Consider the following 144,179-nt stretch of genomic DNA (forward strand, 5'->3'; position numbering starts at 1 on the left):
TCAGGCATTTGTGACATCCTAGTCATACACAATCAACTAAACAATACATACAGACATCATATCTTGTAATATTGTTCTATTGTATTTATCACACCTTCATTTATAATGTCTTCATCTAAAACCCCAGTCATGCCCTTGTAACACCCTAGTCAGGCATTTGTGACATCCTAGTCATACACAATCAACTAAACAAGACATACAGACATCATATCTTTGTAATAATTGTTCTATTGTATCTATCACACCTTCATTTATAATGTCTTCATCTAACACCCCAGTCTTGCCCTTGTAACACCCTAGTCTGGCAGTTGTGACATCCTAGTCATACACAATCAACTATATAATACATACAGACATCATATCTTTGTAATAATTGTTCTATTGTATCTATCACACCTTCATTTATTATGTCTTCATCTCACTGTTGTAACACCCCAGAAATGCCCTTGTAACACCCAAATCAGGCATTTGTGACATCCTAGTTCTACACACTCAACTATATAATACATACAGACATCATATCTTGTAATATTGTTCTATTGTATCTATCACACCTACATATACAAGGTTTATATCTAACACCCCAGTCATGCCCTCATAATACCCTAGTCAGGCATTTGGGACATCCTAGTCATACACAATCAACTATACAATACATACAGACATTATATCATTGTAATAATTGTTTTATTGTATCTATCACACCTTCATTTATAATGTCTTTATCTAACACCCCAGTCATGCCCTTGTAACACCCTAATCAGGCATTTGTGACATCCTAGTCCTACACAATCAACTATATAATACATACAAAAACATCATATCTTTGTAATAATTGTTCTATTGTATCTATAACACCTTCATTTATAATGTCTGCATCTAAAACCCCAGTCATGCCCTTGTAACATCCTAGTCTAGCATTTGTGACATCCTAGTCATACACAATCAACTTTATAATACATACAGACATCATATCTTTGTAATAATTGTTCTATTGTATCTATCACACCTTCATCTATAAGGTCTACATCTAACACCCATGTCATGCCCTTGTAACACCCTAGTCAGGCATTTATGACATTCTAGTCATACACAATCAACTATATAATACATACAGACATCATATCTTTGTAATAATTGTTCTATTGTATCTATCACACCTACATTGATAATGTCTTCATCTAACACCCCAGGCATGCCCTTCTAACACCCCAGTCTGGCATTTGTGACATCCTAGTCATACACATTCAACTTTATAATACATACAGACATCATATCTTTGTAATAATTGTTCTATTGTATCTATCACACCTTCATTGATAATGTCTTCCTCTAACACCCGAGTCATGCCCTTGTAACACCCTAGTCAGGCATTTGTGACATCCTAGTCATACACAATCAACTAAATAAGACATACAGACATCATATCTTTGTAATAATTGTTCTATTGTATCTATCACACCTTCATTTATAATGTCTTCATCTAACATCCCAGTCTTGCCCTTGTTAGATGGTGTATCTAATGAAAAATGCTTGGTATAATTGATTTTTATTGCGTAGAAAGATAGTACTATGATGTAAGATGGTGTATCTAATGAAACATTCTTGGTATAATTGGTTTTTATTGTGTAGAAAGATAGTACTATGATGTTAGATGGTCTATCTAATGAAACATGCTTGGTATAATTGGTTTTTATTGTGTAGTAAGATATTACTATGATGTTAGATTGTTTATCTAATGAAACATGCTTGGTATAATTGGTTTTTATTGTGTAGTAAGATAGTACTGTGCTGTTAGATTGTCTATCTATTGAAACATGCTTGGTATAATTGGTTTTATGGTGTAGTAAGATAGTACTATGATGTTAGATGGTCTATCTATTGAAACATGCTTGGTATAATTGGTTTTTATTGTGTAGTAAGATAGTACTATGATGTTAGATGATTTTAGATGGTCTATATTATGAAACTTGCTTGGTATAATTGGTTTTTATTGTGTAGTAAGATAGTACTATGATGTTTGATGGTCTGTCTAATGAAACATGCTTGGTATAATTGGTTTTTATGGTATAGTAAGATAGTACTATGATGTTAGATGGTCTATCTAATGAAACATGCTTGGTATAATTGGTTTTTATTGTGTAGTAAGATAGTACTATGATGTTAGATAGTCTATCTAATGAAACATGCTTGGTATAATTGGTTTTTATGGTATAGTAAGATAGTACTATGATGTTAGATGGCCTGTCTATTGAAACATGCTTGGTATAATTGGTTTTTATTGTGTAGTAAGATAGTACTTTGATGTTAGATGGTCTATCTATTGAAACATGCTTGGTATAATTGGTTTTTATTGTGTAGAAAGATAGTACTATGATGTTAGATGGTGTATCTAATGAAAAATGCTTGGTATAATTGGTTTTTATTGCGTAGAAAGATAGTACTATGATGTTAGATGGTGTATCTAATGAAACATGCTTGGTATAATTGGTTTTTATTGTATAGAAAGATAGTACTATGATGTTAGATGGTCTATTTAATGAAACATGCTTGGTATAATTGGTTTTTATTGTGTAGTAAGATAGTACTATGATGTTAGATTGTTTATCTAATGAAACATGCTTGGTATAATTGGTTTTTATTGTGTAGTAAGATAGTACTGTGCTGTTAGGTTGTCTATCTATTGAAACATGCTTGGTATAATTGGTTTTTATGGTGTAGTTAGATAGTACTATGATGTTAGATGGTCTATCTATTGAAACATGCTTGGTATAATTGGTTTTTATTGTGTAGTAAGATAGTACTATGATGTTACATTGTCTATCTAATGAAACATGCTTGGTATAATTGGTTTTTATTGTGTAGTAAGATAGTACTATGATGTTAGATTGTTTATCTAATGAAACATACTTGGTATAATTGGTTTTTATCGTGTAGTAAGATAGTACTGTGCTGTTAGATTGTCTATCTATTGAATCATGCTTGGTATAATTGGTTTTATGGTGTAGTAAGATAGTACTATGATGTTAGATGGTCTATCTATTGAAACATGCTTGGTATAATTGGTTTTTATTGTGTAGTAAGATAGTACTATGATGTTAGATGGTCTATTTATTGAAACATGCTTGGTATAATTGGTTTTTATTGTGTAGTAAGATAGTACTTTAATGTTAGATGGTCTATCTATTGACACATGCTTGGTATAATTGGTTTTTATTGTGTAGAAAGATAGTACTATGATGTTATATGGTCTATTTAATGAAACATGCTTGGTATAATTGGTTTTTATTGTGTAGAAAGATAGTACTATGATGTAAGATGGTCTATCCAATGAAACATGCTTGGTATAATTGGTTTTTATTGTGTAGTAAGATAGTACTATGATGTTAGATGGTCTATCTAATGAAACATGCTTGGTATAATTGGTTTTTATTGTGTAGAAAGATAGTACTATGATGTTAGATGGTCTATCTAATAAAACATGCTTGGTATAATTGGTTTTTATTGCGTAGAAAGATAGTACTATGATGTTAGATGGGGTATCTAATGAAAAATGCTTGGTATAATTGGTTTTTATTGCGTAGAAAGATAGTACTATGATGTTAGATGGTGTATCTAATGAAACATGCTTGGTATAATTGGTTTTTATTGTGTAGAAAGATAGTAATATGATGTTAGATGGTCTATCTAATGAAACATGCTTGGTATAATTGGTTTTTATTGTGTAGTAAGATAGTACTGTGCTGTTAGATTGTCTATCTATTGCAACATCCTTGGTATAATTGGTTTTTATGGTGTAGTAAGATAGTACTATGATGTTAGATGGTCTATCTATTGAAACATGCTTGGTATAATTGGTTTTTATTGTGTAGTAAGATAGTACTATGATGTTAGATGAGGTTAGATGGTCTATCTTATGAAACATGCTTGGTATAATTGGCTTTTATTGTGTAGTAAGATAGTGATAGATTTACTCTGCCACCATTTCTATTGGTCAAGGTATCATTATTGTTACAGGATAAATCATCGGACTGTGATAGATTGATTCTGACATTATGTCTATAGGTCACAGTATCATTATTGTTACAGGATAAATCATCTGACTGTGATAGATTGACTCTGACACCATGTCTATAGGTCACAGTATCATTATTATTACGGGATAAATCATCTGACTGTGATAGATTGACTCTGACACCAAGTCTATAGACCACAGTACCATTTTTGTTACAGGATAAATCATCGGACTGTGATAGATTTACTATGACACTATGTCTATAGGTCACAGTATCCTTATTGTTACAGGATAAATCATCTGACTGTGATGGATTGTCTCTGACATCATGTCTATATGTGACAGTATCATTATTGTTACAGGATAAATCATATGATTGTGATAGATTGACTCTGATGCCATGTCTATAGGTCACAGTATCATTATTGTTACAGGATATATCATCTGACTGTGATAGATTGACTCTGACACTATGTCTATTGGCCACAGTACCACTAGTGGTACAGGATAAATCATCTGACTGTGATATATTTACTCTGACGCCATTTCTTTTGGTCAAGGTATCATTATTGTTACAGGAAAAATCATCTGACTGTGATAGATTGACTCTGACACCATGTCTATAGGTCACAGTATCATTATTGTTACGGGATAAATCATCTGACTGTGATAGATTGACTCTTACACCATGTCTATAGGTCACAGTATCATTATTATTACGGGATAAATCATCTGACTGTGATAGATTGACTCTGACACCATTTCTATTGGTCACAGTATCATCATTGTTATAGGATAAATCATCTGACTGTGATAGATTAACTCTGACATCATGTCCATTGACTCTGACACTATGTCTATAGGCCACAGTATCCTTATTGTTACAGGAAAAATCATCGGACTGTGATAGATTGATTCTGACACTATGTCTTTAGCTCAAAGTATCATTATTGGTACAGGATAAATCATCTGACTGTGATAGATTTTGACACTGACACCACGTCTATTGGCCACAGTACCATTTTTGTTACAGGATAAATCATCTGACTGTGATAGATTGACTCTGACACTATGTCTATAGGTCACATTATCATTATTGTTACGGGATAAATAATCTCACTGTGATAGATTGACTCTGACACTATGTCTATAGGCCACAGTATCCTAATTGTTACAGGAAAAATCATCTGACTGTGATAGATTGACTCTGACACCACGTCTATAGGCCACAGTACCATTTTTGTTACAGGATAAATCATCTGACTGTGATAGATTGACTCTGACACTATGTCTATAGTTCACAGTATCCTTATTGTTACAGAATAAATCATTTAACTGTTATAGATTGACTCTGACACTATGTCTATAGGCCACAGTATCCTTATTGTTACAGGAAAAATCATCTGACTGTGATAGATTGATTCTGACACTATGTCTTTAGTTCAAAGTATCATTATTGTTACAGGATAAATCATCTGACTGTGATAGATTGACACTGACACCACGTCTATAGGCCACAGTACCATTTTTGTTACAGGATAAATCATCTGACTGTGATAGATTGACTCTGACACTATGTCTATAGGTCACAGTATCCTTATTGTTACAGGATAAATCATCTGACTGTTATAGATTGACTCTGACACTATGTCTTTAGGCCACAGTATCCTTATTATTACAGGAAAAATCATCTGACTGTGATAGATTGATTCTGACAATATGTCTTTAGGTCAAAGTATCATTATTGTTACAGGATAAATCATCTGACTGTGATAGATTGACTCTGACAGTATGTCTATAGGTCACAGTATCATTATTGTTACAGGATAAATCATCTGAAAGTGATAGATTGACTCTGACAGTATGTATATTGAACAAAGTACCATTATTGGTACAGGATAAATCATCTGATTGTGATAGATTTACTCTGACACCATTTCAATTGGTCATAGTATCATTATTGTTACAGGATAAATCATCTGACTGTGATAGATTGTCTCTGACATCATGTCTATAGGTGACAGTATCATTATTGTTACAGGATAAATCATCTGACTGTGATAGATTAACTCTGACATCATGTCTATAGGTCACAGTATCATTATTGTTACAGAAGATATCATCTGACTGTAATAGATTGACTCTGACACTATGTCTATTGGCCACAGTACCACTGGTGGTACAGGATAAATCATCTGACTGTAATAGGTTTACTCTGACGCCATTTCTTTTGATCAAGGCATCATTATTGTTACAGGATAAATCATCGGACTGTGATAGATTGACTCTGACACCATGTCTTTAGGGCACAGTATCATTATTGTTACGGGATAAATCATCTGACTGTGAAAAATTGACTCTGACACCATGTCTATAGGTCACAGTATCATTATTATTACGGGATAAATCATCTGACTGTGATAGATTGACTCTGACACCACGTCTATAGGCCACAGTACCATTTTTGTTACAGGATAAATCATCTGACTGTGATATATTGACTCTGACACTATGTCTATAGGTCACAGTATCATTATTGTTACAGGAAAATCATCTGACTGTGATAGATTGACTCTCACACCATGTCTATAGGTCACAGTATCATTATTATTACGGGATAAATCATCTGACTGTGATAGATTGACTCTGACACCAAGTCTATAGGCCACAGTACCATTTTTGTTACAGGATCAATCATCTGACTGTGATAGATTGACTCTGACACCATTTCTATTGGTCAAGGTATCATTATTGTTACAGGATAAACCATCGGACTGTGATAGATTGATTCTGACACTATGTCTATAGGTCACAGTATCATTATTGTTACAGGATAAATCATCTGACTGTGATAGATTGACTCTGACACCATGTCTATAGGTCACAGTATCATTATTATTACGGGATAAATCATCTGACTGTGATAAATTGACTCTGACACCAAGTCTATAGGCCACAGTACCATTTTTGTTACAGGATAAATCATCTGACTGTGATAAATTTACTCTGACACTATGTCTATAGGTCACAGTATCCTTATTGTTACAGGATAAATCATCTGACTGTGATATATTGACTCTGACAGTATGTCTATAGGTCACAGTATCATTATTGTTACAGGATAAATCATCTGACTGTGATAGATTGACTCTCACACTATGTATATTGGCCAAAGTACCATTATTGGTACAAGATAAATCATCTGACTGTAATAGATTTACTCTGACACCATTTCTATTGGTCAAGGTATCATTATTGTTACAGGATAAATCATCGGACTGTGATAGATTGATTCTGACACTATGTCTATATGTCACAGTATCATTATTGTTACAGGATAAATCATATGACTGTGATAGATTGTCTCTGACATCATGTCTATAGGTGACAGTATCATTATTGTTACATGATAAATCATATGACTGTGATAAATTGACTCTGACGCCATGTCTATAGGTCACAGTATCATTATTATTACGGGATAAATCATCTGACTGTGATAAATTGACTCTGACACTATGTCTATAGGCCACAGTACCATTATTGCTACAGAATAAATCACCCGACTGTGATAGATTGACTATGACACCATGTCTATAGGCCACAGTACCATTTTTTATAAAGGATAAATCATCTGACTGTGATAGATAGACTCTGACAATATGTCTATAGGTCAAAGTATCATTATTGTTACAGGATAAATCATCTGACTGTGATAGACTGATTCTTACACTATGTCTATAACTCACAGTATCATTATTGTTACAGGATAAATCATCGGACTGTGATAGATTGATTCTGACACTATGTCTATATGTCACAGTATCATTATTGTTACAGGATAAATCATATGACTGTGATAGATTGTCTCTGACATCATGTCTATAGGTGACAGTATCATTATTGTTACATGATAAATCATATGACTGTGATAAATTGACTCTGACGCCATGTCTATAGGTCACAGTATCATTATTATTACGGGATAAATCATCTGACTGTGATAAATTGACTCTGACACTATGTCTATAGGCCACAGTACCATTATTGCTACAGAATAAATCACCCGACTGTGATAGATTGACTATGACACCATGTCTATAGGCCACAGTACCATTTTTTATAAAGGATAAATCATCTGACTGTGATATATAGACTCTGACAATATGTCTATAGGTCAAAGTATCATTATTGTTACAGGATAAATCATCTGACTGTGATAGACTGATTCTTACACTATGTCTATAACTCACAGTATCATCATTGTTACAGGATAATCATCTGACTGTGATAGATTGATTCTGACACTATGTCTATAGGTCACAGTATCATCATTGTTACAGGATAAATCATCTGACTCTGATAAATTGACTCTGACACCATGTCTATAGGTCATAGTATCATTATTGTTACAGGATCAATCATCTGACTGTGATAGATTGACTCTGACACCATTTCTATTGGTCAAGGTATCATTATTGTTACAGGATAAATCATCGGACTGTGATAGATTGATTCTGACACTATGTCTATAGGTCACAGTATCATTATTGTTACAGGATAAATCATCTGACTGTGATAGATTGACTCTGACAACATGTCTATAGGTCACAGTATCATTATTATTACGGGATAAATCATCAGACTGTGATAAATTGACTCTGACACAAAGTCTATAGGCCACAGTACCATTTTTGTTACAGGATAAATCAACTGACTGTGATAAATTTACTCTGACACTATGTCTATAGGTCACAGTATCCTTATTGTTACAGGATAAATCATCTGACTGTGATATATTGACTCTGACAGTATGTCTATAGGTCACAGTATCATTATTGTTACAGGATAAATCATCTGACTGTGATAGATTGACTCTCACACTATGTATATTGGCCAAAGTACCATTATTGGTACAAGATAAATCATCTGACTGTGATAGATTTACTCTGACACCATTTCTATTGGTCAAGGTATCATTATTGTTACATATATATCATATCCATTTTACAATATCTTAACATTTAGATACAAAATGAAACATATTGTGCGCCATGTGGGAGCTTACATGTGTCACTCTATGCGCCATTTCTGAACAAAAAGCGCAATTTTCAGGTCTCGTAGCCCAGCTGGCTACTGATCTTTATAAGTTAATCTCTACCTCTGAGATCATCATCTTCCCAATCACTGGATGTATAACCCACATCAATGGTTTAATAGCTTTAGATTTTCAGTAAGAAATAAATTTAAAGATACCTTTGTGCCCTGTAACATAATTTTCAACTTCAAAAATTAATCAAAGCGCGAAAGCGCTGTAAAGGCAGTTAATTACAGGTTGTGTGTATTTCTAGTCCAGTTATATCATTATCTTCCATAGAACAGAGGTGGTTTGTAGTATTTAAGATTTAGAGTTCTCTTGTACCTAGTTCACCTATATCTATAGTCTACTGTTTACAGTATAGTCTACAGTATATTTTCTGAACCTCGCCATGAAATGCATTTTTAAGACATAAGAACTTTTCCTTTTTAATGTAAATAAAACTATTTTTAATTATTGATTATATACACATATTCAATTACTCCTATCCTATGAAAAATAATTCACAAAGATTGACTAGTCTCCGTTCTGTGTGTATTGCTAGAACATCAAGTAACATAATGGTTAATGTACATAGTAACATGTCAACTCTTTTGAAGACAGAACTTTTTTAAAATTCTCCCTCCAAGCAAAATTATTTTTCAGTATAAACATGATAAAGTTATCTACCTGTATTAATGACCTAGAGACTCTCAGAGCTGTGTCGCTCACCTTGGACGGTCTATGTGCATATTAAACAACGGACACATATAAAATGACAAAATTGTGTTTTTAATGATGGGGATGTGTTTGTAGATCTTTCTTTACTGAACATTCTTGGTGCTACAATTATCTCTATCTATAATAAACATGGCCCAGTATTTACAGTTGAAAATATTTTTTAAAAATTAACAAAAAATACAAAAATTTATGAAAATTGTTAAAAATTGACTATAAAGGGCAATAACTCTTTAAGGGGTCAACTTAAAATTTTGGTCATATTGACTTATTTGTAGATCTTACTTTGCAGAACATTATTGCTGTTTACAGTTTATCTCTATCTATAATAATATTTAAGATAATAACCAAACTCTGCAAAATTTCCTTCAAATTACTAATTTGGGGGCAGCAATCCATCAACGGGTTGTCAGATTTGTCTGAAAATTCCTGGGCAGATAGATCTTTACTGAAGAGACAATTTCACCCTATGTCAGATTTGCTCTAAATGCTTTGGTTTCAGAGTTATAAGCCAAAATCTACATTTTACCTGTATGTTCTATTTTTGGCCATAGTGGCCATCTCGGTTGGTTGACCGGGTCTAACCACACATTTTTTAAATTACATACCGCAATGATGATTTTGGCTAAGTTTGGTTAAATTTGGCACAGTAGTTTCAGAGAAGATTTTTTGTAAAAGTTTATGGACGACGAAAACAAGTGATGAGTCAGGTCAGGTGAGCTAAAAAGGAGTTTTTAATCAAGGTAACAATGACATCTGGTGGCCATAAAAGCTGTCTCATTAGCATTTTAACCACTTCCCATATTTGCTTTTAAGACAATAGAAGAAAATTATTCAATGCAAAAACAAAACTTACTTGTAAATATGAAATTCTCTTTACAGTATGAGTTTTTCTCATTGTTGGAGATTGTACAGTAGTACAGTCCTGTAACTGCTTATACCCATTTCTTATCCCCTTTAGTTTGATAAACTCACAGAATATCATATATTTACATTGTGCCACATCTCCTTATTTTTATATGCATTACAATAACATGAACAATTGTAATTCAAATCTATATATCAAAAGAAAATGAATTTCACTACTTTCATTCATGCATCCTTTGGAAAAATATAAGTTCTAAAATGACACAATATATGTTTATTTATATAAAAATAATATTTAGTTTTCGACTCTTAACAGGTATAAACAAGAATGTGTCCCCAGTACACGAATGCCCCACTCGCACTATCATTTTCCATGTTCAGTGGACCGTGACATTGGAGTAAAAATTCTAATTTGGCATTAAAATTAAAAAGATCATTTCATAGGGAACATGTGTACCAAGTTTGAAGTCGATTGGACTTCAACTTCATCAAAAACTACCTTGACCAAAAACTTTAACCTGAAGAGGGACAGACGGACGGACGAACGGACGAACGGACGAACAGACGAACGGACGCACAGACCAGAAAACATAATGCCCCCCTACTATCGTAGGTGGGGCATAAAATTGCACAGCTGTGTCATGATTTGTGAAATCTGTGCTGAAAACATAGGCATTTATGGTGTTTGAGTAATTCCATCTGTGAAGCTCAACATTAGCTCGTCAGTTGGTGGTGGACAGTTATAAATCTTTCCTGCAGGATGAATGTACATCTGTTCAGGAAAACCAATTTCACAAATCAAAACTTTCCTCTAGATTTCTCCTACAATATTCATCCAGTTTAGTTCTTTTGGTTTAACGGGACACCGTCCTGATTTTTAATTTTGTAAACCATTCAGTCTCTTGCTTACAAATGGTGCATGAAAATAGGATGGGAATGCATGGCAGTAGACAAGTCTCTATAAAGTGGGTATGTGCCCTGAAAAAAGTTTTATAACATTAGCTTTTTTGAAACTTGTGAAAGACTTGTGCAACACACATACCTAAATAACTATAACATAGGTGGAGAGCATCATTCATGTCAATGTTTTGTTCCTGTTTACATTGTCATTGATATTTTTCAAGAAAGCCCGAGGCATAGCTCATGAATTCTTGTCATTACAACCGAAATTTACATAATTACTGCTAAAATAATTATCAGTATAATATATCTCTTATAGAAAAATCATACAATTGTAGTATTAACCAAAAAATGTCAAACAGATGATATTGAATCGTAATCCCAAAAGTTATGACGTCTTGAATTCACCCCCCTTTTTATTCTAAAACGATAATTGCGGTTGCAAACAGACTTTGGTTTACTTGCATGGCGATTATATAAATAACAGTATATATTTCTTAAAGAAAATAAAGTTTTACCATGAATAGTTTCCTGAACGTAGTCGTTTTCAGTAAAATGTGCCTTGCAAACAACAGCTGATTGATATGGGTTCTACGATTGCATCGCACATGACAATCTACGTTTGAGCCATGGCGTTGATCCAACTTTTCCTTCTTATTAAGTCATTTAGAAATGCAAGTCCTCCTCTTAAATGACACTCAGGTACACACCAACAAGGACTAGGCATCGTTAATTGTGTGATTGTTTTGCAGTGCAAAAACGGAAGTTAAGGACGGAACTGACTGGTCTCACTAATAAGAGACAAAAAGAATTTTAGAGACAAACAGCGACAAGAAGTTTAATTTAGTGACGAAGCGACAATAACTAACAAGGGACAAGCGAATCGTAATTCTCTCACGAGGCTATTCTCATTTGATGTGATAGGGTGAAGCTACACCTATCAAATATGTCCCTATGAAAAAGAAGAATTTCACTGTTAGAAAGGAAATGATATTGCATGGTTTTGATTCAATAAATTCTTTAAAAGGAAATTGAATTTTTTTTGTTTTGATGGCCAATTTTTAGCGTGTGCATAAAAAATATTTCTTTTTATATCTAATAAAAACTAATCCCTTTCTTCTTAATAAAAACATATTTTTACCTATCAATGTACAGTAATATAAAAAATGTTTTATAACCGCCCCTATAATAAAAAATAATGCATGTTTTTTTTAATATCTATGGGGAATAAGTTGTTGCAATGACATTTTTTTTATTTATGTATAGTAGTTTGTCAAGAGCATACTACATTGGGACCAACTGGAAGACAATATCGTATGTGCAGATGCAGTTGAGAGCTTCAAGTCGCTATATAGTCTTCTTGACGCTTCTTCTCGCTAAATTAATTATATTGTCGCTTCTTATCGCTATTTTAATTTTATTGTCGCTTCTTATCACTTTTTGACGCTTCTTGTCTTTAATTAGTGGAACCCTATTCAGGAACGATAATTTCATATTTTTCATAACTGAGACCGAAATAACTATAACGTCATACGGCTTCACGTACAGAAATACTTTAAATTGTATATTATGCAATATAATTCACGGTCAGTCGACTTTTAATTATAATATCATGTTATATCAACGAGTGAAATGATTTTAAAATATCTTTAGATCGCAAATAGTACTCGAAATTGAGCGGACCTCTTTCCACACGGAATTCGAATAATGATAGTTTGTAATCAGATTGACTGCTTATAATGCAAAAGACACATTAATAAACAGATTTTTAAAACGAACAATACACACTGATCGTTTCTTTATTTCCCAATGTAAATGAAAGGAACAAAACCAATACATACCACAAAAAGTAGAGGAGAAATTTAAACATTTCCGGATCTATTTCTTGCAAAATGACCCCCAGCAAAGATTTGCGTAAGGAAAGATGAACCTCATGACTTGAAAGTCAGGCCTTAAAGCACTGCCTTTAAAAAACTAATGCTAAACAGCCTATACAAGTCCTTGTTCTATTAGGGACCGTTCAATATTTATCAGATGGATGGGCCGGTGCAAAATGGGGCGGGGCAAGCACTTTTTTTGTGGAAATATTTGGATGGGCGAGAACTTTTTTTAAAATATTTAGTGGATGGGCCAGAACATATTTTATAGGAAATTTTTTTATCCATTTTATCGGTATGTAAGAAATTTCTTTTGCGGGCACTCAAAAACTGGCAGCTTGGTTCATTTCTGTCAACTTTAAGGATTTAATTAAGGATTAAAAAAGCTAAAATTTTCTGTTCGGACTATCTTATAAATTATTGTGACCTTATGGAATACCAAGTTGTTTAATAGTTTGGTGTATTGCTGTTAAATTTATGGATTTAATTAATAGGTAAGAAAAAAAGCTCAAATTTTCATTTTAGGCTAAATTCAGATAGTCAACTTTAATTTTATTTATAACTTTTTCAAATCAACTTGGATTTTCATAAAACTCAAGAGCTATCTCAATTATATATTGATCTTACACAAAGTCAGTTTGTTTGGTACTTTGGTGTATTGCTGTCATTTTTATGGATTTTATAAATAGGTAAAAAAATCTAGAATTTTAAGTTTAGGCTGAATCTAGATAGTCATCTTTAATGTCTTTTATAACTTTTTTAAATCAACCTGGATTTCCATAAAACTATACAGCCTTTTCATTTATATATTGAACTTACAGAATGCCACGTTGATTGGTAGTTTGGTGTATGTCTGTCATTCGTACGGATTTAATAACAAGGTTTAAGAAAAAGCTCAAATTTTCAGTTTATGCTAAATCCAGATAGTCATCTTTAATTTTTTTTATAACTTTTTCAAATCAACATGGATTTCCATAAAACTTTACAGCTATTTCATTTATATATTGATCTAAAAGAATGCTAAGTTGTTTGGTAGATTGGTGTGTTGCTGTCATTCTTATGGATTTAATAAAAAGGTTTGAGAAAAAGCTAAATTTTCTGTTTTAGGTTATTTCAAGATAGTCATCTTTAAATTTGTTCATAACTTTTTCAAATCAACTTGCATTTTCATAAAACTCTACTGCTAAATCATTTTTATATTGATCTTACTGAATGCCAGGCTGTTTAGTACTTTGTTTTTTTGCTGTCATTTTTATGGATTTAGTTAATAGCTTAAAAAAAAGCTGCAATTTTAAGTTTGGACCAAATTTGGATGGTGACTGGTCACCTTTAAAATTTTTTTTAACTTTTTCAAATCAACTTAGATTTTCATATAACTGTACAGCTTTCTCATTTATATATCAATCTTACAGAATGCTAGGTTTTTTGATAGTTTGGTGTTTAGTTGTCAGATTTAGGGAATTAATTAATAGGCGAAAAAGGCTGCATCAAATTCAAAAACATGCCTGCCTATATTTGCTTAAAAGGACCATAATTTCTTTTTCCAAAAGTAGAACAGATAAAGGAATATTCATATTTGAACTAAATGTATGTATATATATGGAATTAACTAGCACATTTTAAATTTTGTATTAACACCAAAAGTTTATTCTTTGATTTCAAGACATAAAATTTTAAAAACTTTAAAATAGAAAAAGAACCTAAATCAATTTTGATTATCTTATAGTTTTAGAGGGGCAAGGACTTTTTTATAGATTTTTTTAGATGGGCAAGGACTTTTTTCAGAATTTAAAAGGATGGGCGTTAGCTTTTTTAATGAAACAATATTAAGAATGCACCGGCCCATCCATCTGGTAAATATTGAACGGTCCCTTAAAGTGTATCAATCCCAATCCCAATCAATTCTATACTCATATGTTATTGAGGTCAAAGGGCCCCGTTGAAACCTGAGGTAGATGTGTTGAAATTCATTGTAGGTAACTAACAATATTTCAACGGGAACAGACCTCACCTTTCTTGGCTTCAGTGCATAGAGTATACATTAAACTATTTAACAAACATCGGTGTTTTTTTATGTATGATATTACAACATGTATAATTAAGATTTGGTGATCAGGAAGCTTGATAAATAGCAAGTACTCTTGACCTGAAATAAGACGAATGTGTTGTTTAAAATAAATAATGACAGTTAACTTCTGATTTAAAAATACGCTGTTTGTGTAAAAGAATTTCAAGGCCGACAACCCAATGTGAAAAACTGTATTTGATGTACATGTCGTGTTTGATTGGTCATTCATTCGTCTTAGTGCAATTCGGACAAAATGAGCCCCGAATGTAATTTTGAATAAAGACTTTTGCCTAATTGATGAACCAATCATTGTATTAAATGTGTTAAAGTTCTTTAATTTCCAAAGTAGAAAGTTATTCAAAGACGAATCTGACCTCTCTCAGTATTAAATAACTAATGTTTACAATAAAAGTGACATCACCTCCTCATTCTGCAATTCATAAACAAAAATCCCTACAGTTTGCCTAGACCCAAAGACCCAGGTGGGTAAAGTTATGAAACATTTTAAATTGAGGCCCAAAGTTGGGGTAGGGTGACCCTAGCAACTAGAGTGAAATTTAGAAAGACCCAAATTCAAAGAAAATGGGGGGGGGGGGTAAAAGTATTAAAAAGTTGCCACCACCTCTTCTTATACACGAAATACAATAAACAGCGTTGGTATGGCAATACTATAATATTAGTATAGTTAATTTCATAAAGTTTGATACAAATATGTTTTCTCTAATCTACAATGACATAATATCTGTACAAAACTTTATGTTAACATATGGTTATTTTTCTACAAGTGGGTCCGTTATACCCAACCCTGCTTTCCTGCAATTATTTAGTCTCCAAAGTTTTTTTTTATCATTTCTTCTTCTTCTTCTTCTTCTTCCCACTACGAGTCGAACTCTGTAGTAAAGTGTAATTGACTCGGGCGCATCTCAAACAGACAGGAGGCCACTCTTCTGGCCAAAAATAAAAGTCCAGGAAATAAACTGGACGGTGTTTACAATAAAATATGATATTAATTACATCTATGTACACTGGTTATCCTGCTGTCTATTTCAGATGTGGCTGGGTCCAGGGGATGGTATTCACTCTGGCCCTGAAGTCCTCTAGAGATCCAGACTCCACTACAGATTCGGGGAGTTTATTCCATTCTCTAGTTGTTCTTGGGAAGAATGAGTGGTAGTATACATCCCTCTTCACTCTAGTTTTTCTAAATTTATGGTTGCCCCTGGTCCTACTGTCCCCTGTTGTGTAGTATTTGGCTGGATGAATGGCAATCATCTCGTGTTGAGTCTTGTAACACAGCACCAGACACTGTTTCCATCGTCTGTGTTGCAGTGATTCCCACTGAAGTTGGTCCAGTAGCTTAGTTACACATCCATGAGAGATTTTTTTTACTTAACGAGTAGCTAGTCTATCTGCTATCAATATCTATGTAGCAGCTAGGCTAGCTACACGTTCAATAGTCATAATTAAATCTATGTAACTTAAGGCTGACTGTTTTGTGGCATTTCTTGTTTGTGAGATTAACAAAGTCTCAACGTGTTTTATTTTTAACAAACTGTCCTAGGTGGTCGTCAGTAGCGTACACAACAAAACAGAAATGCATTAAATTCTGTCCTGTGAAGTTGAATAGACTATGCACGGGAAATAGTGCAGCCACGCATATTAGAAGCATTTTATGCACACAAGCGCCTTGAAATGTCATGCCGTGCATATACTCACATTGCACAAGGTATGTTCAATTTGCACCTTATGTATGTCATATTGTCCTTGGTCTTATGAAAATATTACTAGAGATAAGACCGTGGTGTCTTGTATATGTAATATATGGTCCATGGTCTTATGAAAATATTACTAGAGCTAAGACCATGGCGTCTTGTGTATGTCATATGGGGTCCCTGGTCTTATGAAATTATTACTAGAGATAAGACCGTGGTGTCTTGTGTATGTTATATAGGGTCCCTGGTCTTTGAAAATATTACTAGAGATAAGACCATGGTGTCTTGTGTATGACATATAAGGTCCCTGGTCTTTGAAAATATTACTAAAGATAAGATCGTGGTGTCTTGTGCATGTCATATAGGGTCCCTGGTCTTATGAAAATATTACTAGAGATAAGACCATGGTGTCTTGTATATGTAATATATGGTCCATGGTCTTATGAAAATATTACTAGAGCTAAGACCATGGCGTCTTGTGTATGTCATATGGGGTCCCTGGTCTTATGAAATTATTACTAGAGATAAGACCGTGGTGTCTTGTGTATGTTATATAGGGTCCCTGGTCTTTGAAAATATTACTAGAGATAAGACCATGGTGTCTTGTGTATGACATATAAGGTCCCTGGTCTTTGAAAATATTACTAAAGATAAGATCGTGGTGTCTTGTGCATGTCATATAGGGTCCCTGGTCTTATGAAAATATTACTAGAGATAAGACCATGGTGTCTTGTGTATGTCATATAAGGTCCCTGGTCTTTGAAAATATTACTAGAGATAAGACCATGGGGTCTTGTGTATGTCATATGGGGTCCATGGTCTTTGAAAATATTACTAGAGATACGACCTTGGTGTCTTGTGTATGTCATATGGGGTCCCTGGTCTTATGAAATTATTACTAGAGATAAGACCATGGGGTCTTGTGTATGTTATATGGGGTCCCTGGTCTTTGAAAATATTACTAGAGATACGACATTGGTGTCTTGTGTATGTCATATGGGGTCCCTGGTCTTATGAAAATATTACTAGAGATAAGACCATGGGGTCTTGTGTATGTCATATTGGGTCCCTGGTCTTATAAAAATATTACTAGAGATAAGACCATGGTGTCTTGTGTATGTCATATGGGGTCCTTGGTCTTTGTAAATATTACTAGAGATACGACCTTGGTGTCTTGTGTATGTCATATGGGGTCCCTGGTCTTATGAAATTATTACTAGAGATAAGACCATGGGGTCTTGTGTATGTCATATTGGGTCCCTGGTCTTATGAAATTATTACTAGAGATAAAACCATGGGGTCTTGTGTATGTTATATGGGGTCCCTGGTCTTTGAAAATATTACTAGAGATAAGACCATGGCGTCTTGTGTATGTCATATGGGGTCCCTGGTCTTATGAAAATATTACTAGAGATAAGACCATGGGGTCTTGTGTATGTCATATTGGGTCCCTGGTCTTATGAAAATATTACTAGAGATAAGACCATGGTGTCTTGTGTATGTCATATGGGGTCCTTGGTCTTTGTAAATATTACTAGAGATACGACCTTGGTGTCTTGTGTATGTCATATGGGGTCCCTGGTCTTATGAAAGTATTACTAGAGATAAGACCATGGGGTCTTGTGTATGTCATATTGGGTCCCTGGTCTTATGAAAATATTACTAGAGATAAGACCATGGTGTCTTGTGTATGTCATATGGGGTCCTTGGTCTTTGTAAATATTACTAGAGATAAGACCATGGCGTCTTGTGTATGTCATATGGGGTGCCTGTTCTTATGAAAATATTACTTAGGATAAGACCATGGGGTCTTGTGTATGTCATATAGGGTCCCTGGTCTTTGAAAATATTACTAGAGATACACCTTGGTTTGTTGTACGTTGCACCTTTTAGAAAAGGATTTTCAATTGTGTCCATGTCTCTGGTGATAACAATGTGTTCTTAGAGATGAAATGTGTTCTTATAGATGAAATGACCCGCTCGGTTTATATCCTGTTACTTATTCGTTCCTTAATCGCTTTTAATACGCGTGATTTACGTTGCACCTTGAAATAAATCGTTTTTTAATTGTGTTCATGTCACTGGTGGTAATTATGTGTTCTCTGAGTTGAAAAACCCCTATTAGCGCCTATGTACCCGTTTCACCGCTACACTGATATCCTGTTAATTATTCGTTCCTTATTCGCTTATAAAACGTGTGTTATGCGTTTCGCTTTAACAAAAGAAATATTTTTGTGTCTCTGGTTGTAATTGTCGGTTCTAAAAGGTGAAATAACCCTAATAGAACATATCTTCCCGTTTCAGCGCTCGACTCAGTGATACCCTGTTACTTATTCGACCCTTATTCGCTTTTAAAACGTGTGTTATGCTTTGCACTTTAAAAAAGAAATGATTTTGTGTCTCTGGTGGTAACTGTCGGTTCTTAGAGGTGAAATAACCCTAAAAGAACATATGTACCCGTTTCAGCGCTCGACTGGTACCCTGTTACTTATTCGTTCCTTATTCGCTTTTAAAATGTGTGTTATGCGTTACACTTTAAAAAAGAAATAGTTTTGTGTCTCTGGTGGTAACAGTATTGGTTCTTAGAGGTGAAATTACCCTAATAGAATATATGTACCCGTTTCAGCGCTAAAGTGATACCCTGTTACTTATTCGTTCCTTATTCGCTTTTAATGCGCAGGGTATACGTTCTTATAATACGTTTGTTGTACGTTGCACCTTTTAGAAAAGGATTTTCAATTGTGTTCATGTCTCTGGTGGTAACAATGTGTTCTTAGAGATGAAATGACCCTATTTGCGCGCATGTACCCGTTCCAGAGCTCGGTTAATACCCTGTTACCTATTCGTTACCTATTCGCTTTTTTACGTTTGTTGTACGTTGCACCTTTTAGAAAAGGATTTTCAATTGTGTTCATATCTCTGGTGGTAATAATGTGTTCTTATAGATGAAATATCCTTATTAGCGCGTATGTTCCCGTTCCAGCGCTCGGATAATACCCGGTTACTTATTCGTTCCTTATTCGCTTTTAATGCGCAGGGTATACGTTGCACTTTAAAATAAATCGTTTTTTAATTGTGTTCATGTCTCTGGTGGTAACAATGTGTTCTTAGAGATGAAATTACCCTATTAGAGCGCATGTACCCGTTCCAGCACTCGGTAAATACCCTGTTACCTATTTGTTACCTATTCACTTATAATACGTTTGTTGTACGTTGCACCTCTTAGAAAAGGACTTTCAATTAAGTTCATATCTCTGGTGGTAATAATGTTTTCTTATAGATGAAATACCCCTATTAGCGCTATTATTTTTATTGAATATTGCGGTGGACACGTTGCTTGTTTATGTGTTCTGTGTCATTTTGGTCTCTTGTGGAGAGTTGTCTCTTAAGCAATCATACCACATCTTCACATTTTTATATGTCTTATTATGTATATTTTATGTATATGTTCCGGACCATATGAGTATTTGGACCATACGCGTATGGTCATGACCATATGGGTATATACTGATATGGTCCGACCGTACGCGTATGGTCGGGGTAATTAACACTCTGTTACAGTTTACTTTTTTTAAATACTTCTAAACTCTGCATATGGTATGACCGTTCATTAAAAAGACGCTATCATGTAGGTAATTTTATTATTATATTATAATAAAAAGATAAGCTAAATAAAAATAAGAAGTTTCACATAGTTATTTTACTTAATTGTCAAATTTATAGTAAACACATTTTATACCGATGGTCATTACCGATGGTCATTACCGATTTGTTATTACGAGTAAATGGCAATAGGTCGACTAAAAAATTAAATACCAAAAACTTCTTAATGAACTGTTACATTTATATAAGAAGTCACTGCACTGGAAAGTAACATTCAATTAGTTTATTTAAGTTGTGTTGTGAAGATGGTGTATTGCAGTCATGTTACGATATTTGAGATGTAGAGCTTCTTAAAAAGACCGTAGACATCGGAATGGCCAAAGAGCTCGGTATCACTGTATGCAGCTGCAAGAAAGGCTTGTTTTTCACTCGCAAACAAAATGTGTAAATGAAAACGATCGTGCACAAATTTCTTGCAAATGCAAAAAAGCTATGATACCATGTGGAAGTGAATGTTAACCAAGCCTACATGCACGAATGTAACTAGCGATGAAAACTAACTATGTCATCAATATTCAATTTTTACGAAGTTTTTGGATTATAAAATTAAAAAATTGTCATGTTTTTAGATAAAGTTTTTGTATTATTGAAACATTATATACCCTTCCGGAGCACCTGAGATCACCCCTAGTTTTTGTTGGGGTTCGTGTTGTTTATTCTTTAGTTTTCTATGTTGTGTCATGTGTACTATTGTTTTTCTGTTTGTCTTTTTCATTTTTAGCCATGGCGTTGTCAGTTTGTTTTAGATTTATGAGTTTGATTGTCCCTTTGGTGTCTTTCGTCCCTCTTTTATAATGTAATTTGAAAAAAAAATATACCTCATATGGTCCGGCCCGTTAATAACCAAATGAGTATTATACTCATATGATCCGACCATACGCGTATGGTCGGACCATATGAGTATACGCATATGGTCATGACCATACACGTATGGTCAAAATACTCATATGGTCCGGAATATATATAATGAACGCATTTCTAACCCTTTTGAAACCATAAAGCACATGCATATGTATAAAGAAAATTGCAAAAGATTTATATTTTTTTTATTAGATACTATAATCAATAACAGATAAGAATAACAATACATTAAATCATTCGAAAACTGTTCATCTCAAAATGTTTAAATGTTCAATAAATGTTCAATACTGTTCAATCACACAATTGACCACTGAGCGTTTTTCAGCTCTATTGTTGCTTATCTATTCTCTATATGAGCAATCTCATATTTGATTATTGTTTTTACATATTTTAATTCCAGTGAAATATAATTTAATTAGAGCCGGCTAAATAGCAAATTTGCTATTTTGCCGCTGCCAGTCAAATAGCCACTGCCTTTTTTTTTACTATACATTCAATTTTTACTTGAGATCAACAATGTTAATTTTAGAACTGTATTTTCTTCAATTTAAGAACCTTGCTAAACTGCAAAAAAGATATGTTTTAGGAAAACAAAGTTCTCAATCACAACTTCGAAGATATTTATAAATATCTTGATCTTGGACTACTTGGTATTTTTTGCAATTTATTTTAATCTTTATATGATAATGTACTCCAAAGGTTGGTTTTATTTATAGACGAGATTAAAAAATGCAGAAGAATATAAGCTCTCTAAATATAAAAATGCTGTATATTATATTCCCATGAAGCATTTAAAATAAGAAAAGCAAAACCTGAACCTCGTTGGCATTTTGACTGTCCCTCTGGTATCTTTCGTCCCTCTTTTTTAGATATCCATGATTTATCCTTATTCTGTACATGGGATTTGAAAACTGACATGTATTCTTTTAACTTGCGAAAACCAAGAAAATGCTTATTTGGGCCCTTTTTGGCCCCTAATTCCTAAACTGTTGGGACCAAAACTTACAAAAACAATCCAAACCTTTCTTTTATGGTCATAAACCTAGTGTTTAAATTGCATAGATTTCTATTTACTTAAGGGCATACGATACAGTTTTGAACCTGTATTTACAAGTTTATGAAAATTTGCATATAGGCTATTTTTTACCTGATTAAATCAACTATGTAATAAAAAATATACCTTCATGTGCTACTTTTTGAGTAAAATGAGGTCGAAATTTTGTATATTTGCTCAAAATTCAGATTTGTGTCCGTATTTTCTTTTTCGAAAGAAAGACATAACTTTTTTGTTTTAAAAGATAAACACAAATGGTTTTTTGTTAAATAATCGGTAATTTCTGTATTTTATAAGTATCATTAAAAATTATGCAATTTTTATTCAGAAATAACTCATATTTATCAAATGTTCATGAATAGAGGAACAAACGTCATTTTTTGCTGCATGTTTATCAAAATTAAAAAAAATCCTCTATTTACAGTTTTATAAAATTTGGGTCACATAATTTCCTTGCAAAATGAAACAAATTGCCGTTTTAAAAAATAGGGGTCCATGCACTCGTTTTCAAATTAAATCAGTTTGAATGATAAAAATCAGTCGGAAAATGCATCTTTTCCCGATATGTCATAGTTTGACGTCGCGAAAATAACAGTTTACGTTAGCAACGTCATTAGCTCCCCTGTAACTATATCGTATGCCCTTAAACTAAAGTTATAGTGCGAAAACCAAAAGTATTCGGACGACGACGACGACAACGCCAACCTGATACCAATATACGACCAAAAAATTAAAATTTTTGCGGTCGTATAAAAAAGTTAAAGCACTTTACCCATCTTGGTCGTTGGGTCCAAACAACCTTAGGTAATTCCCTATCATTTGTACTTATTGTTGACAAAGCTGTGCCGTAGGGAATTTTTGATAAATTAAAGGTGGAAGGTGGTAACACTACCCAAACTTTAAACCTTATAAAACCTTACCCACCTTGGTCCCATCATTTGAACTAAGTGTGGACAAAACCTTTCCCGATGGGATTTTTTTTTATGCATTGCAGAATAAAGGAGGTTGTTTCACCCTACCATAACTTTGGAACTCAACTAAAATAGTCCCACCTTTTACCACCTAGGGATTCGGGTCAAAGCAACCTTAGGCAATTGGCTATTATTGGTACCGTGTGTGGATAAAAGCTTAGCATAAGGTTGTCTTAAACACATTTCATTTACCAAAAACTTCTCATTTCCTCTTGCTAAACTGCATCTGCTATGCTTCTTTAATATGTACACATGTATGAATTTAAATGAAAATTTAATTCACTTATTTTCATTCTTCTAAATAATCAAAATTTGTACATTTGTATTCATTGAAATGTATACTAAAGTAATTCAACAGTATAACCAAAATCATATATAAAATAGTGTATAATGTTGCAAAGCATGAGCCAATAAAAAACAGTATTGTGCCTGCACAATTTCTACTTTCAGAATGATAAAACAGAAAAAACTATATTGACAATCCTGTGTATTGTTAGCTTAATTTTGTTGTAAAATTTAATATAGAAAATGTGGAAAAATGATGCAAATTTTACAGATCATAACTATAAAAGAACATTTTTGCTGTAAAATTAGTCAGTTGGCATTTCAACAACCAGGAGTATAGTTTCGTCATTTGATCGAAATAATTTGTTTAATACTCCCGGACAGTTCGCTGATTTGAATTTCATTATTTCTCAAAAGATCACAATTTGAAGTTCGTTCGTCGTCATTTGAACGCATTTTCGTCACAATTGATATAAATTGTCATCAAAAAACTTTGGACATTTCCATTTAAAAAATGACTTGAAATAAGTTCCTGTACTTTACATGATTAAACATATTTATCCTTGTCAACACAAATCACAAAAAAAAAAATCACAGACACTGGATTTCTAATAGTATTTCTTTGTCTTTGGTGTCAATGAGGTTGCACAGGTTGAACATTAGAGCAACAAAAACTTTTTTTTTGTTCACTATAGCACTTGTTGTAAAAACATGAGATTGAATAAGATGCAAGGTTGTCTTCTTTGAACAATTAAGTCAAGTATAATTCAATATGTGGAAGACGATCTAGATGATTGAGATAATGAAACAACCACTGCCTATTAGTATAAAACACAGTTGTCAGTGAATGCCTCGTACATGAGAGAGACTATGATCATGATGATATGATGGGATGTATACTGTTACAATCATCTAGATTTGGATATTCCTGAAATGAAAAAAAAATATATTTGAAGAAGTATTGCAACTTTAGTTATAGCTAAAAATGGCAAAGTTTACTTAAAACTACTAATTAATAAGCAGGTTGTCTGATTCATTTGAAAATGTTAGGGCAGACAGATCTTGTCCTGATTAACAATATTACTCCATGTCAGATTTGATGTAAATGCTTTGGTTTCAGAGATATAAGCCAAATCTACATTTTACCCTTATGTTCTATTTTTAGCTATGGAGGCCATTTTGGTTATATCTTTTAAACACTTTACTCCAATGATGATTGTGGCCAAGTTTGGTTAAGTTTGGCCCAGTAGTTTCAGAGATTTTTGTAAAAGTTCAGGCTAGGTGAGCTAAAAATAGCCAAATAATTTTGATGAGAGAAACCTGTGTTCAAAACCCATAACAATAAGTTTGTTTCACTTTTTTGTCATAATTCAATAAGATGTATCACCTCAAAGATTAAATGAACCTGTCAAAACGTGGAAGTCGTCAAGTTAAAGTTAAAATAATTTGGAATTTTCTTGTTTCATAAATAATAAAAAAAACAAAAATCTTCCTTTTGGATAACAAATAGTTATCAAAGGTACCAGGATTATAATTAAGTACGCCAGACGCGCGTTTCGTCTACATAACACTCATCAGTGATGCTCATATTAAAATATTTATAAAGCCAAACAAGTACAAAGTTGAATAGCATTGAGGATCCAAAATTCCATTATTGATATTCAAACAGGAATGCATGACAACTGATGAATTCCAGCAAGACAACTATGAGGATCTGTTCAGTGGCGGATCCAGAAATTTTCATAAGTGGGGGCCCACTGACTGACCTAAGAGGGGGCCCGCTCCAGTCACGCTTCAATGATTCCCTATATAAGCAACCAAATTTTTTCCCAAAAAGGGGGGGCCCGGGCCCCCTGGGCCCCCCCTCTAAATCCGCCTCTGCTGTTTGTGAAATGACAATATAATGTTGTCTTTGTCTGTAGACAAAACTTGGATGAGGATACCATACATTTTTTGTTTATAACCGTTGAGTAATTAAATTTCAAGGATAACAAATTTAAGAAATGATGACAAAATAGCATACCACTCATATTGTTAGAAATGTGAAAGATATTTTTTTTTACATATTTGTGGTCTTGAAAGATATTTTTTACTTTTTTTTCCTACCCACCAACCTGACTTTTTAATGTGAAAAATATGTAAACCAGCAAAATTGAAAAACCCTGGCCTAACAGAAAATACATACAAAATTACACTGACATTTGTATAATATAGACATATATTTGAGAACAAGATTTATAAAGTAAATATCAAACTTTAAATGAATTTATAAAAAAAACCATTTTGACTATTTATTTTTTCTGATAATTCCATAATTATAGAATAAATACTTACTTCACTTCTGTTGTCCATAGAGGTCAACATTTTATTAAAATCAATAACAAGGTTATTGAAAGATGGTCGCCCTGATGGATTCTCATGCCAACAGGACTGCATCGTTTTATTAATTATTTCTGAAGCATATGGAGGTCTGCCCATTCTATGACCTTCTTTTAAAAGTTCAAATAATCTTTCCACAGGTACAGATGGATAAGGATTCCCTCCGAGTGTAAATATCTCCCACAACAATACTCCATAGGACCAACTATGAAAAAAAGATTAAAATTGTAAAGAACAAGGATTAATATATTTATGAATAAATTTAAATTACTTAGTGAATCAAAATATGCTTTTATTTCAACCATCTTTGCAATTTATTTTTACTTGAAGCAAGGTCCTACAAAAATCAGTCATCATAAAGTATCTGTAAGGCCTTTTTTGGGGGGAAATATTACTGCTGTAGAACCTGTGATATAAATTCGTTAAGGTGGTACCCAACACTTTAACTCAAATTAATTTGGCTCCTTTAATTTTCTTAAAATGTTGACAAAGTATTTACTTTGACCCTTTGACAAAAATATAAAAATTTCAAAAAGTTTGAACCAACCGTTTGATCAGAAAAAATTACACTGGTTATATAGCAGTTTGACAAACACTTATTTTGATCATTGAGAAGCTTAATACTCCCTTATGAACACAACGTCATTAAAACGTTCTGCTGATTTTACAGAGTTATCTCCCTGTAGTGTTAGGTACCATCTTAAGATGATATACAGGCATACATGTCAAGTGACATGATATTCACGTGTAATACACGCTTTTTTAACAGTTTACACACGAGGATTTTGTCACTTGCGTGCATTGTACAGTACAATATGAAACAAGTTGAATTAAACTATAGTAGCAGTCTTTTGACCTTTGTTTTCGTAAGACTTAATTTCCAGAACATCTACATCATGTTTCTTATAAATGCTAACACAAATTCTTTATAGAATATGGAATCATTTTACTGTTTGTTCAAATCTTTCAGTATTTTAAGCTATAAAATAAAATCCTCTGTTCAAAACAGTTCTCTTTTTTATGTTTTTATTAATATCCAATAATGGCACTTTTCCCTAGTTAATTAAGATTGGAGTTGAGTGCACCTACACAAGGGTGCAATCAACATTTTTTTTCTCTATGACATCATATTTTAGAGACTATGCATGAGTGACCCTTAGTGGTGGAAGGATTAATAAAGATACTTGTATAAAACTAGATATCACTGAAATCAGAATGATCCCTAGTTTATAATGAAATAAAAAAAAAGCGACTTTTAATATATTAAAATAATTTCATCCAAAGAACATTGGGAGGGGGGGGGGGCTTAAAAAAAAACTGAAATCAGGTCATGCACACACCTATGAAGACCTGATTGATGTCTTTTGGGGTATTGGTGGCAGAGTGCTCTATAGTAGTCAAAAAAATAACAAACCAGATGCCCCGCAGGGCGCAGCTGTATACTACCGCAGAGTCAAACCTTGAAAAGTTGGGGCAAGTATGGACACAACATAAAAGCTTGATACAGCTCTGAATTTGGATTGTGATTAAATAGTTGACACAATATAGGTTTCTGACACGAATGAATGTGGTCTATGAACTTAAACATAAAAACTTAAAAATTTCAAATTGGACATTTAAAAACCAATTATGCCCAAATTGGCACCTCAATCAACCAGATGCTCCGAAGGGGGCAGCTTTATACGACAGCAGAGGTTGAACCCTGAACGGTTGGGGCAAGTATGGACACAACATAAAAGCTTGATACAGCTCTGAATTTGGATTGTGATTAAATAGTTGACACAATATAGGTTTCTGACACAGAATGAATGTGGTCTAACAACTCAAACATAAAAACTTAAAAATTTCAAATTGGACATTTAAAAACCTATTATGGTCCAATATCCAAAATCTAAATATATGGTTAGATTCAGCATATCATAAAACCCCAAGAATTAAATCTTTGATGAAACCAAATCATGTTCAATTTTAGATCCCTTTAATTAGACCTCAATGTGGACCAATTTGATAACCAGGTCCAAATATTAACCAGATGCTCCGCAGGGCGTAGCTTTATACGACCGCATAGGTTGAACCCTGAACGGTCGGGGTAAGTATGGACACAACATTTAAGCTGGATTCAGCTCTAAATTTGGATTGTGATTAAATAGTTGACACAGCATAGGTTTTGGACACAGAATGAATGTAGTCTAATGAACTTAAAATAATTTTTTTGTCTTTGAGCAATCACTATGCTGTTGAATATTAATCCTCTCAAAAAAATGGTTGAAGAAATTTTCTTTTTATTTATGAAATCTGAAATGAGAAAAATTAACCCCCCCCCCCCCACCACCATTTTTTTTCACATCCCCCTTTCCCTTTTTTCAAAACTGATCTCAATTCAAATTTCTAATGGAGTTTGAAACAATAACTACTCATTTAAATACATCATAAAATATTAAAATGTAACAAAAAGTGCTTGTTATCACTGAATGGTAAAGAGTGTTTTAATTTATCAGTTGGTAGTAAAAGTGAATATACATTGTGCATTGTATAAAACAATGATTTAAGTTGATTCAACTACTATTCTGGACAAAGAAAGATAACTCCAATCAATTGAAAATTTCTTGCTATTGCACAATATTGTGCAATTAGATATTTCTTGCTATTGCGCAATACTGTGCAATTGAAAATATTTGCTATTGCACAATACTGTGCAATTGAAGATTTCTTGCTATTGCACAATACTGTGCAATTGAACATTTTTTGCTATTGCACAATACTGTGCAATTGAAGATTTCTTGCTATTGCTGAATACTGTGCAATTGAAAATTTCTTGCTATTGCACAATACTTAATATAATAATTTTGGATCCTGATTTGAACCAACTTGTAAACTGGGCCCATAATCAAAAATCTATGTACATGATTAAATTCAGCATATCAAAAAAGCCAAAGAATTCAATTTTTATTAAAATCAAACTTAGTTTAATTTTGGACCCTTTGGTATTTAATGTAGACCAATTTGAAAACGGGACTAAAAATTAAGAATCTACATACACAGTTAGATTTGGCATATCAAAGAACCCCAATTATTCAATTTTTGATGAAATCAAACAAAGTTTTATTTTGGACCCCGATTTAAACCAACTTGAAAACTGGGCCAATAATCAAAAATCTAAGTACATTTTTAGATTCAGCATATCAAAGAACCCCAAGGATTCAATTTTTGTTAAAATCAAACTAAGTTTAATTTTGGACCCTTTGGACCTTAATGTAGACCAATTGGAAAACGGGACCAAAAATTAAGAATCTACATACACAGTTAGATCAGGCATATCAAAGAACCCCAATTATTCAATTTTTGATGAAATCAAACAAAGTTCAATTTTGGACCCTTTGGGCCCCTTATTCCTAAAAACCTGTTGGGACCAAAACTCCCAAAATCAAACTCAACCTTCCTTTTATGGTCATAAACCTTGTGTTTAAATTTCAAAGATTTCTATTTACTTATACTAAAGTTATGGTGCGAAAACCAAGAATAATGCTTACTTGGGCCCCTTTTTGGCCCCTTATTCCTAATCTGTTCAGACCTCAACTCCCAAAATCAATCCCAACCTTTCTTTTGTGGTCATAAACCTTGTATTTAAATTTCATTGATTTCTATTCACTTATACTAAAGTTATTGTGCGAAAACCAAGAATAATGCTTATTTGGGCCCTTTTTTGGCCCCTTATTCCTAAAATTTTGGGACCAAAACTCCCAAAATCATTCTCAACCTTCCTTTTGTGGTCATAAACCTTGTGTCAAAATTTCATACATTTCTATTTACTTAAACTAAAGTTATAGTGCGAAAACCAAGAAAATGCTTATTTGGGCCCTTTTTGGCCCCTAATTCCTAAAATTTTGGGACCAAAACTCCCAAAATCAATCTCAACCTTCCTTTTGTGGTTATAAACCTTGTTTTAAAATTTCATAGATTTCTATTCACTTTTAGTAAAGTTAGAGTGCGAAAACTAAAAGTATTCGGACGACGACGACGACGACGCAGGACGACGACGCCAACGTGATAGCAATATACGGTCGTATAAAAATCAAAATACATGGTTAGATTCAGCATATTGAAGAACCCCATACATTCAATTTTTGTTGAAATCAAACAAAGTTTAATTTTTGACCCTTTGGTCAAAGGCTGTTCCAATAGATAAACCATCTAACATCATAGTACTATCTTACTACACCATAAAAAACCAATTATACCAAGGATGTTTCAATAGATAAACCATCTTACATCATATAATTATATTACTACACCATAAAAACCAATTATACCAAGCATGTTTCAATAGATATACCATAAAAAATCGTAGTACTATCTCACTAAACAATAAAAACCAATTATACCAAGCATGTTCCAATAGATAGACCATCTAACATCATAGTACTATCTTACTACACAATAAAAAGTAATTATACCAAGCAGGTTTTAATAGATAGACCATCTAACATCATAGTACTATCTTACTACACCATAAAAACCAATTATACCAAGGATGTTTCAATAGATAGCCCATCTTACATTATAGTACTATCTTACTACACAATAAAAACCAATTATACCAAGGATGTTTCAATAGATAAACCATCTAACATCATATAATTATATTACTACACCATAAAAACCAAATATACCAAGCATGTTTCAATAGATAGACCATCTTACATGATAGTACAATCTTACTAAACAATAAAATCCAAATATACCAAGCATGTTTCAATAGATATACCATATAAAATCGTAGTACTATCGCGCTACACAAAAAAAACCAATTACATCAAGCATGGTTCAATAGATAGCCCATCTAACATTAAAGTACTATCTTACTACACCACAAGAGTGCACACACTGAAATGTCTCGCCTTCTTTACTAATTCCTGATACTATCTTGATAGACCTAAATATAAAGCTTTATTACAACTGTCACATAAACTCAACATTAACCAAGAAAAGGAAACATTTATCAATCAACCATGAAAATGAGGCCAAGGTCCGATGAACCATGCCAGGCAGACATGTACAGCTAACAATTTTTCAATACAACAAATATAGTTGACTTATTGCTTATAAATAAAGAAAAACAGACCACAACACACAAACACTTAAAACTTAGCAATGGACCGTGAAAATGAGGTCAAAGTCAAATTAAACCAGCCTAACCGACATAAAGATCATAAAATATGTCCATACACCAAATATAGTTGACCTAATGCATAAAGTATTAGAAAAATAGACCAAAACTAAAAACTTAACTTTGACCACTGAACCATTAAAAAAAGGGTCAAGGTCAGATGACACCTGTCAGCTAGACATCTACACCTTACAATCATTCCATACACCAATTATAGTAGACCTATTGCATATAGTATAAGAAAAACAGAGCAAAACACAAAAACTTAACTATAACCACTGAACCATGAAAAAATGAGGTCAAGGTCAGATGACACCTGTCAGCTAGACATGTACACCTTACAATCATTCCATACACCAATTATAGTAGACCTATTGCATATAGTATAAGAAAAACAGACCAAAACACAAAAACTTAACTATAACCACTGAACCATGAAAATGAGGTCAAGGTCAGATGACACCTGTCAGCTAGACATGTACACCTTACAATCATCCATACACCAATTGTAGTAGACCTATTGCATATAGTATAAGAAAAACAGACCAAAACACAAAAACTTAACTATAACCACTGAACCATGAAAATGAGGTCAAGGTCAGATGACACCTGCCAGTTGGACATGTACACCTTACAGTCCTTCCATACACCGAATATACTAGACCTATTGCTTATAGTATTGAAAACGGGACCAAAAATTAAGAATCTACATACACAGTTCGATTTGGCATATCAAAGAACCCCAATTATTCAATTTTTGATGAAATCAAACAAAGTTTAGTTTTGGACCCTTTGGGCCCTTTATTCCTAAACTGTTGGGACCAAAACTCCCAAAATCAATACCAACCTTCTTTTTATGGTCATAAACCTTATGTTTAAATTTCATAAATTTCTATTTATAAATACTAAAGTTATGGTGCAAAAACCAAGAAAAATGCTTATTTGGGTCCCTTTTTGGCCCCTAATTTCTAAACTGTTGGGACCTTAACTCCCAAAATCAATACCAACCTTCCTTCTGTGGTCATAAACATTGTGTTTAAATTTCATTGATTTCTATTTACTTATACTAAAGTTATTGTGCGAAAACCAAGAATAATGCTTATTTGGGCCCTTTTTTGGCCCCTAATTTCTGAACTGTTGGTACCAAAACTCCCAAAATCAATCCCAACCTTTCTTTTGTGGTCATAAACCTTGTATCAACATTTCATAGATTTCTATTTACTTAAACTAAAGTTATAGTGCGAAAACCAAGAATAATGCTTATTTGGGCCCTTTTTGGCCCCTAATTCCTAAAATATTGGGACCAAAACTGCCAAAATCAATCCCAACCTTCCTTTTGTGGTCATAAACCTTGTGTTAAAATTTCATAGATTTCTATTTACTTTTACTAAAGTTAGAGTGCGAAAACTAAAAGTATTCGGACGACGACGACGACGACGCAGACGACGACGCCAACGTGATAGCAATATACGACGAAATTTTTTTCAAATTTTGCGGTCGTATAAAAATTTTAAAAAATCTTGATTTATTAAAACAGGGGACAATATTAGAAATTTCATCTAACATTTTGATCCTAGTTTTATTAATTTCTGAACATGTTATGATAAAATGAAATTCATCTTCCACCTCTTTATGGCATAAAGGACATATTCTATTTTCTAAAGCTGTTTTGTTGTATCTACCGCGATCAACAGCCAACATACTATAATTACTTATTCCTATTTTAGCATAATTTTTTGTAACATTTTTATCTAAATTCAATATAAGGTACTTTTCTAGTTCATACTTTACTTTAAATTTTCTGTAGGTTCTTAGTTTATTTCCATTTATTGAATTATCATCATTAAAGGGACAATTTCTCCAAAATATAATGTAAATTCCATTGAGCTTCTTCACGACGGCTAAAAGTAATCGTTTTTTAGAGAAGAACCTACTACCACTTCATCAACAGACCACAGCTCACGTGGGGCTCTTGCTTCGTGGCTTATTCTACTATGCACACTAACAATTTGAAACAAAAGGGTTCTCATTTTATAATGAAGTTTGATGTCTTAATAGCTATTGTAGAATGAAGAACAGCAATCGAAAGGTAGTTAAACATTAATGTATGCTAGAAGATATGTTTCAGGTATTTGTCGAACCTGGGACACATGTCGTAGAAAGCTCGCTACAAGGATAGGGCGGCGTTATCTACCTGCCTAAAAGCTTTATATTTTAGAAAGTAGAAGACCTGGAAGCTTCATACTTTGTATATAGATACCTCATGTTACGAAGTTCCCGTCTGTCACATGTCCATTGTCCTTGGCCTCATTTTTATGGTTGTGTGACGACTTGAAAATAGTTAAGATTTTTTTTTAATGTTAATTTCTCTCCTATTAAGAGTACTAGTAATATGAGTAATATGATAACTATATTTGGTATGTGCGTACCTTGCAAGATCCTCATGCCCGTCAGACAGATTTCACTTGACCTCAACCTCATTTTTTGATCAGGGAACAAGGTTAAGTTTTGGTGGTCAAGTCCATATCTTAGATACTCTAAGAAATAGGTCTTGTATATTCGGTGTATGGAAGGACTGTCAGGTGTACATGCCCAACTGACAGGTGTTATCTGACCTTGACCTCATTTTCTTGGTTTAATGGTTATAATTAAGTTTTTGTGTTTTGGTCTGTTTTTCTTAATCTGTTTGCAATAGGTTTACTATATTTGATGTATGGAATGATTGTAAGGTGTACATGTCTAGCTGGCAGGTGTCAATTGGCCTTGAACTCATTTTCATGGTTCAGTGGTTACAGTTAAGTGTTTTGAGTTTTGGTCTTTTTTTCTATTACTATATGCAATAGGTCAACGGATTTGGCTATACTTCTTGGACCTTTTGGATTATAGCTCTTCATCTTTTATATAAGCTTTTGATTTCAAATATTTTGGCCACGAGCATCACTGAAGAGACATGTTTTGTCGAAATGCGCATCTGGTGCAAGAAAATTGGTACCGTTAATATTATTATTTGTTGTATGCAAATATATCATTATGTATTTGTCATTATCGCTATTTTGTGCATTTTGCCTTTGATCTTTTTTTGTGATAATTTTTCAGTTCGTGCTACTTGCTTGAGAAGGAAAATTATAGCTAAAAACTAAGCAGGCACGTGGCGTTGCTAGAATAGCTATAAACAGATTATCATTGGTCATCTCAACTCGATTGCCTTTCTCGATTTCGCCGTCCCGGTTCAAGCGAGAAAATCAATCTCGTTGAGATGATCAACGATATTCTAAATAAAGTCTCGCAGGTTTAATTGACTTTGATCTCATTTTCACGGTTCATTGCTCAGGTTAATATTTTGTGTTTTGGTCAATTTTTCTTAAACTATAAGCAATAGGTCAACAATACTTGTTGTATAGAAGAATTATAAGCTCCAATTTGATTTCATTCAACAAATTAATTCATGACCTGCATGTATACGCTTAGAACACGGCAACGTAGCAAATGGTGAATATTTATCATCCGTGTAATTTGGTCATAAGGATATTTGCAAACTTTCAACGGATTGCCAATGAGACAACTATTCACAAAAGACCAAAATGACACAGACATTATCAACTATAGGTCACCGTACGTAAGAGTTCATAAAATACAAATATTCCGCGTGGAACACCTCCTTTTGCTTCCTCTATTTTCACCCTTTGGATGGGACCTTCAAATTTAATTTTGCTTTCTAACCGATAAATGCATATACAAATCATGATGCATTTTTTATGTGTACTTTAAGGGCCCTTGATTGGAACAATATTCTTCTTTTTTTCTATCATAGAAATTACAATAAAACTTTCCAACAGGCTGTGTCTACTTAACGTTAACATTAATTGGTACTCGTTTCCCCTGATACATGTTAGACTGAGTCCTTTCGCCTGTAGAGTCTGTTCATCAGAAGTTCACAAAACTGTCAACGTTGCTATTACAAAAGGAGTGATTACATTAATTCAAAATCCATGACCCAAAATTTTTTACAAATGTAGTTTATGTCATAAAACATGAAGAAACAAATTTGGGAAGGGTATAAAAATATAGCAAGTAACACACTGTTCACACTAGCAATATTGACTAAGGTGATCAGACACCACTCTTCATATGTTGTCTTAGGTTAACTCTGCTCACCTTGAACACATATTGACAATGTTTACCTCTGGTCCAGTTACAATGATTCTTTGATCAAATAACACACTCATTTATGTTGGTAACCTCTGGTCACCTCGTACATATATTCATTATGTTGACCTCTGGTCACCTTACTATAATGCTCACATAATACAATCGTTCACTTTGGTTACTTCTGGTCACCAAACACATTCATTGACGTTTTTTACCTCTGGTCGCCCTAAACCGCTATTCATATATTAACTTCGGTTCATGTTTGTAGATAATATCAGTCAGTACTTGAGGTACAGTTAATGTGTACGTCAAAAAAACAAAGCATTTTCAAAGTTTTAATGGTTGCATACAATTCAGTACTCACGAGGGTTGGATGTTTGTAGATCATATTGGTCAATGCTTTAGGTACAGTTCATGTGTATGTCAAGAAGGCTGGGGATTTTGAAAGTTTTAATGGTTGCATACATTAGTACTCACAAGGGTTGTATGTTTGTAGATAATATCGGTCAGTACTTGAGGTACAGTTTATGTGTACGTCCACCAGACATAGCATTTTAAAATTTTTATGGTTGCACAACTTAGTATTCACTACGATTGGATACTTATAGATTATATTGGTCAGTACTTGAGGTACAGTTAATGTGTATGCCAAGAAGACAAAGCATTTTGAAAGTCTTAATGGTTGCATACATTAGTACTCACAAGGGTTGGGTGTTTGTAGATTATATTGGTCAGTACTTCAAGGTACAGTTAATGTGTACACCAAGAAGGAACACAAGGAATAAGATTAAGGTTATACTTATATCTATTCATGTTATCATAGTTTTGTAACAGAAATAAACAGGCCCTTAAAATTACATAGAAAATCTATTCGTAACACCAAGTTCAAAAGACAATGAAAGAAGAAGAACAAAGGCTTCATCAGAACATGACATACAAATTACACTGACTTGGGTCAGACAAATGGATTTTTTAAATAATAACAGCAACAGATTCTATTCCTTTTCAATTAAAAACTAAGATTGGTTTGCTCATTGGGAAAGACTGTCCTGTAACCTTTAGTTAATGACCTTCTACATAATGTAGTCCCTGGTGGAGCGTGGTAGCCTTGACAATCATACCACATTTTCTTGTGTCAATCAAATATTATCAATTAGAATGATTCATTTGATTCATATTTAATTAATCTTTATTGCTTTTAAGAATATTAATCAAAATGATAAACAAAAATTACAAGTATATACATTGTTTATTTCTTTAACATATACATGAATGGGAATATTATAATAAAGAATAAAAATTATAATTATAATGTTTACATATCAACACGAAAAACTGATTACATTTTCTGCAAAAAAAAAAGTAATAATTCAATCGGTTTATAAATATATATATCTGCTATTAAAATATTTCCAAAATAAAAAGTAATTTCACCCGTTGCCTGCATTAATAATAAATAAGTGCTTATTCAAAAATTACAAATTTATCTTAATCCATAAATTCATTGTGTATATAAATAAGTTCATTCAACTTCAATAAATATAGTTTATATGTATAAGCTTATTCAAAGAAAAATAATGATATAATAATAAACTGGCATCAATTAAATGTAAAATGTTTTTGTACAATGTATAAACAGAATAGATTTGCATAAGTTATCATGTTGACTGAAGTGTATAAGTCCATGAAATGGAAATGCATCTACATAATAAACACATAAATGAAAATTACAATTTTTCATCACAGCTACACCAAAAAAGTTCTTGCCAGCTTATGCTATCTCAAATATTCCGACAACAAAAATCTACCTAAATTCAGGAAAATATCTCATGTCATTCAAATGTTATTAAAATTATTGAACTTAATATATACTTATCTAAGTCCAGTATGTTACATTTTAAAATTGATTATGATTCTATAATGTGTTTTCAAAAATAAATATATCATTCAGTGGTTGTTAATTGCAGGCTTATTTACTTATGAGTTTGTTACTAAATTTTACCAAATCTTGACTTTGATAAAAAAAAAAATCAACACAGAGCATGTGGATCACTTTACAGATGATTTGTTGTATTAAATTTATTCTTTAAGAAACATTTTTTCTACTAGTATTTACCTATCAGTGAATGTTTGATTTTTGTTTCCCACTCCATTTGCACTGCAAGGTTGATGAAGTTGAAACAAGAGGCCTGGTAGATATTGGAAAATATCAGTGAATTAGTGTTTAGAAGCCAATAATTCAAAAATAGTAAAGGGGAATACACCTTTGTCTACATTGTCAGTATAAAAAGTATATATCATACCAAAAAGCAACATCACAAAAATACTGAACTCAAGAGGAAAATCTAATCAGAAAGTCCATAATCACATGGCAAAATCAAATGACAAAACGCATCAAAAACGAATGGACAAGAACTGTCATATTCCTGACTTGGTACAGGCATTTTCAAATATAGAAAATGGTTTGTCGTCAATAAACAACATAAAAAAATGCAAAAATCGGTGTTCCTTAAAATTACATTATAGGGGCAGCAACCAAACAATGTGTTGTTACGTTTGTAGATAATCTTGACCTGAAAAACAATTTTATCCTATGTCAGAAATGCTCTAAACTCTATTTCTTTGTTAGGTTGTGTAAGAGGGTGAGAGCGAGTTGCTTATTTGATTTTTTTTCACATAAACACATTAATTGTGCGTTTAAATTGAGAATAAGGACATCAGGATGAAAGAAAACAGGTTTTAAAAGTCTGCTAAATACATTTATGTTGTCAAAACGCTCCAGATTACACATATACATATGACTTCTTATGAGAAACACAATTTCTATAACTTGACAATCAAACTCAAATAATAAAACCACATGAAAAGTTATAATAAATTAAATAAAGATTTGTCATGTGTTCAATCAAACAAAAGACTTAATATAACAATGTATAAGATGAACTGCAAAGGAAGCATAAAAATGTGTGATCCAATAGTCTTAAATAAATATATCTCAAATGCAAGTAACTCAAAAATTCATTCGATAGGAATACCACATGTAAAAATATAAATACATCTTTGTATTAACACAGACTGAAGTATTGATTTATGCTAAAATAAGACCTCACCTAATATGGCTAACACACTTACATTGATTTTTAAAAGTTGCTGCCTATTAATTTAAACCTACAATCATTCTTCAGATTATATGAGAATTGGTTACAGCCAACTTCAGTCATCAATTTTCAAGAAAGAGGATTCAGGCCATGTGGACAAAACAACATGCATACGAAAAGTCGTGTATCGATATCGAATCTACATTGGTCTTCTAGATACTAGATTAGTCCATGTTGATTTTATTAAGTTTAAGATACAATTTCTTGGTAGTGTAGATTTATTTCATTGTCCTGCTCACAAGCAAACTTAAAACTCACAGTAAAACCCAGTAAGATAATATAATTGAAAAAATTAAAACATTTTTTACTTCCATTAGTAAAATTCAATACATTTGTTTCGAGTTTACACTATTCAAGATGGTTTGCACTTGTTGATAGACCTAAAAGCAAAAAGTGCATACATAATTAACTTAAATTTCTGTATTTGTAAAAAACATGACAGAAGACACCATGTTCTTCATTTAGAAAAAGTTTAAGGAATGAATTAAACATTCTTCTTTTAAAAAATTGCACATTTCTTTAAAAATCTAGGCAGATAGTTTTCTGCTACAATCCAACATGGCAGACACCATTTGATTTAGCTTAAGCAAATAAACAAAATAGAGTGGACATAATGTGTTTGTGGTAGGTTTTAAATTTTGGATTTTTATATACTCAGATATGATTGGTAATAATATTAATTTTGTAATCAGGAATGCATTTGACACAAGTTCTTCATTGACAAGATCATGAAGATATAATCCTTATTTCACAAAATGGGTGCATTCTTTCAATAATTGGAACAAATAATTTTAAACAATGACTAACTTGTGAAATTTAACCAATACATTTAAAAAAAGACTGCATTTGACATCTTTTCACATATATTATTAAAATAGTAGTCACAGTACTAATTGATATTTTAGTCTGCAAACATGATTCATTCATTAGTTGTTGCTGCAATTAATTGGAAACTAGCTTGCAGTAACTGTGAGTACTCATAGATCAGTACTTTATGTCTCTAGTGTTTTAGTTTAATTTTGTGATGATGTTAAACCACTGTCCTGGCTTAGAGGAGTGTTGAACCCTGTTCAAATTCAGGAGACTTTAATTCCGAGGTTATGTTTTTTTTACTGTCTCAAGGTAACAAGACTGTAATTCAGTGGTTGCACTTGTCTAATACATATGTTTCTGGTTATTGTTTGGTTTTACTTTTTATCAGATTAGGGTCTTTCATAGCTTGCTTTCAACTATGGATTTCTATTTACTTAAACTAAAGTTATAGTGCGAATACCAAGAAAATGCTTATTTGGGCCTTTTTTGGCCCCTAATTCTTAAAATCTTGGGACCAAAACTCCCAAAATCAATCCCAACCTTCCTTTTGTGGTCATAAACCTTGTGTTTAAATTTCATTGATTTCTATTTACTTATACTAAAGTTATTGTGCGAAAACCAAGATTAATGCTTATTTGGGCCCTTTTTTTGGCCCCTTATTCCTAAAATCTTGGGACCAAAACTCCCAAAATCACTCCCAACCTTCCTTTTGTGGTCATAAACCTTGTGTTAAAATTTCATAGATTTCTATTCACTGTTACTAAAGTTAGAGTGCGAAAACTAAAAGTATTCAGACGATGACGAAGATGACAATTTCAATGTTGACATTATTTTCCTTTTAATTAGTGAAAACGCCTAGTTCATTATCTTCGCTAGCCAAAGGTTACCATCAACACCCGTTCTCTTCACCCTTGGTGGATTGAGTCAAGATTTGTGATAACAATGTTGCGCCATCTATTGGAAGATTAAAGTCACACCCATTCCAAATACATTATTCTTGACCAATGGTAGAACTTGAACTCTTCAATTTGGAGGTAAAAACATGTAGATTCTACACACTTGGTAAAGCCGGAAACGAAAAATATATGTCAACATTCATGCATTTGTGCATGAGACATACACACAGGAACTTCTAATAGTTGATTAAAAACCTTCAAGTTGTCAATTAATATTTTCATATGTTTAGGGATGTAAAGACTTGTTGCACAATAAACATGTGGCAACTGTTTACAAACACGTCTTACATTTACACGTGTTCATGTTATAGGCGCTTTTTGATTGGATGCAGCGAGTTTCGACTGCAACCAATAACAAGAGGCTGTCACAACGACAGCAAACCAGATTTATTAGCATTTATTTGTGTCCTGGCAATATCACAAGAACCATTACTGATGATTGGTGAAAGTGAAAATCGTCAATATCAAATTTGACCTCTATTTTGTCATCAGTATCAGCATATTAAAATTTGAAAAGCTTAGATTGAATGGTTTGTGAGTAAATGCAACAACGTGAATGGAAACACCATTTTACGATCTTTCAAGAGCCATAACTCTTGAACGGTAAAAGTCAAAATCGTCATTATTGAACTTGAACTCTATTTTGTCATCAGTAACAACATATTAAAATTTGAAAAGCTTTGGTTGAATGGTTCATGAGTTAGTGCACGGACAACATTTGATTGCCGCCCGCCTGCCCACCCCCGGGCATCCCCAAATCAATAACCGACATTTTTGTCACAAAAATCCGGTTAAAAATCCTTACCTTGTGTTTCCGAAATTTTATCCGCCAAGGGTGAAGAGAACGGGTAACCCTTGGCAAGCGAAGATGCTAGTTCATGGCCTACCATCTATAGATAAGGGATTAAATTGAAGGTCACATGAATACAATGAAATAGTTCGACTTATTCACTTGCAAGTGAATAACTTGTCAGTGAAAATGGTGATGTTTCTTAGCTTATATTTACAAATTTAAACAAAAACAGCTGCTTATACCTAGTTATTATTTCACTATTTCATTTTTGTTATTAAATGATTGAAAAAAAATTAAAATCATATTTTTGCCCCTTTCATGAAGTTTTTAATTAGCAGGCTGTGGTTCATTTTATCCCAGTATCTAAATACATTACCACTTTTAAATCATCTATCTATACAAATTCTAATGTGAAGCAAATATCAATGAATATTTTATCATATAATGTGCACTAATTGTTTAATCTCATTATTGACTGAATCAAACTATTTCTATCATCTTTTACAAGGATATCTTTTGACTCTGAATAATATATAGTTGCTCTGTGCTTATCAACTTCTTTCATATCTGCAACACCAGGTCCTAGGCTACGAACATGGTTTAAACTTATATGGAGTAATGTAAAATATATCTAAAATAAAAAAGTAATTCATTGTAAACTAAATTTGATTTTATAGCCTTAGAAGCAACAAGCATTCCAAGAGTGTTGTATGGGAATACATATTCCTCACTGTATAAATGGAACAAAATCATTTTCAAAACGCTCTACTGGATCTATATAACTTGTCATGGTGCAAACTTTTTTAACAAACACCAAGTCAATATTTTCAGGACCAATGAAAAAAGGTGTGGAAACTAATTATTTGACTGAATTTTTCCACGGCCAATAACTCGGCACAAGATCATTAGACAGTGAAAACAGTGTACCTGATCTGTAACCTGTCTCTTTAAAACTACATAAACCTATTATCAAATAAATATCTTAAAGCATGACCAAGAAGAGGCTCTAAAGAGCCTGTGTTGCTCACTTAAGTCTATGGGTATATCAATCATAAAGCACGCTCTCCAACATGTCAGCCATGTTTGTTGTTTTTTTAAGTAAATACATTAATGATGCATGCGATGATTGTGGCCAAGTTTGGTTTAAATTTGTCTTAGTAGTTTCAGAGAAGATTTTTATAAAAGAAGACAAAAATTTGAAAAATATGTTAGCATGAATACTTCTCAAACTTACAACCATTCTAAACATCAAATATAGTAGACCTATTGCATACAGTATAAGAAAAACAGACCAAAACACAACCAGATGCTCAGCAGGGCGCAGCTTTATACGACCGCAGAGGTTGAACCCTGAATGGTTGGGGCAAGTATGGACACAACATTCAAGCTGGATTCAGCTCTAAAGGAGTGTGTTCGATAAGGTCCTAAAATGGCCCACTTTTTTAGCGTAAATTTCAAATTCGGATTTATTGACCAATATCACGATAAATTATAGCTAATACATTGACTAGATAGGATATAAGCCATTTTGTTTAAAATTTTACGTTTCTGCGTTTCATTATGACGTCACAAGTTGTACTCGTATTGATTTTTCACGACAAAATCAATGAAAATGGGTAAATTTCCAAAGATTATTTGACAGGAAACATAGAGCGCATACGTCGACAACAAAGATCTTTTAAAATAATGTTTGTGAAGACATTTAACATGTCTTATTTGAATATTAGGCTTGTCGACGCCTGCGCTCTATGTTTCCTGGTCCTTTATTTGGTTGAAATCCTGCTGATTTTGTCAAATTTCACCAAAATTCCTTATCTTGACAGTTTTCGAATGTAAAAATCGTTGTGTTAGAATTAAACTTTGACAAAAACAGCTCTGTTTAACTTTTTCACATGTCTTTAAGGCAACTTAAAACAATTATTGTCTTGTAACCATGAACTTTATCATTGGGGCCAAATATGGCACTTACCGAACTTACTCCTTTGGATTGTGATTAAATAGTTGACACAGCATAGGTTTCTGACACAGAATGAATGTGGTCTAATGAACTTAAAATTTTTGTTTTGCCTTTGAGCAATTCACTATGCTGTTGAATATTAATCCTCTCAAAAAAAATGTTTGAAAAATTCTTTTTATTTATGAAATTTCAAATGAGAAAAATTGAACCCCCCCCCCTCCCCAATTTTTTTTTCACATCCCCCTTTCCTTTATTCCAAAACCGATCTCAATTCAAATTTCTAATGGAGTTTGCAACAATAATCACTCATTTAAATACATCATACAATATCAAAATGTAAAAAAAGTGCTTGTTATCAGTGAATGGTAAAGATTGTTTTAATTTATCAGTTGGTAGTAAAAGTGAATATATACATTGTATATTGTATAAAACATTGATTTAAGTTGATTCAACTACTATTCTGGACAAAGAAAAATAACTCCAATTGAAATTTCTTGCTATTGCACAATATTGTGCAATTAGATATTTCTTGCTATTGCGCAATACTGTGCAATTGAAAATACTTGCTATTGCACAATACTGTGCAATTGAAGATTTCTTGCTATTGCGCAATACTGTGCAATTGAAAATTTCTTGCTATTGCACAATACTGTGCAATTGAAGATTTCTTGTTATTGCTGAGTACTGTGCAATTGAAAATTTCTTGCTATTGCACAATACTTAATATAATAATTTTAGATCCTGATTTGGACCAACTTGAAAACTGGGTCCATAATCAAAAATCTAAGTACATGTTTGGATTCAGCATATCAAAGAACCCCAAGAATTAAATTTTTGTTAAAATCAAACTAAGTTTAATTTTGGACCCTTTGGACTTTAATGTAGACCAATTTGAAAACAGGGTCAAAAATGAAGAATCTACATACACAGTTAGATTTGGCATATCAAAGAACCCCATTTATTCAATTTTTGATGAAATCAAACAAAGTTAAATTTTGGACCCCGATTTGGACCAACTTGAAAACTGAGCCAATAATAAACAAGAGGCTGTCACAACGACAGCAAACCGGATTTATTAATATTTATTTATGTCCTGGCAATATCACAAGAACCATTACTGATGAATGGTGAAAGTGAAAATCGTCAATATCAAATTTGACCACCATTTTGTCATCAGTATCAACATATTAAAATTTGAAAAGCTTAGATTGAATGGTTCATGAGTAAATGCAACAACTTGAATGGAAACGCCATTTTACAATGTTTCAAGAACCATAACTCCTGAACGGTAAAAGTCAAAATCGTCATTATTGAACTTGACCTCTATTTTGCCATCAGTAACAACATATAAAAATTTCAAAAGCTTTGGTTAAATGGTTCGTGAGAAAATGCACGGACACGACTGGAAACATCATTTTTCAATCTTTCAAGAACCATAACTCCTGAACAGTAAAAGTCAAAATCGTCTTTATTGAAGTTGACCTCTATTTTGTCATCAGTAACAACATATTAAAATTTGGGAAGCTTTGGTAGAACAGTTCATGCGTAAATGCACGGGCACGACTGGAAACTCCATTTTTCAATCTTCCAAGAACCATAACTCCTGAACGGTAAAAGTCAAAATCGTCATTATTAAACTTGACCTCCATTTTGTCATCAGTCACAACATATTAAAATTTGTGAAGCTTTGGTAGAACAGTTCATGCGTAAATGCACGGACACAACTGGAAATTTCATTTTTCAATCTTTCAAGAACCATAACTCCTGAACGGTAAAAGTCAAAATCGCCATTATTGAACTTGACCTTCATTTAGTTGTCAGTAACAACATATTAAAATTTTAAAAGCTTTGGTTGAACGGTTCATGAGTTAATGCACGGACAACATTTGATTGCCACCCGCCCGGCCGCCAGCCGTACATCCCCAAATCAATAACCGACATTTTTGTCACAAAAATCCGGTTAAAAATCTAAGTACATTTTTAGATTCAGCATATCAAAGAACTCAACCGATTCAATTTTTGTCAAGTTTAATTTTGGACCCTTTGGACCTTAATGTAGACCAATTTGAAAACGGGACCAAAAATTAAGAATCTACATACACAGTTAGACACATATCAAAGAACCCCAATTATTCAATTTTTGATGAAATCAAACAAAGTTTAATTTTGGACCCTTTGGGCCCCTTATTCCTAAACTGTTGGGACCAAAACTCCCAAAATCAATACCAACCTTCCTTTTATAGTCATAAACCTTGTGTTTAAATTTCATTGATTTCTATTTACTTAAACTAAAGTTATTGTGCGAAAACCAAGAATAATGCTTATTTGGGCCCTTTTTTGGCCCCTAATTCCTAAACTGTTGGAACCAAAACTCCCAAAATCAATCCCAACCTTCCTTTTGTGGTCATAAACCTTGTGTTAAAATTTCATAGATTTCTATTCACTTTTACTAAAGTTAGAGTGCGAAAACTAAAAGTATTCGGACAACGACTACGCCAACGTGATAGCAATATACGACGAAAATTTTTTCAAATTTTGCGGTCGTATAAAAACTTTACTGTAACCACTGAACCATGAAAATGAGATCAAGGTAAGATGACACCTACCAGTTGGACATGTGCACCTTACAGTCCTTCCATACACCAAATCTACTAGACCTATTGCTTATAGTATCTGAGATATGGACTTGACCACCAAAACTTAACCTTGTTCACTGAGCCATGAAATGAGGTTGAGGTCAAGTGAAAACTGTCTGAAAGGCATGAGGACCTTGCAAGGTATGCACATACCAAACATAGTTATCTTATTACTTATAACAAGAGAGAATTTAACATTACAAAAAAATCATAATTGTTTTTAAAGAAGTCACTAAACCATGAAAATGAGGTTAAGGACATTGGACATGTGACTTGTGGAAACTTCGTAACATCCATATACAAAGTATGAAGACCTGGGTACAAATAAACAAATTTAAAAATAAAATAAAAATAAAAACGTTAAAAAAATAAAATACTGCTGCCGCCAGATCACTATCCCTATGTCAAGATTTCTGCAACAAAAGTCGCAAGCTCCACCAAAACCAAAATTTTGAAGAAATTTCATTCTACCAATAGCTATTGTGACCATGTCTTTAGACCAATTGGCCAAAATGAAAAGGGATCTCCCACATCAAAAAGAACATAATCCCGAAATATCAAAGTTAAAGGATCATGAGCTAATGAAGTACTTTACAGTTCATCTATAGAACATCAGAGTTTGCGAAAAGTGGTGGTCCTCAGGATATTACCACCAAAATTTTGCATAGGACTGACACAATTTTAGTATTTTTCAATAGAATTGATAGTGAGGACCAGCAGTTTTTCTTCAAGGACCACCATGGAAAAATATTTCGCGAACTCTGGAACATATCTAGAAATGTGACTTGTTCGTCAAACTAGAGGTTCTTAAAAGCCTATGTCACTCACCTTGGTCTATATGCATACATGTATTAACCAAAGGACACAGATGGATTCATGACAAAATTGTGTTTTGATGATGGCGATGTGTTTGTAGATCTTACTTTACTGAACATTCTTGCTTCTTACAATTTTCTCTATCTATAATAAACTTGGCCCTTTATTTACAGAGGAAATTTACCAAATTTATGAAGATAATCAAAAATTTACTATAAAGGGTAATAACTCCTTAAGGGTTCAACTGTTGACTTATTTGTAGATCTTACTTTGCTGAACATTATTGCTGTATACAGTTTATCTATTCAAGATAATAAGCAACCAGATGCTCCGCAGGGTACAGCTTTATACGACTGCAGAGGTCATACCCTGAACGTTTGGGGCAAGTATGGACACAAAATTTAAGCTTGATGCAGCTCTGAATTTGAATTGTGATTAAATAGTTGAAACAACACAGGTTTCTGACACAAAATGAATGTGGTCTAAGAACTTAAACTTAAAACTTTAAAATTCTAAATTGGACCCATTATCAAGAACCCTTTGGACCTTAATGTAGACCAATTTGAAAACAGGACCAAAATTTAAGAATCTAATTACATGGTTAGATTAAACATATCAAATAACCCAATAATTAATTTTTTGATGAAATCAAACAAAGTTTAATTTTGGACCCTTTTGGCCCCTAATTCCTAAAATGTTGGGACCTAAACTCCCAAAATCTATACCAACCTTCCTTACCGTATAAATGAAAAATAAAGAGGTTTTAAACTGGTGACAGTGTAAATCGGACATTATTTTGAAAATAAAGACGTAACAAGGGACCGATAATGTTCTGTCGGACGAACCTTAGGACAAAATCTTGTAATGTCGGATGTAACAAGGGACCGATAATGTTCTGTCAGACGAACCTTAGGACAAAATCTTGTAATGTCGGACGTAACAGCTTTTTAAATGGACAATCAGCAAATGTTGGACAAACAAACCACACATTTTAAACGTAACAAAGGACAGATAATGTTCTGTCGGACGAACATAAGGACTAAATATTGTAATGTTGGACATAACAGCTTTTAAAATGGACTCAAAGTTCAGATGTTGGACAAACAAAGAAACAAAAAGGTACTGTTTGACCATAGTGGACATATTATGCGAAAAAAATCTTTTTGTTTCAGAGATTATAATATAATCTTTTTGTTTCAGAGATTATAACATAAGTATTGATTTTTTGGTACAGACAACCCTTGCGTATATTTACATGATTTATGCAAGGCCATATTAAATTAAAAAAAAATCCTAGATTTCGAAGATTCTCATACCCCCTCCCCCCACTTTTATTTCCCACCTGTATACATTTTTTAATTGATTTTCAAAATTGTGTACCAGTAGCAAGAATTATCTTGTGATTCAGTTTGTCCTTTCCAGCTTTAATTTAATTCTTGAGATTTCCTTGTTTATGTTGTTTATCATGTTTAGGATTTTTTTCGCCAGATTATTTTTTAAGCCAAAGTGCTGGCCAGGATTTTTTTTTATTAGTCCTAATAATTAAAAAAAAAAACCCAACCCAAGCCCCCAAGAAAAAAATACTTTGGTTAGAGGCGTTAAAAAGAACCCAAAATTTTCGCCTGCTGTCTCAAAAAAATATACTTAACAGAAAAGAACACCAAGGCTAACCCCTTGAAGTTAAATGGTCAGTCCCTAATCAGAGAATAATAAAATAAAATACCCTGACCGCCCAAAATTTTCAGAAAAGACGGATAATATTCTAAGAATTTCTTATTATGGCCTAATCAATGGTAACAACATTTGTTAATGCTACATGACCATTAGAGGAATATGTTCCGCAACAATTACCAGAGAGAGAGGGGGGGGGGGGGGGGGATTAATCACAATTTTATAAATAAATTTAGACAGTTCAATACGCATGATAATACGTAGGAAAATAAAACTGACCTCCCTAGTTAAACACAATATTAATCTTAAGGTGTATGTAATTAATGTTATCAATATTAAAATAAACATAACCAATTGTAGAAAAATGCTGAAAACTGCAAAAGATGGCGGGACCAAAGGAAAAATGATCCAACCTTCCGACAAATTCAGGCCGAGAGGAAAAAGGAGGAACGGAAAAGCAGAACACCTGCACAGGTTGAAAGGTAAAAAAAGTAATAAAATAAATTTATATAAGATTTAAAAATTTATTATATATTGGCTTACAGTGCAAGTGAGTAAAATACATAGATAGATCTATAAGTGTATAAAATAAAACCAGATGCTCCGCAGGGCGCAGCTTTATACGACCGCAGAGGTTGAACCCTGAATGGTTGGGGAAAGTATGGACACAACATTCAAGCTGGATTCAGCTCTAAATTTGGATTGTGATTAAATAGTTGTCACAGCATAGGTTGGTGACACAGAATGAATGTGGTCTAATGAACTTAAAAAAAAAAATTCGCTATGCTGTTGAATATTAATCCTCTCAAAAAAATGTTTGAAGGAATTTTCTTTTTATTTATGAAATATGAAATGAGAAAAATTGCCCCCCCCCCCCCAATTTTGTTTTCACATCCCCCTTTTCCTTATTCCAAAACTGATCTCAATTCAAATTTCTAATGGAGTTTGCAACAATAACTGCTCATTTAAATACATCATAAAATATTAAAATGTAAAAAAAGTGATTTTTATCACTGAATGGTAAAGATTGTTTTAATTTATCAGTTGGTAGTAAAAGTGAAAATACATTGTATATTGTATAAAACAATGATTTAAGTTGATTCAACTACTATTCTGGACAAAGAAAGATAACTCAAATTTTCAAAGAATATTGAAAATATCTTGCTATTGCACAAATATTTATTCTGGACAAAGAAAGATAACTCCAAATAACTGAAAATTGATTGCTATTTCACAATATTGTGCAATAAGATATTTCTTGCTATTGCGCAATACTGTCAACTGAAGATTTCTTGCTATTGAACCATACTGTGCAATTGAAAATTTCTTGCTATTGCACAATACTGTACAATTGAAGATTTCTTGCTATTGCTGAATACTGTTCAATTGAAAATTTCTTGCTATTGCACAATACTTAATATAATAATTTTGAATCCTGTTTGGACCAACTTGAAAACTGGGCCCATAATCAAAAATCTAAGTACACGTTTAGATTCAGCATATCAAAGAAGCCCAAGAATTTAATTTTTGTCAAAATCAAACTTAGTTTAATTTTGGACCCTTTGGACCTTAATGAAGACCAATTTGAAAACGGGACCAAAAATTAAGAATCTACTAACACAGTTAGATTTGGCATATCAAAGAACCCCAATTATTCAATTTTTGATGAAATAAAAAAAAGTTTAATTTTGGACCCCGAACTGGACCAACTTGAAAACTGGACCAACTTGAAAACTGGACCAATAATCAATAATCTAAGTACACGATCAGATTCAGCATATCAAAGAACCCCATGGATTCAATTTTTGTTAAAATCAAACTAAGTTTAATTTTGGACCCTTTGGACTTTAATGTAGACCAATTTGAAAACGGGACCAAAAATTAAGAATCTACATACACAGTTAGATTCAGCATATCAAAGAACCCCAATTATTTAATTTTTGATGAAATCAAACAAAGTTTAATTTTGGATCCTTTGGGCCCCTTATTCCTAAACTGTTAGGACCAAAACTCCAAAAATCAATACCAACCTTCCTTTTGTGGTCATACACCTTGTGTTGAAATTTTATAGATATCTATTCACTTATACTAAAGTTATTGTGCGAAAAACCAAGAATAATGCTTATTTGGGCCCTTTTTTGGCCCCTAATTCCTAAACTGTTGGGACCAAAACTCCCAAAATCAATCCCAACCTTTCTTTTGTGGTCATAAACCTTGTGTCAACATTTCATAGGTTTCTATTTACTTAAACTAAAGTTATAGTGCGAAAACCAAGAAAATGCTTATTTAGGCCCTTTTTGGCCCCTAATTCCTAAAATGTTGGGACCAAAACTCCCAAAATCAATCCCAACCTTCCTTTTGTGGTCATAAACCTTGTGTTAAAATTTCATAGATTTATTTTCACTTTTACTAAAGTTAGAGTGCGAAAACTGAAAGTATTCCGACGACGACGACGACGACGCCAACGTGAATATACAACGAAATTTTTTTTAAATTTGCGGTCGTATAAAAAGAAATCATATTGGCATACTTTTAGATCCATACGCATACGTAAAAGTTAGAATGTGTAGGAAGCGAGTTATATAATGAAACATGGAATATCTCAAGCATGTTTAAGTGACGTCACAACCCAAGACCCTACAAAATTCATACACATAGGAAATAATCATTGGGTTATGGTCTTCAAACGCTAATGTAGATTTTATTTAAGTTTGCAATTTTGATTAAAATTTACTTGTTTTCCACTTACTTGGCTTAAATCTAGCCTGTCTAATGAAGGTTAATCCAGAAAGGACTTTAATGTTTAATCCATGTTGTCTGTACAGCACACGCATGTTATCCATATTCTTACTTTAAATGTAACTTAAACTCTCTCTCTCTATATATATATATATATATATATATTATATACAAAGGAGATCTGATAATTTACAACCAGTTAACTCTAGACGCATAATTTGTGTTGTAGAGATAGGAGTACTGCTCGAGAAAGAATGAGGAGATATAGAGAGAAACAAAAAAGTAAAGAGACAGAGAAAAAAAACCTACAGTTAACATGCATTTTGACTAGAAGCCAGAAGGAAAAACAACGTGGAAAGTGGAGAGATGCTAAGAGGAATTACAGGTACAAAGGATTCAGAGGCAGATTATGGGGGGAGGCAGGTGCCCTTTTTGGGAAAGATTTGGTTGATTATATATGGATTCCCTGAAGCATGACCGGAGCCAGCCCCCTCTTAGACAATCACTGGGTCCCACTTATGAAAAATTCTGGATCCGCAACAGGGATTAAATGGAGTAAAAAAAGAAAAGCAATAGGTGGGCAATATTGGCTTCAAATTAGTCTCGCTGACATTTATCCCATATTTTGTGTCTATCTGATGAGTTAAGCCTTTTTCAACTGATTGTTTATAGAACTTTCGTTCTAATGTTGTACTGTTCTATCACTGTCCCAGGTTAGGGGAAGGGTTGGGATCCCACTAACATGTTTAACCCAGCCACATTATTTATGTATTAACCTGTACCAAGTCAGGAGCCTGTAATTCAGAGATTGTCGTTTGTTTATGTGTTACACATTTGTTTTTCATTCATTTTTTTACGTATATAAGGCCGTTACTTTTCTCGTTTAAATTGTTTTACATTGTCTTATCGGGCCTTTTATAGCTGACTATGCGGTATGGGCTTTGCTCATTGTTGAACGCCGTACGATGACCTATATTTGTTTAATGTTTCTGTCATTTTGGTCTTTTGTGGATAGTTATCTCATTGGCAATCATACCACATCTTCTTTTTTTATATTATCATTTCAATCATAGTTAATCATTAAAACCTTTCTTACTTCAGGGCAAAATTAGGGCCTCAAAAGAAAAGAAGAATCAGAGAAAGAGACAGAATTTCAAAAGCTGAAAAACAGAAGAAAATGGAACCAAAGGAAGGAAGTGAAACTAATGATGCTTTTGGTTAATGATGATTATACACATGCAGCAAAGCGAAAGGCCTTCAGTAGACTAAAGAAAAAAATGCCTTCAGAACCAAAAAAATTTGTATCCTTAATTCAAACATGTATCTTAAAAGCAATACCTAGAAAGAGGAAATTGTTTTCAGAAACACATTTAACACCTTCAAAGAAAGCTAGACTGGATTTTTTGGAAGAAAGCATGGTGTCTTTGAAACAAAATCTAGATATCCAAAAATCATCAAATACCAGAAAGTATAAAAGGAAAAGAAAATTGATAGTATCTGGACTGTCTAGATCTCTCCGAAAATATAAGAAAATAAAAACAATGTCAAAAGAATTAGGTATAAGATATTGTACCATGCTGAAATGGTCACGTGATTCAGACTCTGAAAGAAAGAAAAGAAAAGGCATTGTCAATAGTCAACACAAAAGGTCAGGGATTTCTTTGTTAAACCATACATATCAGTCAATAATCCTGAAAAGAGAAAAGTTGGAAAAGATTTGAAACCAAAACATTTCTTAAATGTGTGTAAAAAAACCGCATATCAAACCTTTAAAAATGAAAATAAAAATGTCAAGGTTTCTGAAAGCAAATTTTGGGCCTTAAAACCCAAACATGTTCCCCTGAAGAAAGGTAAATTCAGAAGTTGTCTTTGCAAAAAATGTATAAACGTGGAGCTAAAGTTAAAAGCCTTAAACAACAAAGTTATTGCAAACAAGAATCCCAGCAAACAGTCAATCAAAACAGTTGCTAACAAATATGAAGCTAATAAGTTAACAATGTGCGAGGTTTCTAAAGGTGAAGATCCGAAATTACAGTGTATACAGAGAAAGTGCCAAACTTGTGGGGTTAAACAACTAGAAAATCATTTTCATGAGCTTGGTGTAATAGCAAACACAGATGAAACAGTCAATTGGTATCAATGGGAGACGAAAAAGATAACAGAGCCTTAAGTTTCAACAAGAAAAGTGTTGGCTTCAAAGTCCACATATGTTAAAGATCTACTTCAAAATTTGACAGAAGACATGACATAATTGTCTATGCACTTATTCCTTGCCAACTGGCAATACAGACAATTTTCGAACTTAAAAGAAAATATACCCGCAAATATAATGGTATGCATAATGGACTTCGCCGAAAATTTTTGCACCAGATACCAAGATGAGTGCCAAAGCGCTCATTGGTGCTATGAGCAGATCACAATTCATCCAATCGTTTGCTATTATAGTGATAATTTAGGGAGAACAGTCACACATGAAGTCGTTTATATATCAGATGACCTAACACATGATGCAAACTTTGTTGATTATTGCTTCAAAAACTGTATTAATTTCTTGCATAAAAATTTGTCACTTAACAGGCTTAATCAATGTCTTCAATTCACCGATGGCTGCTCTAGCCAATATAAATCGAAAGTGCCTTTCTTTGATATAAGTTCATACGCTGAAGAATTAGATGGGATTAAAGTTGAGACATTTTTTTGGGAGTGGCCATGGTAAAGGCCCTGCTGATGGCTGTAGTGGAGTTGTGAAATCTGCCATAACAAGAGGGATAATAGCAGGAAATGTTCTTTCTAGTGCAGAAGACATTTTCTCATTGTAACCTCAGATTTGATGAAAGATGCAGACACATTTAAGAGAACATTTTTGTTGATTGACAAGAAAGATGTACCGCGATCAAGGCCACTAAGGAACGAAGCTGTAACTGTTCCTGGAACAAGACAGTTTCACTGTGTAAAGGCAGTTGCCCAAGGATTGATCAAGACAAGAAGAGTTTCCTGTACATGTATTGTATGTCTAGACATTGAGCAAGGAACATGCATAAACAATAACTATGTAGATCAATGGGTAGAACAGACCTTAACAAATGACCTTAGAAAATTGAACCAGAAATCAAAATCCAAGAAACGAAAGGTGGGTAAAAGAAAAGAAACATTAACACACATGTAATCTGCTTTGAACCATGAGACTGTAGAAACGCATGAGGAATGTCAGAATAAAGAAACACATGACACCAAGATCATAGAAACACACGAGGAACCTCAGATCGTAAAATCACTTGACGAAAGTCAGATCGTAGAAACACACAAGGAGCCTCATACTGAAGAAACACATGAGGAATTGCAGATAATAGATACACATCAGGAACCTGCCAGGACCATAGAGCCCATCATTGAAATTTCTGTTGACAATGACATGCGTAAAACTGTTTTTCAATATATCTATGATGACTTCCAAAATGCATCAAGCTTTGAGGAGCTTCAGTTGATATGTACGAGACATACTGATTTAATTGACAAAATTCCATTTCTTGGATCCTCCTGTCATAGTGTCATTAGCACAGCCTGTTGACAAACTTTCTCTAGACATTTGGCCACAAGATGAACCCCAAAAACATTTATTAAAGTATCAAGTCTGTGTGAAAGGAGATGGAAACTGCCTTCCCCGTGCAGGTAGTGTTCTAGCAAATGGAAATGAGGAGAGTCATTTAGAGGTTCGTACTCGGATGGTTATAGAAATTGTTACCCATGAAGATGTCTATCTAGATGAATATTATTTGAATAGGGGAACTACTGGGGAAGACAAGCACATCGTTAACAATTTGGTGATGTACTCTGACAGTTATATTGCAGGTGATAGAATAACACCAGCTGTAGCAAGAAGAATACTACGAGAAGATACATTTAATTTTGCGAAATTTGGAGCATATGGTAATGCATGGCTGATATTTGCTTTGTCAAGCATATTGAAGTGCAGCTTATTTGCAATTTATCCACAAAAAGGAAACCCAGTTGTCAGAAGTCATCTTAACAGAGAGATTTGCCCAAGGATGACCAAATCTAGTGATGTTGTTTATCTAATGTGGACAAGTACAAGAACAAAGGAAATGAGAGATGAGCACTGGATCCCCAATCATTTTGTGCCTGTTTTGCCTTTACAAAGTAATGATCAGGAAAAAGGAGACAATTCATTAGTGGAAAATAGTCATGACTCAAGTACTAGCATTGACTTCGACTTGGATTCCTTTTCATTGTGTTCATTAGAGATGCTAGTAAACCCAATTGATATTGATTTCATGCAGCCTGATCCATTGACAGAAGTCCACCCAGAGGTCGATTTGATGCAGCCTGATCTATTGACAGAAGTCCATCCAGAGGTCGATTTGATACAGCCTGATCCATTGACAGAAGTCCACCCAGAGGTCGATTTGATGCAGCCTGATCCATTGACAGAAGTCCAACCAGAGGTCGATTTGATGCAGTCTGATCCAATGACAGAAGTCCACCCAGAGGTCGATTTGATGCTGCCTTATCCAATGACAGAAGTCCACCCAGAGGTCGATTTGATGCAGTCTGATCCAATGACAGAAGTCCACCCAGAGGTCGATTTGGTGCAGCCTGATCCAATGACAGAAGTCCACCCAGAGGTCGATTTGATGCAGCCTGATCCATTGACAGAAGTCCACCCAGAGGTCGATTTGATGCAGCCTGATCTATTGACAGAAGTCCACCCAGAGGTCGATTTGATGCTGCCTTATCCAATGACAGAAGTCCACCCAGAGGTCGATTTGGTGCAGTCTGATCCAATGACAGAAGTCCACCCAGAGGTCGATTTGGTGCAGCCCGATCCAATGACAGAAGTCCACCCAGAGGTCGATTTGATGCAGCCTGATCCATTGACAGAAGTCCACCCAGAGGTCGATTTGATGCAGCCTGATCCATTGACAGAAGTCCACCCAGAGGTCGATTTGATGCAGCCTGATCCATTGACAGAAATCCACCCAGAGGTCGATTTGATACAGCCTGATCCATTCACAGAAGTCCACCCAGAGGTCGATTTGGTGCAGCCTGATCCATTGACAGAAGTCCACCCAGAGGTCAATTTGATACAGCCTGATCTATTGACAGAAGTCCACCAGGAGGTCAAGCCAGTATCTGATGGAGGCATTGATAGACAGATTGCCAGGTAATAAATTGTAATGATGTATTTTTATCATGCTTTTGTTTTTAGTGTCCTTTAATATTCTTCACTTTTTTATATAAATAAGGCCGTTAGTTTTCTCGTTTGAATTGTTTTACATTGTTTTATCTGGGACTTTTATAGCTGACTATGCAGTATGGGCTTGGCTTATTGTTGAAAGCCGTATAGTGACCTATAGTTGTTAATGTCTGTGTCATTTTGGTCTCTTGTTGACAGTTGTTTCATTGGCAATCATACCACATTTTCTTTTTTATATTATGAAAACAACAACAAATTAGACTAAGTTTTCAAATCCATATTAACATTTCACTTTATCTTTGTCTTTATTACTCAGAAAGTATACAACACACAACATTGAACAAAGAAATTTTACATAATTGTTTATTGTCATATAATCATGATACTAGTAATGAAGATGTACATTTTCAAATTTTGGTGCATTTAGTCAAATATTTTAAAGTTATTAGGTTTAGTTAAAAGTTATTAAACTTTTATGTTCAACTGTAAAAAAACTTGTATTCTCCAACAGCTATCCTACGGGGACGTACCTCTGTCTGTCTCATGGCAATGATTTATTCCCGGTTGTTGTAAGTAAAGTTCAAAGTTTGAAATGTCAACACATGTTTTTGCTGTTCATTAGTTGTTTTAGCAGTTATATTTATTTGCAGTTATTCATTAGCTATCCACTAGTTGTTCGTTAGTTATCCAATAGTTATTTGTTTCTTAATTTGGACAGTTATCCATATTAGCAAATTTCTAAAAAAAAATCTTAACAGAAAACCAACAACTTATTAACCAATGAATATCTGTTTAGTAAGTTGTTAGGCTGTGTTTTTTTTTTTTTTTTTGGTTTTTGTTTGGGTAATTTCTTACTATGCAGATTACCTGGTAACTGTTTCGCATAGCTATCATGAGACTTGCATACTTTCCTTATGGATTTATGTATGCAAGACTTACAAGTGCTTTGTGAAACAGTCACCAGATGATAACTTGCTCTCACACTGATATATATATATATATTTACAGGTTACTAATTGGCCATGGATACTATACTTTAAGAAAAAGAAAGGCAATATTTGGTTGGCTAATGAAACTCCCTTTACCTGTTCTACTCAGGACATTGTGCAGGACTTGTCTGCTCCTGACATTCAGATGCTTGGTCGAAGTATGGGTTACATCTTTCGTGGTAAGTTAAGTAAAATAAATAGATTAAAATTTATATAGTGATTTATTTGCTAAAAGGCATACGATACAGTTACAGAGGAAATAAGGATTGACTTTTGACAAATGCTTGAAAAGTTGAACCTTTGTGCTTTTTTTATTCTCACACCTTAGTCCAAAATTTATATAAACCAAAATGTGTTTAGGGTTTCATAACAGTACACTTAGCCAAAAACTAAATAGAGCGGGCAGTTGGAAATTTCTTTTCATATGCAATTCTTATCATTAATAAATTCGAAACACATCCCATTTGTCTTCTGGTGTACATAGTTTTTGTACTTTAAAAAAAAATGTGAACTAAACTTATAAAATGACCAGAAACTAAAACTTCTAAAGAAATTATCTCCACATGTGTATTCTGATTTTGATACCTAAAAGTATAAGGTTTATAAATGAGGGTTTAGAGAATTTATTTATATAATAGTTGTTTTTCATTAAGGAAATTGTGTGCAATGAATTTTTGTCATTTTGATTCTTTTAATTTAAATTTTCTTGTTCTTGCAGATTTTCCAAATGGACCAAGGAAGACAAAGGAGACTTTTAATAAATAAAATTTTAGGAAGTTATTGTACAGTGTTTTTTATGTTGCCTGTGTTCACACAGAAGCCACATTTAGGGATCACTATGGCACTATCTGTCATCCTGCGTTAGCGTCACAAAATTTTCCTATACACTTTTCAGTATTTCTTTTAATAAAAAAAAAAAGAAAAATAGCAAGGAACAATCAAGATTTTGTTATACTTCAGCTTTGAAGAAGGGGGTCTGATGTTGTAGAAATGTCCATTTGTCAGAAACAAGTATTGTCGTATTAAACATATTTCTCATGAACTACTGATCATAGCCATTTGATATTTGGTATACAACCTCAGTTAAGGATCCTGTACTGTTCTTACCAATTTCATACTTATGCAGCACCTACTTATAATTTACGGACTTAGTTTATTTTTTACAGATGTGCTTTTAGTGGGATAACAGGTGTATTCTCATTGATCAGTCTCTCACAGACATCATCTTAATTCATAAGACATAAGAGACTGAGTACTGCCCTCTAGAATGTTTCGTTTTCGTGTGAGCAAAAATGAATTTTAAAAAATATAAAATATTCTGGAATTCATGATCTTAGAACCAAGATCTTTCAATAGAGGTACATAGAAGTTTTTTTAAAAAAAGCAGGCTAGGTGCTCTAAGACACATCCAAAAGTAATATCACATAAATTTATGTGTTTCTTGATTTTAATATGAAATGTTTAATCTTAAATGGGGTTACATATATCTGAAAATTTGAAAAAAAACTATTGGATGTGTTTCGTCCTAATTGAGGTTAATGACCCATACAGTGCATTCAGGACTCATCAGTTAGAAATACACCATAAACTTGAGTCAACTAAAACAGACAACGCAACAGTGAATTGAAACTAAAAAAGCACATGGAAAAAAAGAAACAGGACAGACAGAAAACAAAAAAGATTTTGGTTAAAAAGAAACATGCTTTACAACAAATGACATGAATAAGTCCACATTGGCTGTGAATCAAAGTCAGTTAGATGTTCAAATTCAACTAAAAAAAGCACATGCAAAAAAGGAAACAAAAAACTTTAACAAACATGATTATAAGTAAAAACAAACTTATTTACAACGAACTAGTCCACATAAATTTAAAAACAGTTATCAGACCCTTCCTGGTCTCTTCTTAAGAGGTGCCCATTTTTAAATTGCCATTTGGATCAGTAAAATGATGAATTCTGTCCTTCCTTTGTCCAACAGGGAATATATTCTGTCCTATGTTTGTCCTACAACAAATGAATCTGTCCTCTGTGCGTCCAACAGATTTTTATGGTTTTAATTTATCCATTTATTCAACAATAAACCATTTTACCTCTTGGTGAGGAACACCAGGTGTAGATATTAGTTTAAACAGCATAGTTTTGATTTTGTTTTTGACTTTGAATGATGCAATTGGAACAAATTCTCTTCCAAAAATGTCCATGTTTGTCAGACATATTTTAAGATTTTTCAAAATTATTAGTTAGTTTTTAAAAAATTTAACAAAATTATATACTTTAATTGAAGATCTTATGAACTGTCAGAGGAAAATTGATATATTTATTAACTAAGCCTTTATATAATGGGGGAAAATTTCATTTTTGAATGTCCTGTTACGTCCAACATAACCTTCGACCAACATGCTATTCAGGTCTAATTTTATGTTTTCTGACTACATAACTATCTTTTTACATGTAAAAACCTAAACTAGAATCATTTTCCTTTCAGAAAATCATTCTATTATGATTGAAACAGCTACTTTTAAAATCATACATTTTGTCACACACTGGCAACACTATACTGAATACTTAGCCATATCTCTATCTATATTAGTATTCAAGATAATAATCACAAGAGTGCACACACTGAAATGTCTCGCCTTCTTCACTAATCATTGATATTATGTTGATAGTCCTATAAGTATAAAGCTTTATTACAACTGTCACATAAATGTTACATTAACCAAGATAACTAAACAAAGACCAATGAACCATGAAAATGGGGTCAAGGTCAGATGAACCATGCCAGGCTGACATGTACAGCTAACAATGCTTCCATAAAACAAATATAGTTGACCTAATACTTATAGTTTAATAAAAATAGACCAAAACACAAAAACTATACACTGAGCAATGAACTGTGAAAATGAGGTCAAGGTCAAATAAAACCTGCGCGATTAATATATAGATCATAAAATATTTCCATACACTTAATATAGTTGACCTATGACGTATAGTATTTGATAAAAAAGACCAAAACTGAAAAAAATTAACTTTGACCACTGAACCATGAAAATGAGGTCAAGGTCAGATGACATCTGTCTGCTAGACATGTTCACCTTACAATCATTCCATACAACAAATATTGTAGACCTATTGCTTAAAGTATGAGAAAAACAGACCAAAACACAAAAAATTAACTATAACCACTGAACCATGAAAATGAGGTCAAGGTCAGATGACACCTGCCAGTTGGACATGTACACCTTCCAGTCCTTCCATACACCAAATCTACTAGACCTATTGCTTATAGTATCTGAGATATGGACTTGACCACCAAAACTTAACCTTGTTCACTGAGCCATGAAATGAGGTCGAGCTCAAGTGAAAACTGTCTCACGGGCATGAGGACCTTGCAAGGTACGCACATACCAAATAGAGTTATCATATATTATAAACCAGATGCTCCACAGGGCGTAGCTTTATACGACCGCAGAGGTTGAACCCTGAACGGTTGGGGCAAGTATGGACACAACATTCAAGCTGGATTCAGCTCTAAATTTGGATTGTGATTAAATAGTTGACACAGCATAGGTTTCTGACACAGAATGAATGTGTTCTAATGAACTTAAATTTTTTGTTTTCTCTTAGAGCAATTCACTATGCAATTGAATATTAATCCTCTCAAAAAAATGTTTGAAGAAATTTTCTTTTTTATTTATGAAATTTCAAATGAGAACCAGGTGCTCCGCAGGGCACAGCTTTATACGACCGCAGAGGTCGAACCCTGAACAGTTGGGGCAAGTATGGACGAAACATTCAAGCCTGATACAGCTCTGAATTTGGATTGTGATCAAATTTTTGACATTAAATGTTTTTTTTTTACACAAAACAAATGTCAAGATTTTACAAATCAATTAAAGATTTCTTCTTCAAACTTTTTAAATCTAAAATTAAATAGTTGACACAGCATAGGTTTCTGACACAGAATGAATGTGGTCTAATGAACTTAAAAGTTTTTTTTTGCCTTTGAGCAATTCACTATGCTGTTGAATATTAATCCTCTCAAAAAAATGTTTGAAGAAATTTTCTTTTTATTTATGAAATCTGAAATGAGAAAAATTTAACCCCCCCTTTTTTTTCACATCCCTGTTTCCCTTTTTCCAAAACTGATATCAATTCAAATTTCTAATGGAGTTTGCAACAATAACTACTCTTTTAAATACATCATAAAATATTAAAATGTAAAATAAAGTGCTTGTTATCACTGAATGGTAAAGATTGGTTGGTAGTAAAAGTGAATATACATTGTTTAATGTATAAAACAATAAAAAAAAACTTCATCAGCAAAATTTTATATTGGCAAATTTCCAATGAAGTTATTTACATAAAATTATTGGCAAATAAAAATAGAAAATGACATCATAGTCATGTCTGGCAAATGTCCAACATACATTATCTAAAAACATTTTAGATAAGATAAGGAAAAAAAGCTTCATCAGCAACATTTTATATTGGCAAATTTCCAATTAAGTTATTTACATAAAGTTATTGGCAAATAAAAATAGAAAATGACATCATAGTCATGTCTGGCAAATTTCCAACATATATTATCAACTACTATTCTATACAAAGAAAGATAACTCGAATTGAAAATTAATTGCTATTGCACAATATTGTGCAATTAGATATTTCTTGCTATTGTGCAATACTGTGCAATTGAAAATTTCTTGCTATTGCACAATACTTGATATGGAATCCTGATTTGGACCAACTTGAAAACTGGGCCCATAATCAAAAATCAAAGTACATATTTAGATAAAGCATATCAAATAAGCCCAAGAATTTAATTTTTGTTACAAATCAAAGTTAGTTTAATTTTGGACCCTTTGGACCTTAATGTAGACCAATTTGAAAACTGGACCAAAAATTAAGAATCTACATACATAATTAGATTTGGCATATCAAAGAACCCATTTATTCAATTTTTGATGAAATCAAACAAAGTTTAATTTTGGACCCCCATTTGGACCAACTTGAAAACTAGGCCAATAATTAAAAATCTAAGTACATTTTTAAATTCAGCATATCAAAGAACCCCAAGGATTCAATTTTTGTTAAAATCAAACTAAGTTTAATTTTGGACCCTTTGGACCTTAATGTAGACCAATTTGAAAACGGGACCAAAAATTAAGAATATACATACACAGTTAGATTGGGCATATCAAAGAACCCCAATTATTCAATTTTTAAAGAAATCAAACAAAGTTTAATTTTGGACCCTTTGGGCCCTTTATTCCTAAACTGTTGGGACCAAAACTCCCAAAATCAATACCAACCTTCCTTTTGTGGTCATGAACATTGTGTTTAAATTTCATTGATTTCTATTTACTTAAACTAAAGTAATTGTGCGAAAACCAAGAATAATGCTTATTTTGGCCCTTTTTTGGCCCCTAATTCCTAAACTGTTGGAACGAAAACTCCCAAAATCAATCCCAACCTTTCTTTGTGGTCATAAACCTTGTGTTTAAATTTCATAGATTTCTATTAACTTAAACTAAAGTTATAGTGTGAAAACCAAGAAAATGCTTATTTGGGCCCTTTTTGGCCCCTAATTCCTAAAATGTTGGAACCAAAACTCCCAAAATCAATCCCAACCTTCCTTTTGCGGTCATAAACCTTGTGTTAAAATTTCATAGATTTCTATTCACTTTTACTAAAGTTAGAGTGCGAAAACTAAAAGTATTCGGACGACGACGCCAACGTGATAGCAATATACGACGAAAATTTTTTCAAATTTTGCGGTCTTATAAAAATGAAGAATCTACATACACAGTTAGATTTGGTATATCAAAGAACCCCATTTATTCAATTTTTGATGAAATCAAACAAAGTTTAATTTTGGACCCCGATTTGGACCAACTTGAAAACTGGGCCAATAATCAAGAATCTAAGTACATTTTTAGATTCAGCATATCAAAGAACCTAACTGATTCATCTTTTGTCAAAATAAAACTAAGTTTAATTTTGGACCCTTTGGACCTTAATGTAGACCAATTTGAAAACGGGACCAAAAGTTAAGAATCTACATACACAGTCATGACAGTTAGATTCAGCATACCAAAGAACCCCAATTATTCAATTTTGATGAAATCAAACAAAGTTTAATTTTGGACCCTTTGGGCCCCTTATTCTGTTGGGACCAAAACTCCCAAAATCAATACCAACCTTCCTTTTATGGTCATAAACCTTGTGTTTAAATTTCATAGATTTCTATTTACTTATACTAACGTTATGGTGCGAAAACCAAGAAAAATGCTTATTTGGGTCCCTTTTTGGCTCTTATTCCTAAACTGTTGGGACCTAAACTCCCAAAATCAATACCAACCTTCCTTTTGTAGTCATTAACATTGTGTTTAAATTTCATTGATTTCTATTTACTTAAACTAAAGTTATTGTGCGAAAACCAAGAATAATGCTTATTTGGGCCCTTTTTTGGCCCCTAATTCCTAAACTGTTGAAACCAAAACTCCCGAAATCAATCCCAACTGTTCTTTTGTGGTCATAAACCTTGTGTCAAAATTTCATAGATTTCTATTAACTTAAACTAAAGTTATAGTGCGAAAACCAAGAAAATGCTTATTTGGGCCCTTTTTGGCCCCTAATTCCTAAAATGTTGGGACCAAAACTCCCAAAATCAATACCAACCTTCCTTTTGTGGTCATAAACCTTGTGTTAAAATTTCATAGATTTCCATTCACTTTTACTAAAGTTAGAGTGCGAAAACTAAAAGTATTCGAACGACGACGCCAACGTGATAGCAATATAAGACGAAAAATTTTTCAAATTTTGCGGTCGTATAAAAATATTAACTTTTTTTTCAAGTGGTCACTGAACCATGAAAATGAGGTCAAGGACATTGGACATGTGACTGACGGAAATTTCGTAACATGAGGCATCTATATACAAAGTAAGAAGCATCCAGGTCTTCCACCTTCTAAAATATAAAGCTTTTAAGAAGTGAGCTAACACCTTAGCCGCCACCTTAGCCACCGCATCACTATCCCTATGTCGAGCTTTCTGCAACAAAAGTTGCAGGCTCGACAAAAAACTGCAAAATGTCCTTAAAATTACCAATTCAAGGGCAGCAACCCAACAACTGGTTGTTCGTTTCATCTGAAAATTTCAGGGCAGATAGATCTTCACTTGATAAACAATTTTACCCCCATTTCAGATTTGCTAATGCTTTGTTTTTTGAGTTATAAGCCAAAATCTACATTTTACCCCTATGTTCTATTTTTAGCCATGGCGGCCATCTTGGTTGGTTGGCCGGGTCACCAGACACATTTTTAAAACTAGATACTCCAATGATGATTGTGGCCAAGTTTGGTTAAATTTGGCCCTGTAGTTTCAGGAGAAGATTTTTGTAACAGTTAAAGATGACGACGACAGACGCCAAGAGATGAGAAAAGCTTAAAAAGAAATAACCATTAATACAACTTAATTGTACCATTTTACCTTGGTTCCTACAGCAATCATACCCGGAACATATTCTGTTTCCAAAGAATTCCATGCTAAGAGAAGTTCTCCTCCGTGTTGACCTAAAACTTTCTCACTAAGCCAGTGTTGAATATGAGCTTTTGATTTTTTACCGTCTTCATCTTCTTTGTTTTCTTCAGCTTCTGTTATGACAGCTTTCTTCACCTTTAGAGATATAAATGCATTGTAAAATTTTATTATGTAATTTAATAAACAGAAGATAAATCCATCATAAATAGTCTGATCATTTTCAATGGAAGTGAACATAATTTAGTTATGTTCAGTTACACCTCAGTCCTGGATCATGCAGCTTGGTCAATTGATTCCTAAACAAAGATTTGGTTGTTTTTTCGAGTTCTAGAAGAAACAAGGCTTCACTTTATATTCATGTTTTGTATTTCCTTTTAATAAGTATTTACGAATTCTACTGATGCAGTTAAAATAAAGGCTCTAAAGAGCTTGTGTCACTCACCTTGGTCAATGGGCATATCATAAACGAATAAAAATTTACAAAATTAACAAAATTTATGAAAATTGTTTAAAATTGACTATAAAGGGCAATAACTCCTTAAAGAGTCAACTGACCATTTTGATCATGTTGACTTATTTGTAGGTCTTACTTTGCTGTACATTATTGCTGTTTACAGTTTATCTGTATCTATAATAATATTCAAGATAATAACCAAAAGCTGCAAAATTATCTGAAAATTACCAATTCTGGGGCAGCAACCCAACAACGGGATGCCGGATTAGTCTGAAATTTTCAGGGCAGATAGACTTTGACCTAACGAACAAATTAATCACGTCAGATTTGCTATAAATGCTTTGCTTTCTGAGATTTTAGCCTATGTACTATTTTTAGCCATGTCGACTATCTTGGTTCGCAGACAGGGTCATCTGACACATTTTCAAAACTACATACCCTAATGATGATTGTGGACCAGTTTCGACGACGACGCTAACGTCATACCATGTCATACCAATATATGACCAAAAAATTTTCAATTTTTGTGGTCGTATAAAAATCTAAATACATAATTAGATTCAGCATATATCAAAGAACCCCATATATTCAATTTTTGTTGATATCAAACAAAGATTTTGGACCAACTTAAAAACTGGGTCTATAATCAAAAATTCGTAAGGGTTCCACCGAACCCAGTGTCTCGCCTACTTTTGCTGTAACTCCCAGGCTCAACAAAAATGAGGAAAACAATCAATAAAAATATTCCTCTTGATAATATCTTTTGATTGTAAGAAGCTTCTGTCCAAATTTGGTAAAAATTTCAGGATATCATAGTTTATGAATCGAATAAATGTTTTAAAAACTTTAACTGCAGACTTTATGTTATGTCCATTTATAAGTAAAATGCAGATACACAGGTACCAAATATTAACAAAATTTCCTTTCTAGATACTAGCTTTTGATCATAAACAAGCTTCTGTCCAAGTTTGGTACAAATTTAAAATAGTATAAGAGAGTTATTAAATTTATTAAATTTTTTAAAAATTTAACCACAGAGTGAATGTGTTGTTTCCTGGCAGAAAACCTAAGTCCATTTAAAAGTATAATACGGAAAAAATTGATTAATTTTTTTACAAAATTTACTTCTGGATACTATTTTATGATCATAAACAAGCTTCTGTCCAAGTTTGGTACAAACCCAGGATAGTTAAAGAAAGTTATTAAAATTTTAAAAACTTTAACCACAGAGTGAATGTAATGTTTCCCCACAGAAAAACCAAGTCCATTTATAAGTAAAAAACAGAAAAAATGAATTTTATTTTTGCAAACTTTACTTCTGGATACTATCTTATGATCATAAACAAGCTTCTGTCCAAGTTTGGTAGAAATCCAGTATAGTTTAAGAAAGATATTCAAATTTTTAAAAAACGTTAACCACAGAGTGAATGTAATGTTTCCCCGCAGAAAAACTAAGTCCATTTATAAATAAAATACAGAAAAAATAGAATTTAATTTTTACAAAATTTACTTTTGGATACTAACTTATGATCATAAACAAGCTTCTGTCCACGTTTGGTAGAAATCCAGTACAGTTTAAGAAAGTTATTAAATTTTCAAAAACTTTAACCAGAGTGAATATTTGTGGACGCCGGCGCCGACGACGACGGAATGTAGGATCGCTTAGTCTCGCTTTATCAACTAAAGTCGAAAGGCTCGACAAAAATCAAAATACATGTTTAGATTCAGCATATCAAAGACCCAAGGATTCAATTTTTGTTGATATCAAATAAAGTTTAATTTTGGACATCTTTGACATATTCCCCATTTCCATTCTCAATTTTATGTTGGCTTGTTCAGCATTATGAGACAATATTGCCACATTTCCATTGTCTATTCCTTAGGTCATTTATGTTTTTCAAATGTTAATATGAAGACTGTTTCTCTTGTCCTTGATAATACCCAGAAATTATTGCAGCATTTATTATTGCCATTTGGTCTATTTTGAGAAAAATCCTGTTTAATTTATATGAAAAAATCAAAATGAGAATTTCAATAATTGATAATAATAACTCTGTAGCATTTTTCGTAATAATAACTAAAGGCTCTTAAGTGTTGCTCACCATGGTCTATGTGCATATCAAACAAAGGACATAGATGGATTCAGGACAAAATTGTGTTTTGGTGATGGCGATGTGTTTGTAGATCTTACTTTACTGAACATTCTTCCTAAATGTACTTACAATTTTATCTATCTGTAATGAACTTGGCCCCTTAGTTACGGAGGAAAATATTTTGTAAAAATTTACCAAATTTACCAAATTAATGAAAAATTGTTAAAAATTTACTATAAAGGGCAAAAACTCCTTAAGGGATCAACTGACCATTTTGGTCATGTTGACTAATTTGTAGATCTTAGGCAATATAGGAAAGGTGTACTGACATAAGTAGTCTCTAAACACTTTCTCCAAATGGAGCTTTCGTTAGTAGAAGCCATATTAACTATGTGTATCAGTGAGAAAAATGTAAAAGCATAACATTAATCCACCATTCTGCCTCTGATGAAGGTCCTTTATGGACCGAAACCGGTCAGGCTATGAAACATCACTAGGCACTGTTAATTATGTGTATTAGTATATATAATATATTTTTCATTTGTAGATCTTACTTTGCTGAACATTATTGCTGTTTAAAGTTTAGCTCTATCTATAATAGTATTCAAGATAATAACCAAACACAGCAAAATTTCCTTAAAAATTACCAATTCAAGGGCAGCAACCCAACAATCAGTTGCTCAATTCATATGAAAATTCCAGGGCAGATAGATCTTGACTTAGTTAACAATTCAACCTCATGTCAGATTTGCTCTTAATGCTTTGGTTTCAGAGTTATAAGCCAAAATCTACATTTTACCCATATGTTCTATTTTAGCCATGGCGGCCATCTTGGTTGGTTGGCTGGGTCACCGCACACATTATTAATACTAAATATCCTAATAATGATTGTGACCAAGTTAGGTTAAATTTGGCCCGGTAGTTTTAGAAGAAGATTTTGGTAAAAGATTACAAATTTAAGAAAAATTGGAAAATCTATTATAAAGGGCAATAACTCCTTAAAACTGACTGTACATTTTTGCTGTTCACAGTTTATCTCTATCTATAATAATATTCCAGATAATAACCAAAAACAGCAAAATTATGAAATATTTTATTTTTTGTTCTTGAGGAGAACTTTAGGAAGTAGTCCTGCTTTAATTTTACTCTGTCTTCTTCTTTATGTACCAGCTGTATGTGCCTACTAAGCTGTAGGCAGTATTTGTAACAAAATATGCAATACTGCGCTGATTTAATATTAAATTTGTTGCTTACAGTTGAAGATAAAGTTGCCTTGCTGTTTTTCTTATATATATATATATCCCGGCGAGGGAAGAACCAAAAATTTGCGAAAGCAAATTTACAGATCTAACATTGTTGGGTTGATGTTTAGACGAGTTGTATATATATTTATCATATATTTAGTACAAAATACAGCTATTTTGTATATCTAATAAAGGTGCGTTTTTCCAGTCTGTATCCCCTTCCCTGTATCACATACCCCGTATCGCATAGCTAAACCCGTATCGCATGGTGAAACCCGTATCGCATACCTTTTTTTTTTTTTTTTTTTTACATAAAGTCAGTTTATTTGGGTTTTTTTTGCTTAAGAAAAAATTTCCTCAAAATAGGTAATTTTTTGAATGACGTCATTAATTGGTATGTAACGTCACGAACGTCAAGTTTTCATATTTTATGTGACGTTACGAACATCAAGTTTTCACAACATATTTTTTGGAACACTAAATGCAACTATAAAAATTACAAAACACTCAAATAAATACCATTATAAAACAAAAATATTTTTAAAACAACAGATTATAAGGTAACCCAGGTGCTTCCTATAAATAATTGAGCAGTTATTTTTTTAAAGGCTTTGAAACAAGACAAAAGCAGAACTGAAGGTAACCCAGTGCAGCTATGGATTAGAAAACATCTCATATAATATTATACTCTTCTGTTGAAATATATGATAAAGCGTATAATACATGGCAAAATCCGTATCACATGCCGTATCACCCTCGACCAATATCATCCCTCGGGCCTAAAGGCCCTTGGGCTGATATTGATGTCTCGGGATGATACGACATATGATACGGATTTTGCCATGTATTATTCTCTCTCTCTCTATATATATACTTTTTATATGGCCTTCCAACCCTAATATCACTGAAGAGACATTTATTGTCGAAATACGGATCTGGTGTAGTAAAAAAATATTGACCCCATATGTTTGTGGCATAACATTGTGGCCACAAGTTAAAAATTTTTCTGTTTATTATTAAATTTATATCAAGATCCATTTTGTTACATCTTGTGATCAATTTTATTTGGCAATCACCAATGGCAGTCAGCAGGGTTAAAGAACATCAGTTGTTCGACCTGTTAGTCAAATGCGTTTTGTTTAAATGTACTTTTTCACTTTTTTGGTCAGCACACAGACAGTCACACAGGATAGAGTTTCGTTGTAGTAGGGTCTAAAAACAGCACAAACAATTGAAATAACATGAAGAAAGACATTATATGGAGGCATTCATGTTGGTGACAAAACTCTATCCTGTGTGACTGTCTGTGTGCTGACCAATTGAAATAACATGAAAAAAGACATTAAATGGAGGCATTCATGTTGGTGACAAAACTCTATTCTGTTTGACTGTCTGTGTGCTGACCAATTGAAATAACATGAAGAAATATATTATATGGAGGCATTCATGTTGGTGACAAAACTCTATCCTGTGTGACTGTCCGTGTAGATTAATGATTTAAGGAAAATTAAATTTAACACAATTAGAACATAACAACAGGCTATTATTTTAACTTTGAATTATTATTGGAAGCTTGAGGCCACAACCATAGGAGAATCTTAAAATCTTACAATGTATCAATAGGAGACAAGACAGATTTAAATGGGACAAAAGTCATGAAAGTGTAAAAACAAAAGGCTACTCAAAGACATGAATACATTTGTGTACATGTATAATTAATTATAAATGTTATAAAAGGTAGTTTACCTCTATAATAGACACAACTGATGATGCTGAAGTGATATTCTTTTTCTTCTCCAACACAAGATCAGGAATTGATGTCACTTTAACTGTATCAATTTGCAGTTTAGTTTTATACAGTAATCCTGGTCTAAAATATTTAAACATGTTAAATGAAGCTTTAAGGCTCTTATAAATGGAATATAATGTAATCCCTTATAAATATCAATATACACATGTATATATATATACAGACAATTATGAACAAATGATGTCTTATGAATATAGCAGGTAAACAATTGCTTCCATCTTCACTAATTATGCTTAGGCCAAAAAATAATATATGTCTGTTTCCTGTTTCCCGACCGACCCTGACTCAAACCCCCCGACCCTAAATCTTTTTATTCAATTCCGGCAAAAAAATTGTTTCTGGTCCGGAAAAATTCATTTCCGGTCCGATCCAGATCCGTATTTTACTATTCCCAAACAATCAAAATGGCTGCTCCCAGCACAAATGTGCTACAATTAAGGTTTAAAAAATGTCAGCACTGGGAGGATTATTCAATTAAAGCTTCTTTAAAGGGATTAAATCATTTTGGGGTACAGGACCCTAACCAAACATGACATTTAACCGACTGCAAATCTGACAGGGAGTGCAAAAAAAAAAAAAAAAATCCAGACCTACCGACCCTGATTTATTTGCCTTGGAAGCAGGAAACAGACATATATTTTTTTTTGGCCTTATGTTTGAAAATAGTAAGTATTGTGATCTTTAAATCAACACTCCTTTCCTGTTTTTGTTTATACATGATATATATCACAATTCTTGATTTTATAGAAATAAAAATATTTCATTGACTTTTGTTTTCGCTGCCATTAAATACCAGGTGCTCCGCAGGGCGCAGCTTTATACGACCGCAGAGGTCGAACCCTGAACAGTTGGGGCAAGTATGGACAAAACATTCAAGCGTGATACAGCTCTGAATTTGGATTGTGATCAAATTTTTGACATTACATGGTTTTTTTTACACAAAACAAATGTCAAGATTTTACAAATCAATTAAAGATTTCTTCTTATTTAAATCTAAAATTAAATAGTTGACACAGCATAGGTTTCTGACACATAATGAATGTGGTCTAATGAACTTAAAAGTTTTTTTTTTGCCTTTGAGCAATTCACTATGCTGTTGAATATTAATCCTCTCAAAAAAATGTTTGAAGAAATTTTCTTTTTATTTATGAAATCTGAAATGAGAAAAATTTAAACCCCCCCCCCTTTTTTCACATCCCCGTTTCCCTTTTTCCAAAACTGATATCAATTCAAATTTCTAATGGAGTTTGCAACAATAACTACTCTTTTAAATACATCATAAAATATTAAAATGTAAAATAAAGTGCTCGTTATCACTGAATGGTAAAGATTGGTTGGTAGTAAAAGTGAATATACATTGTTTATTGTATAAAACAATAAAAAAAACTTCATCAGCAACATTTTATATTGGCAAATAAAAATAGAAAATGACATCATAGTCATGTCTGGCAAATTTCCAACATACATTATCTAAAACATTTTAGATAAGATAAGGAAAAAAAGCTTCATCAGCAACATTTTATATTGGCAAATTTCCAATGAAGTTATTTACATAAAGTTATTGGCAAATAAAAATAGAAAATGACATCATAGTCATGTCTGGCAAATTTCCAACATATATTATCAACTACTATTCTATACAAAGAAAGATAACTCCAATTGAAAATTAATTGCTATTGCACAATATTGTGCAATTAGATATTTCTTGCTATTGTGCAATACTGTGCAATTGAAAATTTCTTGCTATTGCACAATACTTGATATGGAATCCTGATTTGGATCAACTTGAAAACTGGGCCCATAATCAAAAATCAAAGTACATATTTAGATAAAGCATATCAAATAAGCCCAAGAATTTAATTTTTGTTAAAATCAAACTTAGTTTAATTTTGGACCCTTTGGACCTTAATGTAGACCAATTTGAAAACTGGACCAAAAATTAAGAATCTACATACACAGTTAGATTTGGCATATCAAAGAACCCATTTATTCAATTTTTGATGAAATCAAACAAAGTTTAATTTTGGACCCCCATTTGGACCAACTTGAAAACTAGGCCAATAATTAAAAATCTAAGTACATTTTTAAATTCAGCATATCAAAGAACCCCAAGGATTCAATTTTTGTTAAAATCAAACTAAGTTTAATTTTGGACCCTTTGGGCCTTAATGTAGACCAATTTGAAAACGGGACCAAAAATTAAGAATCTACATACATAGTTAGATTCGGCATATCAAAGAACCCCAATTATTCAATTTTTGATGAAATCACACAAAGTTCAATTTTGGACCCTTTGGGCCCCTTATTCCTAAACTGTTAGGACCAAAACTCCCAAAATCAAACCCAACCTTCCTTTTATGGTCATAAACCTTGTGTTTAAATTTCATAGATTTCTATTTACTTATACTAAAGTTATGGTGCAAAAACCAAAAATAATGCTTATTTGGGCCCCTTTTTGGCCCCTAATTCATAAACTGTTGTGACCTCAACTCCAAAAATCAATCCCAACCTTCCTTTTGTGGTCATAAACCTTGTGCTAAAATTTCATTGATTTCTATTTACTAATACTAAAGTTATTGTGCGAAAACCAAGAATAATGCTTATTTGGGCCCTTTTTTGGCCCTTAATTCCTAAACTGTTGGAACCAAAACCCCCAAAATCAATCCCAACCTTCCTTTTGTGGTCATAAACCTTGTGTCAAAATTTCATAGATTTCTATTAACTTAAACTAAAGTTATAGTGCGAAAACCAAGAAAATGCTTATTTGGGCCCTTTTTGGCCCCTAATTCCTAACATATTGGGACCAAAACTCCCAAAATCAATACCAACCTTCCTTTTGTGGTCATAAACCTTGTGTTAAAATTTCATAGATTTCCATTCACTTTTACTAAAGTTAGAGTGCGAAAACTAAAAGTATTCGGACGCCGGACGACGACGACGACGACGCAGACGCCAACGTGATAGCAATATACGACGAAAAATTTTTCAAATTTTGCGGTCGTATAAAAATTGTTGTTAATGTTTGAATAAATATATTTTTTAATGTCATTGAATGTGGTTCAGGTGAAAAATCACCAAATCCTAGTATTTTCTAAGGAAAATTTCTTACACAGGTGTCAGCTGGCAAATTCTTGTAAAACTTGATGTTAAGGATGTGTAAAATGATTCCGGCACTGTCTCTTTTCCCAAGTTGTAATAAGCCATCTTATATATCACACGTTTTACTTCTGTAATAAAGTCTAAAGCATAGCTACAAATCATAAACCTGAAAAAAATGTAAGTGTAGTAATAAATGTAAGTGTAGTAATAAATGCAAGCACATAGCAAAAATGCTTCAAGTCTGAAAAGACCATATTTTGTACTGGTAGAGCACAGGTTTTACTTAAAAAGACTCTACATAATCTTCACACTACACTTACATGAACATGTAACTGTACTCCTCTTTGGTCTTGACTTTACTGAATAATTCTGATTGAGTACTTGCTAATCTTAGTATATAGATATAAGTAGATGTGGTATGGAATTTTAAAGTACAATGAAGTTATTGGTAAAAAAAAATCTAGAATTTTCTGTATATAAGAACTAAATTTAGATAGTCACTTTTCCAAATCAACTTGAATTACCATAAAAACAAGGGGTTATCTTTATCATATATATTAATTCAAATTGATCTGTAGTTTGGTGTATTATTGTCAAATTTAAGGATTTGATTAATAGCTATACAAAATATAGAATGTTTACAAGGGGGGTAATGTATGTCATCACGCAGGGTGTCGTTGATTGAAATTGGACCACCATCTTGTCGCTTCAAGGTAAGAATTTTACTTATTATGCCAGTTATATGAGGGTTATGATTAAAAAATAGTCCACCAAAGACTATATAAAGTAGGAAAATAAATGAGCCATCGCTCAATACTATTGGTTATCTCAATTTTGCAAACACTTCGATACCAGTTTTAGGAATTAGGTCAAACATGTAGAATATCGGCAAAATTTTTCATAACAACATCTTGATTATCAAGAACCGCCTACTTTATCAACAAATGAACATGTCCAAATTCTTTATTGTACTCGGGGAAATACTTGTTACTCACAAATATCCGTCATTATGGCCGAAAAACGTCTTATTTTTAAAAAAGGAAAAAGGATGTCGGCAACACATCGAATATGAAAGGATGTCGGGGACACATCATATACTATTTTTAACGATCGCGAATACAACCTGATGTTGACCAGCCGACCAGATCGCCCACTAAACCACCCTCCGTAAAAAAAATCAAAACCATGCAAATCCTCATTTGTAATCAAAATAAAAACGCCTGCCAAAAATATTAAGTTTCACCCATTGTCAATTACTTAAGAAATTTCAACAAAACCGCCAGTAGACTTGAGCAAAGGTCACGATAAAGAACCAACATGCATACGATTGTTCAATCCATTTTTTTTCTTAAAATGTCCTGTACCAAGTCATTGCCATTGACATATAATCCCATCCCTAGATTTTCCATGCAGTTCAACTTTTTCCATGAAAAAAGGATGGAAAATGATGGAAATTTCGTTTTTTTTCCATGGATTTCCATGGAATTTCATGGAAAAAAATTCCATCATAGATGGAAAACTTATATGTGTTACTTATTCCATCATTTTCCATGATAAGATGGAAAACTTTCCATAGAATTCCATGGAAAAAAACTTTTTGGATGGAAAATGGGATGGAAAGTAGACTAATAAAACTTTGTAGATGGAAAAGAAGATGGAAAGTGGACATAGAATATTTTTGAGATGGAAAAGAGGATGGAATCTGGACTTAGAATATTTTTAACATGGAAAAATTATAGAATCTTAACTTAGAATATTTTTGAGACGGAAAGTCATGGAAAAAATGTACACACAAATTACATACATTAATTCTTTATCATCAATTAAACATGTGAGCCAGTGAAAGAAATGCCATCTGTTTTTCATAAGTCTTTGTTTAGAAAACAGGAAGTGGTATGACCATACAGTGTGAGGCCAAATGAGGGTAGCACATGGATTTATACATTTTTTGCAATTATTATTACTTAAAACATAAAAATGGTAAATAAACAATAAATGGGTAATCTTTTTTTAAAATATATATAAAATATTCAAGATATAGGTAAATAACAGTATTCAATTGGGACTCTTTTAAAAGAAATCAGATAACTCCTCATACAACCCCCAACACATTGAAAATTTGAACTGGCAATGGATATGCAGGCAACAAACAAAGATGTCTTCTCTCCTGAACAAAATGTAAAATTTATATTGGATGTAGATTAAATAGTTCCAAATAGTTCTTGACATCGAATAGTGCAGATTTATTCTCTGATGACTTGCATTGACTGTTGGATTTAGGAGCATTTCTTGTGGTAAGTACACTGAATTACATTCTACCATTTTGAATGTGTGCAAGTTCCTTTAGTTCAACATAATAACATAATGAAAACACCTATAGTAGATTTTTCACTTATAATTATTATGATTGGGTATTAAGACAAGACAAACTGTATATAGTGTATTATAATAACTAATAATCCACTAATGAAGTAATTTGGTTATAAAATTTAAGATCTGTTGAAATTGGTTGCCAATGAGAAATAGATTCATAAAAGTAAAAAAAAGTGTATCTTTACAGCAAACTGGAGATCAAAACTAATAAGTTCTAAAGATATGGACAATACCAATGAAGACATTTATATACAATAATTATGAAGAAAAAAATATTTAGGACAAAGACTAAAGTTGTTAACCATTATTGTGTTATAAAGGACATTATTTAAAGAATATATCTCTTTATTTATAACAGTTAAATTATTTTTAGGTATCATGAGGAAGAACATGAAGAAATGAAACTCCAAATAAATGGTTAATGCTGTTCTACAAGATGGATCTACAGAAGCCTGGTGTTGAAAAAAGTGACATTTATAACCTTAATTTCTTGTTATAAAGTCAGTGCAAACATATATATACCAATTTTGAAAGTTTTTGCTTGTTTAGTGTATTTATTATAATACATCAAATGAATTTGAATTAAAGGTTAAAATGATGGTTGATATAATTGCTTATTACTGACCAATGCAAGACTCAAAAGACCTTATCAAACCGAAAAAAGCATGCCACCTAAATTTTATACCTTCATTATTACAGGTACAGTTAAACAGGGTATACAGCCAAAAGGTTAATTTGAGCAATTCATTTTAAATGGAAATGATGGAAATATTTCCATGGAATTCCATGGAAAAAAAACTCTATGGAATATATTTCCATGGTATTCCATGGAAAAACATCATGGAAAATATTTCCATGGAATTCCATGGAAAATGTTTCAGATGGAAATATTATTTCCTTTTTTTTCTCTTTTTATTTTCCATGGATTTCCATGGAAAATAGGTTCCAATACTCCATGGAATTCCATGGAAAAATATTCCATGGAATTCCATGATGTTTTCCATGCTAGATGATGGAAAATCTAGGGATGGGATAGTTCGTTTCTGTGTTTGTTATATTTTAATGTTGTATTTCTGTTGTGTCGTAGTTTTCCTCTTATATTTGATGCATTTCCCTCAGTTTTAGTTTGTAACCCGGATTTGTTTTTATTTCTCGATTTATGAATTTCGAACAGCGGTATACTACTGTTGCCTAAAGTTATTAAACACCTGGTAGATGTAGGACCAGATGAAATGTCATATATATATAAATAGTATCCAAAAGACTTGGTCCAATAAATGACCCCTGTGGAACCCCTGGCTTAACTAAAACGAAACCAAATTTTCACCTTCTAAAACTGTTTTTTTCTCTCAAATATTTACAAAAATTGAATCCTGAAATTGAGTGCATGAAATGGAAGCAAGCACTAATCCTGTTTTTTTTTTATAGTATCTTCATAATGGTTGATAAAATCAAAGGACAATTACATTAATAATTTATTAGTGTGTCCCCAACATCCTTCGATATTCGATGTGTTGCCGACATCCTTTTTCCATTTTAAAAAAAATAAGACGTTTTTCGACCATAATGACGGATATTTGTGAGTAACAAGTATTTTCCAGAGTACAATAAAAAATTCGGACATGTTCATTTGTTGATAAAGTAGACGGTTCTTGATAATCAAGATGTTATGAAAATTTTTGCCGATATCCTGCATGTTTGACCTAATTCCTAAAACTGGTATCGAAGTGTTTGCAAAATTGAGATAACCAATAATATTGAGCGATGGCTTATTTATTTTCCTACTTTATATAGTCTTTGGTGGACTATTTTGTATAATCATAACCCTCATATAACTGGCATAATAAGTAAAATTCTTACCTTGAAGCGACAAGATGGTGGTCCAATTTCAATTGCCGACACCCTGCGTGATTACGTAGATTCCCCCCCTTAGTTTAGTTCGGAATAAATTCTGGTACTAAATATAAGCCACCTTAAACATGTTAACATTTTCACTGTTCCAAATCAACTTGGATTTAATTTTCATTAAAGTCATATGAAACCGCAAATTAAAAAAGATTGATGCATATTTCAGTATTTTACTTTATAACTAAACATGACTAAATGGATAGTTTTCATTATAAAACTTATGTACATATACTTTTTATGAAGAAAATTCTTTAATTTGTTCATATTTAGAAGTTTACTTTATTTTAATTGCTTCCTTCCAGGACATATTTTCTTATGCAAAGTGACTGGAGATCTGGTAATCCCAATACGCATGGATGTGCTTAAAATAAACTATTATCTGATTGTACATGTTAAACAAGTGCTCAATATCCATGATATCCATGCTTTTTTGTTGGTTGTTGACAAACAGGTGACAATCATTAAACTTTTGATGTCGTCTCTAAGTTCATGATGTTTGTATGCATTGGTTCAAGAATTGGAATAACATTATTTTTCACTGGTCACTCGTTTCATATGACTTTCAGTCAGGGGTACTACTTGTACAAGTTATTTTTAATTGCTTGAAAAAGTAATATTAATATACTTATATAAGTAAATTTGTAGGATACTTATACAAGTGAATTTTATTTATACTTGTATAGGTAAACACAAATATTGGCTGAGTTATGTCCCTTAGACGTTCAGATTTTTTTACTTGTAGAAGTAAACCAGATGCTCTGCAGGTAGCAGCCTTATACGACCGCAGAGGTTGAACCCTGAACGGTTGGGGCAAGTATGGACACAACATTCAAGCTGGATTCAGCTCTAAATTTGAATTGTGATTAAATAGTTGACACAGCATAGGTTTCTGACACAGAATGAATGTGGTCTAATGAACTTAAAATTTGTGTTTTGCCTTTAAGCAATTCACTATGCTGTTGAATATTTTAATCCTCTCAAAAAAATGTTTGAAGAAATTTTCTTTTTATTTATGAAATTTCAAATGAGAAAATTGACCCCCCCCCCCCCCCCTCTCAATTTTTTTTTCACATCCCCTTTTCCTTTATTCCAAAACCAATCTCAATTCAAATTTCTAATGGAGTTTGCAACAATAATTACTCATTTAAATACATCATAAAATATTACAAGAGGCTCTCAAGAGCCTGAATCGCTCACCTTAATTTTTTTGGTTAAATCTCTCATCAATGATTATTTTGGCTTTTCAATTTATTTAAATGTTCTTTGAATCGTCCTATTTTCTTCAAAAGCAAAAAAAATCATTTTCTCCTATGTTCTATTTTAGCCATAGGAGCTAAAAAAAAAATTGTTTCTTGACATACAAGGAAATAAAATATAAAATTTATACTAGATACTCTGAAACTCATTTAGCCTAAGTTTGGCTGAAATTGATACAGCAGTTTCAAAGGAGAAGATTTTTTAAAGTAAGTCAACATGATGAACAAATTGTGAAAAAGTCTTTAAAGGGCAATAACTCCTTAAGGGGTCAATTGACAATTTTGGTCAAATTGACTTATTTGTAGATCTTACTTTGCTTAACATTTTTGCTATTAACAGTTTATCTGTATCAATAATATTCAAGATAATAACCAAAAACTGCAAAATTTCTTTAAAATCATCAATTCAGGGGCATTATACCTGAAAAACCAGTTACCCAATTCAGCTGAAAATTTCAGGACAGGTAGACCTTGACCTAATAAATACTTTTACTTCTTGTCTTATTTGCTCTAAATGTTGGAGTTTCTGAGATATAAGCCAAAAACTGCATTTTACCCTGTGTTCTATTATTCGCCATGACGGACATGTTTTTTGACGAAATAGAAAATAAAACACAAACTTTATTTTATACACCCTACTGATAATTCAGTTGAAGTTTGGTTGAATTTGGTTGAGTAGTTTTAGAGGAGAAGATTTTTTAAAGTTAGCAAATATGATGAACAAATTGTGAAAAATTGTCATTAAAGGACAATAACCCCTAAAGGGGTCAATTGACAATTTGTGTCATATTTACTTATTTGTAGCTCTTACTTTGCCGATCATTTTTGCTGTTTACAGTTTATCTTTATCTATGATAATATTCAAGATAATGACCAAAAACTGCAAAATTTCCTTAAAATTACCAATTAAGTGGCAGCAACCCAACAATGGGCTGATAGATCTTGACCTAATCTAATAAACATTTTTACTCCATGTCAGATTTGCCCTAAATGCTTTCGTTTTTGAGATATAAGCCAAAAAACTGCATTTGACCCCTATGTTTTATTTTTAGCAATGGCGACCATGTTTGTTGATAAATCAAAACTACGGATACAATTTATAAACTAGATACTCTAAGGAACATTCAGTTAAAGTTTGGAAGTATTTGGCCTAGTAGTTTCAGAGGAGAAGATTCTTGAAATAGTTTACGACGACAGACGACGACCACAACAGACGACGGACGCCAAGTGATGGCATAAGCTCACTTGGCCCGAAGGGCCAGGTGAGCTAAAAATGTAAAAAAAGAATATACGACGAAAATTTTTTCAATTTTAGCGGTCGAGAATAATGCTTATTTGGGCCCTTTTTTGGCCCCTTATTCCTAAACTGTTGGAACCATAACTCCCAAAATCAATCCCAACCTTCCTTTTGTGGTCATAAACCTTGTGTTTAAATTTCATAGATTTCTATTCACTTTTACTAAAGTTAGAGTGTGAAAACTAAAAGTATTCTGACGACGACGACGAAGACAATGACACCACTTGATAGCAATATACGACGAACAAATTTTCAATTTTTGAGGTCGTATAAAAAGTCATCCTATCTTCTATTATTGATCTTATGAATCTTTGCTCTAATAGAATTTTAAATTATCTGCCCTTTGCAGATGTCTATACTAATCATTTAAGTGTAATTTCATGGACAATGAAAATCCCATTTGTCTGTTATCTTCAGAACACTGCTCATTTACAAGCCCCCAAGGATCAATTTTTGAAGGCCTTGTGCAAATACTTAAGATCTTTGTGCAATCAGTTTCTTTGTTGAATTAATGAGATGAAACATTTAACTCTTTATAATAAAAAAATTGAGCAAACCTGGGAAAAATCATTAAAGGCATCAATTTACATCTCAAAACTTGATGACCTTTGTGGGATTGTTAGAAAAATTTACTTGTACAAGTAAATTTTTGAGAAAATTAAGGGGAGATTATTCAAACATTATTTATTAACTTATATGTGTATATTTTTTACACTTCTTCAAGTAAATAAAAATAACTTTATACAAGTAGTACCCCTAACTAACTTTAATGTTAATCTTGATAAAAATTTAATCCAATTGATCCACATAAAAGTGTGTCATTTCTATTAATAATAATAAATTACATGCATGTAAATGTATGGCAATTTAAAGTAAGCAACCAAACGACAAAGAAAATCAATCAAAATCTAGGAGCTTTATTCAGTCTTTAACAGTAGACAAACTAGATACTATTGAGATGGGAGCCATCTCTGTGGGCCCCGCTGTCAATAACGTTGGGTAAATAAGTTGTATGGATAATCTGATATGAAGCATGAAATATTAATGGTTCTCGAGAGGTAGAGCGGACACAATTTGTCAAGAACAACGAACGGATGGACAGACCCACAGACTGACCTTTGACCTAGGATGCATACATTATGACACATTCTCTGGTGTTGGTTAATATATATGTTAAGTTGAAAATGTTTGTCAGGTATAAAGTATGAAATAATAACAGCTGTCCTCTCAAAATATAGTGTGGATCAAATTTGTTAGCGATGGACAGACCAACAGACAGACAGACCTTTGACCTAGGAAGTTGTACATACATTATGACACACCCTCTGGTGTTGGTTAAAATGCGTGTCAAGTATAATATTTGAAATCATAACGGTTCTCAAGATATAGAGCGGACACGATCTTCACCACAGGACACAGGGTTGTGAACTGAAACCAAAGTTTTTTTTACCTTGACCTTTGACCTAAGAAGTTCTACATACATCATGACCAGGCCTGGGGCCAGTACATTGCAATGTAATGCATTACATTACAATTACTTTGTGATTCTTCCATTATAATTACAATTACAATTACACAGTGATCGGGAAGGACGTGCGCCCTGCGCCTATAGCGCAGATTGACAAGAAATGGCGCATACAGTGACAAATGGAAGCGCCCACATGGCGCACGATATTTTTCACTTCGTTTCGAAACGTTTAGATATCGTCAAATGAATTTCCAATCGTGTTCCGTGCCGCCATGTGTGTGTACACAACTATGTAATGTTCCTCCAATAACAGGAGCACCTATATATTTTTGGGACATCTCGGGTGTTTCCCTATGATAATAGAACCATGCGATTTAACGTCTCAGGTATTTTCCTATTGTAATAATGGAACCATGCGGTCTAACTGATAACCGAAAAAACGTAATTAACCATCATTCTGATTCATGATATATTTTTTTTATAAACAACTTTAAATTTGTGAAATTTGGCTAGTACAGACGAGACTTAACTCTAATAATAATCTCATTTAGTTTAGCTTTCTATTATTTAGATTGAAGAACTCCAAAGACTTTTAAGGAATATAGTCTCCATAAAAGACGCTTAACTGTCTTTGTCATTTTTTGGTCTTTGGCTCGTTTTGACATTTTATAAACATGACTTCAGCGATTGGTTGTTTTGTTCTTTGTATTAATGGTACTCTATACTGTTATTCTTGTCACTGTGATGAAGTTATCATAATACAAGAAGTTCAGAGGAAATGCCTGAAATATCCTCTAATACGGAACGTATGGTATCGACGAAGACCCAAATTTAATGTACAACAACAAAAACCATGAACATGAACAAGGCAACAGTACCAGTTTAAAAATTGTAAATAAAGGTTTAAACTTAAATATTGTTGGGGTTGGAAGAAGTTATTGTATATTCATTGAAATTGAAATTACAAAATCACAGGAACAATATCCATGAATTTATTTAAATTATAAAGGTAAGTACCAACACCTTTTTGCAAAAATATACTAATACTTTTTTTTTTTTACAGAAGTCAATTCAAATGGCCCACTCATTCGACAGCATGGCCCATTATTTTTTAAAATGGCCCATTGCATTTATTTTTGAGGGGCCCTGGGCCCATAGTGAAAAAAACCTTCCAGATCACTGATTACATTCTTTCTCACATGTAATGCATTACATTACAATTACTTTGCCTATGTAATGCATTACATTACACATTACTTTTTCAATATAAAAACTAAAAACATTTCAAAAATGATAAATATTACAGGAGTATACATGTATGTAGATATATATACAGTGTTAGTGACATAGACTTCAAATACTGGTTAATCAATATGTCCATTGAACTTTATCATCATAAGAGGTTCAAAAGTGGTGTCATTAAGAGAAAAGCCATCAGTTCTGTACACCTTTCTGGCAATACTAAAAAGCCTTTCTACAGCAGCTGATGTGTGTGAAATGGCTAACTACTTGATAGCTGTATTAGCCAAAGAAGAAAGGCACACTGAATTTGACTTTCATCATTCCAGTGCATTGATTGAAATGTCTTCACATGGCTCAGACATCACATGTACTGCACCATACCTGTGTTTATAATCTTTGATGGAGTAGTAGGAGGCATGTAACTGGAAAAGTCACTTTTAAGTTTCTTAGGTGGTGGTAAAAAATAATTAAATTATCCTATAATTTTGTTTCTTACATTGATCACTTAATCATTAATACATCATTCAGTCAGGGGTACTACTTGTACAAGTGTATTTTATTTACTTGAAGAAGTAAAAAAAAATATACACATATAAGTAAATTTGTAGGATACTTATACAAGTGAATTTTATTTACTTGTATAGGTAAAAAAAAATTGGCTTAGTTATGTCCCTTACGCATTTAGAATTTTTTACTTGTATAAGTAAAAAAATCATCCTTTCTTCTTTTCTAGAATTCTTATGATTTCTTTGCTCTAATAGAATTTTAAATTGTGTACCCTTTACATATGTCTTTACTAATCATTTAAGTGTAATTTCATGGCCAATGAAAATCCCATTTGTCTGTTATCTTCATAACACTGCTCATTTACAAACCCCAAAGGAGCAAATTTTGATTGCCTTGCGCAAATATACAAGATCTTTGCTCAATCACTTTCTTTGATGAATTAATGAGATGAAACATTGAACTTTAATGAAAAAATTTGAGCAAACCTGGGAAAAATCATTAAAGGCATGATTTTACATCTCAAAACTTGAGGATTTTTGTGGGATTGTAAGAAAAATTTACTTATACAAGTAAATTTTTTAGAAAATTAAGGGGAGATTATTCAAACATTATTTATTTACTTATATGTGTATATTTTTTTTTACTTCTTCAAGTAAATAAAATACACTTGTACAAGTAGTACCCCTGACTGTCATTAAGGGATTTTAAAGGAATATAATAAATGTGTCATTAAAGGATTATCTTTTGAAATGCCCAAGGGCTATGTGAGGACAAACATAAGTTGAGAAGATTTGATTGCAATAAAAACATTTTGATATTAATTAGGTGAAATAACAACACAGACAGGACCCAACCCACAGTTTGGTTTAAAAATGTTGTTTGACATATTCAACCTTTTACTGAAATACATGTAAGGTGTGTATAGAATAATAAAAATTTCATCTTCATATTTTTTCCATTCATCTATATCATGTATATAGTTTTGTTTGATAAACTTTTATAAAATTTTTCATTGAACACCAAACACCAAAATAATCCTAATATTATTTTAAACAAATATCAGAAACCAAGATCAAGGCTTGATAGTTTTTACCATTTTATGTTTATTACCTTTATGTGTGTTTTAAAGATTGATGTAATGTATATAATACAGTAATTAACTGTGACAAAAATTTTATTCCATACTTTCTTTTGTTTTTGTTAATATTTTATTTTTATTATACAATATTCTTCAATTTTATGTATTTTACCAATTTGTAATGAAAAGTAATGTACTGTAATGGAGGCATTACATCAAGTTTTAACTTAAGTAATCATTACATTACATGTAATTGTAATGCAGAAAATGTGCATTACAAATTACTTTGCATTACATCCAAAAAATGTAATATTACAATGCATTACAATTACAAATTACCATTACCCCAGGCCTGATCATGACACACCCTCTGGTGGTGGTTAAAATGGATGTCAAGTATAAACTTTGAAATCATAACGGTTCTCAAGATATAGAGCGGACACGATCTTCACCACAGGACACGGGACAACAGAAACCAAAGTTTTTTTGACCTAGGAAGTTGTACATACATCATGACACGCCCTCTGGTGGTGGTTAAAATGGATGTCAAGTATAAACTTTGAAATCATAACGGTTATCAAGATATAGAGCGGACACAGTCTTCACCAAAGGACACAGGGTTGTCAACTGAAACCAGTTTTTGACATTGACCTTTGACCTAGGAAGTTGTACATGTATACATCTTGACACACCCTCTGGTGTTGGTTAAAATGGATGTCAAGTATAAACTTTGAAATCATAACAGTTCTCAAGATATAGAGCGGGCACAAAGTTTAAGTGTTACGGACGGACAGACAGACAGACTGATCACTATAGGGCGATCCGCCTTAGGCGGGGCCCTTATAAAGAAGCACAGCCACTTCTTTCTGCAGATTACGAACAGTATGGAAAACAACATCAATATCCAGGTCCACAAAAATCAAAATATATAATAGTAATGTAAAATCAGTTTTGCTATATGGTGCAGAGTCATGGAGGGTTATAAAATCTGACTTCAACAAATTGTCATCTTTCCACAATACATGTCTTCGGAAAATTTGCAAGATCTTCTGGCCAAAAACCATCAGTAATAAAGATCTATACACCCTAACCTTACAACGAGACATCAGAGTTGAACTTAAAGAAAGGCGATGGAAATGGATAGGCCATGTTCTACGGAAAGACAAACATGACATCACAAGGATAGCTCTTCGTTGGACACCAGCAGAGGGGAAAAGAAAGAGAGGAAGACCTAAAGAGACATGGCGACGTACAATAGAAAGCGAACTAAGAGCCATGGGAATGACATGGGGAGAAGCCGAAAGAAAGGCACAAGACAGGCAACAGTGGAGGGCGTTGGTAGTGGCCTCATGTGCAAGTATGCACGAAGAGGATTAAGTAAGTAAGTTTGACCTAGGAAGTTGTACATGTATACATCTTGACACACCCTCTGGTGTTGGTTAAAATGGATGTCAAGTATAAACTTTGAAATCATAACAGTTCTCAAGATATAGAGCGGGCACAAAGTTTAAGTGTTACGGACGGACAGACAGACAGACTGATCACTATAGGGCGATCCGCCTTAGGCGGGGCCCTTATAAAGAAGCACAGCCAATTGTTTTGAGACACAGAAAGTATTATAATTTGGACTCTGTAAGGGGTTTTTTTCACAAAAATTCTGAGTTTAACACCTGGAGTGAAACTTAAATGCAAGAAATTGGCATATTTAGATTTAACCCCAACATATTTTGTATGGACCTACAGTGCAATGGTTTTTCGATGGTTTATGTCTGTCATATTTGTTTTACAGAAAAAAATTTATAAAGACCATTTATTTTTTTATCTAAATTGTTTACATTATTTATGTCGTGGCCTTTTATATATAGCCTTTGTGGTAAGGGTTTTTATCATTGTTGAAAAGCGGTATGGTTTATAATTCCTCACATCCATTTTATTTGAACTGTGGTGTATAGTTTTCCCTCTGGAAAACATACCGATCTCTAAAATTTAAAAATTGATATCACAACCTACTTAAAATCTAGTATACATGTAATAATTTAAAAAAAAAAACATTTCATTTTAAATAGATCTTATTTGTCTCTCATAATACATGTAATATGTTTAAAGGTTTAAATGTTTCAGCTGCTATTGGTTCACAATTTTTGTTTTTTTAACAATTATTTGATAATCTTTGATATTTTTTTTATATATATTGTTTAAAAAGTTGGTTTATATACAATAGTTTAAGAAAAATACAAAAATATTTTTGTAGAAATAAGCGTTTTTTATACAAAGAAAACAATCAGAAAAAATGAATTGTGACTTTTTGTCCCGTGACTTTTTGTCTGTGACTTTTTGTCCTGTGACTTTCTGTCCTACATACATGTACATATATATTCTTACATACTTTTGATTTTTTAACCCTGTATGCTAACATTCCTATGTAAATTTTAAAATTGTTTGTATGCACATTGAACGACAAATTTATGTGACGTATAAAATTTACAGACGTCAGACATTCAAATTAATGAATGTGTTCGTCTATAGTAGATGTTTCTGTGTTCTGTTAAATTGTTCCTTTTAAAATTGTTATATGATGATGACTGAGGTACCCATATTTTGACTATTTTATTTATTGTGTCTGTTTATTTAACGCATCAATGTAAATATATCGAAAATTGATGAGACTGTCATTAAAGTGAGAGGGTTAGAGCTATAGAACCAGGTTTAATCCACCATTTTCTACATTTGAAAATGCCTGTACCAAGTCAGGAATATGACAGTTCTTGTCCATTCGTTTTTTATATGTTTTGTTATTTGATTTTGCCAAAATGTTTTACAGCCACAGGTAGAAATGATTCGGAATTTGAAACTTACTGTTTATGCGATGAGATGGGTTCCATCTGTTTTTGTAATTTGTCTTCTGTTAGACGTAGCTCCGTGATAATTCCTTCCATAGATTGCCTTACTTCCGGTCAATGGCCGCTTCCAGTGAAAAAATTTAGTGAGAAAATATTGCGCCACCATACCTGTCTATTGGCTCCTAAAACACTTTAAACTTGCCAAAAAGTACGATATCATCAAAATGGTTGATATCAATAATTCTGACATACAGAAATTCCTTAAAAGCGGAAAAACTGAACGTTCATATCCAGACTTGTGTTTACCGCCAAAAGTCACGACCCCAACAACAAAAAAATCTAAACTTTGCAAATTTGAAGAACTAGACATGTCCCTATATGAAAAAGAAGCAAGATTAGTTGGGTTTAGAACAACAAGACCGCGTATCATAGCCTGGCTAACTGCCCTTGGTGCTTACTACTATGAATATCTGGGGAAAAAAGCTGACATGAATGTTCAGTGGGTTGATAGCCCTGAGGTTATTTCTGAAACAGAGCCACTTAAAAGTGTCACCATAGAAGTGTCAAACGCAGGTGATCAAACCCAGAAACTATATAAACTAACATTCTTCATTAAAACTGGGTTTCTGCAAGTCCAAGGCACACAATTTGAAACCATATTTGCAAAAAGAGACTTCCCGCAACTATTACAAATAATTCACCATTTGAAAGGTCCATATGAAATAGACACAATAGATGATAAAGAACAGATGGAACATTCAAAAGAGGAATCCCCGGAACCTGAATTTTCTGTAACAATGGATGAAAATACACATGATACAAGCAAAGAAAACATATCTGACGCAAATAACAATCTTGAAAAAAGTGAACTATACAATATTAATACACTTTTGCATACCAGTCTCAGTCGGGTAGATGCTAACTTAGTTGATGCACTAGAAAAAATAAATACCTACCAACAATCAGTAGAAAATGATCTTCAACTTAAAATACAAAGTGTACATGATATGTTCTCAAATATACAGAATCAGCTAAAAAACACTGAGGACACAAACACAGTAACATCTTACCAGAAGAAAATTTCAGAACTCCAAAAGGTCAATCAATCTTTAGAACTACAGCTAAAAATTGAACGTAATAATGTAGCCTTAAACAATGCAAATTTTGAAAGTGCCTTGCAACATGAGAGGTCACTAGTTAGTAATCTGAGAAAAGAGTTGGAAAGCGTAATCACAACGTCAACAAAAGAAATATTATTTAACAGTGATAAAAATGAGGCAAAAAATCAAGAAATAACTGAGCTTACAAAAACTGTCAAAGAGTTAAACATGCAAGTGTCTCATCTCCAGGATGAAAATATGTCAATCAAATCACAGTTGGCAAATTTATATGACGACCAAATTAATCGTAGAACCAATACTAATCCTGACAAAACCGAAGAAAAGAAGTCTATTCCTGATATACCTACGGCGCTAATGGTTGGTACATCAAATCTCAAAGGTATAAATGAGAAAAAGATCACTCCAGCCGTTGAGATAACAAAGGTCATAGCATTCACAATAGACCAAGCAAAGGAAAAAATAGATGAATATGAAGTTGATAAACTATCATTAGTTATATTGCATATCATAACAAATGACCTAACAACAAAAGACCCAGCCACCTGCTTAAAGGAAATTCAACAGCTCATTACAGATATCCAGAAGAAATGGGAAAAGGTGCTCTGCATTGTATCGCTTGCAACACCACGACTTGATAATGTAGTACATCACACTAATGGGCAAATCATCAATGCAATGCTTAGACAATCATTTGCTCAATCATTACAGGTCCATCTTGTTGATCATAGTAATATGTGCCATGAAGGTATGCCCATGGCTGAATTCCTTGCTGATGATGGATATCATTTGAATGAAAAAGGTACTTCTCAATTGGCTGCAAACATGAAAAGAATGATTCATGCCACTCTTAACATTCCGTTTCCGTATAGAGAAAGATCAGACAGGAGTAGGTCACACAACAGACAAGGCCGAGGACAAGGTCGAGGACAAGGTCGTGGACAAGGTCGTGGACAAGGTCGTGGGCGATAAAAACTCATATACATTACACTTTATTTTTGAGTAACAATAGTAAATGTTAATTATTGTAAACTTACATAACTCAATTTAAAACTCTCACCTTATATATAATTTTTAAAGAGTGAAGAACTAACTTCACTAATATAAATCATTGACCAGTGAAGGTATTCACTGACACAGAAGCTTAATTTGTTTAGCTAACATATTGTATTTTTTATTTTCTAGTCTTGAACAAAGAAAGTCATTTTGTTTATATCTCTTAATTTACAAGTTCAAGGTGTTTAATCAGGTACAATTATGAAAATTACAAAACATAGATCCCTGAATATGTGTTTTTGGAATGTTGGAGGTTTGATATCTAAAAATTTAGACAAAACACAAGATCCCTGTTTTTTAACAGAAATAGAAAAATTTGACTTAGTCTTTCTAGCAGAGACACATATAGGTCCAGAGGTAAATTTAGGGCATATTGGGCCTTTTAAATTTCATACAGTATGCAGAAAAATAACTAAAGGTAATCAGAGATATTTTGGTGGTCTTGCAATTTTATATAAAGAAAACATAAAAAAATATGTTAAAATTTTACCAAATTCAAATCCTGATTATCAATGGGTTAAATTGGATAAGGCATATTTTGGTTTTCAGCAAGATTTATTTATTTGTCTTGTTTATTTCCCACCTGCTGAATCATCATATACCCAAAATTTACAGACTGATATATTTGATGGTATTGAAAGAGATGTACTCAATTTTAAAAACAATGGGAATATCCTTCTTTGTGGAGATTATAATGCCCGAGTTGGATCTGAATGTGATTTCATAGTTGATGATGACAGCAATTATGTTCCTGTTTTTGACACATATCAATCAGATAGACAAATTTTACTTAGAAATAGTAATGATACCAAAGTTAACACAAGGGGAAAAGATCTAATTGATTTGTGTATTAGTCATCAATTAAGATTTTTAAATGGTAGAATTATTGGTGATTTATTTGGTAAATATACATGTTACAAACCAGTAGGTGCAAGTGTTGTTGACTATGCAATCATGTCTGAGAGTGCTCTCAACCAGGTGTTATATTTTAAAGTTAATGACTTTATACCTACATTATCAGATTGTCATTCAAAAATTGAATGGAAAATGTCAGCTCATTTTACAACAACTCATGCAGAGGTAATTGATAATATTTTGCCTTTATCATGTAACTATGTATGGTCAGATGATTCTTCAGACAAATTTCAAGATGCATTGTCTTCTATCGATATCCAAAAGATGATTTTTGACTTTGAAAAAAGTACTATTCAAAATTCACCAGACTCTGTAAATACTGCTGCAATTAAATTATCTAACATCTTCATTAATGCTGCAGATAAATCTCTTCGAAAACCTAGACCTAAAAAAGATAACAAAAAACAACTGCCACAAAATAACTGGTTTGATAATGATCTTAAAAAAATGAGAATTAATCTTTTTAATTATAGTAAAGTGTATTCAAAATTTCCAACAGATCCATATGTACGAAATCACTTTTATAAATTAAACCGTGAATATACAAGAGCAAGAAAAGTTAAAAAGAAAGAATTTAAAAAATCTATACTTTTAGAGTTAGAAGGGTTACATGACAATAACCCAAAATTGTATTGGAAGCTAATAAACGATCTTCAGAATAAAAGTTCATGTAATATAGAGAATAACATAACTCCGACTCAATGGATAAAGCATTTTCAGGACTTGAATTCTTTCAATTTAGAATTTACAGATCGTTTAAAAGAACTTGACAAAAAGCTAGAAGATGCTGAAAAAAATAAATGTTTCAATGATCTAGATTTTCCAATAAAGGACTCAGAAATATATTCTGCTATTGGTAGATTAAAAAGGGATAAAGCTCCTGGATTAGATCATATTAGCAACAACATGTTGAAAAGTGGCCAAATTTTCTTAACAAAATGTTTAATTAAATTGTTTAATACCAGTTTATTATATGGTTTATATCCTAAATCATGGGCGGAAGGATATATAAAAACGCTGCATAAAGGTGGCGATAAAGATGAACCAAGTAACTATAGAGGCCTGACAATCACCAGCTGTGTTGGTAAATTATTCAATTGTATATTAAACTCTAGATTGGATAATTTTTTAATAAAGCATAATCTAATAGATGACTCTCAGATTGGTTTTACAAAAAAGGCTAGAACATCTGACCATATGTTTATATTAAAATGCATTATTGATAAATATTGTTCACATAAGGATGGTAGAGTGTTTGCCTGCTTTGTTGATTTAAGAAAGGCTTTTGACACTGTAATTCATACAGGATTAAGACTTAAACTCTTAGAAATAGGGGTTGGTACTAAATTTTATAATGTTATTAAGAATATGTATTTTGTAAGTAAATCTTGTATAAAAACAAGTAACACTGCTCGCACTGAAATGTTTGATAGTAAATTGGGAGTTAAACAAGGCGACAACCTAAGTCCTAACTTGTTCAAAATTTTTATTAATGACCTTCCTTCATTACTCAAACAAACATCAGATCCAATTATACTAAACTCTCGGCCTATACATTGTTTGATGTATGCAGATGATATTGTTCTGCTCTCTTCCTCATCGCATGGTCTTCAACAAAAACTAGATATTTTAGATAGGTTTTGCAAACAGTGGTGTCTTACTGTAAATTTATCTAAAACCAAAGTGCTTATATTCAATAAGGCAGGCAGACATCTCAAATATAATTTTAAATACAATGGAAAAATTGTTGAATGTGTAACCAAATGTAAATATCTTGGCATTACTTTTTGTTCATCTGGATCTTTCTCCTATGCTCAAAATGAACTTTATCAGAAGGGCCTAAAGGCTTATTTTAAACTGTGCAAGGAATTTATATCTCACTGTCCTTCACCTAAAATCTCATTACATGTATTCGATCACACTATTTTGCCAATATTATTATATGGTTGTGAAATTTGGGGTTATTTTAATCCCTTTACATCAAGATTGAAAAAAAAACCTGATTTGTCCTTTGATCAAATTTATAAAAGACTTAAATGTGAAGATTTGCATGTTAAATTATGTAAATTTGTTTTAGGTTGTGGAAAAAAGAGTACAAATTTTGCCTGTTTGTCAGAACTTGGCAGATTACCCACACATTTTAATATCGTCAGTTCAATGCTTAAAAATTGGCACCGTTTAGAAAATTTGGGTAATCAATTTCCAATTCTAAAAGATGCCTATTTAACTTCCATAGAGTTGTACGAAAAAAAAACATTCTTCTTGGTATGGCTCTGTTTATATACAGAAAAAACTGATTTTTGATAACCATACTGACTTAAAAGGCTTAAAGTCAATGAAAACAAATAGTTTTAAGAAGACATGTAAAAAATATATGAAAATTCATTACATTAATCTTTGGCAAAAACAAAAAACATCATTATCAGACGGCAAACTGTGTACGTACTTCAAGTTTAAACAAAACTTTGGATTTGAAAATTATTTAAATATTATAAAAGATTTTGGGCAGAGGAGAATTTTTACCAGATTCAGAATATCAGCTCATAGACTCCAAATAGAGTTAGGAAGATATCAAGGTATTATCAGGCAAAATAGATTGTGTATTCATTGCTCATCTGGCGAGGTAGAAGATGAGAACCATTTTTTACTAACATGTACAAAGTATAGAGGTGAACGTAATGATCTTATTAATGCTATTTGTTTGAAATGTCCTAATTTTACCCAATTACAAAATCCTGAAAAGTTTATTTGGATGATGAGTAATGAAGATCATGAAGTTTTATGTGAAATTTGTTGTCTTATAGCCAAACATGAACATACTAATTAAAGAGTAGTGGGACCTTGTCACTTCACTTGCACCTGCTAATGCTATGCTAGAGTGTTGAATATGTATATACATGTATATATGCATTTGTAAATGTAATTAAATAAGATTTTGGATGCCAAAACCTTTTAGTATCATCCCTTGGTGAATTCTGCATTAAAGTGAACAATATTTTTTTACTTTTGTGCACTAGTCACGAGGAGGTTAAGACGGTATCTAAAATTCCACTTCCTAACATGTCCAAGTGCATTTGCCCTTGGTCTCTTTTCCATTTTAGTGACTTGTATTATTTATTCCTTCAACTTATTTTTATGGATAAGAGACGAGGTGGACCTCTGTTAGCAAACTATTTCCATTCTCCATTTAATATGGTGAATTAATAAATTATTAACTATTTTTTTGCTGGCACTCTGGCATGGCAGAAATAAAAAAATCAAAGACATGAAACTTTGAAAGAACAAATAACAATAACAATTGTTTTATGTTGTGACATTTTATATGAAACATATATATTCTATGATATTATATTCTCTTCATGTAAATTGAAAAATTTTAATTTTATCTTCATTATATGTTTATGTGTTAAGAATCAGAATGTATTGTTTATTGTTGTCATTATGTCCCGTCAGGGGCCCTTAATTGGAAAATAAAGAACTTTGAACTTTATACTGTTGTTGTTTCAATTTTTGTTCTTCTATTTTGAGATCAAAGTCAAGGTTATCTATAATTACTTTCATAACTTCTTGTTGTTCTATTGTTAAATTTCCATAAAAACCAGTTTTGTCTGTTACTAACTGAAGAACATCGGATGGTGTTGGTTTAGCAGTTCGGTCGTAGAATATGGCTAATTTGTCAAGATCAAATATCGTCCAATCTGAAACATTCTTTGGCAAAGCACCGAATGGACGTGATTCATTACTAAAATTAGTGTCTCCTGATGACGAACAATTATGCCCTTCATCGTCCGAAGTCGTCTCGTTATAACTTGGACGTGGACGTTTCCGCAACAATTTACGCGGCGGCTGTTTAGACGCCATGAGGAATGAGCAGTAGCGAATATCCGGTCTGCACAAAAAAAAAATTAAAACCATACGCACAAAATAGTGCACCGTTATTCTTCGCAGACACTGTATACTGATTACATTACGTAACACAAATCACAGATAATTTATTAATAATGTTTAAATTTTAAGAAAAGGGGTGATATTCATTTTTCATAGATTGATTAATTATTTTCAAAATAATTCTAGTCATATAGAAGGGGAACATTGTTTATATGTCAAACAAGTATGCATTCACTAGTGATTACTAGTTTGTCATTCTGTCCGTCAGTACAATTTTCCAAACATTTTATCCTCATGTTTGAATATATTTATTAGATATCTGATATAAACTATGAACACTCATAATATTACTAGGAGGGGGTCAATTTTGTGTTTCCAGTGGAAACATATTATTTTTGTGTTTCCAGAGGAAACATTTTGTTATGTTTCCAGGGTTTGTCTAGAATTTTTTTTGACTAATTGTCAATGTTTTCCCCTCCTAATTTATCTCAGAAATTTTTAGTGTTTCCAAGGAACACATTTCATTCTTTTTTATGTGTTTGGCACGGGGAACACATTCTTTTTTTTTTGTGTTTCCAGACTTGTCTAGTAATTATTGTTTAACTACTTGTTAATCTATAATGATGTCGTCTAGTATTGGTTTCTCTGCTTCTGAAAGATTATATTTTCATGTTTTAAGGACAGATTTAATTCCAATCAGTTTCCGTGTTTCCAGGGGGAACATTTTTTCTTTGTTTCCAGGGGAAACATTTTTTAGGGTGTTTCCAGGGCAATCTATTTTTTTTTGTTTTTACAGGGGAAACTTTTTTTTTTTTTTTCAGGGGAAACATTTTTTTTTGTGTTTCCAGGGGAAACCTTTTTGTTTGTGTTCCAGGGGAAACATTGTTTATGGTGTTTTCAGGGCAAACTGTTTTTTTGTGTTTTTCCAGGGGAAACTTTTTTTGTGTTTCCAGGGAAACTTTTTTTGTTGTCGTCTGTAACTATCATGTGATGGGTGCCTCAGGTGCAGCAGGACTATTTTCCACTATCGAACACCTATTGTGACTTTTAATTCTCAGTCTTTTGTTTGCATTGTGGTGTTTTGGAAATGGCTGCTGGCCATGTTGAGGAATTTTTGCCCTGGCTTTCTTAGTTCGGTTTGAATTTTCCTTTGGTTTCTTCTGCCTCTCAGTTATTTGGATTTGCCTTGATTTACAAAAAATCTTGACAAATTTTGTATTGCTACATGATATAAAAAAAAATCCTCAGCAAACATACCTTGCTTATGATAACAAGCTATTACTAAAAGGTATGCATGACTAATCTTTGCTAGTTTTTAATAATAGTTTTGAAATTTCTTTAGATGAAAATGTTATTAATATCAACCTACCAGATGCTTTAGTATATATATAAAATGCAGTAAAGGGGCACTAGCTGTCAAATTCAAGTTCACCGATTTTAATCAAATTCTCATATTTTATTTATAACAATGTAAAACATTTATCTATTAACTATTAAAAGTCTAAAATAAATAATAAACAGGGCACGAGCATGAAAATGCTTCGTGTGTATTTTAGTCCAGACGCCATCTTATTAATTATCGAGTTGACCTCTAAAGTTATGCGATGGCCATATAAGCGATGTAAACATAAATATAGTTATAAATAGATTAAGTAAACTCGTGCTGTTGGATTATTCTAGGTCTATTTAATTCCATATTATAGATGAAAAATAAATGTTTATCATCGTTTTTACCTGTATAAGAATGATTTTTGTGGATCGAATCAGTCAATTAAATGATTTATCTTTGTTTCACTTTCAATGTTGACATTCTTTTCCTTTAAATAACTTTACACATATAATTCACGTATTATCCATCTCAAGCTAATGGGTTAAATTGAAGTTCACATGAATACGGATTCAATGATGTCGAATTATTCACTTGCAAGTGAATAATTCATAATCAATGGGTTTTTTTTAGCTTATTTTGACAAAATTGAACCATACTGGCTGCTAAAAGCTAATTATTATTTCACTATTTGCATTTCATTTATATTGATTGAGCAAAAAAAAAGATATTGGATTTTTTTTAAATTTCGTAGCTATAGTGCCCCTTTAAGAAAATTTAGAATACTCTTCACTGGATAATAATATAAATCAAAATGTAGGTAAACAATATTTTCAATTCTAAGTTCAATACCATATAAAGATAAGATGTGGCATGACTCATTTGCATTAATACCAAATCTCCTTATTAAAAGTTGAGTGGTGTGTGTATTTCGAAGTTTTTCTCACAGGTCACCCAGTTTGAATAGAATATTTTGACATTTTGCTGTGCTCTTGGATTTGAGTTAAGAGCCAACCAAAGCTCACGGCCTGTTGGTGGGTAGTTGATGACTATATGGTAAGCTCTGGATGTCTTTTTGAGTATTGCATACGGTGATTTGGTGATGTCTTCATGCCATGCATTGTCACATTACTTTATATAGACAGCTTATCAGTCAACCTGATCTATCAAAGTAGCTCTCCTCTCCTTTTGTATAGTCAGACGAAAAACAAGATATAAACTGACTTAGCTTGGTATAAACATGTTTATTTAATATACTCATATAAATATAAAAAAGAAGATGTGGTATGATTGTCAATGAGACAACTCTGCATAAGAGACCAAAATAACACAGAAATTATCAACTATAGGTCATCGTACGGCCTTCAACAATGAGCAAAGCCCATACCGCATAGTCAGTTATAAAAGGCCCCGAAATGACAATGTAAAACAATTCAAACAAGAAAACTAACGGCCTTCTTTATGCACAAAAATTGAACGAAAAACAAAAACGTAACACATAAACAAACGACAACCACTGAATTACAGGCTTCTGACTTGGGACAGGCACATACATTTTGAATGTGGCGGGGTTAAACATGTTAGCGGGGTCCCAAATTCAAGTCAAATTGATATTTTAAAACAACATAAAAGTAAAAAAAAAAATAGTTTAATAAATGTTGAAAATATTATTGTGTTTGTGAGTGGAAAACTACTTAAAATTGTAGAAATATTCAAAAGTAGCTCTCGCGTTTTTGTTCTGCGGCTACGTTTACGGAACACCAATCAAGTAATCGATCTTGACGTCATCATGACTATGGCTTCAATATTCAATGGTATAATAAAATATCATGTTCTGCTTGTCGTAGACTCAAAAAGACTTCAAGTTGGATTAGATCTACGAAGACTAAAGAACGTTCATGTGTGGTTTGGCAATTGTACATGCCCACGACACCGTCCAGATATTGTTCGGAAGATGTTTTGAGAAGTAACGATGCTACCGGACATGTAAAATTAAACTGTTACAGTATATTACAGAACACAAAACTGGCTATCTTTGCTGTAAATACAAGTTAAAAACCGGACATGGTTTACATTAAAGCTAAAAATCCCAATCCCACGGCATCAAATAATTTAAAAAAAAACATATGATACTACCATATACCTCTAGTAGGCAGTAAAAGTGCTATATGTACGTTTTGTTTGGGTCTAGCCCAAGAATAAGTAAGTTCAAGTCTTTTTAGAACGTTATCGGAAGGACATACTAATACAAAAACTTAGTACCAGTGTTATATGAACGTTATCGGAAGGACGTACTCCTACAAAAACTTAGTAAATGAATGTATCGGAAGAACATATTCCCACAAAAATTGAGTACCAGAGTTATATGAACGTTATCGGAAGGACATTTCATACAAAAACTTCGTACTAGTGTTATATGAATATTATCGGAAGGACATACTCCTACAAAAACTTAGTATCAGTGTTAAATGAATGTATCCGAAGGACATACTCCTACCAAAATTGAGTACAAGTGTTAGGCAGCAACCATTTGATTTTCTGGGGGGGGGGGGGGGGGGGGGGGGGGGGGGGGCTATGTTTTTTTTTTTCTGGACAAATTTTTCAATTTTAGCATTACATATAGTGGCAGCTGAGGGTGAAACAAACATTTTTTTTTCTTAGAATCAAAAACAAATTATTTTTTTCTCCAAAAACTTTTCCAAAAAAAACCCCAGAAAATCAAATGGTTGCTGCCTTATATATATATGAACGTAATCGGAAGGACATACTTGTATAAAGGTCATCACATGTATGAATTTTTGCATACCACACTTGTAAAGACCATAACGTTCATGATTTCTCGTGTATCTATTGTCACGTAATCCTTCACTCAACACATGTACACCACTTTTGTAAATTTCACGAATTCTCGTGTGCCTATAAAAGTGACTTTTTCCACTAAATTATTTACCGATACAGGTAAATGTGCATGCAATTATTCATCACAAGTATGGGTTATAATGTCTTTACGATAATAACCGTCGGAACTAAAGCTTGTACCCATACGTCACATTTTAGGTCATCTTTTATCAGTATGTGTTTTTGTATGTCTCAGACAATTACTGATTCTGCCAACTCTTTTTCAAAATATCACATCTTATCTTTCCAAGTATGGATTTTCATGTGTTTATTACGATTGCTTTTGTGACCAAATGCTTTACCACATACATCACATCTGTAAGGTTTTTCGCCAGTATGTGTTATCATGTGTGTACGACAAGAACTGCTTTGGCCAAATTCTTTTCCACAAATATAACATGCGTAAGGTTTTTCGCCAGTATGTTTTTTCATGTGTACATTATAGTTGCTCTTGGCACTAAATTCTTTACCACATTCATCACATTTGTAAGGTTTTTCACCAGTATGTGTTCTCATGTGAATTAGACAACTATCTTTTTTGCCAAACTTTTTTTCACAAATATCACATTTGTAAGGTTTTTCGCCAGTATGTGTTCTCATGTGAGTTAGACAATTCCTTTTTCTGCGAAACTGTTTTCCACAAACATCACATCTGTAAGGTTGTTCACCAGTATGCTTTCTCATGTGAATTCGACAGGTGCTTTCTCGGTGAAACTCTTGATCACAAAAAACACATTTAAAATGTTTTTCCCCAGTATGAATTCTCATGTGTTCATTATAGTTGCCTTTCTGACCAAATTCCTTATCACATACATCACATTTGTAAGGTTTTTCGCTAGTATGTGTTCTCATGTGAACTTTACAGTTATTTTTTTGGCAAAATTCCTTTCCACAAATATCACATTTGTAAGGTTTTCCACCAGTATGGATTTTCTTGTGTATATTATAATTGCCTTTATGACCAAATACTTTTCCACATTTATCACATTTGTAAGGTGTTTCGCCAGTATGTTTTCTCAAATGAACTTTACAGTTACTGTTTTGGACAAATCCTTTTCCACAAATATCACATTTGTAAGGTTTTTCACCAGTATGGATTTTCTTGTGTATATTATAATTGCCTTTGCTACTAAATTCTTTACAACATTCATCACATTTGTAAGGTTGTTTACCAGTAAGATTTTTCATTTGACGTAGACAAGAACTTTTTCGGTGAAACTCTTTGTCTGCAGTAGCCTCTTTACTGGACATAACTAAGTGTTACAGTCTGTTCACAGATGTGTTTTTTATCTACAACATACAAATGCCAATTTATTTAAAGATGGTAGGTAAACTATGTAATAATTACAACTATAAGCAGTATGTATTGTGTACATACATTTGTACTAGAAGTCTGATTTTTTTTCATTTATCCCTGTTCAAAAAAGTATTAGGCCTAAGATCTTGCATGCCAGACGCGGGTTACATCTTCATAAGACTCTCAGTGATGCTCGAATAAAAAAAAAGTTAAATAGCCAAATCAAGTATAAATTAGAAGAGGGTCAATAATTTTTCACAGATTTTTCCAAAATACGACTAGGGTAAATAGTTTTGCTTGAGTTAAAAAAATCTTTAGGATTTACAAGAATTCAGAATTACGCCAACTGTAAGTTTAAAAATATGACTATGTTTACATTTATATCAGTGATATTCATGATAACGCAGAAATGTTGACTAAAAAAATTATATCAAGACAAAACGTTGCATAGCAGAGGCGCGTTTCGTCTATAAGAGACAAACAGTTGGCACTCAAATAAAAGAAAAATAGAATTCTAAATAAATTTAAAATCTAAGAGCATTGCGTAAACAATTCCAAAATACGGCTACGGTTATAATATACACATGAGGAAGAAAACCCCTTTATAATTCGAAGAATATTGCAAATACTGCAAACTGTTATTTTTAAATTTATAAAAATTAATGAATATGAATTCTTGATAATACCTTTTTAACATCCACTATGCTCGTGTCTGTTGTGAGGTTTTAGATTTCAACAAACGTAATTTATGTGTATTAGTGGTAAATTATTAAGTTAGGGATTTCGTTACCACAAATAACTTAAAACTTGTACTTTATTCTTCCATAGCTATAAGCTTATTGACCCTTTAAATAAACTTATTCTAAATGTTAGCAATTCATCTCTGTATTTGAATATTGGTTTTATGTCCCATTTATGCCATTATGTTTTCTGGTCTGTGCGTCAGTCCGTCTGTTCGTCCGTCCGTCCATTCGTTCGTCCCGCTTCAGGTTAAAGATTGTTGGTCCAGGTAGGTTAAAGATTATGGTCGAGAAGTTTTTCATGATCAGCTTGAAACTTAGTACTAATGTTCCTTGTGATATGATCTTCTTAATGCCAAATTAGAGATTATACCCCATTTTCACGGTCCACTTAACATTGAAATGATAGTGCAGATGGGGCATCCGTTTACTTACGACACAACATTTTGTTATTGGTATAAATATAGATTTTGCTACCGTAAATTAATAGCAGACTAGACACTATTGTTATATACATATGCACTTTAATGGATCTACCATCTGTCGACGCATGTATCTTGGCGTTGAACAAGGTAATGGTTTTCTCTAACTGTTTATATGACGTCTTTCCACTGCATCCATCCATTGTATGTTGGATGTGATTGATAATTTAGTCTTGATGCACGATTTTTTTTTATTTGCTTTGAACTAGCTGTCACTGACTGCGAGTCTTCTCAGATATGTACTTTTTGTTGTTGGAATGTACAAGTACCATGTCAGGTCCATGTGTTTTCTTATATGTATTTAGCCTTTTTCAACACAATTTTATAAAATTGAGAATGGACATATAGTTCGTTCATATGCTATGCTGTTACATCACTGTCCGAATTAAGGGTAGGGTTGAGATTCCGCTAACATGTTTAACCCCGCCACATTTTGTATATATTTGTCTGTACCAAGTTAGGAGCCTGTAATTCAGTTGTCGTTTATTGCTGTGTTAAACATTTGTTTTTCGTTCAGTTGTTTTTACATTAATATACATGTAGTTTTGTCGTTTGGTTTCATATTTGTGATTTTGGGGTCTTTCAAAGCCGACAATGCGGCATGGGCTTTGCGTATTGTTGAAGGCTTTACAGTGACCTATAAAGATTTGTTAATTTCTGTGTCATTTGTTCTTTTGTGCAGAGTTGTCTAATTGGCAATCATACCACATCTGTGTTTTTCTGTTTTGTTTTTTTTTAAATATGATGGCATACAAACCATAAAAGTTTGAAAGATATTTGTCAAACAGTTTCACAGCATTTGCGTTCAAAACGCCTTGGGCAGTTGGGGTGACGGATAGATACTGTTACTATATATATATCTATATTCAATAACATTTCAGCACAGGCACTTGTTTCTGTCAATATGTGGTTTACTATCCATACCCGTACTAAAAAATCACTCGATTTTTAATTTTAGTACGGGTATGGATAGTAAACCCCATATTGACAGAAACAAGTGCCTGTTAGTAAAGGCCCGAAAACTCGATCGTGATTCAGTTGTTTTTACTTGCTCTTGATGTAAACGTGTTATATTGGTCCTTATGGTATTTTGCTTAAGGTATATAATTTGATTCTTTTGTGGCCAAGAAACGTGACCGTGACGGCTAAAATAGAAAATAAGGATAACATGCAGTTTTTGACTTATATTTCAGAAACTAAAGTAGTTATAGTAAAATTGATAAGGAGTCAAATTATTCAACAGGTCGGCACTAATTCTGAAAAATCCGACAACCCAATGTTAAAAGCAAGATATACATGTTTAATTGAGATATATATGATTAAAGACCGTACACGTAAGTTATAGTTTGATGCAAGCGCATAGGTCATCATATATACGTCTTCAAATTTCGAAGTTTAACTAAAATAAACGCAATTGAGCTAATTTTTGGTGCATCTGAAAGATAATGTAAAAGCCTTTAAGAATAATACCGTAATTCAATGAACAAATAAGTTTTTCATAGAAAAATATAATATATTTGCAGGGAAATGCATACTTAAACCCCGTGCCTACTTTGGTGAATATATATACTTTTCAATTAACCGGAAACTGTTCATGAGAGAAATGTAAAAATAGTTTCGATGAAACCTTTTCAAATTACGTCAACGAATAAATATCAGGAAATAAGTTAAAACTCAAATGAAACTAAAACAATTGATATGTTTGTACAATTCAATTGTATCTTACCTCTATTTCCATAAGTTGTGTCTTTGTTTATTCTCTTTGAAAAAACACACAGATTTGTCAAATTCTGGAAATTCTGGAAAACCCAAAATTGTGAGGCTGTTTATTTCATTACGTCATGTAGAAATTATGCGTATAAATATGTGACAACTTAACGAATCGAATATGTATGTTGTTTATACAGAACAAACGCCACATTTATTTTTACTATACATACAATTCTTATTTTAAGTCAACAATATAAATTTTAGAACTGTATTTTCTTCAATTTAAGAACCTTGCTAAACTGCAAAAAAGATATGTTTTAGGAAAACAAAGTCCTCAAGATATTTATAAATATCTTGATTTTGGACTACTTGGTATTTTTTGCAATTTATTTTAATGTTATGATAATGTACTTCAAAGGTTAGTTTTATTTATAGACGAGTTTAAAAAATGCAGAAAAATATAAGCTCTCTAAATATAAAAATTTCGTATATTATATTCCCGTGAAGCAATTAAAATAAGAAAAACAAAACGTGAACCTCGTTGGCAGTTTGACTGTCCGTCTGGTATATTTCGTCCCTCTTTTTTTTTTTATCTATTAATATATAGATATCCATGATTTATCCTAATTCTGTACATGGGATTTGGAAAACTGACATGTATTCTTTTAACTTTGGACCTCAATCAAAATATTTCCATAGCTTAACTCACCTGGGTCTTTAGGTCCAGGAAACCTTATGCAATTGCCTATTAGTTGTACCTAATGTGGATAAAAGCTTAGCCGTAGGGAGTTTTGTATGAATTAAAAAAGTGAATGGAAAAATCAGCCTATCCCACCTTTGGACATCAATTAAAAAAGTTCATTGAATTTACCCACCCGGGTCTTAAAGTCCAGATAACCTTAAGCAATTGCCTATCTTTTGTACCAAACGTGGACAAAACCTTTGTCGTCGGGAATTTTAAATGAATTAAAGAAGGGAGTTGCTATGGACACCCTACCCCAACTTTGGACCTCAATTGAAAAACGTTCCATAACTTAACCCACCCGGGTCTTTTGGTTCATGCAACCTTATGCAATAACCTATCAGTTGTACCTTATGTGGACAAAACCTTTGCCACAGGGATTTTTTTTAAATTAAAGAGGGGAAGTGGTAGGGTCACCCTACCCCAAATTGGCACCTCAATTAAAAACGTAAAAACACTTTACCCATCTTGGTCGTTGGGTCCAAACAACCTCTGTACTTATTGTTGACAAAAGCTTTGCCGTAGGGAACTTTTGATAAATTAAAGGAGGGAGGTGGTAAGGGCACACTACCTAAACTTTTAACCTCAATCAAAAACGTTTATAAACCTTACCCACATTGGTCTTTGGGTCCAGACAACCTTAAACAAAATTCCTATCATTTGAACTAAGTGTGGACAAAACCTTTTCCGTAGGGATTTTTTTTTATGAATTGCAGAATAGATGAGGTGGTGTCACTCTACCATAACTTTGGACCTAAATTAAAATAGTCCCACCTTTTACCACCTGGGGGTTCGGTCAAAGCAACCATAGGCGTAAAAAACGTAAAAAGCGCGTTATAAATAACATTTCATTGGACCAATTCGAGGAACATTTTAAAAAACTTATGTCTAAACCTCCCGAAGTGAATGTTGGAACGAGTGATACTCCGGAAACAGTTTTTGAGGAACTAGATCTTCCGTTTATAGAAAAAGAACTGGATTCGTGCATCAAAAAACTAAAAAGAGACAAGTCGACTGGTTATGATGATATAATGAATGAGTATATACTGTTTGGTAAAACTTTATTGAAACCTGTACTTTGCAAACTGTTCAATAATATTTTATGTTCTGGAAATTTTCCTGAAATATGGGTGAAATGTATTTTAATTCCAATTTTTAAGAAAGGAAATCCTGACGATCCTGGAAACTACAGAGGTATTTCGTTGGTGTCACATTTAGGAAAACTATTTACGTCGTTGATTAATTCAAGACTTATAACATGGTGCAAGATTAACAACACTCTGACAGATGCACACTGATTTGGATTCCGTCCTGGATACGGTACTTCTGATGCCATCTTCTGTCTTCATTCCTTGATTTCTAAGTCATTAAGAAAAGGTAAACGCTTATATTGCTGTTTTATCGATTATATTAAGGCGTTTGATAGTGTTTTTCATGTAAAATTGTGGTTGAGATTAGTTAGATGTGGCGTTACTGGTAAACTTCTTACTGTAATTAAATCTACGTATTCTAAATTGAAAACTAGTATAAAGTGTAATGGAAAAATTTCAGATTTTTTTAATTGTAATACTGGCTTGATGCAAGGGGAATCTTTATCCCCTTTATTATACTCGTTGTATGTCAATGATATGGAAGTAGAGCTAATCAGTAATGGCTGTCAGTCCTATGAATTGAAATCCTTAAATTTATTTTTACTTATGTATGCAGACGACACTGTTTTATTTAGCGAGAACATAGATGATCTGCAAAATATGATAAATACTGTAAACTCTTCTGCAGAGGAATATGGTTTATATATTAATTTGTCTAAAACTAAAGTGGTCGTGTTTAGAAATAGAGGTAGTGTAAAAAGTCAAGAAAAATGGTTTTTGAATAACAACCAAATAGATATATGTGATAGTTTTGTATATTTGGGTATTCTTTTTAATTATAATGGCAGTTTTTTTACATACACAAAAAATGTTAGCCAATCAAGGAAGAAAAGCTGTTTTTGCTTTATGTAGTAAAATTGTAGATGATTATTATAACTGTGAAACGTTTCTGTCCTTATTTGATACTTATGTATCTAGTATACTTAATTATAGCTGTGAAGTGTGGGGTAATCATAAAGCTGATGATATAGAGAAAGTACATTTATATTTTTTAAAACGAATTCTAAAGGTTAGAAAAACTGCTGTAAATAACATGGTCTACTGTGAATTGGGACGTTATCCAATGTATTATGAAAGACAAAGAAGACTGATTTAGTTTTGGTTTAAATTATTAAATACTGATAACTGTATACTTAAAGCATGTTATGAAGATATGTTGGAGAGTTCATTTAAAAAACCCAATGACAAATCGAATTGGGGATGTTCAGTCAAAGATATTTTATGTAGATATGGTTTTCATGATGTATGGCTAAAACAAAGTGTAAATAATGTTGATATATTCATACATGAGTTAAAACAAAGAATGAAAGATACCTTTATTGCTGATGATAATGCTTTTTTTAATAATTCATCAAAATGTATTCTTTATAGATATATATATGACACAGATATACTGCAATTTTATTTAGATAGACCTGTTAATCAAATATATAAACCTTTTATATGTAAATATCGTATCTCCGCCCATAGCCTCAATATAGAAACAAGCAGATATTACAATGTAGATAGAGAAAACAGATTATGTACTATGTGCAATAACAATATGATAGAAGATGAATACCATGTTATTCTAGAATGTAATAGATATAGTGATGTAAGAAAACTATACATTAAGAAATATTATTGGCAATATCCATCCACTTTTAAACTTATACAGTTGTTATCAGTTCACAATGTGAAAGAACTTAATAATATAGGTAAATTTTTGTTTAATATTGAAAAAATTCATATATGTAGTTGTATTTATTATTTATCATATGAATTTATTTTCATTCTCCGCCATACATGTATTGTGTATAATTATTGTATTTATATTTCACTGATACAAAATATTGTAAAATTGTATATTCTATAAGCTGTATTGCTTCTGAATAAAGTATTATTATTAGGCAATTGGCTATTATTGGTACCATGTGTGGATAAAAGGTTATCATAAGCTTGACTGCACGCGGGCGGATAAAGTCATGAAACTTTTTAATTAAGGTCCAAAGTTATGATAGGGTGATTTTTCCATCCCCTTCTTTAATTTATAAAAAGGGACGTGGTAGGGATACCCTGCCCCAACTTTGGAGCTCAATTCAAAAAGTTCCGTACTTTTACGCACCTGGGTCTTTGGGTTCAGGCAACCTAAGGCAATTGCCTATTATTTGTAAAACTATTTATCACTGTAGACAAAAGCTTTGTCGTAGGGAATTTTTAATGAAGGAAAGAAGGGAGGTAGTAGGGTCACCCTACCAACTTTGGACCTCAATCAAAAAAGTTCCATATGAATACCCACCTAGGTCTTCACTCCTGGTCACTTTAGGAAATTGACTATCAAAAGTACCAATTGTGGACAAAAGCTTTCCATAGGGAACTTTTTATGAATTTAAGAACGGGGTTGGAAAAGTCAGCCGACCTCAAATTTGGACATTATCAAAAAGTTCTATAACTTCACTCACCTGGGTCTCCTTGTAACTTTGATAACTATTTACACCACTGGGTCGATGCCTCTGCTGTTGGACGTTTCGTCCCCGAGGGTATCACCTGCCCAGTAGTCAGCAGTTCGGTGTTGACATGAATATCAATTATGTGGTCATTTTTATAAATTTCTTGTTTACAAAACTTTGAATTTTTCGAAAAACTAAGGATTTTTTTTATCCCAGGCATAGATTACTATGGAACGCCAACACTGTCTTGTTATGACCATTTTCATTATATGATGTGTATTTACCTTTATATGATGTGCACTTGTCATTATAGATTCATTATTAGGGGGAGTATAATAAGTATGACATAATTATGAACATTGGTAATCATACCACAACTCAAGTTATTGTTTATAAGAACGTACACATGTGTAGATTTACGTCTTTTACTGTAAATGACAGTGTACCCGAGAGTCAAAGCCGAAAGGTGTTGAAATTCGTTTTATGTTGTATAGTATTTGTTTCATATGTGATAGTGTAAACTTTTAATTGACTTTAGAACTTTTGAATTGCTTTTCAAATCTCAGGAAACTGGTACAAACCCGAGGATAAAAATATCTAAACGTCCCCGCCCGGTTACACGTTACACTGCTAACATTCCTCTTGATTTGAACTTTCTTGAATAGTTGATGGTCACTGGTGAAGTGTGCTGGTCTGCACCGAAGTGCGCTGAGCTGTTCAATGATGTGCGATGGTTTATATAACACATGATACCTCAATTAATTAAATATTTTCAGCTATTTCAACTTATGAGTTCAGCCTTAAGATCCATATGGAATGGACTGCATGTCCAGGAAACCTACCCATGTCAGCCTAGAACAATTCAAATCCATATGGATTGGACTGAATGTCAAGGGAACATACTCATATCGGCCTGGAACAAATCTAAGCTTTTTTCAGCTATTTCAACCTATGAGTTCAGCCTTAAGATCCATATGGATTGGACTGAATGTCCTTGAAACCTATCTATATCGGCCTTGAACAATTTTGAGGTATTTCCAGCTGTTGCAACCTTAGGATCCATATGGATTGGACTGAATGTCCAGGAAACATTCCCACATCGGCCTGCAAAATTCTAAGTTATTTGCAGCTATTTCAACCCACGAGTTCAGCCTTAAGATCCATACAGATTAGAGTGAATGTTCAAGAAACCTACCCATATCAGCCTGGAACAATTTTCAGCTATTTCAACCCATTAGTTCAGCCTTAAGATCCATATGGATTAGAGTGAATGTCCAGGAAACCTTCCCACATCGGCCTGAAAATAATTATAAAATTGAGAATGGAAATGGGGAATGTGTCAAAGAGACAACAACCCGCCCAAATAAAAAACAACAGCAGAGGGTCACCAACAGGTCTTCAATGTAGCGAGAAATTCCCGCACCCGGAGGCGTCCTTCAGCTGGCCCCTAAACAAATATATACTAGTCCAGTGATAATGAACGCCATACTAATTTCCAAATTGTACACAAGAAACTAAAATTAAAATAATACAAGACTAACAAAGGCCAGAGGCTCCTGACTTGGGACAGGCGCAAAAATGCGGCTGGGTTAAACATGTTTATGAGATCTCAACCCTCCCCCTATACCTCTAACCAATGTAGTAAAGCAAACGCATAACAATACGCACATTAAAATTCAGTTCAAGAGAAATCAGAGTCTGATGTCAGAAGATGTAACCAAAGAAAATAAACAAAAAGACAATAATACATAAATAACAACAGACTACTAGCAGTTAACTGACATGCCAGCTCCAGACTTCAACTAAACTGACTGGAAGATTATGATTTCATCATATGAACATCAGGCACAATCCTCAAATAAGCTATTTTCAGCTATTTCAACCCATGAGTTCATTTAAGTGTAGGGTTCTGATATTTTGTGTGATTTGATATGCGAGAATCTTATTCATTATTTACACTAAACTTGGTCTCTGCTTTTGAATAATCTCTTTGAACTGTTTCTGAGGCTAAATGTTATTCCTTACTATACAGCTTTTATGTATGTTTGTTTTCGTTGTAGTTCAGTGCTTTTGATGTTGTTTTCCTCTTATAATTGATTATTCGGTTTTGGTTTGTTACCCGAATTTGTTTATTGTTTGATTAGATTTGGACTATTGAACAGCGGTATACTACTGTTGCTTAAAATACAATCATAGAGTTTTTTCATGATAAAGGCTATACTGCTATATTCATATCCTTGTGTCTTTGGCTGGATAGTAGAACATCATGAAACCTAATTACCGAACTATAAAAGTTATTCCATGTCTATGGTTAATGACTTTGGAAGGAGGAAACTAAGAAATAAAACTGTTATGTTGAGAAACTTTAAAATACCCTAACAGTTTTTGTATGCAGCCTTGATTTGTTTCCTTTTTATCGAATTATGACTATTGAACATTGGTTGTCTATATTTGGAAATTTATTAAAACATAAAAAAAACACATTTCCGTGAAATATTTAATAATCAATAGACCTCGAGACCTAACATGCGACAATAATTTTGAATGTTCATTCAAAATATGACTTCTGTTTATTATTTTTCAGCATGTTTCTTCTATCAATAAATCAACAACTACTAGTAACTTATATATGATTAAAATAAAGACAAATGATATTCAATTGTGTACTAATCATTTATTAGCATAATAAACACATAACAATGTGAAAGATGTAATACATGTAAACTATGGAATAACAGAATAACTTAAACAATTTTTATAAATTTATTATTTTGATAAAAATAAGTAATATTTAATATAGTTGTTAATTTCCAGTCATCTGGTCTGTTGTGGAGAGTTGTCTCATTAGCAATCATACCACATCTTCTTTTTTATAATGAACTTTGTTTGAGCAGCGGCTTGTGTCCACTGCATGGCGTTTGTTTGCATGTAGACTCCCTTCTTGTCTCCCTAAAGCAACCATGACTCTAATCAATGCGTAACGGTCACCAAGCCTGCTATATACGAAGATGGAAATTTGCATATGGCTGCATGCGATAGATTCGATTTTTGTATGTGATAATTTCCATTGCCTCTCAACAGTCAATCCATTGCTAGAGCGGGTCGACCTTTTGACTGTGTGTGATGTTTGAATTCAGAAAGGATAAATGAGGTCTGATGCCTCATGTAGATCTATACCTATTGTATTTGTTGTAAATTTGTTTTCGTGTCCTGATAAAACGTGAAATACTTACCTTATATACCACATGTACCATGGTTGATGTAACACCTGAGGATGTTATACACCTTATATACCACATGTACCATGGTTGATGTAACACCTGAGGATGTTATACACCTTATATACCACATGTACCATGGTTGATGTAACACCTGAGGATTAAACACCTTATATACCAAATGTACCCTGGTTGATGTCGACCAGGAGGATGTTATACACCTTATATACCACATGTACCCTGGTGGGTGTAACACAGGAGGCTGTTATACACCTGATAAACCACATGTACCATGGTTGATATAACACAGGAGGATGTTATACACCTTATATATTATATGTGCCACGGTTGATGTAACACAGGAGGGTGTTATACACCTTACCACATGTACCCTGGTTGATGTAACACAGGAGGATGTTACACACCTTATATACCACATGTACCCTGGTTGATGTCACACAGGAAGATGTTATACACCTTATTTACCACATGTGTCCTTGTTGATGTAACACAGGAAGATGTTATACACCTTAATTACCACATGTACCCTGGTGGGTGTAACACATGAGGATGTGATACACCTTATATACCACATGTACCCTGGTGGGTGTAACACAGGAGGATGCTATACACCTTATTTACCACATGTACCATGGTTGATGTAACACATGAGGATGTTATACACCTTATATACCACATGAACCATGGTTGATGTAACACAGGAGGATGTTATACATCTTATATACCACATGTACCATGGTTGATGTAACACAGGAGGCTGTTATACACCTTACATACCACATGTAACCTGGTTGATGTAACACAGGAGGATGTTATACACCTTATATTCCACATATACCCTGGTTGATGTCACACAGGAGGATGTCATACACCTTATTTACCACATGCACCCTGGTGGGTGTAACACAGGAGGATGTTATACACCTTATATACCACATGTACCCTGGTTGATGTCACACAGGAAGATGTTATACACCTTATATACCAAATGTACCATGGTTGATCTAACACAGGAGGCTGTTATACACCTTATATACCACATGTGTCCTGGTTGATGTAACACAGGAGAATATTATACACCTTATATACCACATGTACCATGGTTGATGTAACACAGGAGGATGTTATACACCTTATTTACAACATGTGTCCTGGTTGATGTAACACAGGAAGATGTTATACACCTTATTTACCACATGTACTATGGTGGGTGTAACACATGAGGATGTGATACACCTTATATACCACATGTACCCTGGTGGGTGTAACACAGGAGGATGTTATACACCTTATTTACCACATGTACCATGGTTGATGTAACACAGGAGGATGTTATACTCCTTATTTACAACATGTGTCCTGGTTGATGTAACACAGGAGGATGTTATACACCTTATTTACCACATGTACTATGGTTGATGTAACACAGGAGGATGTTATACACCTTATTTACCACATGTACTATGGTTGATGTAACACAGGAGGATGTTATACACCTTATTTACAACATGTGTCCTGGTTGATGTAACACAGGAGGATGTTATACACCTTATTTACCACATGTACTATGGTTGATGTAACACAGGAGGATGTTATACACCTTATTTACAACATGTGTCCTGGTTGATGTAACACAGGAGGATGTTATACACCTTATTTACCACATGTACCATGGTTGATGTAACACAGGAGGATGTTATACACCTTACCACATGTACCCTGGTTGATGTAACACAGGAGGATGTTATACACCTTATATACCACATGTACCCTGGTTGATGTCACACAGGAAGATGTTATACACCTTATTTACCACATGTGTCCTGGTGGGTGTAACACATGAGGATGTGATACACCTTATATACCACATGTACCCTGGTGGGTGTAACACAGGAGGATGTTATACACCTTATTTACCACATGTACCATGGTTGATGTAACACAGGAGGATGTTATACACCTTATATACTACATGAACCATGGTTGATGTAACACAGGAGGATGTTATACACCTTATATACCACATGTACCATGGTTGATGTAACACAGGAGGCTATTGTAGCAGGAACAATTCTGCCTAAGATTCGGGGATGCGGACCACAGCTAATTCTAGTTTGTAAACTGATGTGTGCGGAAAACGACTGATGCCAAAAGTGATGCGCTATAATGTATCTAAGTAAATGAAAACCAAAAACTGAAAACAATATATAATTTAATTAACAAAGTACAACTATTATTATGCAGAGCCAAATGTATGTAGAAATGAACACAATTGAAAATCCTTTTCTAAAAGGTGCAACGTACAACAAACGTATTAAAAAAGAATAGGTAACAGGGTACATGCGCACAAATAGGGTCATTTCATCTCTAAGAACACATTGTTACCAGCTGAGACATGACCACAATTGAAAATCCTTTTCTAAAAGGTGCAACGTACAACAAACGTATTATAAGAACGTATGCCAACGTTGGCCCACTGTTAGTCTGTTGACTGGGTTGCCCCTGGTCCTGCTGTCCCCTGTTGTGTAGTATTTGGCTGGATGAATGGCAATCATCTCGTGTTGAGTCTTGTAACACAGCACCAGACACTGTTTCCATCGTCTGTGTTGCAGTGATTCCCACTGAAGTTGGAAAAAATGAACTATGCAAACATGCACGTATAGCAGTTACTTAAAAAAATCACATCTAGTAAAAAAAAAAAAGTTGTATTATTCAAAATCGGATTTCGAACTGCTTGTAATCTGTGATGTAGGTATTGGTCTGTGTAAAAGTTTTCCATACGTTGCCAAATTCTAATATTTAAAAAAAAAATATTGATTGCCGACCCTTTTTTGAAGCTTGAGTTTGTGAAAAAATATCAAATGAAAGGATAGCTTGCAAAATATGTTTCCGAAAGCAAAAACAATACAATACAGAATCACGGTTCTCATTTTCACAATAAAGTAGAAGATGTGGCCGTATAAAACCAATTAATAATTTCTATATGCAAACAACAATGAGCAAAACCCTTACCTTAAAGTCAGCTATGAAAAGCCCCGAAATGACAAATGTAAAACAATTCAAACGAGAAAACTAACGGCCTGATTTATGTGCAAAATGTGTAAATTCCTACATAACATGAATTTTCTTAATTATTTCCCTGGTAAAACAATCCTGATTTAAAAAAATTAATCAATGAAAACGTTTTTTTTTTTTAAATAATTTAGACCCCGACCAACTTTAAATTATTGAAAGTTGGCAACAGCAGCATGAGAGCACGTATTTTTTTTTAAAACATGATGCACATTTATAAAGTTTTTTGTTAGAGATTTTTTAAATAATGATGTAGTTAACATTTTCCATAAAATCGGGATTGATGTTAAGATTGTGGACTTACTTATACGTTAAAATAAATAATATGAATTATGATGTAATTATAAGTCACCGTTTAAGAAAAATTAAATAAAACCAAATTCTCGGACTTTTATATTAACGTTAGTATACAGTATAATAGTCCCAGGATTAAAGTATTAATGAAATAAGATTATGAAAAAAATAGCTTGCGATATACTACCTACATCTTTCACATAATCAAAGACAAATCAAGAAGCATTTGAATATTAATTGAGGGAGCGAAATTACCAAATTACAACAAACATATATAAACGTGTAATTGGGGAAAAGAGACAGAAACAAGAAACGAAATATTTACAATTTCACTAGCAAAGATAGGGGACGTCTTCTGGCAGAGAGAGCATTGCTTAATTTTAAGAAATAGAAGAAACTGACTGTTGAAGGCCGTACAGTGACCTATAGTTGTTAATTTCTGTGTCATTTTGATCTCTTGTGGAGAATTGTCTCATTGACAATCATACCACATCGTCTATTTATATATTTAAATCATTTTACAAGACATCAAATTGTCATTTTGTGCTATTGTTGCAGACAATTCTTCGCAAATTAAAAATTGTTCATGTATCAGTATCTAAAATTTTGTTTTAATTCAATGGAATTTTGCATTTGCACCGGCTTGAAAAAATAAAACCATATAAAGAAGCAACTTCGAACATCTCTTTACTTTAAGCGGCATTTTCACATGAGTAGAATATAAGGTCAACGTTTGAAACTTTCCGTGGTACAACGTCAAAATCATTGTTTTATTAGGAACGTCGTGTAACGCTGAGTGGCACCAATACCGTGCGTAACGTCAGTGCGAAAACTAAGAAAATGCTTATTTGGGCCCTTTTTGGCCCCTAATTCCTAAACTGTTGGGACCAAAACTTACAAAATCAATCCAAACCTTCCTTTTATGGTCTTGCTGTTTAAATTGCATAGAATAGATTTCTATTTACTTAAACTAAAGTTATAGTGCGAAAACCAAAAGTATTTGGACGACGACGACAACGCCAACGTGATACCAATATACGACCAAAAAATTAAAATTTTTGCGGTCGTATAAAAAAGTTAAAACACTTTACCCATCTTGGTCATTGGGTCCAAACATCCTTAGGTAATTCCCTATCATTTGTACTTATTGTTGACAAAGCTGTGCCGTAGGGAATTTTTGATAAATTAAAGGTGGGAGGTGGTAACACTACCCAAACTTTAAACCTTATAAAACCTTACCCACCTTGGTCCCATCATTTGTACTAAGTGTGGACAAAACCTTTCCCCAGGGGATTTTTTTTATGCATTGCAGAATAAAGGAGGTTGTTTCACCCTACCATAACTTTGGAACTCAACTAAAATAGTCCCACCTTTTACCACCTGGGGATTCGGGTCAAAGCCACCTTAGGCAATTGGCTATTATTGGTACCGTGTGTGGATAAAAGCTTAGCATAAGGTTGTCTTAAACACATTTCATTTACCTTAAACTTCTCATTTCCTCTTGCTAAACTGCATCTGCTATGATTCTTTAATATGTACACATGTATGAATTTAAATGAAAATTTACACAGTCAAAGCTTATTTGACAAAAATAATCAAAATTATACTAAACCAAAGTGAACCAGAAAGTTGGGCATGGTAAAGACTGTAGTACAGGCACAAATACATCAACTTATATGCATAAGAGCATGTTTCCCTCTTTTTCTTTGAAGTAACCCAGTTTTAACATGACTGCATAAAATTCAAAATCGCAAAGTTTAAACAAATTTGGTAGAAATACAGGATAGTTAAAGAAAAGTTATTGAAATTTTAAAATTTTTAACCCCAAAGTGAATATTTGTGGACACTGCAACCAACGACAAAAGTCGCAGGCTCAACGAAAACCATGAAAGAGGATCAACATTGATACATAAGGTTTTAACAAGTGAAATAAAATGTAAGTAACAGATGGCATCACCTAGCCAAAATTTAACAATGAACACAAATAGAAAACATTTACATTATTTGATTGTCAAGTCTAAAAATAAACACTGTACTTCAGAATCATAAAATTTACTAATTGTAAATATACTGCATCAACATAATAATACATACTGGTCATATATATATAACGTAACGGTAACCAAATTGCACCGAGTACCCAAATTGCACCTATTAAGCCAAAATAGTAAAAATAATCTAACAAGATTTCCTAGAGACCGTAAACTATTTGTATTTTTATGATTTGATACTATGCACATCTTTCAACATAGGTAAAACTATTTAGATATGCACAAAACGTTCACAGTATTTATCAACAGGTGAAGTGTTTACTAAAAAAGCAAAATGTACTGAAACGTCACCATGCGACGTCATCTTTTTAAAATGATCAAATACAATATGTTACAAGTATCCATTTAAAAAAAAAATAAAGAGTAAACATGGACAAATATCCAATTGTTCAAAATATTTGAAGAAATTAAATAAAAGCTCTGTTATTAGAATTTTGACAGTGCGAATTTAAGCATGGATGCAATTTGGGTACTCCTCATTTCAGAATCATTGATGGTTTGGAGGTCAGTTTAGACCAATTTTTCTATGATTCCATATGGATTAAAAATGAAATTGGTGTACTTCTATAATAAAGAAGGATACGGCTACAAAATAAACACAGAATGGAAATTTTTGTCTTTATCATAAAAAAACGTAGGTGAAAAAACTGTCAAAATAGGTGCAATTTGGGTACCGTCACGTTATATACACCAAGTGGTCCATAATTTGTATCATGATTACATTAATACTTTGTTCCATTGCATGATTTGTACCCATTTGATACAGGCTGTTTTTGTTTTGTTTGATTCATCATTCCTAATAAGGCCCTTAGTTTTCTCGTTTGAATTGTTTTACATTTTCTTATCAGGGCCTTTTATAGCTGACTATGCGGTATGGGCTTTGCTCATTGTTGAAGGCCATGCGGTGACCTATAGTTGTTAATGTTTGTGTCATTTTGGTCTTTTGTGGATAGTTGTCTCATTGGCAATCATACCACGTCTTCTTTTTTATATTTGCACATAATTTTTTCCAAGTGTTATATGTCTTAAATTGTATTTTAAACTTAATTATCTTTTTCAATTAGAGCGTTCATTTTTTTGCATACACAGGTCCAAGTTCTACTTATTTTCATTCTTCTAAATAATCAAAATTTGTATTCATTGAAATGTATACTAAAGTAATTCAACAGTATAACCAAAATCATATATAAAATAGTGTATAATGTTGCAAAGCATGAGCCAATAAAAAACAGTATTGTGCCTGCACAATTTCTACTTTCAGAATGATAAAACAGAAAAAACTATATTGACAATCCTGTGTATTGTTAGCTTAATTTTGTTGTAAAATTTAATATAGAAAATGTAGAAAAATGATGAAAATTTTACAGATCATAACTATAAAACAACATTTTTGCTGTAAAATTAGTCAGTTGGCATTTCAACAACCAGACCTATAGTTTCGTCATTTGATCTAAATAATTTGTTTAATACTCCCGGACAGTTCGCATTTGAATTTCATTATTTCTCAAAAGATCACAATTTGAAGTTCGTTCGTCGTCATTTGAACGCATTTTCGTCACAATTGATATAAATTCCCATCAAAAACTTTGGACATTTCCATTTAAAAAATGACTTGAAATAAGTTCCTGTACTTTACATGATTAAACATATTTATCCTTGTCAACACAAATCACAAAAAAAATCACAGACACTGGATTTCTAATACTAGCAGTATTTCTTTGTCTTTGGTGTCAATTTTTGTTCACTATAGCACTTGTTGTAAAAACATGAGATTGAATAAGATGCATGGTTGTTTTATTTGAACAATTAAGTCAAGTATAATTCAATATGTGGAAGATGATCTAGATGATTGAGATAATGAAACAATCACTGCCTATTAGTATAGTGTCGGTCTAGTACAAAGCGGGGTTAATATTCATTTATCATTATCATGTTCTCGTCCTGAATATGCATCTGACTTGCCACTGGACGTTAAACAACCATCCATCCATCCATCCATACGATTGAAGTATTTTGGCTACATGGTTATTTCACTTGCGATACATACATGTAAATGTTTCATTCATGAATACAAATACCTTAAATTAATTGGCACTAAATGCATTAACAACAAATGACCTATTACAGGTTATTGCATATACAATGATATTAATCATACTGTTATTAACTATAACAATGTTCGAGACTATAAAGCACAGATAGAACTTGACTGGTACGGAATGCGTTGTTTTCGTAGTCAGCAAGCCGCAGTACGTGGCGGATCCAGAACTTTTCATAAAAGGGGGGGGGGGGGGCTGACTAACAGAAGGCGGGCACACTCCAGTCATGCTTCCGTGATTATCTAATCACCGAATTTTTTCCCATGAAAAAGGGGGACCCCCCCCTCGGAATCCGCCTATGGCAAGATATGCACACATTCAGATTAAATCCGATCTCTTGTAAAAAATCGGAGATCGGAGACAGATCCAGGCTCTAAGAAACAGGGCGTGATTGTTCGTTTTAACGATTTTTGAGCAAACAATTAGATGATTTAGATCAAAAGGGCTCTCTATACTAGCATTGATTTTTTATGGGTCGTTCCTCAAAATACAGATTTTGTTCCGTTTCGTTGTGTTTCGTTTCGTTTCGCTCTGTTTCGTTTCGTTTCGCCGTGTTTCGTTTCGTTTCGCCATGTTTCGTTTCGTTTCGCTCTGTTTCGTTTCTGTTCCGTTTCTCACTTTACCGGGACCCCTTTATCTCCCCTGATTTACTGGAAGCAATGGATTCTGACGTGCCGTCCTGCTCTGGAGCCAAAAAACGTCGCAAATCAACAGATCAAATAGACGATCCTGTTTTTGTTGAATTCCACTCGAACGAACCATTGATGGCGTTACTTAACAACAGTGTCTCGGCTTTAAAGAAAAGAAACGAGTTCTCTTTATGTATGCTTAAAATTTCCCATTGTAATGGAATGGCTCCAAAAAACTTCTCAAAAGCTTTTTGCCAAACAGAACGATATAAGTGCACTGATGAAGCTTCTTCATCATCATCTACATTGAGCCCAAAGCATGTTATGTTGTTTTCCATGTCCAGTATCTTTTGTTACGGAGAAGAATTGTTGTGTAGTTTTCTGAAACCAAAAAGTGAGACTTGCCTTCCTCAAAGAAAAGGTGCAAAAATTGCATTATCAAAGCTTTTGTATTTTCTTTCAGAAGAAACTGGCGGTAAGATTTATAAAAATATTCTATGGGCATTACTGGTCCAAGACCAGTTACTATATGAAATTCTTTGTTTTTATCAAATATTTTTTTTCAGGAACATCTGTTGAAAATATTCTTTTAGCATAAACTGATAAAAGCGCAGTGTTCTCCCCTTCACAATTGCTCGGATGTGAATGATATTTGGTTAATATAGTAAACATGGTATCCTGAGTTGGATGCTGATGATGAAGTGGCCATTTTTTAAATGGCTGCCATTTTCCGGCCAATGTTTACACTTGCTCAGATTTCAACAATATTTGTTTTTTTAAAGTAAACATGATATCCTTAGTTGAATGCTGATGATGAGAATGTTGAATAACCATGATTAAACTTCTTAATATGTTTTAGCTCAATTTACAACAAACATTAATATATTAATTTAGTTTAAAGGTCATTGTTTACCAGGTGAGCGATTCAGGCTCTTGAGAGCCTCTTGTTTAATATTAGTGTAAAAACATGTAGTAAGTTGCATTTCACATCACATGGAATGTATTTCACATCACATGTAATGTCATATGCATAAAAAACAATTTGCATATACATATAAGATTTAATTAACAAATGATAAGTGTAAATTATTTTAAATTTTTACTTGTTTTAAAATTTGTGACCTAATATTAATCAGCTTTTGTATAATATACTTTATTTGCAATCATTCAAATATAATAGCTGCACTATTTCAGTAACCTGAACGATTAAATTTTATAAATCTATAAGGAATTTTTTTTTTATTTGTCAAAAGTTATCATCTTTTTCTGCAAATGATTTTAAAAAATGCAATTTTTAATTTTGAGTTCATTTTTTCTCAAACTTCTTTTTTTTACACCTTTAATATCAAACTCTGAGCTGAGTGAGAAGTTAAAGTTTCACATATTTTTTTAAATTCAATGATTTTTAAAAGAGTTCATGATTAATTTATGAACTTTTTGATATCATAAACTGACTTTATTCAGAAAATGATTATGACAAAGTTAAGGAAATTACTTTAATCTTTTTATTTGTTGTTGAAAATTATCATATCAGTCAATGTTTACAGTAGAAAATTGAGAATGAGTCCCATCCATGTTGTTTTGTTGTTGAAAATCATAAAATTTGTTAAAAAAAGGGGGGGAATGTAAAAAAAAAAGAATTAAAAGCCAACAAATAATGTGATAAAGATATAACATTACCAATATGGATTTATTTATATTATATCACATCACGTAGCCGGTAGTGTGCTTAAAACATGACAATAATCAAAGTTTTATCAAAATTTTGACAAAGATTGTACTGTCAACAAAGGGAGATTACTTGTAATTTACCTATCGGGAACGCTTCGTCAGAAATTTGACACATCGAAGTGGCACATTTCCGTCTCCCGAAATTCGAAGTGGCACAAATTTGATATGATGTAGTCCAAGTCATGCCTCAATACATATTTTAAATTCAGCATAGGTTTTGGAGAAGTTAAGAAAGAAATTTTTGTTTTAATTTTCAAATCACAGCGGTTTTCGATGACCACCTCAAGTTTGAAGACGTAATATGAGAATTTAAAGTAGTTTATTACAAAAATGAGGTGATAGAAATATTATTAGCTCACCTTTCCTAAAAGGAAATGTGAGCTTTTGCCATCACTTGGCGTCGGTCGTCGTCCGTCGTCGTCGTAAACTATTTCAAAGATCTTCTCCTCAGAAACTACTGAACCAATTACAACCAAACTTTAGCTGAATGATCCTTAGGGTATTTAAAATAAAGGTTGTGTTTTATTTTCCATTTTGTCAAAAAACATGGCCGCCATGGCTAAAAATAGAACATAGGGGTAAAATGCAGTTTTGGGCTTATATCTCAAAAACTAAAGCATTTAGAGCAAATCTGACATGGGGGTAAAAATGTTCATTAGGTCAAGATCTATCAGCCCTGAAATTTTCAGATGAATCAAACAACCCATTGTTGGGTTGCTGCCACTTAATTGGTAATTTTAAGGAAATTTTGCAGTTTTTGGTCATTATCTTAAATATTATTATAGATAAAGAAAAACTGTAAACAGCAAAAATGATCAGCAAAGTAAAATCTACAAATAAGTTAATATGACCAAAATTGTCAATTGACCCCTTAAGGAGTTATTGTCCTTTAATGTCAATTTTTCACAATTTGTTCATCATATTTGCTAACTTAAAAAATCTTCTCCTCTGAAACTACTCAACCAAATTCAACCAAACTTCAACTGAATGATCAGTAGGGTATATAAGTTTGTGTTTTATTTTTTATTTCGTCAAAAAGCATGGCCGTCATGGCTAAAAATAGAACACAGGGTAAAATGCAGTTTTTGGCTTATATCTCAAAAACTCCAGCATTTAGAGCAAATAAGACAAGAAGTTAAAGTATTAATTAGGTCAAGGTCTACCTGTCCTGAAATTTTTAGCGGAATTGGGTAACTGGTTTTTCAGTTATTGCCCCTGAATTGATGATTTTAAAGAAATTTTGCAGTTTTTGGTTATTATCTTAAATATTATTATAGATACAGATAAACTGTAAACAGCAAAAATGTTAAGCAAAGTAAGATCTACAAATAAGTCAATATGACCAAAATTGTCAAGTGACCCCTTAAGGAGTAATTGCTCTTTAAAGACATTTTTCAGAATTTGTTCATCATGTTGACTTACTTTAACCCTTTAGCCCCCAATCCCGCCTGTAGTCGTGATGGCAACAGTCATTCAGTTATGGTCAATATGGCCCTCCATAATTTATCAGGAAATGACCCTGCTGAACTGTGTTGATGGCAGGGTGTTCAATCTTGTAATTCATAGTCCATTAACTGTTTTCAGATGTGTTGTTAAAAAAATATGACAACTTTAATGCCCTCCTAGGAGTCAAAAATCGGAAAACTGTAAAAAGTAGCCAAAATCAGGTGGGGTGGGTGTCTTTTGATGACCACCCAGTGAATGGTATTGGCCACAGGTATTAACTATTACCCTTAATACATGCATGGGTAGTTGAGGAACACAAAGAGGTAGCAAATAGCCCCAACAAAGCTGTTCTGTAAAAATTAGGGCACTGTTTAGTCAGAAATGTGTAAAAATTGACATTTTGGCAGACCTGGCTTGTCAATAATGATTCCCCAGCAAGACAATCAAGTCAAATTTACTTCCAATCAGCATGGATGGTTAGCAGTTACTACAAGGTAATAGTTGAATGACCAAAAAACACATTTGTGTCCATGTTCACCTCTCAAGGTCATTTCAAAATCGGAAAATAGGCTGAGAATTACCATTTTTCAGCTGGGGTGGCTTCAATACAGCCAGAAAATATACCAACTCCCACCCCCTCCCTCCCATGCCGTCCGCCCCCAAAACTCAATACTTAGTTTTACAGATCAGTATCAGTTGCAGCATCAGGGTTCAACTAATTTGCATATAATTTGCATAAGTTTGCAAATTTTTGAAAATGCTTGATTTTCCAAAAATCTCTTGGGGTCGAATGAGTAAAAAAATCTTCTCCTTTGAAACTGCTGTATCAATTTCAGCCAAACTTAGGCTGAATGAGTTTCAGAGTATCAGTATAAATTTTATATTTTATTTCCTTGTATGTCAAGAAACATAGCTCCTATGGCTAAATTTTTAGTTGAAATAACTTAAAGGGTAAACATTATTAAATAGATTTCCACAACTTGAGGTAATTTATGATAAAATGACATCACAAAACGAACAGAACCAGAATCAGAAATTTAAAAATTTTTGTAATATAATAAATAAATCAACCAACATATAAAAAAACAAATAAAACTTGCAAAAATTAATCAAAAACCCTCTTCGACGCCGCTTTTTATGTGTAACGTCGTGTTTTAGGAACATCGTGCCCATCGTTTGACAGTAAATACACAGCAATTGATACGTCCATTCACCCTCATTACCACAAACCACGGAGTTGTGCGCTTCTTTAAAAAAGGGTGCTAGGCTATAAAATATATAAGTTTCTCACAGAAGGTAACTAAAGAAGGTGACCAAAGATTTTGCGACGATACAAATATTAAACTTTACAATATGAATAAATAGCTTTAATCAATGAATTCAAATAGCAAAAGCTATGCAATTAACAGATATATATATACTTATTCAGCTTCATGTAAATTATTTAACAATGAAATACATTAAATATGAAATTTGGAGTTTTACCAAGGGAGCTAATAATTAATTAATGACACTGTCTGCCATACAGCATTTCGGGGGCTCTCCCTCTGGTATCTTTCGTCCCTCTTTTATAGCTGATTATGCGGGGGCTTTTCTAGTTATTGGGGGCATTATGATATGACCTATAGTTGTTAATTTCTGTGTCATTTAGTGTCTTGGCAATCATAATACATATTCCTTAATATATATAGTGATGTCGTTATTACGACAAGTTATGTCGAAATTACGACAAAGCGATGTCGTTATAACGACATATTATGTCGAAATTACGACATAGCGATGTCGTTATAACGACATATTATGTCGAAATTACGACATAGCGATGTCGTTATAACGACGTGTTATGTCGAAATTACGACATAGCGATGTCGTTATAACGACATATTATGTCGAAATTACGACAAAGCAATGTCGTTATAACGACATGTTATGTCGAAATTACGACATGCTATGTCGTAATTACGACATAATTTTTTTTTTTTTGAATGGCCCTTATCGGCTTCCGTAGGTAGGGGACTAATTGTATTGCCATGCAATTCTCTCAGAATGCTGGATACTATCCATGCTGGTCTGTGTCCACACTTGTTGAAATAAAAACAGACCTTAATTAGTTTCCTATTTGTTAATTCAGGGTTAAATCAAATATACAGATTTGCATCCTACGGTGTCTTCCCTCTATTCCCACTTTTTACAAATCAGTATTCCTTCTATTCCCACATGCAAATAACAATAGATGTTTTTATAACATTTAAGGTTAATTAAAATTAACCTGAGATTTACCTGTATTTTTGCAATATATTATATACATTTTTAGCTCTCCTTTCCTAAAAGGAAATGTGAGCTTTTGCCATCACTTGGCTTCCTCCGTCGTCGTCGTCGTCCGTCCGTCTGTCCGTCCAGTGTAAACTAGTTAAAAGATCTTCTCCTCTGAAACTACTGAACCAATTCCAACCAAACTGCAGCTGAATGATCCTTGGGGTATCTAGATTAAAGTTTGTGTTTTATTTACTGTTTCGTCAAAAAACATGGCCGCCATGGCTAAAAATAGAACATAGGGGTAAAATGCAGTTTTTGGGTTATATCTCAAAAACTAAAGCATTTAGAGCAAATCTGACAGGAGGTAAAGTTGTTCAATAGGTCAAGATCTATCAGCCCTGAAATTTTTAGACGAATGGAACAACCCATTGTGGGGTTGCTGCCAATTAATTGATAATTTTAAGCAAATTTTGCAGTTTTTGGTTATTTTGTTGAATGTCATTATAGATAAAGATAAACTGTAATTAGCAAAAATAAAAATGTTCAGCAAAGTAAGATCTACAAATAAGTTATTTATAATAACCAAAATTGTAAATTGACCCCTTAAGGAGTTATTGGCCTTTAAAGACAATTTTACACAATTTGTTCATCATATTTGTTCACTTTCAAAAATTTTCTTCTCTGAAACTACTGAACGAATAGCAGGTAAAAAGACATGGCCGCCATGGCTAAAAATAGAACATAGGTTAAAATGCAGTTTTTTGCTTGTATTTCAAAAACTAAACATGTCTGTCAGTCAGTTTTTACATGACCTCAACCTCATTTCATGGATCAGTGAACAAGGTTAAGTTAACAGGGTTTAGTCCATATCTCAAAAACTATAAGCAATAGGTCTTCTATGTTTGGTGTGTGGAATGATTGTAAGCTGTACATGTCCAGCTGGCAGGTGTCATCTGACCTTAACCTCATTTTCATGGTTCAGTGGTCAAAGTTAAATTTTTGTGCTTTGGTCTTTTAAGCAGATACTATTAGTATTCAGTCAATTATATTTAGTGTATGGAATGATTGTAAGGTGTACATTTCCAACTGACAGGTGTCATCTGACCTTAACCTCATTTTGATGGTTCAGTGGTCAAAGTTAATTTTTAGCTCACCTTTCCTAAAAGGAAATGTGAGCTTTTGCCATCACTTGGCGTCCGTTTGCGTCCGTCAACGTCGTAAACTATTTCAAAGATCTTCTTCTCTGAAACTACTGAACCAATTTCAACCAAACTTTAGCTGAATGATCCTTAGGGTATCTAGAATAAAGTTTGTGTTTTATTTTCCATTTCGTCAAAAAACATGGCCGCTATGGCTAAAAATAGAACATAGGGGTAAAATGCAGTTTTTAGAGCAAATCTGATTAGGTGAATTTGTTCATCAGTTCAAGATCTATATATTGTTGGGTTGCTGCCACTTAATAGGTAATTTTAAGGAAATTTTACAGTTTTTGGTCATTATCTTGAATATTATTATAGATACAGAGAAACTGTAAAAAGCAAAAATGTTCAGCAAAGTAAGATCTACAAATAAGTCAATAATACCAAATTTGTCAATTGACCTCTTAAGGAGTTATTGTCCTTTAATGACAATTTTACACAATTTGTTCATCATATTTGCTAACTTTTAAAAATCTTCTCCTCTGAATCTACTGAACCAATTTCAACAAAACTTAAGGTGAATGATCATTAGGGTGTCTAGAATAAAGTTTGTGTTTTATTTTCTGTTTCCTTAAAAAAGATGGCTGTCATGGCTAAAAGTAGAACATTGGGTAAAATGCAGTTTTTTGCTTATATCTCAAAAACTAAAGCATTTAGAGCAAATCTGACTTAGGTGAATTTGTTCATTAGTTCAAGATCTATCAGCCCTGAAATTTTCAGAGGAATCAAACAACCCATTGTTGGGTTGCTGCCACTTAATTGGTAATTTTAAGGAAATTTTGCAGTTTTTGGTCATTATCTTGAATATTATTATAGATAAAGAGAAACTGTTAACAGCAAAACTGTTCAGCAAAGTAAGATCTACAAATAAGTCAATAATACCAAAATTGTCATTGACCTTTTAAGGAGTTATTGCCCTTTGAATATATTTTACTCAATTTGTTTACTTGTTAGCTTACTTTAAAAAATCCTCTCCCTTGAAACTGCTGAATAAATTTCAGCCAAACTCAGGCTGAATGAGTTTCAGAGTATCTAGTATAAATTTTATATTTATTTCCTTGTACATCAAGAAACATAGCCTGTATGGCTAAAATAGAATATAGGGGTAAAATGCATTTTTTTGCTTTTGAAGAAGATATTACCAGATTCAAGAATATTTATTTATATTGAAAAGCCAAAATAATCATTGATGAAAGATTTAAGCAAATAATTTAAGGTGAGCGATTTAGGCTCTTGAGAGCCTCTTGTTTGTGTTTTGGTCTATTTCTCATATACTATTGGCATCCAGTCAATTATATTTGGTGTATGGAATGTTTGTAACTGTAAACTGTGCATGTCTGTCTGGCAATAATCATCTGACCTTGACCTCATTTTTAGCTCACCTTTCCTAAAAGGACATGTGAGCCTTTGCTATCACTTGGCGTCCGTCGTCGTCATCCGTCGTCGTCATCCGTCGTCGTCATCAACTATTTCAAAGATCATCTCCTCTGAAACTACTGAACCAATTACAACCAAATTTAAGCTGAATGATCCTTAGGGTATCTAGAATAAAGTTTGTGTTTTATTTTCCATTTCATCAAAAAAAATGGCCAGCATGGCTAAAAATAGAACATAGGGGTAAAATGCAGTTTTTGGCTTATATCTCAAAAACTAAAGCATTTAGAGCAAATCTGACATGGGTTAAAGATGTTCATTATGTCAAGATCTATCAGCAACGAGCATGTGTTGATTGTGCCAGGAATCCCTATCCCACAACATAGAATTTCACTTTTAAGAGACACTTTTACCATTTTTAATTAGTTTATTGAACATTGAGATATTTTCGATATTCCCGGACTACTCTGACATGATTGTTAAATGTAGTTACATCTAAAGCCACAAAAAATACAATTGCTCTCAGTGATCAGTAATGATGTAGTCAGAGAAGGCATGACTTCGATCATCCGCTAGAAGGCACAACGCAATTTTCATAAATTCTGACTCAATCTGCCAAGGGTGAAGAGGAGGGGCACCGGATCGTAATCCTTGGCTAGCGAAGATGGATGACTGTCAGCAGGGGGACATTGTTTAACATAGGACTCTATGGGTAAAACATACAAATGTTCAAATAAGCTTATCAAAGCCAGGTGAGCGATCCAGGCTCTCATGAGCCTCTAGTTTCATTTGCATTTGAAGCATTTGCATTTGCATTTCAATTTCTTTTGATTTTAAAGCATCAACCCAGAAAATTTTAATTAGTTCCAAAGCATCCTGATCCATAATATCCTCCTCTACCAAATTTGTAACTTTTATGTTTCGAACTTCAAATTTCAACATTGAACATTTAACTTCTTATTCTAAATGTTTGCCTAACGCTAACAATTCAGACTTTTTCAGTGCCACCAGCAATTCCCTATTTGGATTCTCCATAAAGTTCTTTGCAGATAAACTTATAGTCATACTAGTTGTGATATGAAAAAAACTCATGGTTGTGATATGAAAAAACTCATGGTTGTGATATGAAACAATTAATTTAAACTTTGATCACTTTGTTTATTCTAAGTGAAATATTTGTGATCCCAGACAAGCCCCCAATTTCTGCTACATGTATGTGAAGTTTTTATAATAATATACTACAGAAAGACAATCTGATTAATTTCTAATATTTATTTTAAAATGAAACAATTTACAACAAATATTTATCAAGTTATGAATAATGTACATTGTAAGGACTGGCCTGAATATCAAAAGAATGTACTTGAATAATTAATATTCCTTTCTTCCAAGATGCTATATTCCAAGATGTACTTTTATTTTCAATTAAGCTTGTGTTTATAAGTCCAAGAAGTGATATCACTAAATATGTATATATCCAAAAATTTCCAAACATCCAATGATGAATCCTTAGTATCCCAATTAATCCATTACATGAAAGATACAGTAAACTCAGGCCGTCAGCCTTGTATAGGGTTTGAGCGTCATGCATGACCACAACTATTTGTTCATATAAAATTTACTACAAAGTATAAAAAATAAATGATTCACAGGTTTGTCTACAACAAACTTGTATTTATATAAAGTTATTAATAGAATGATGTAACAATAGACTGAGTTTTCTATAGAATATTATTATAAACATACTGAATTTAATATTAGATATAATTTACAAGACAAAAACATAACATTATTTACATTTATTGCTCCTTTTTTTTGAAGAAGACTTAAATTGTGAATATTTTGAATAGCTATCACATTTGTTTTCTACTGAAAGCAAAACAATTATGAGTTCCTAGTTTACACCAATTCTTGGTTTAAGACCCTGAAAATATGTTTACCTGCGTCTGAAAGTGTACTCTTTGTGGGCATCTTGAAAAGCCATTTCCTGTTGTTATTTTAGTCATAAGGGAAAACCAATTAACTTCAGGGGGTTTAATGATTGCTCCCTTAGGTGATTACTTCTGAGATATCTTTTAAAATATTATAGAATATGACAAGATTGTACAATAACTAGCATTCAGCTGATTCATTTGCAATATTAATTTTAGAAAGAACTGTGTGATGCATACTAATGTACACTGAAATTCATTTCTTTTATTTTCAGCTGCTGAAAAGGCTTTTGCAGAGGAAGACCGGAAGTTGACAGAGGCAGAATGGGCAGTTGTTTTAGCTCATCACCTGTTTTCAAAACTGTCTGTTTCATCATATTATCTTATTGACAAGGGGTACAGCAAATATGCAAGATGTCCATGTGGTTGTGACGGAATTTTAACCGGGGACTATGGGGACACAAGCATAGGTATTGGAGATTATTCTAGTAACCGTATATTTTATTTAGAGTTAAGTGATACATTTACATGTACAATGTAATGCCACAGAAGGAAGGTTGTGATTGCTTTTGGAGGTGATGGTTCCAACTGTTTATAGCAATAAGGGGCCCAAATCAAACATTTTTCTAGTTTTTGGACAATAACTTGTGAAATAATTTTTTGAATGCTCTGAAATTTTACCACAAAGTTCAATATTTTTTTCGTATCCAGCTAACTCGGCAGAGCACATTTTTAAAGCAGTGCATTTATGTCATGGTGTAACTAACATTTTGTTAACCCGATGTTGATTACCTGATATAGAGTGCACACATGTTTCATTGTTTTTTTTTCATCTGTGACTTCTGTTGCAGAAAGTGAGCCTATATGGATAATGAGGCAGCAGCTTTAGCTCATTACCTAAGAAATTTCAGAAGGTAGACAACCTTGTTGCTTCATGTGTAGAACTATTAGTCAGAAAGTAGTATAATTATTTGAGACAAAATGGTTCCTGTGCATTGCTATTACTTTTGAAATATTTAGAATATTTTTGTATTTTCTGCTACCTGGAGGCTTGTCATGTGCTTATGAGGAAAAGAATTTCTTCTCTTCAACTTTCGAACCCCTTTGCATTTCATTTATGAAACTAATGATGATTCCCCCATATGCTCATTGATATCCTGGTCAAATTTACATCACAATTTTTTTGCTGCATTCATGCACATATATATATTCTTTTTAAACGTGTACTGAAGTTCTTGGTTTTTTTTCACAAAATATATAGATACATATGTATATGTAAACTGTAAAAAAATGGTTTTATTTCCAAGCCAAGGAATTATACCTTCACCAAATGACAACAAACATTCCTCAAGCAGTTAATGATGTTTCTGCAAGTTAACTTTTTATATGATTTGCTTACTATTTATATGCAATGTTTTGCATTACAACATAATGCTTTTAAAAATGCTACTAGTTAAACAAATAGGAGAATTTAAGGTGTCACAATACAAAGATTTTTTCCCTACAATCACTAACCTTTAAAATGCTGTAACTTTCTTTAGAATGCATAAACATTAATAAAAGAGGTATATATAGATAGATAAAAGATTAATCTTTTAAATGAATGCAATATTTTTATTATGCAATTATTATGTAATTAGTGGCAAATTATCGGTCAGTTCACTTGAATGAATTTAGCTCTGTCATCTCTTTAACTATACTGAAAATTGTAACGTAATCTTAATCAACACATTATGGGCTTCAAAAGGGTGTCTCAAAATGTCCCTATGGTATGCCATTCTCTCATAAATCACTAATTAGTGTAAACATCCTAACCACATAAAAGAAGATAATGTTTGAATATGTGTAAAATTTGTTCTATACATTCTATCTGAAATCTGAGACACCTTTTGTAGATAATGGCCATAGGAACAACATATAACAAAATCAGCCCTCTAGGGATACCTATGCAGAAGCTAATTTCAATTGAAAGTGGAAATTTCATGAAAAATATTTAAGGCACAGTTAACATTATAATTGATTACATAATTGTAGCATACTACTAACATTGCATTAATTTGAGAGAGTAATCTGTTAGCTATCCATAACTACCACATTTATAAATTTTCAAGCAATATTAAGAAAGTTACAGCATTTTAAAACTTGGGAGTTGTTGGAGTTATGAAATCTTTGTATTGTGCTACCTTAAAGGAAGTTAGTATAGGTGGTGTTTGTTATAGATTGCTTTTCAAGTTTTGTTTTACAGGTTGTCCTGAAGTTTGGCATGGTTTTGTTGATCTCATGATGGGCATGATTGGCATAAATATAGCAACCATTGAACCAGATTCACCTGGTGGGTCAGGAAACCGTTCTTCAATAGAAGTAAAAATTGAAAATACAGATTTGAAATCTAATAAGGAGCAAATGATAGCACAGTCCATTGTATTTTCATTTCTGCAACAAAAACTGCATCCTGAGTTTGTAAACCATTTAATTCCAAGCATTGGTATATCAAAAGAGATGTTAGTTATATACTACTATGATTGTAAAAATGATGTACTTATTGAAAGTTCTCAGATGCCTTACATTCAAGATGAAAAACTGTGTATTCCGACCATAGTTGCTTTGTGGTTAGCATTGAATTTCAAGTACTTTTGTTCTGGTATAACCAAGGGCATGAATAACTCCAGTTACAAAGCAGGCTTCTTTGAACAAGTTGATGAAAAATTAAATCTGTATATGAATGTTAATATGCCATGTGGTAAGCACTATTCAAAGGAGGATAATACCTGGACATGGTTAGGAAAGCCAATAGAAGATGAACCTGCAGAAAAAGTCAAAGATATCAATAAGTTAGAACCTTGGTGAAATTTCTCATTTAGACAAAAACTTAATGTACACCATTGATCTTCTTTTTCCTGCCTAATCAACATCTTCTTTACCAATCAAAGAACAATACTTTATTTTGGATCTTCTTCAAGTGTTGTTGTCTATGTCTGCAGTAGTAAATAAAAGTTTCAGGTCAAAAGATTGATGAACATATGTTTTCCTACTTAAGGCACTCTTGCAAAACGAGGATATCTTCAATCAAGATGATTTTTAATGCAACTGCTCACATTTTCCTGTGAAAAAAAATGTGACATAAGTCGCCACTTTGTGTTTAAAGACCCTGACACTTCATTGTTAACAAATCGTAAATGGTAGATGCCATTTGAATGGGTAAAAACCAGAACCTGATTGGCAGGTCTAAAAACAGGAAAGTTATTTTTTTATACATTTTTAAAACTCTATAAAACTTAAACTAAAAACTGCATATATATATATATATAGCAAAGAAGTGATTTTTATTAACTTTATTGGTATATTTATTTGAAATATGTGATGTTGTATCTAGGCAATATTTTTTAGGGAAAATATTGATTTAAGTTGAAATGATAGAGCATTATTTTGAGTTGGAATTTACTCTTGTCCACTTACTGTATAACTTGAAAACAGCAAGTGATAAACACACCTGGTCTTCAGTTATGATCACAGTACCATTAAACTATTTAAATGAGGGTGAGTCCCCTGGGTAACCCCCCACCACTTGTAATTTGAGAATGTTCTTAATATCTTGTAAATGGTTGTGATCCCCACCCCTATTTAAACCATATATATTCTTGTTTGGGACAATAAAACTTTGGCAAATGAAATATAGCGCGAGTCCCTTGGGTCTTGACTTCTTAAGACTGGAGTTTGATGTGTCTTAAATTTTCATGAAATTAACCGAAATTTGAATTGTAAAGTTAAGTATTAAATTTACAAGCACTTCTTTGTTTCATTGTAAAGTTTATTTCATTGTCTTTTTGAAAATGTTAAGTTTTAAGAAATCAGTAACCGTTAACCCAAAAATAATTTTACTACTGGTGATTAACATTTTGAGATAAAAAGTATATATGTTCTCATATTCTTCATCTAAATATTATTTTATTGTTAACAATCTGTGTCAGAGATTCAGGACACTCCATTCACTATATTCTTGTTTTTCAATAAACTGACCGACAGCACTCATAGTGCTTTCATTAATAGGTACACCATCAGATGATCAAGATATTTCAATTTTTTTTAACCAACATTGACATAAAAATAGAACATTTGCAAAAATCAGTAAATTGCAAGTTACTATTCATATTCAATTTTACCACACGGTTTCATACCACAAAAGAAAGTTTCTGAATGGGAGTTATCTGGTTATGGCCGTAACTATTTAAGAAAAAGGGACCAACAACAAGCATTTTTCTTTTTCTTAGACAATAACTGATTAATAAATGTTTGGATCTGTACCTAATTGTACAACAAGTTTCCATATGACAAAGGAAAGGTTGGGAATTTCTTTGAATGTTATGGCCCAAAGTGTTTTGGAATCAGGTCTGGATTCCAGACCTTGGCCTCATTTTCATGGCCCATATGTCCATATATGAATATTTTTGTTTGGTTTCTCAGATAGCAATATGTCATCTGTATCTTTCAAATTGGAAGATTCTAAGATGTATTTTAAAAAAATATAATCCTGGTACCTTTGTACAAGCGTCTTCTCACAGGTGACTCATTTTAATGGTTCAAGTTCAGTATCTTTGGTGAGGTTTGTTTCTTAAAAATTAATAGGCAATAGTTAAGTAATATTTTTGTATGAATGATTGTAAGACTTTTGTAATGTTTTCAAACTGAAAGCCTTTTAATGAAGCAGTGTGAACAGTGATTATTTTGTAATTTTTGCTTTATTATAATTTTACAAAGTTAATACAAAATTGTGAATAGAAATGGGGAATGTGTCAAAGAGTCAACATTGAAACAAATTTGTAAATGGATTCAAATAAAAGTATTTTAAAGTTATAGCATTAAAATGAGTTTAGGATTTAAAAAAAAAGTTTTTAAATCAGTATATTAATACAAGTGTAATATTCTGTAAATTTTGAAAGAATTTCCTTTAGCCTTGGTATGTTATTGCTTTTATATATGTTATCAATATTTGAATGAATTCACAGAGTTTTGTATAAATACTGGATGGAGAGTTGTCTCATTTGCACTCGTACCATTTATATTGTCTGAATTTGTGATTGATTAACATTTTTGGGTTTATTTCCTTTTACATTTATTAATTTTAATGTAAATAACACGTATATGACATTACCAATTAAATCAATGTCATTTTTTTTCTTTTATTTTATGTATATGTTTAATATATATTTGTTACTTTACAAGTTCACTACATTTTACATTTTAACATGTTTGTACATCTCATCTGAAATCATGACAACTTTGTTTATCTTAATAAATATATTTGTATATTTTCTAGTTTATCATTTTAAAAATATCATTTGAAATAGTGAATAATGCACAACATTTAAATGTTATTTGACAGAATTACCAGACAATTAGCCAAAAAACAACATTTGACTGGGTAGCAAGACAATAGCCAAAACTGCTATTTGTCCAGATACTAACAAATAGCCATGACCTAAAAAATAACTTGTTTATGTTATGATTAATTATCAACTCAAATTTTATAATCCCTCTCCATCCTTTTTTTGGTGCAACTTGGCAATATCTCTTGGTCGTCAAAATAGTCCTACACTTATTAGTTTGACACACTGATTTTTTTCATCTGTCCTTAATTGAGTGAATCTGTGAATTTATGTACATCGTGAATTTTGGCTATTAAACTGGACTCTTGACCATTTTGGTTGGTGCTTGCTACTGTAAACATTGATATCTGGTTTACATTTTAACATTTGCATGTTTGTACATCTAACCTGAAATCATGACTACTTTTGTTTATTTTAATAAATATATTTGTATATTCTCAGGAAGGTGTGTCAGTTTTGCCTCATAAAATCTACCCATATTTATAAAAACACGCTCATTTTTCATACCTTTATTTATATAGATATATTCAAAGAATTACCTATACTTATAAACGATATTTTAAAGATAGAACCAATTGATCAAAGAACAATTAATGGTCTTTCCAATTTTAGATTGATGATTGATGAAAAAAAGAAAAAAATATTTAAAAAGGTAATAAAGAGGTTAAAAGATGATTAATCTTAACCTGATCCCAAAAATATATGGTTTCTATGCATTTTTACTTCAAATAAGGTAAAAATACAGCAACTTCCGGTTTGAAAATTTTTACTTCCGGTATCACTTGAAAGATAATTTTATCCTGATTACGAATATATATGGTTTGTATGGACTTATATGTAAAATAAGGGAGGTATTGACCACTTCCGGTTACAAAATTACATATCACCATCACCAAAACACTATTTTGTCATGTGTCCTTTGTTTAATATGCACAAAGACCAAGGTGAGCGACACACACTCTTGGAGCCTCTAGTTGTTTGTTGTTAAATGCATAGTAAGTAGTGTAAAGATGAATTATAGTACACAAACTTATGTATCATTTATTTTTGGCCTTTTATATAAACATTATAATTTATGTTGATGCTTAGTTTTGTTAAATGCGTGTACATATATGTATTTTGAGTATTTTTACTCATTTAATCATTGTTGAATACTAGATTTATTTTATTTTTAGCTGATACACTTTAACCTACCATATACATTTGTGCACATATACATGATCTCATATTAAAAATGAATCACTATTGATAGTTTTTATACGACCGCAAAAATTTTAATTTTTCGTCGTATATTGCTATCACGTTGGCGTCGTCGTTGTCGTCTTGCGTCGTCGTCCGAATACTTTTAGTTTTCACACTCTAACTTTAGTAAAAGTGAATAGAAATCTAGGAAATTTTAACACAAGGTTTATGACCACAAAAGGAAGGTTGAGATTGATTTTGGGAGTTTTGGTCCAAACTTTTTAGGAATTAGGGGCCAAAAAGGGCCCAAATAAGCATTTTCTTGGTTTTCGCACTATAACTTTAGTTTAAGTAAATAGAAATCTATGAAATTTTGACACAAAGTTTTTTGACCACAAAAGGAAGGTTGGGATAGATTTTGGGAGTTTTGGTTTCAACAGTTTAGGAATTAGGGGCCAAAAAAGGGCCCCAATAAGCATTATTTTTGGTTTTCGCACAATAACTCTAGTATAAGTAAATAGAAACACAAGGTTTATGACCATAAAAGGAAGGTTGGGTTTGATTTTGGGAGTTTTGGTGCCAACAGTTTAGGAATAAGGGGCCCAAAGGGTCCAAAATTGAACTTTGTTTGATTTCATCAAAAATTAAATAATTGGGGTTCTTTGATATGCCGAATCTAACTGTGTATGTAGATTCTTAATTTTTGGTCCCGTTTTCAAATTGGTCTATATTAAGGTCCAAAGGGCCCAAAATATTAAACTTAGTTTGATTTTAACAAAAATTGAATCCTTGGGGTTCTTTGATATGCTGAATCTAAAAATGTACTCAGATTTTTTATTATTGGCCCAGTTTTCAAGTTGGTCCAAATCAGGTTCCAAAATTAAACTTTGTTTGATTTCATCAAAAAATGAATAATTGGGATTCTTTGATATGCCAAATATAACTGTGTATGTAGATTCTTAATTTTTGGTCCTGTTTTCAAATTGGTCTACATTAAAGTCGAAAGGGTCCAAAATTAAACTAAGTTTGATTTTAACAAAAATTGAATTCTTGGGCTTTTTTGATATGCTGAATCTAAACATGTACTTAGATTTTTGATTTTGGGCCCAGTTTTTAAGTTGGTTCAAATCAGGATTCAAAATTATTATATTAAGTATTGTGCAATAGAAAGAAATTTTCAATTGCACAGTATTCAGCAATAGCAAGAAATCTTCAATTGCACAGTATTGTGCAATAGCAAGAAATTTTCAAGTGCACAGTATTGCACAATAGCAAGAAATCTTCAATTGCACAGTATTGTGCAATAGCAAATACTTTCAATTGCACAGTATTGCGCAATAGGAAGAAATGTCTAATTGCAAATTCAATTGGAGTTATCTTTCTTTGTCCAGAATAGTAGTTGAATCATCTTAAATCATTGTTTTATACAATATATATAATTGATATTTCAATTGGAGTTATCTTTCTTTGTCCAGAATAGTAGTTGAATCAACTTAAATCATTGTTTTATACAATATACAATGTATATTCACTTTTACTACCAACTGATAAATTAAAACAATCTTTACCATTCAGTGATAACAAGCACTTTATTTTACATTTTAATATTTTATGATGTATTTAAATGAGTAGTTAACGTGCAAACTCCATTAGAAATTTGAATTGAGATCAGTTTTAGAAAAGGGAAAGGGGGATGTGGAAAAAAAATGGGGGGGGGGGGTTAAATTTTTCTCATTTCAGATTTCATAAATAAAATGAAAATTTCTTCAAACATTTTTTTGAGAGGATTAATATTCAACAATAGTGAATTGCTCAAAGGCAAACAAATTTTTTAAGTTCATTAGACCACATTCATTCTGTGTCAGAAACCTATGCTGTGGAAACTATTTAATCACAAACCAAATTTAGAGCTGAATCCAGCTTAAGTGTTGTGTCCATACTTGCCCCAACAGTTCAGGGTTCAACCTCTGCGGTGGTATATAGCTGCGCCCTGCATTTTCCATTTATTATTACATGTGTTTTAATTACATTGTACTGTACATCATGTACATTAAGAAATGTTTGCATTGTCTTTGCTATTGCATTGGAACAGGTTACATAAATTTTCATTACAATTTGAATGCAATATTTCCTGATATAGACAACATTAGGTAATGGCTTATCATTTGTACCTAGTGTGGACAAATCTTTGTGATAGGCATTTTTTTTAAGAATTAAAGAAGGGATTTGGTAGGGTCAACCTACTCCAACTTTGGACATCAATCAAAAAACTTGCATAACTTTTCCATCTGGGTCTTTGGGTTCAGGCATACTTAGGCAATTGCCTATCAATTGTACCTAGTGTGGATAGAAGCTTTGCTATAGGAAATATTTTATGAATGAAAGAAGGGAGTTGGTGGGGTCACCCTACCCAAACTTTGGAACTCAATTGAAACCCTCCCTAAATTTACCTACCTTGTTCTTTGGGTTCAGACAACCTTTGGCCTATCATTTGTACCAGGGAATTTTTAATGAATTAAAGAAGGTAGTTGGTAGTGTTACCCTACCTCATCTTTGGACCTCAATTAAAAAAGTTCCATAACATTAAACATCTGGTTCTTTGTTTACAGCCAACCTTAGGTAATTCCTTATCATTTGTACTTTTTGGACAAAACCTTTGATGTAAGGAGATTTTAATGAACAAAAGGGAGGTGGTAGGGTCTCCTTACCCTGACTTTTGACCTCAATTAAAAACGTTCTATAACTTTAACCCCCTGGGCCTTTGGGTTCAAAATTGCTTAGACAAGTGTCTATCAATTGTATCAAGAAATGATAAACTTTTCTCGTAGGGATTTTTTATGCCCCACCTACGATAGTAGAGGGGCATTATGTTTTCTGGTCTGTGGGTCTGTTCATTTGTTCGTTCATCCTTCCGTTCTTCCGTCCGTTCGTCCCGCTTCAGGTTGAAGTTTTTGGTCAAGGTAGTTTTTGATGAAGTTGAAGTACAATCAACTTGAAACTTAGTAAACATTTTCCCCATGATATAATCTTTCCAATTTTTATGTCAAATTAAAGTTTTGACCCAAATTTCACGGTCCACTGAACATGGAAAATGATAATGCAAGTGAGGCATCAGTGTACTATAGACACATCCTTGTTTATGAATTAAAGAAGAAGAGAGGTGGTAGGGTCACCTTACTACAACTTTGGACAGTTCAATTACTGTACCAACCTGGGTCTTTGAATTAGGTTCAGGCAACCTAAGGCAACTGCCTACCATTTGTAAATAGTGTGGACAAAAGCTTTGCTGTAGGGAATTTTTTACTATGAATGATTATGAATTAAAGAAGTCAGTTGGGTCACCCTACTACAACTTTGGACTTTAATTAAAAATTTCATAACTTTACCAACCTGGGTTGATTGGTCCAGTCAAAATTAGGTAATTTCCTATCATTTGTATCAAGTGTGGACAAAAGCTTTGTTGTAGGGAAATTTATATAAATTAAAGAAGGGGGATGGCAGGGCCCCAACTTTAGACCTCAATAAAAAAGTTCAATAATGTTACCCATTATATAAACTAAAATTTTTATGTCAATCATACATGTTTGATTTGATAGTCAGTAATCATTATTGTACATATTACTTTTTATTGAAGTACTCCAATTCTGTAAATACTGTTAAATGATTAATAATTAATAAATAAAGAAAATTTGAAAAGTTTGAAGAAAAAATCTTTAATTTGCACAATATTTTGCGATAGATTTGTAAGATCTTGACATTTTTTTTGTGTCAGAAACACATATTACGTCAAAATTTTTATCAGAAACCAAAATCAGTTTCAAGCTTGAATGTTGTGTCCATACTTGCCCCAACTGTTAAGGGTTCGACGTCTGCGGTCATATAAAGCTGTGCATTGTGTTCTATTTCCTCAGAATATTATTAGACTTCACCTATATAATATGAATTGTATACTATCCATATGGTGGAGCACATTTTGTGAAAAATAAATTATTTAAAGAGTATTATTTCTAGTGAGAATTGTATCATTGAAAAGAATATATAACTTTTGGAATTTGTAGCTGTGCATAGCTTTATAGCTTATAAATGCATGTACATTGTTGTCTAAGTAATTTTTCCACTCATTACTTTTGTGACATTATTTTAACATCTAAATACTAAACTATTTAAAGTTTGTTAACTTTTTAGCAGTTTTATGTTGTTAAATGCATATTAACTAGTGTAAAGATGAAGTATTGTACACAAACTATTGTATCATTTTTGTTGCCTATCATTTTAATTTATACTAATGCTTAGCTTTGTTAAATGCGTGTAAATATGTATTTTGAGTATTTTTACTCATTTAATCATTGTTGAATACTAGATTTATTTTAGTTTTAGCTGATACATTTTAATCTACCATATACATTTGTGCACATATACAATTAAAAATGAATCACAATCCACAGTTTTAAAATCTTATATTTTCCATGTATTAATACTTGCACTGTACATCATGTACATTAAGAAATGTTTGCATTGTCTTTGCTATTGCATTAGAACAGGTTACATAAACTTTGATTACAATTTGAATGCATATTTCCTTATATAGACGATTTTTTTTAGTCCCCTACCTTCAAAGTTTTGCACTCTGTCTGTTTGTCTATCTGTCCGTCAGTCGGGCAAATCAGTTTTCCACACTTTTAAGCTTAACTTGCACAAAGGGCCAAGTGAGCTTTTCTCATCACTTGGTGTCCTTAGGTATAGGAAGATGTGGTATGAGTGCCAATGAGACAACTCTCCATCCAAATAACAATTTATAAGAGTAAACCATTATAGGTCAAGGTACTGCTTTCAACACAGAGCCTTGGCTCACACCGAACAACAAGCTATAAAGGGCCCCAAAATTACAAGTGTAAAACCATTCAAACGTGAAAACAATGGTCTAATCTATATAAAAAAAAATCGTAAGGGTTCCACAGAACCCAGTGTCTCGCCTACTTTTGCTGTTAATCGCAGACTCAACAAAAATGAGGAAAAACATCAATAAAAGTTTGGTAAAAATCCAGAATAGTTTATGAATCTAATAAATGTTTTATAAACTTTAACTGCAGACTATGTAATGTTAACTGGAAGAAAAACTAAGTTCATTTATAAGTAAAATACGGAAAAAGTTATTTTTTTTATTACAAAATTTACTTCTGAATAATATCTTATGATCAGAAACAAGCTTTTGTCTAAGTTTGGTAGAAATCCAGGATAGTTTAAGAACATTATAAAAATTTTAAAAACTTAAACCACAGAGTGAATGTTTTGTTTCTGGCAAAAAAAACTAAGTCCATTTATAAGTAAAATATGGAAAAGTGGAAATTTATTTTTACAAAATTTTCTTCTTGATACTATCTTATGATCATAAACAAGCTTCTGTCCTAGTTTGGTACAAATCAAGGATAGTTTATGAAAGTTATTAAAATTTTAAAAACTTTAACCACAGAGTGAATGTAATGTTTCCTCGCAGAAAAACTAAGTCCATTTATATGTAAAATACGAAACAAATGGAATTTTATTTTTACAAAATTTACTTCTGGATACTTTCTTATGATCATAAACAAGCTTCTGTCCAAGTTTGGTAGAAATTTAGTATAGTTTAAGAAAGTTATTAAAATTTCAAAAACTTTAACCACAGAGTGAATATTTGTGGACGCCGCCGACGACGCCAACAACGACGGAATGTAGGATCGCTTAGTCTCACTTTTTCGACTAAAGTCGAAGGCTCGACAAAAATGAGAAACGAGAAACATGTATAAATTACATAACCAAAGACAACTACTGTACAATCAGACAGGTGCAAACATTTGCAGCGGGATTAAACGTTTTAATGGTACCAAACCTTCTCCCTTTTACTGAGACAATAGAATAACATAACAACATAGAAAAACACACGATAAAATATCAATTGGAAGACACTCAATCAAAAAGTAAATCAACACACTATGAACGAAGAATTTTAGATGTCTGTTAACTTTTTGAAAAATCTTCTCTGAAACTTCTAGGCTAAATTTAGGCCTTCTTGGCAACAATCATCACTAGAGTATCTACATGTAGTTAAAAAAAAATGTGTCTGGTGACCAAGCCAGCCAACCAAGATGCCAACATTGCTTATAACAGAACATAAGGGTAAAATGCAGTTTTCATACGAACGCAAAAAAATAAATTGGGATCATATAATCATGATAATGGTATGATGTCGTTGTACAAAGACACATTGATATTCAGACAATAACTTTAGTTTAAGTGAATGGATCTCAATAAAATATTTTTTTTTTAAAAGAAGGTTCAATACCACAAAAGAAAGGTTGGGATTGATTTTGGGTATGATGGTCCCAATTGCAACTGTTGAAGAATTAGGGGCTTAAAAGTTTCAGAATAGTAACTAGTGTACGAGTATTTTGATTGCTCTAAAATTGATTCACAATGTTTAATACCACAAGCAGAATGTTGGGATTCATTTGAAGGGTTATGGGGCCAACAGTTTAGGAATAAAGGGCCAAAAAGTGACCAAAACAATCATTGTTAAAGGCAGTGCTTTAATGCCTGGCTTTCTAGCAGCAGTGTTAATCTTTCCTTACAGATGTCCAACACATCTTCGTGGGGAGTCATTTGAGCAGAAGAAGATCCAAAAATGTTTAATTTACTCCTCTTTTTTTTGTGGTATAAAATGTTTTTTGTTTTATTTCATTTACATTGGGAAATAAAGAAATGATCAGTGTGTTTTGTTTGTTTTAAAAACTTGATATATTTGTATTTTGCATTATAAGCAGTCAATCGTATGACAAACTAGAATTATTAGAATTCCGTTTGGGAAGAGTTCAGGTTAATTTTGAGTGTTATCTGCAATCTAGTTGTTTTTATACGCCCGTCGTCTTTTAGACGGGACGTATTATGGTATACCGTTGTCCGTCCGTCCATCGTCCACACTTCGGACAATAACTCAAAAACACTTTCACCAATTTCCATGAAACTTAAGTGAATTGTTTATATCTATTGACGTAAGCTCCCTTTCGTTTTTTTTTAATTTCAGATTTTAAGTTTTGGATTTATGGGGCTTTATTCATAAAAAAAGGGGGATTTTCAACACTTCGGACAATAACTCAAAAAGGCTTTCACCAATGTCCACGAAACTTTGGTAAATTGTTTATATCTATTGATGTAAGCTCCCTTTCAATTTTTATAAATTTCAGATTTTAAGTTTTGGATTTATGGGGCTTTATTCATATAAAAAGGGGGATTTTCAACACTTCGGACAATAACTCAAAAAGGCTTTCACCAATGTGAAAATGAATTTGAACGTACAGTTGAAGAAATTGAAAAAATGTCAAATTGGGATAACAATGAAAATTTTAATTTTGATGACAATGTTATTTTTGATTTGACGAATATTGATATGAATGAAAATCAGACTTGGGGTAATTGTAATTGTAATCGTTAATCAGCTGTAATTGATTACAATTTTTCAAGTAATCATTGTAATCATTAATCAGCAAAAAATCTGATTACATGTAATTTAATTTGATCAATTACTTTTCAAAATGACCTGTAATCCTGATTACATTTCGATTACATTCTGATTACAATAAAAAAAATTGAACTGTTTTTATGGTCAATAAATGAATCTTTTTGTTATTCTTATTGAATAAATACATGTATCTAACAAGTGAAGATAGTTTGTTTTACTTTATCAAGCATGCATTTGATAAAAAAAAAACCAGTAATATTTAAGCAATATTATACTTTTCATTAACCCTGAATTATAATCTTTTGTTAATATAGTGATTATTGTCATCTTTGAATTGACAGGTAGGAAACTAATTAAGGTTTGTTTTTATTGCAATTTCCAATTGAGTATAGCTGTAGGACAATATATATTATAAAAGATTAATCAGACATGTGAAAAAACCTAAAGAAGATGAAAATGTATCTAATTAGCAATAACTAAATTAAAAGTTGGACAAATATCTGGTTAAAAATAAGCAAATTTTTGTATGTACTTGGACTGGACATGTAAAATGCATTGACTTATGGTACTTGTATTTTGTTTACAATTTGTTTAAACAATTCTATTAAATTTTTACATAATTTTTATCTGGCAACTTTATTTCATCCATATTTTAACTTCCAAAAACTGCACCTTGAAATACATGTAAAGTCTGGAAGAGGTCAGAAGTCTAACAGCAAACTCTATATAAAGCCACATTCAATTGAAGTCAAAATAATTCAGATATCAATGATGATAAAGTGTAATGGGTGACACAATGTTCATGTATGTCTGTAGTGAACTTTTGTGGTTAATTAAATAGATGAAGTTTGAAGTTATCATTTTAAAATATATAAAACAAGAATGTGTCCATAGTACACGAATGCACCACTCACACTATCATTTTCTATGTTCAGTGGACCGTGAAATTGGGGTCAAAACTTTAATTTGGAATTCAGATTAGAAAGATCATATCATAGGGAACATGTGTACTAAGTTTCAAGTTGATGTAACTTTAACTTCATCAAACACTACCTTGACCAAAAACTTTAACCTGAACTTCGCACTATCATTTTCTATATTTAGTGGACCATGAAATTGGGGTCAAAACTATAATTTGGCAGTAAAATTAGAAATATCATATCATGTGGAACATGTGTACTAAGTTTCAAGTTGATTGGACTTCAACTTCTTCAAAAACTACCTTGACCAAAAACTTTAACCTGAAGCGAACAGACGCACAGACGGACGGACGGACGGATGGACGAACGGAGGCACAGAGGCACAAA

The 144,179-nt window shown here is 32.7% G+C and overlaps 5 protein-coding genes and 1 long non-coding RNA gene across 6 annotated transcripts; 2 read left to right on the forward strand and 4 right to left on the reverse strand.

Moving 5' to 3' along the window:
* Nucleotides 1-10,956: 10,956 nt before the first annotated feature.
* On the reverse strand, nucleotides 10,957-12,665 carry LOC143076309 (uncharacterized). Its single transcript, XR_012978608.1, has 2 exons — nucleotides 12,116-12,665; nucleotides 10,957-11,675 (listed from the first exon to the last, which is right to left on the reverse strand). It is a non-coding gene; the product is annotated as an uncharacterized LOC143076309 (long non-coding RNA).
* A 12,156-nt stretch (nucleotides 12,666-24,821) lies between these two features.
* On the reverse strand, nucleotides 24,822-34,963 carry LOC143076316 (fibroblast growth factor receptor 4-like). Its single transcript, XM_076252038.1, has 3 exons — nucleotides 33,895-34,963; nucleotides 26,423-26,672; nucleotides 24,822-25,016 (listed from the first exon to the last, which is right to left on the reverse strand). Exons 1-3 carry the CDS (start codon nucleotides 33,897-33,899, stop codon nucleotides 24,963-24,965), a joined length of 309 nt encoding a protein of 102 aa, XP_076108153.1. The 5' UTR covers nucleotides 33,900-34,963; the 3' UTR covers nucleotides 24,822-24,962.
* Nucleotides 34,964-37,013: 2,050 nt separating this feature from the next.
* LOC143076315 (uncharacterized) lies at nucleotides 37,014-94,714 on the reverse strand. Its single transcript, XM_076252037.1, has 6 exons — nucleotides 94,318-94,714; nucleotides 87,757-87,835; nucleotides 73,782-73,937; nucleotides 70,609-70,732; nucleotides 65,021-65,206; nucleotides 37,014-42,134 (listed from the first exon to the last, which is right to left on the reverse strand). Exons 1-6 carry the CDS (start codon nucleotides 94,688-94,690, stop codon nucleotides 41,955-41,957), a joined length of 1,098 nt encoding a protein of 365 aa, XP_076108152.1. The 5' UTR covers nucleotides 94,691-94,714; the 3' UTR covers nucleotides 37,014-41,954.
* Nucleotides 54,922-58,888, forward strand: LOC143076310 (uncharacterized). Its single transcript, XM_076252034.1, has 3 exons — nucleotides 54,922-56,504; nucleotides 57,546-57,705; nucleotides 58,245-58,888. The coding sequence occupies exons 1-3, from the start codon at nucleotides 55,045-55,047 to the stop codon at nucleotides 58,389-58,391; spliced, it is 1,767 nt and encodes a 588-aa protein (XP_076108149.1). The 5' UTR covers nucleotides 54,922-55,044; the 3' UTR covers nucleotides 58,392-58,888.
* Nucleotides 94,715-98,803: 4,089 nt separating the features above from the next.
* On the reverse strand, nucleotides 98,804-100,286 carry LOC143074696 (uncharacterized). Its single transcript, XM_076250034.1, has one exon. It carries the CDS (start codon nucleotides 100,191-100,193, stop codon nucleotides 99,174-99,176), a length of 1,020 nt encoding a protein of 339 aa, XP_076106149.1. The 5' UTR covers nucleotides 100,194-100,286; the 3' UTR covers nucleotides 98,804-99,173.
* An 18,576-nt stretch (nucleotides 100,287-118,862) lies between these two features.
* Nucleotides 118,863-131,823, forward strand: LOC143076317 (uncharacterized). The gene is made up of 3 exons (XM_076252039.1): nucleotides 118,863-119,352; nucleotides 129,090-129,284; nucleotides 131,060-131,823. The coding sequence occupies exons 1-3, from the start codon at nucleotides 118,908-118,910 to the stop codon at nucleotides 131,659-131,661; spliced, it is 1,242 nt and encodes a 413-aa protein (XP_076108154.1). The 5' UTR covers nucleotides 118,863-118,907; the 3' UTR covers nucleotides 131,662-131,823.
* Nucleotides 131,824-144,179: the final 12,356 nt, after the last annotated feature.

The sequence above is a fragment of the Mytilus galloprovincialis genome, chromosome 5 (genome assembly GCF_965363235.1).
Source record: "Mytilus galloprovincialis chromosome 5, xbMytGall1.hap1.1, whole genome shotgun sequence".
In the NCBI taxonomy this organism is placed as follows: domain Eukaryota; kingdom Metazoa; phylum Mollusca; class Bivalvia; order Mytilida; family Mytilidae; genus Mytilus; species Mytilus galloprovincialis.

Bases quoted from the DNA above. Each gene is read 5' to 3' on its own strand.
- LOC143076310 (XM_076252034.1), top strand. From the start codon at position 55,045: ATGGTTATAGAAATTGTTACCCATGAAGATGTCTATCTAGATGAATAT. The intron at 56,505-57,545 runs GTAATAAATTGT...ATATATTTACAG, and splicing joins ATTGATAGACAGATTGCCAG to GTTACTAATTGGCCATGGAT. The intron at 57,706-58,244 runs GTAAGTTAAGTA...TTGTTCTTGCAG, and splicing joins TATGGGTTACATCTTTCGTG to ATTTTCCAAATGGACCAAGG.
- LOC143076315 (XM_076252037.1), bottom strand. From the start codon at position 94,690: ATGGCGTCTAAACAGCCGCCGCGTAAATTGTTGCGGAAACGTCCACGT. The intron at 73,938-87,756 runs GTAAGTTTCAAA...CATTTTTTTCAG, and splicing joins CCCATCTCATCGCATAAACA to GTTTATGATTTGTAGCTATG. The intron at 42,135-65,020 runs GTAAAATGGTAC...TTTTTATTTTAG, and splicing joins TGATTGCTGTAGGAACCAAG to ATATATTTTACATTACTCCA.
- LOC143076316 (XM_076252038.1), bottom strand. The intron at 25,017-26,422 runs GTAAGTATTTAT...TTTTCATTTCAG, and splicing joins CTATGGACAACAGAAGTGAA to GAATATCCAAATCTAGATGA.
- LOC143076317 (XM_076252039.1), top strand. From the start codon at position 118,908: ATGGATTCTGACGTGCCGTCCTGCTCTGGAGCCAAAAAACGTCGCAAA. The intron at 119,353-129,089 runs GTAAGATTTATA...TTTTATTTTCAG, and splicing joins TCTTTCAGAAGAAACTGGCG to CTGCTGAAAAGGCTTTTGCA. The intron at 129,285-131,059 runs GTATTGGAGATT...TTTGTTTTACAG, and splicing joins CTATGGGGACACAAGCATAG to GTTGTCCTGAAGTTTGGCAT.
- LOC143074696 (XM_076250034.1), bottom strand. From the start codon at position 100,193: ATGTCCAGTAAAGAGGCTACTGCAGACAAAGAGTTTCACCGAAAAAGT.